Source organism: Tachyglossus aculeatus, chromosome 2 (assembly GCF_015852505.1).
Source record: "Tachyglossus aculeatus isolate mTacAcu1 chromosome 2, mTacAcu1.pri, whole genome shotgun sequence".
NCBI lineage: Eukaryota > Metazoa > Chordata > Mammalia > Monotremata > Tachyglossidae > Tachyglossus > Tachyglossus aculeatus.
The window spans coordinates 155679597-155823775 of NC_052067.1; the positions used below are offsets into that span (position 1 = coordinate 155679597).

Consider the following 144179-nt stretch of genomic DNA (forward strand, 5'->3'; position numbering starts at 1 on the left):
AGGTTCATTCATACCGTCGTTATAGGTCACTTTCTGGATTGGTTGAGTTGGTTAGAAACCCCCTCTCCACCCCCCCATCTTCCCTCCTTCCCTTCCCCACAGCACCTGTATATATGTATATATGTTTGTACATATTTATTACTCTATTTATTTTACTTGTACATATCTATTCTATTTTATTTTGTTAGTATGGTCTTGTTCTCTGTCTCCCCCTTTTAGACTGTGAGCCCACTGTTGGGTAGGGACTGTCTCCATATGTTGCCAACTTGTACTTCCCAAGCGCTTAGTACAGTGCTCTGCACACCGTAAGCGCTCGATAAATACGATTGATGATGATGATATCTATTCTATTTTATTTTGTTAGTATGGTCTTGTTCTCTGTCTCCCCCTTTTAGACTGTGAGCCCACTGTTGGGTAGGGACTGTCTCCATATGTTGCCAACTTGTACTTCCCAAGCGCTTAGTACAGTGCTCTGCACACCGTAAGCGCTCGATAAATACGATTGATGATGATGATATCTATTCTATTTTATTTTGTTAGTATGGTTTTGTTCTCTGTCTTCCCCTTTTAGACTGTGAGCCCACTGTTGGGTAGGGACTGTCTCTATATGTTGCCAACTTGTACTTCCCAAGCGCTTCGTACAGTGCTCTGCACACAGTAAGCGCTCAATAAATACGACTGATGATGATGATATCTATTCTATTTTATTTTGCTAGTATGGTTTTGTTCTCTGTCTCCCCCTTTTAGACTGTGAGCCCACTGTTGGGTAGGGACTGTCTCTATATGTTGCCAACTTGTACTTCCCAAGCGCTGCACACAGTAAGTGCTCAATAAATACGATTGATTTTTTTTAGCTTTAAAACCAGCCTCATGCAGCGCTTGCAACAACTAGATTTGGGAAACCAACCAGGCCTATCCTAAGGCCTTCGTAGGCCAAATCTGACAGAAAAGGGTGAGACCCACACCCTGATCTACAAAGGTGCAGGGATTCAAAGTTGGCCCGTCTCCTTCTGCCAGCTCCCTAAACACACCCAGAGATAAGGGAAGAAACTTGGACCTTCCCGAGAAAGGAAACTTACCTACTTCGTCCGGTGTGATACATCATTTAGACTTTTAGACTGTGAGCCCACTGTTGGGAAGGGACAGTCTCTATATGTTGCCAACTTGTACTTCCCAAGCGCTTGGTACAGTGCTCTGCGCACAGTAAGCGCTCAATAAATACGATTGATTGATTTAGCTAGGCTTTCTAAACAGTTCATTGGAGGCAGAGCCCAACCCCTTACCGGGGTGGGAATTGGAGGCTAACCTTAGGAGAATACGAGAGACCCAAGGAGGGCACCTTTCTACTTGATCAACTCTCCCATCAGGAGAAGTGAATCAGTTCTTTTATCTGCAGATCCCATCTGGATCATCAGGAAGTGGGGGCTGGGGGAAGCGGGAGGAGGGGAGAACCTCATTATAGAAGAGATTTGGGAGAAGGGGTGGAGAAACAGACGGGATGAGAAGGGTAGCCACGTATTTATAGAGTGTGTGCTGAGCACTGAACTAAACACTTGGGACAGTACAAATTGGTAGACAAGTTCCTTGCCCACAAGCTAGTGTATTTTCCCAAAAGCCTAGTACAGTGTTAAGCACTCAGTAAGTGCTCAATAATCAATCAGTCGGACTTATTGAGCGCTTACTGTGTGCAGAGCACTGTACTAAGCCCTTGGGAAGTACAAGCTGGCAACATATAGAGACACTCCCTACCCAACAGTGGGCTCACAGTCTAAAAGATATATAAATAACATTGTTGATAACCACACACACAAAGCTCTAGTAGAGAAACAAAAACTAGTTGGCAGATGAATAAAAATGTGATAGAGGAGGTTGAAATCACTAAGAGACGGCCGGGGAACAAGGATCATCATCATCATCATCATCAATCGTATTTATTGAGCGCTTACTATGTGCAGAGCACTGTACTAAGCGCTTGGGAAGTACAAGTTGGCAACATATAGAGACAGTCCCTACCCAACAGTGGGCTCACAGTCTAAAAGGGGGAGACAGAGAACAAAACCAAAACATACTAACAAAATAAAATAAATCGAATAGATAGGTACAAGTAAAATAGAGTAATAAATATGTACAAACATATATACAGGTGCTGTGGGGAAGGGAAGGAGGTAAGATGGGGGGATGGAGAGGGGGACGAGGGGGAGAGGAAGGAAGGGGCTCAGTCTGGGAAGGCCTCCTGGAGGAGGTGAGCTCTCAGCAGGGCTTTGACAACCACAAAGCTCTAGCAGAGAAACAAAAACCAGTTGGCAGATGAATAAAAATGTGATAGAGGAGGTTGAAATCACTAAGAGACGGCCGGGGAACAAGGATCAATCAGTAGTACCAACTGGGTGCTTATTGGGTAGAGAACACTGTACTAAGGGCTAGGGAGAGGCCAGTACAGCAGAATTGGTAGTCGTGATCCTGCCCACAAGGAGCTTATGGTCTAGAGGGGGTAACATACATTAAAATCAATTACTGATAGGGGAAGATAGTAGAGACATTTACCGAAATGGTGTGAGGCCATCAGAATCTTCTTCACACCAGGCTTGTGGGGAATCTTACCATTATGACCCTGTTCTCAATCAATCGTATTTATTGAGCACTTACTGTGTGCAGAGCACTGTACTAAGCGCTTGGGAAGTACAAGTTGGCAACGTATGGAGACAGTCCCAACCCAACAGCGGGCTCACGGTCTAGGAGCTCGGCCTGGCTTCCCCAACCCTAGTAACACAGTCGGTCAGCTTAATATGTTGCCAATTTGTACTTCCCAAGCGCTTAGTACAGTGCTCTGCACATAGTAAGTGCTCAATAAGTAGAATTGATGATGATGATGGTAATAATAATGATGGTATTTGTTAAGCGCTTATTATGTCCAAAGCATGCTTACTATATGTCAAGCTCCAGGGTAGCTACAAGATCATCAATCAATATCAATCAATCATATTTATTGAGTGCTTACTATGTGCAGAGCACTGTACTAAGCGCTTGGGAAGTACCAATTGGCAACACATAGAGACAGTCCCTACCCAACAGTGGGCTCACAGTCTAAAAGGGGGAGGCAGAGAACAAAGGCAAACATACCAAAAAAATTAAATAGGATAGAAATGTACAAGTAAAATAAATAAATAAATAGAGTAATAAATATGTATTTATTAGATCATAAGATCATCAGGCCCAGCTCATCAGGTAACAAATCCCTTAACAGATGAGGAAACAGAGGTCCAGAGAAGTGGCTCGCCCAAGGTTTCTCAACAGACAAGTGGCAGAGTCAGGATTAGAACCCAGGCCCGGGCTGTTTTACTTACGTCTTGCTGCTTCTCTGCTCATTTACTTCTCCATCCCACAGGTTCGGGGCAATGTTCAATTTCCTCGTGGATTTTTATGCTTGCCATTTGGCAGGATTTGGCTTCTTTCTACAACAGACCAACACTTTCAGATTCCCATCACACTGCGGTGTTACTGCCAAGACATTGTTAAAAATTAATTTTTATACTGTTTGTAGTAGCTGCGATTGTATTTTGCTTAAAAGTTTCAATTCTTTCGAAAGCCCCGGTTAATTCTAACATGCCTCCGGTTCCAGTGAACTAGATTTGTGGGGGAAATCACGGATCGACAGACTGCAAGTTCCTTGGGAGCAGGGAACGGGTTTCTTCTTATTATTATAATATTTTAATAATATATAATTATTATTATTATAGTTCTTATAGCTTACTGCTCTAACTTGCAGCTAGACTAGCTCCTTGAAAGGGTTTTTATCACCAAAGTAATCCAGAAAAAATGCCCTGAGGTAAATTGCTCAGCTCCAGTCCCCTAAAATTATTTAAAGCTATATGCTAGGCCCACTGTTGGGTAGGGACTGTCTCTATATGTTGCCAACTTGTACTTCCCAAGCGCTTAGTACAGTGCTCTGCACACAGTAAGCGCTCAATAAATACGATTGATGATGATGAATGGATGTGTACTTTTTTTTGGAGTGTAGATGGCGTTTCCTACATCTACATCCTTAGATATGTGAAATATCTAAGAGAAGCAGCGTGGCTCAGGGGAAAGATCCCAGGCTTTGGAGTCAGAGGTCATGGGTTCAAATCCCGGCTCCGCCAGTTGTCAGCTGTGTGACTTTGGGCAAGTCACTTAACTTCTCTGGGCCTCAGTTACCTCATCTGTAAAATGGGGATTAAGACTGTGAGCCCCCACCGTGGGACAAACCTGATCACCTTGTAACCTCCCCAGCGCTTAGAACAGCGCTTTGCACATAGTAAGCGCTTAATAAATGCCATCATCATCAACATGACTACCAACTCTATTAGTAGCCTCCCACACTCAATCCAGTGCTCTCCTCCACACAGCAACCGCTCAGTAAATACGATAATGCCAGATTATGTCAACTGGCCGCCGTTTTATTTCCATTAAAATCCCCAGAGGTAGTCACTGGGGAAAATGTGGGATTTTTGGCTGTAAAACCACCTTCGCAAGGGAGAAAGGGAGCAATAAAGCACCAATCATTGTTAAGGAAAATTCAGTTCTGCCAGAAACCTGGTTTTCCCTCAGCCTTTTGGCTCGGACGCCGACGTAGCATGGTGTGGTGTCTGGAGGACACAGAAGATTCACATCACTTAAGTAATTTATTTAATTTATTTATTTTATTTTGTTAGTATGTTTGGTTTTGTTCTCTGTCTTCCCCTTCTAGACTGTGAGCCCACTGTTGGGTAGGGACTGTATATGTTGCCAGCTTGTACTTCCCAAGCGCTTAGTACAGTGCTCCGCACACAGTAAGCGCTCAATAAATACGATTAAGTAAATGTCTCTACTATCTTCCCCTATCAGTAATTGATTTTAATGTACATTACCCCCTCTAGACCATAAGCTCCTTGTGGGCAGGGTCACAACTACCAATTCTGTGCAACCATAATGGGGTCCGACCCCACATGGAAAAAACATGGGCTTTCCTCAATTCAGGGTTTTGGAAGACTTCAACTCCCAATTGACAGCACAGGGTGTAGTCTTCGCTTTATTATGTTCATAAAAATTCGCTAAAAACTCACTCCCAATTACTCCATTTTCCCCTTTGTGGCATTACCCTCTCTCTCCCATGCAAAGGTGGGGTGTTTTTTTTTTTTAACAATCGAAAAGGTTTGGATCAGATATATGGAAAATGAATACTTGTACTTTCCAAGCGCTTAGTACAGTGCTCTGCACAGAGTAAGCGCTCAATATGAATGAATGAATCTGGATTACATTATACTTACTGTGTAAACGTGTTACTCGAAGTCACCACTGCCCTTCTCATACTGAAAAATTAAGATCATTCATTCAGTCCTATTTATTGAGTGCTTACTGTGTGCACAGCACTGTACTAAGCCCTCGGGAAAGTACCTGTATATATGTATATATGTTTGTACGTATTTATTACTCTATTTATTTTACTTGTACATATTTATTCTACTTATTTTATTTTGTTAATATGTTTTGTTCTCTGTCTCCCCCTTCTAGACTGTGAGCCCACTGTTGGGTAGGGACCGTCTCTATGTGTTGCCAACTTGTACTTCCCAAGTGGTTAGTACAGTGCTCTGCACGCAGTAAGCGCTCAAAGAATACGATTGGCTGAATGAACATGTCTACCAATTGTTATATTGGTATTATTATTATTACAATAATAATAATTATTATTACAGTATATTATTATTATTACAATATATTATATTGTACTCTCCCAAGCGCTTAGTACAGTGCTCTGCACACAGTAAGTGCTCAATATGAATGAATGAATCTGGATTGCATTATACTTACTGTGTAAACGTGTTACTCGAAGTAACCACTGCCCTTCTCCTACTGAAAAATTAAGATCATTCATTCATTCAGTCCTATTTATTGAGTGCCTACCGTGTGCAGAGCACTGTACTAAGCCCTCGGGAAAGTACGATACTTGTGGGCAGAGAACAGTGCTCTGCACGCAGTAAGCGCTCAAAGAATACGATTGGCTGAATGAACCTGTCTACCAATTCTGTTATATTGTACCCTCCCAAGCGCTTAGTACAGTGCTCTGCACACAATATGATCAAATGATCAATCAATCGTATTTATTGAGCGCTTACTGTGTGCAGAGCACTTTACTAAGCGCTTGGGAAGTACAAGTTGGCAACATATAGAGACAGTCCCTACCCAACAGTGGGCTCACAGTCTAGAAGGGGGAGACAGACAACAAAACCAAACATATTAACAAAATAAAATAAATAGAATAGATAAGTACAAATAAAATAAAGAGTAATAAATATGTACAAGCATATCATCATCATCAATCATATTTATTGAGCGCTTACTATGTGCAGAGCACTGTACTAAGCGCTTGGGAAGTACAAATTGGCAACACATAGAGACAGTCCCTACCCAACAGTGGGCTCACAGTCTTAGGAGGGGGAGACAGAGAACAAAACCAAACATACTAACAAAATAAAATAAATAGAATAGATATGTACAAGTAAAGAAATAGAGTAATAAATATGTACAAGCTTATCATCATCATCAATCGTATTTATTGAGCGCTTACTATGTGCACAGCACTGTACTAAGCGCTTGGGAAGTACAAGTTGGCAACATATAGAGACAGTCCCTACCCAACAGTGGGCTCACAGTCTTAGGAGGGGGAGACAGAGAACAAAACCAAACATACTAACAAAATAAAATAGAATAGATATGTACAAGTAAAATAGAGTAATAAATACGTACAAACATATATACATATATACAGGTGCTGTGGGGAAGGGAAGGAGGTAAGACGGGGGATGGAGAGCGGGACGAGGGGGAGAGGAAGGAGGGGGCTCAGTCTAAGCGCTTAGTACAGTGCTCTGCACATAGTAAGCACTCAATAAATACGATTGATGATGATGATGGGAAGGCCTCCTGGAGGAGGTGAGCTCTCAGTAGACAGAAATGATTGAGACAAACAGCCACCAAAGAATAAATGCTTGCACTATATTCGTGATGCTATGCCCTGAGAGAGAGAGAGAGAGAGAGAGAGAGAGAGAGAGAGAGAGAGAGAGGGTGTGTGTGTGTGTGTGTGTGTGTGTGTGTGTGTGTGTGTGTGTGTGTGTGTGTGTGTGTGTGTGTGTGTGTGTGTGTGTGTGTGTGTGTGTGTGTGTGTGTGTGTGTGTGTTGGCTTTTCCCAGGGCAGTCATTTTGAAAGACTCGGAACAAAATAAAATACCATTAAAAAAAAAAAGAAAAGAAAATCCAGTTGAGACGTTACTTTTAGTCAAAAGATTTATTAGAAAATATTATGCACTACATAATTTTAGAGAGCCTTTTTTTCAGTAGACAGCACTCCAGCCTTATGCTACAAGCAAGCAGGGCATGGCATGGGCCGGGGAAGCCACCGTGCTGCTGAAGTCCCTCCACCTTTCAGACGCCCCGCTCAAGCAGTGTGCACAACTCATCGGTTCCAGAACTGCAATGGAGAAATCTCAGGATGGGCAGAACACAGCCACACAAAAATAAAAAACCATTACAAATTCCATACGGTGAAAGGATGAATTTCGACCACAAATGTCACGCCGCGAGGCCTTTTCTGGCCCAGAGCTCTTGCCAACGTCTACTACTGCGGGTTTGCATTCACCTACCCCCGTCTATCCAAGGACTTGCCAAAACCCGAAGCCTCATAGTCGATGGAGTTGATAGAAGGGACGGAACAAAGACTTCACCCTAATCTGTACCCAAAGTGATCCATCCAGTTGTTTACAGAGCACAGATACGTGAAAAGCCACTTCAAATTCCTGGAAAAATAACAGGCGTATTCTTTAACATCATCAATCGCATTTATTGAGCGCTTACTGTGTGCAGAGCACTGTAGTAAGCGCTTGGGAAGTACAAGTTGGTAACATATAGAGACAGTCCCTACCCAGGTTACAGTGATGCATTCTGTCAACATGAACCATTGTCAAGGGGTCACGCAATTTTCCGAAAAGTGTAAAATATTTCTGAGCACACAACAAGTAAGCTCGCCAAGCCAATTCTCCCCTCTGGGATTTTTTTATTTATTAAGAATGCAAGACTTTGTCCTGCCGCCTCCAAGCTGACACAGAGGTTGTTCAGCCGCAACATCCCCCCAATCAATAGTATTTATTGAGCGCTTACTGTGTGCAGAGCACTGGACTAAGCGCTTGGGAAGTACAAGTTGGCAACCCCCGTCCAAAACAACATGGAATTAATTTAAAAGTTAAAGTAACCCCTGCCCATAACACAAGACTTCGATGCCTTTCTCCAACTAGTCTAACCTCTTCACACGTCAGAGAAAAGTTTGAGTTTGGAAATGAGGTTCAACACCACAAAGCAAAATAAGGAAGCCGGCCCGCTCCAAACCCTCCTCGCTAGAAGCAAAATGTACTAAATTATGCAGGACGCGATTAATCGGGACAGGCATGGCCATTTGCTATAAAATTTTCAAAGTGCCAAACCAATTTTCGCTCAAAATACTGTACGGAAGTTCAAATAGGATTTTGCGCCACAGTTGAAAACTGAACCATTTAAGAAAGAAAGAACACTATGCCCTGATTTGAGTCTACCCGATTGGAGAGAACCCATTACCAGTCTCAAATTATCTCATACATCATTAAAACACACATCTATTTGGTAGAATACCTAATTACAAGTTGCCTGGAAACCTCAAACAAAAGGTCAAAACTGTTTAGAAAATTGTTTTTTTTCTAAAATTACATTTCTCAGTGTTATATCAATCATCATTATCAATGGTACTGATCGCGTATGATTTGCAGAGCACTGTACTAAGCACTTGAGAGTACAACAGAGTTGGTAGACATTGGAAAGAGCCCGGGCTTTGGAGTCAGAGGTCATGGGTTCAAATCCCAGCTCCGCCAATTGTCAGCTGTGTGACTTCGGGCAAGTCACTTCACTTCTCTGGGCCTCAGTTACCTCATCTGGAAAATGGGGATGAAGACTGTGAGCCCCCCGTGGGACAACCTGATCACCTTGTAACTTCCCCAGCACTTAGTGCTTTGCATATAGTAAGCGCTTAATAAATGCCATTATTATAAATACCATTATTATTATTATCATTATTATTTTCAACAGAATAATAATAATGATGGTATTTGTTAAGCACTATGTGACAGGCTCTGTACTGAGCGCTGGAGTGAATACGAGCAAATCAGGTTGGATAAAGTCCCCGACCCATGTGGGGTGCTCAGTGTTGTAATCTCCCCAGCGCTTGGAACAGTGCTTTGCACATAGTAAGCGCTTAATAAATGCTATCATTATTATTATTATTATTATATTTCCTGCCCACAATGAGCTTACAGTCTATACCCATAATGTGGCAAAACAAACTGCCAAGTGTCACTTTTGGAATCAATATGACACGGTACTTTGCCTTCGATAAGTAGCCCTCGGGACCACGTTATCTAAAACGGCAGGCAGGACTGGTGAACTTTTCTAACAGAGAAGAAAGAGTCCAGTATTGCCCCCAAAGTGTTTCGCACGTACGGCGTCTGGCTCGGAGTTGCCCACTTTGTGCCTCGAGCCTTCCAGTTGTCCATCTTTACACCCTGCGAGGGGCTGGGCATTTTTTTTTCCTGCGGGAGTCTTCCCAAAATACAAGTTTTCCAGGTAGCGATGGGCAATCGGCTTTAGTCAATGCCTTCTTTTTGAGGAGGAATTCGAAAGATGTACTGGGTGAGAACCAGAGGCCTCAAGGCACTTTCCAAATGAGGAGAACTGAATGTCCGAACCCTCGCTACCTTCCCTCGTCCCACTCTCTGCCCACCCCTCAGCTCTCACTGCCCGGGGTGGAGGCACCCTGCGTGCGAGTGCCAGAAAGACAGACCACGGTCCGGGACATTACGAAACGCTTTAAGATCCGTCAAAAATGAAATTAAACCCAATTTTTGCTACAGAAAAAAAAAACCCTTCCGTTCTTGGTTTCATGTAAGCTAACAACCGGTTCTTAAAAAGGTGTGATTGGTGATTATGCCTTAGTCCCAAGTAAAACAGGCTACGCGAAATCATAAATACGGGTAACAAGCCCTACTTGGCACAGCTTATACCCTCTGATCAATAGAGCGGATGTAAGAGCAAATAATTATGTCCATGATATGATCAATTTCTCTAAACAGTTTTTCCCAGTCCAAGTCCAGGTTTAATTAAATATATATGCATGTATATGGGAATACTAAAGTTCTTCAGATCAATAACAATAAAAAGGGGGGGGGGGTACTGCATCAGCTAATAACAAAACAAAAATAGTCACAAACAAAAACAAGCAGCATAACCTTTATTTGGTGTTACAATAGGTGTACAGTGCCCATGTTCGAGAGCAAAGACTTCTGGACACCGAATCTTACTGTTGTATATGATTAATCTGTAATACTATCTAAATCATTTCTCTACTCAGGCACAGTCATGTGCTTTTTTAAATACACATCGTCAACCCCGCAATCAGCCTGTCTAGTTAACACTAGAAATATTTTTCATGGCGATAACAGTTAGGTTCTCTTTACTACAATCAGAGGGCAAATCAAACAGAAAAAAAAAAATCTTACTTTAATATCTTTATCCTGACAGATTACATGTACTGTACATACCTGCTCCAAAACCAATGCACTTGGAAAGTTTCTAATTTATGCACGTCATCGTTCAAGTCAAAATGCTGTACAACCTCTAGTCTCCACACAAACAGCACGTTCCGAGTAAAAATGCACTCTCCTTTAAACCTTTTACTTTCCCTTTAAATTTGCTTTTGAAAAAAGGGATAAAGAAGCTGCAGTGCAGAACTATATTTATTTAGAACAAAACATTATATCCTACATAAAAAATAATTTTATCAAAACCAGATTTCAATCACAGTTGTGTACGATTTTCAGTGGAAATTGCACTTCGCAGAGATCTTGACAGTGTCCTTAACTGCGCTCCTTGTCTCCGACTCATTTTTCAGCAGGCACGGGCTCTTCTGGGTTTTTCTTCTGGCTCCCCTTGCGCGAGTGTTTGTATTTATCTACATAGGCTTTAACCAGATTTGCCACCTTGGCAGAATTCACTTCGCCGCTCTTACTATGGCATACCTATGATAGAAGGAAGAGGACGACATTTCTGGCTTTTCACGGATTTTGCCTTCTCACTCGAGGCCCATGGAGAGAGGGCCAGCTGATAAGTGGCTCACAAGGACCAGCGATGTCTAAGCTTTTCCTGAAAAACCAAAAACCGGAGCCAAGAGCCTCCCTCCTCCACATCTTTAGGACAGCGGAAGCTGGAATAGCAACAGCAGGAGGAAGAGGGAGAAGCAGTGTGGACTAATGGATACAGCACGGGCCGGGGACTCAGAAGGACCTGGGTTCTAATCCTGGCCCTGCCACTTCTCTACACTTCACTTCTGTCATTTATTTATTTATATTAATGTCCGTCTCTCCCTCCAGACTCTAAGTTCACTGTAGCCAGGGAGTGTGTCTGGCATATTGCGGCCTCCTTTCCTCTTCTCCCGCTCCCTTAAAGCGTCGCCCTGACCTGCTCCCTTTATTCATCCCCTCTCCCAGCTCCATGGCATTTATGTACATATATGTAATTTATTTATATTAATATCTGTCTCCCTCTCTACGACTGTAAGCACGAGGGCAGGGAACGTGTCTGCTTATTGTTGTATTGTACTCTCCCAAGCACTTCATACGGTGCTCTGCACACAGTAAGCACTCAATGCGACTGATTGACTTCACTTCCCCCGTGTCTCAATTTCCTCATATGCAAAATGGGGATTAAATCCTACTTCCTCCGAGACTGTGAGCCCTGCGTGGGGCAGGGACCGTGTCCATCCTGATTAGCTTGTATCTACATCAGCATTTAGTACGGTGCCTGGCACAGAGGAAGAGCACAGCAAATACCATTAAAAACAAAACAAAAGAAAGGTGGAAGCCATCGGGGGGGCAGGGTGTGGACATGAGCTTTCCCGGTTTTATGGAGGGCCTGTGATGGCGTGCCTCTCCTGCCAGGTTTTCCTCACTACCTGCTCTGTTCCTGGGCTCCCCACCAGGCCCCTTCCTCACGTCCCGCTCTCGGCCCCCTGCTCCAGCATCTCCTCCTGACCCGAGTTCCAATTCACCCTTTACAAAATCCTCCACCTCACCTACTTCTCTCTCCTTAATAGTAATAATAATAATGATGATGGCACTTATTAAGCGCTTACTATGTGCAAAGCACTGTTCTAAGCGCTGGGGAGGTTACAAGGTGATCGGGTTGTCCCACATGGGGCTCACGGTCTTAATTCTCATTTTACAGATGACGGAACTGAGGCCCAGAGAAGTGAAGTGACTTGCCCAAAGTCACCCAGCTGACAACTGGCATAGCTGGGATTTGAACCCATGACCTCGGACTCCAAATCCCGTGCTCTTCCCACTGAGCCACGCTGCGTCTGCTTCTCTCCTTGGCTTCCATCACCATCACACTCGTCTCCCCTCCTCCTGTAAGGCTCCCGGCTCTCCCTACTCTCTTCCCTCTTGGTTTTCCCCTTCAAACTTCTAGGCCTTGGCTTTCCCTCCCAGCTCCCTGTCCCTAATGAGAAACATGCCCCCTCAGAGGGACCTGGCAAGGACGCACAATCTCTCCCTCCTCCTCTGCTTTACATCTCATTGCCTACTGGGTAAATAATCAGGGCAGTACTCACTTTGGATATCTGGGCATTCCTCTATGAACTATTTCTCACCGCAGAGCTGGACCACGGATCTTATGTCTGAGGTAAATGGTTTTCCCTATCTACCACGATGGACGAACACCCCTCCCCATCCACCAGAGTACCGTCTTCTGCTTCCCTCCATTACCTCGTTCTGCTGCTTCTCTAGCTGGGTACCAGATTGGGCCATCCCTGGGGGCGGGAATGGGATGGAGAGAGAGAGAGAGAGATCCTCCAGAACCAGCCATTCAGCGGTCTGAGGCAGTCCAAGGAGAGCTCGGGGCGTCCCCCCGCCTCAGGAGCCCGCCCCGACAGCCCACCTCCTCGGGTGGGAACAGAACGATCATTTAAAGCTGGAGCCCCAGGATGTGGGAGCCCCTCTTCTGCGTAGAGAGGCACGTGGAAGGAAAGCGGCCCGGCCTTCAGACTCTCCATCGGAGTTGCTGGCTCACACCGGAGTCACAGCAGGAGAGCCACCCGCCCACCCCTAGGCCCGTCAGTGGTGTTGCTCGCTCATTCCCAATCTCCCAGGCTCCACGTCTCACCCGCAGAACTTCCCTCCCAAAGTTGGGGCGAGTGGGGCTGGCGAGCGGACTAACCCCGCGACCCGGCCAGCTCTGTCTCACGGCGCGTTCCCCTGCCCACTTACTTTATCAACTGCTTTCCGCACAATCTCTTTGTATTCCTCCTTGGTAATATCTTTATTTTGGTAAAACGGCTTAATGGCCAGTTTTACCTCCTGGGCGGCTTTTTCTTGAATCTGTAATTTCTGACAAAGAGAGAAAGGAAATGCCTAATTACCGATTATACACAAATGAGGCTTTCCAAAATAATCTTACCTCTAAATTACGCAATCGTAAAACAGCTAGCGAAAAAGCATCACAAACTTTGAACGTCGCCCTTTCCGACATTAACCCAATGTAAAAATGACATCCGCAGCTAAATTGGTGGCAAATGAACAGTCGCTCAACCGGCCCCGAAGTTGGGACTAAAGTTGCTCAGTTGTGCTGCACAACCCAGGGACCGCTAGAATTTCCCAAATCCCGTCTTTGGAAGTCGAAGGATCACGACCGCAATACGTTATCCTTCTACGCTTCCGAGGGAGCGGATAGATTTCAACAGTGCCCACGTTTTAGCAATGCAGAGTTATGGATATCGCTCTCAGCTTTGAACTTGCCTTGTCTGTCTTCGAGCTATCTGCGCTGGCTTCCACTGTAACACTTACTTTGCTTTCTGCCAATTTGACAGCAGCATTAGAGGCTTTGCTGTGACTCGCCGCAGACGCATTACCAGAACTTGGTCCCTGAACGCTTCCCACGGTTCCCACGGCGGCTGCTGGGGCAGGCAAGGCTGCTGCGCTCAAGTTGTTACCTACAGGAGCAGCACTAGGAAGACCCTGTGTTAGAGAGTTGCCGGGGGTTAATCAATCACAGTCTTCGGGGGACGTGCAACTTTCAATTCTCAGAAGTAGCAGCAACAAATTAAACGGGGCGGTAATAAACCCACAGAGTTGAGGATTCTTGCATTACTACGGGGGATAAAAAACATACGTTTCTTTCGTCAAGTCATTTAACGGTGGCAGGACTTGGGAAAACAATGGATTTTTCCAGAAACCTGGGCCCAGGAGGGCCCTCTGTCCTTGAGGACCACTCGCACCTGATCCTAAAGATGTTACATGCATTATCGTGTTCTAATGGCAATCGTAAAATGACAAAAAAAGAAAAAAAAAAAAGATAAGCTGAAAACCATGTCCTTCATGCAGGGATCGCTGTGAATATTAAGTCGTCGCTTCTAGGACTGACCACTCCCCCTATTTTAGCAACGGAAAAGTAAAAAGATGAAGTGGCTTGCAGCGGGTCGGTAGCAGAGAGAGAAAATAATCCGTTTCTCTGAAATCTTGCTCTCTCCACAGACTTTGCAGAAGCACTGTAAGGAGGAAACTTCTAGAAGTAGACACAATGCTGAGCTTCCTACTGCCAATTTTAGCGTCAACTACTTCCCAGGGCAGAGCCAAGCCAAGCACCACCACAGACAAACAGCCTGCAGGAAAACAACAAATGGAAATTCAATACCGTCCATGCAAAACTGAAACTTAGCGTAAACTATTCCTCAGACTACTGAAACTCTAATGTTTCTCCCCCTCGGTCTTGGCGATGGTACGTTTGTGGATATGAAGGACGGACAATAATGAATAATGGATAGCTTTACCTAGAGTTCGTCCGAACAAGACAACACAAGCTTCATCACGTTAATGCATCTCTAAGCTGCCCCCCCCGCCCCACAATGTGGAACCACCATCCTAGTAAAATGGAGGAGGGAAGGTGCCTTGCACTCCCACTGATTCCGTTTTCCTTCTCTGCACATCTTCTAAAAAAATCCAAACACACACCCTTCGCGGAGATTCACCGCTTGACATGCCAAAGCAAGCGGTCACTGTAGGTTTACCACTGGAATATTTTGGAGCCAAATTTTTTCCCCCGTTTTCGCTTCATTCGATTTGTTCTGAATCCTGACACGGAGGATTACACTACAGCTGATCGAATGTGGTCTGTTTCAGTTAAGTCAGGACGCTCTTTCATATCCGGGGTTTGTCCACGAAACTTTCTGATGGCTCTACTGACTGAAACCTCAGTGGCTGAAGACATACCTGCAATTGCTTTCCTTCTGGTTGTGAAGCAATGTAGTTGACTTGTTGGGATGGCGGGGGAGGGGGTGGTGGAGGTGGTAGTCCCTGAGACACACTGGTGGGAGCGGCTACCTGCATGAGAGGCACTCCTGTATGGAGATGCAAGGGTAGCTGAGGATGAATGTTAAATGGATTACGCTGGATGTTCATCAAAGGAGCATGAACACCCACTGGATATGGGAAGATATTCATAGGCTGGTGTTGGGCATTCATTTGCTGTTGCATTACATTCATTTGCTGCTGCATCATATTTATAGGTAGCTGAGAGCCATCACCTTGTTGATTTGTTTGGTCTTTGAGGTTAGGATCTAGCAAAAGAAAAAAGTACTTGTGACAAAGAGCATCCACACAAATTTTCTTCCCTACAGGCAATGAAAAGAACCACCTCGGTGACCTAGCAGATCAGACGGGATACGATTCTCGCCCGCCGGTCGATTTCTACCCCGATGTGCGCCGGGCCGACGTTGTTGGCCCAAACAGCGGAACACGCTCTTGGCAGGGAATTCCAGAAAAAAATCACTGCCAGCGCAACATCGAAACCGGTGAAAAGAGGTGGCATTCGAGTTCTGTCTTTTCACTGGAGTCGAGATCTGGGCTGGACCTAGGTCTCATCTCCATGCGCACGGTATGGAAATACTGCCACCCCTGAGGATTCACAAAAGACTCCCCCCCCCACCGCCCCCCCCCCCACAGCAAATACATCTCAGAATAAAATAATTCAACCTTCAGGTTCTAAAAAAATTGTTTCTTCAGGCTCACTGATCGGGAAACCTTTCCACACGTCCATTTCAATAAAAAGAACATAAATCGCCTTATACATCTATTCTGTTTATTTTATTTTGTTAGTATGTTTGGTTTTGTTATCTGTCTCCCCCTTTTAGACTGTGAGCCCACTGTTGGGCAGGGACTGTCTCTATATGCTACCAACTTGTACTTCCCAAGCGCTTAGTACAGTGCTCTGCAAACAGTAAGCGCTCAATAAATACGACTGATTGATTGATTGAAAGTTAAAAAAAAAACGTCTTCAGTTGACAGAAGTAGGACGAATGAATTGCACTAATATGCACTTCCCCAAATTAACTAAGATGGACTAATTTTCCCTCTAAGATCTCTGCAAGAGCAAACCAAACAGAATACCTTGCTCAGTGGTTTCTTCTTCTTGTCTCATCCATCCGGACTGTGGGCCCGAAGAATTCCTCCCTCTTCTAGAGTAATAATTCTGTACATCAGCCGGCAAAGTCTTTCTAACAGCCCAGCTGGAGGCAGACGACCAGCCGGATCGATCCGCGGGGGTGTCAAATGCGAACTCCGGTTCGCTCTTACGCCGGTAGGCCTGCTGTTCCACGAACCTCGACGACTCGTTCCCAGAACTGTTGGAATTCCCTGAGAGGGGCTTTCTGTTTTGCCACCGGTTCTCATTCTGCTCCACGAAGCCAAAGCCCCCTCGGAAAGAACCTCTCCCTCGGTGACCTCGGCCACGGAAGGGCATCCAACCCGAACCAAAGTTTTTATGCCAAGGATTCCCTGAATAGTCATGCCTGTTGTCGTCCCAGTAGGGATCTTTAAATCTGTCTGGATTTCGGCTCCTTGAATCGGGAGTGGCGTTGATTTTTTCCATGACCCAATCTGGACAGTCATTTCTACGCTTGTCCATCATGCCCTGGTCCTCGGGCTCTACGCTGACCTCATTTTTTTCCTTTTTCAGATTTTCGTTCTGCTTCTCCTGGTCACTCTTTCGGTACCTGTCATTTCCCCTGGGACTTCTCCAGCTGTCACTGCTCCATCTTTCCTTCCAGCGAGGAGAATAACCATCTCTGTCATTCCTACTGAAGGAGGAGCTTTTACTCTTCGTTCTGGATCGCGATGGTGACCTGGAGCGCGATCTAGACCGGGACCACCTCCTGGCCCTCCTCTCCCTATCTCGATCTCTCCTTTGCCCATCTCTTTCATTCTCTCGGTCTCTACTCCGAGACCTCGACTTTTCCCTTGGGGAAGAATCCTTTGTTCTCGACTGAGATCTTCTACTTTCTTTGGCCGTGTCCTTCTTGGGAGACGACGACTGAGACCTTCTGCTTTCCTTCACGGTAACCTTCTTTGGAGACTGAGGTGGCGAACTCCTCCTCTCTTTTGCGTTTTCCCTCTTGGGCGACTGAGACCTGGATCTCCTCCGGCCCCTGGGAGGATCCTTCTTGGGAGACTGTGAATGGGATCTCTGGCTTTCCTTTACAATTTCCCTCTTGGGAGAGGGAGACGGAGACTTCTTCCTCTCGGGAACGGTGTCTTTGTTGGGAGACCACGTTGTCGACGGAGAGTGGAATCGAGACCTCCGCGTTCGAGGTTTCTTCGCTTTCTCTTTTCCGTCTTCCGAGCTCTCCGCCTCCTGAGGGGTCGCTTCAGGTTTTCCACCGGTGGTAACGGAAAGTGGCGGGATTTTTTCAGAACTATCCTGCAGAGAATTTGGCTCCTCGTGGCTGGCTACAATGCTTAGAGGCTGCTCAATTTCTGATTCATTTTGATCACTGCAAAATGAGTCACACTCCATAGGGATCATTTCATTATTATCTTCATTAAATTGCTCATTGGACCGCTCATCCTCTGTACTGGGCAATTCCATACTTCTGACCTCTTCGGGAAGAGGACTACGGTTCTCTTCTAGAGATGGAGTAAACGCGTCTACCGGAAAGTCATCTTTCGGTAAATCCTCTTCAGGGTCTTGGTCGCTTTTAAAATCCTCCTGGCTTGGACCGTCGCTGGCTACTGCCCTTTCTATTTCTTCAGAGCAATCGCTTTCTGCAGATTCCGAAGGTCCAGGCAACTCCTCTTGTGAATTTTCGGTCGGCTGATCTAATGCCACGATGGAATCCTCGAGAGAGTCAGCCTCGGGGCTCTCTCTAAGTTTTTCTTCTTCCATAACTGGTGCTTCGTGCTCGACTGTGTCAATTCGGGCATGCTCTGCGGTTTGAGCGGCTTCTTCTGGAGAATCCGGATGATCAAGCTCTTCACTTGTGGCATTCCTTACCGGTGGAAGCTCTTCAGCCTCAAATCTGGCGCACTCGGGCAGATCGTCTTCAGGGCCATCTACGGCCTCATCTCCCTTCATCACCGATTCTACAGGCTCGGGCGTTTTAACTTGCGGATTTCCCACTGGTTCTTCGGCTTCTTCAGGAATGCTCGGAGAGGGGTCACTTTCCAAATCGATGCTTGCGCTTTCCTCAGGATTCTCGTTTTCGGCTTCCTCGGCCTCCTCCTCCTCCTCCACCGGTTCTGGCGACTGTAGGGGGCCGGATTCGGGATACGTTGTTTCCACCGCCTCCTGTTCTAGTCCACTGTTTCCTGTGCATTCCTCCCCGGCTCCAGGTTCCAGGCCGTTAGCGGACTCTTCCTCTGCATCTGTGAGGGGCTTGAGGCCGGAGTCGCTGCTTTCTACATCCACCTGCTGTTCCTTCTCTAACGCCGAGGCACCGTCAGACTCCGTGGTTCCTTCTTCGGCAGACTCGCTGGAAGAGGATTTTTCAGGGAGGGATGCAGAACTCCGCAGCCTCTTTCGCATTAGAGGCGCTCTTCTGGACCTTCGTTTAGGCTTCCGTTTGGGAACCTGCTTCGTCGGCTTTTCCGAGTCCGCGGAAGAGAAGAGGTTGATGGACGAGTTATTGCTGTCTGGGGCGTCGCCCCCAGAGTTACTGGACACGGGTGAACTCTGAGACTGGGTGACTGTTTCGGCTTTGGTGTTGCGTGTGGACCGTCGAGCAGGCGCGGCGGCTGGCTTTCTCCTCGTTCCTCTGCTGTTGGATGTGCCCGAAGCTTGCTTCTTCTCTTCGCCTCCATGGGTGTGTGCAAGGGTGTAGCCCTTGCAACACGACTCTGATAATAACGAAAAGTGTCATTATGAACATCAGTAAACGACAATGGGTTGAAATTTAGCCCAGTCTAGAGTCCTAAAATATTCCTACATTTGTTAAAATAGCTGCCTCTTTTCATTATCCTCTATACATGACGTCTATTTGTCCACGATAAACATGGTAAAGGGACTAAACTGGGGCACGCTGGGAAACAGCTAAAAAAGCACGACCTTCACTGGAAAAATCAAGGCTCGGAGACCTCTAGAGCTAAGAGGGACAATTATATTTACTGCTAAAACATATTCCCTGGTAATCCAATATTATTAAGAATTTGAAGGAAGGTGAAACTTGGGGATTTAAGCAGGAACCCTGTTATTAACAGTTGCTCATAGGTAGCCTATTACCAGAGCACACGTAACCCAATGTACCATGAGGGACATTTTAAAAGTGGTCTGACTTTGCAAAAGTTGTGTTCCACAAAAATATAAAACGAAACCGAGATAATAATAATAATGACATTTGTTAAGCGCTTAGAGATGAGAATAACCACTCAGGCAGTTGTGGTGCATGCCCTGTGGGAAAAGGACCATGCAAAAATCACCTGGAGTAAGGAGGTGCTATGTAAAGGGCTATGCTTCGGCATCCAGTTTTAGCATGACTGCCTGCAAAATCTCTTCTATACGAGAGAATGGACGGCAGTCACTCCCATCTGCCACTCATAATAATAATAATTATACCAATAATGGTGCTAATACCAATAATAATAGTAATAATAATAGAATTTCTTAAGCGCTTACCATGTGCCAGGCACTGTACTAAGCGCTGGGATAGATACAAGATGATTGGGTTGGGCACAGCCCTTGTCACACACGGGGCTCACAGTCTTAATCCCCATTTTAGTTGAGGAAACTGAGGCCCAGAGAAGTGAAGTGACTTGCCCAAGGTCACACAGCAGACAAGTGGCAGAGTCGGATTATAACCCAGGTCCCCGGACTCACAGGCCTGTGCTCTTTCCACTAGTCCACACTGCTTCTCATCTTGTGGAAGTAAAGAAATATGCCTTGGGCAGGTGTTTCCCTTCACCCCTGACAAGGGGGTGCCACATTCAAAGCCTAGAACCAACTCCACTCCACCAGAGTTACAGGACCATATGACACGGATGCTTTAAATCATGACCGGCAGACCTGGCCTTAATATATAAGAGCATCGCTGTTGACATCAAAGTGTTTTTGAACGGGATACAGAACTGACCCAAAACAAAATGTTCAAATTTTTTCCCCCCCAAATAGGAATCTATTTGCTCTATAAAGCTATTACTCTAAGAATCTATTAATCCTTCCCATCATATCATGAAGCGAGCTACCTTAGGCAATGTGGCCATAAATGCTTTCCCCTCAATACCAAAGGCCAGAGCTAGCCATACTCAGTGGCTCAGAACCAGGAGGCAGGCAACAAGTGGAATGTATCTAGAGTAAAGTGAAAGTTGAAAGATGAAGGTGACATTTAGATATGAACTCTATTGTACTCTTCCAAGTACCTAAGTATGGTTGTTCTGCACTTAGTAAGCACTGAATAAATACTATTGGTTGCCTGGTACTTGAATAAGTACGCTCTGGGGTGGTCTATTGTAGATCGCCAAACCAAGAAGAGATGGTGCAGGCGATTTTGGTTCAGAGTTTGTGACGGGAAGCTAACTACTCAGATATCCACTGGAAAAGCAATTCAGTACGCTACCGAGGACACGGGAATTTTTTGGCACGCTTTTGGAACAATTTTCTAATACAGAAAATGGAAACAAGAGGATTGGACTTAGGACATATAAAATGCCATCAATGTCTATCCAAGCAAGTATTCTTTCTCTGCCAGTGGCATCGGAACGCTTAGGGGAACAGTGACTGTTGCCCGGCTTGACATGAACCCTAACGGTTACAGGCGTACCTCAATTCAACCAGGTTAGGTCCCTTGAAAATGTAGTTCTGTTATGAATGCCTGTATTATATAACGGTACATTTTCCAATAGATACTTCTTATAAATTAGAATCTGTTACAGAACTAAAGCTGACAGGGCAGCCTAGCACTACAGGTAAGCTCCTGTTTAACATCTCACGTGCTCTGATGATATAAAAATTGTGGTATTTGTTAAGTGCTTACTACGTGCAAAGCACCAGAATACATACAAGATAATCAGGTTGGACACAGTCCCCGTCCCTCAGGGGGCTCACTGTCTATTTTGGAGGAAGAACAGGTGTTGAATCCCCATTTTACCAATGAAGAAACCGAGGTACGGCAGTTACCCGATTTGCCCAATGTCACCGAGCAGGCAAGGGGCAGAGCTCGGATTAGAACCCAGGTCCTTTGACTCCCAGGTTTATGCTCTTTTCCATTAGAGCACATTGCTACTAAGTATGCAATTAGAAGCTCAACAGATACCATTACTACTACAGCTGAGTGTCGTGTAAATCTCCTCCCATTTTCTGGCATAGAGATCCCAAGCATACAGATCATATTCCAAGTTCAATGATATTGTGGGGGCGGTTTTGTCGCCCAGGGAACATCTACACATTAATTATTTTACCTAACAGCCCTGATTTTTCCACTTATCCAGAAAATACGCTCTGGAAACCCACTGCGGATCTTTCATCCTGCAATTTTCAGTCCGAACAACTCCCTGAGGCAATGCATCCCATAAAATTTCAAAATGGGAAGAATTAGTCAAAAATTTAAAAGGTGACTGGAAGCTCTGACAGGAGCAATGGTGAGACGATCATATCCAGAGGGAAAAAAGAAAAGATAAATCAGCAAAAGATAGAGTAAATTACCCTTAAGAAAGTACATTTCAACAGGCTTAGGGCATTAGTTGTAAGGATTCAATAGAAGTCAGCAGAGCCTGTTTGGCAGTTGTTTGGCAAATTCTGGATCAAATAATGCCAAAGCATAGAAAGGGCAAGAATGGTAACAAAATACCAAAAAATGGAAAAGCCAGATCACTATAAGGAAATAAAAACGGATAACAGATGACTATAAAAAGGTGGCAGCTTTTGGAGGTTTTTCCCCCAACTATGTATTTACAAATCAACAGCATAGCACAACATGTCTCACTTGGGATGGAAAACTGAAAAACCAAAATGGCATGTTCTTTCTTTCCAGGAATTTTTTTTTTATATCCTGAATGTGTACATTCAGTAGGGCCAAATTGGTTATTATACTTGAGAATTTCTGAAGGAAAAGAAAAATCCTTGAGGCTTGGAAAAGAACAGACGGTGTGGACACTTGGGGAAAAAAATAAATCAATTATTTCAGACCAGTCAGCTTACAACTGACTTTATTCACCCCCAGTTTTGGGAAGTGGCTCTTCATACACAGGATGAAATTCAAAAGGTAACAGCGTTAACGGTGTGTGTAGGGACAAACCCAAAACTAGCTTAAAGGGGTAGGGAAAGAACCATTTTCCCGTTAACCTTTGCACTGATTTAAATATTGTACCCAGTTTTGATCATTTGAACCACTCTCCTCTCGACCTCTCCGAGGTGCCTACATTCTTTGCATAGTGATGAAAAACAGGCCCTAAAAGCAAAAGTTAAGAGGCTTTAGGTTATTCACCTTTGACAATAGCAGCAATAGTAGTAGGAATAGTATTTATTAAGCGCTTACTGTCCTCAGAGAGCGCCAGGTGAGAATTAGACACGGTCCTTATGGGATATGGGTGACAGCTGCCCGTCTTCACATTATAATAAAGCGTTTCTACACCGAGAAAGGTGGCCTAGGTGATCGTGGAGAAGTTCCTTACACAGATTGACTAAAATGATTATGACACATAGCTCTCAAAAGAGAAATGCTAAACAGGGGCATGATTAGAGTTTACAAAATTATAAGGGAGTCCTCAAGGGTAAAAATACAGGCTTCCTACTTACCGCTCATAATACCTGGAACCAGAAGAAGGAAGCAGGGAGGGGGGCGGTGAGGGTTGGGGATAAGAACCCAAAGAAGCTTGACTTTCAAAAACAAGCTTTCATTTAGCATGTGGGAGCCATTTGGAATCTATTCCCCAAGGTACTGCGCAGGTGGGAAGTATCAAGGGGCAAATTGGAATACTTGTTTGGCAGGAATTTCACATGGACCTTGGGACTAATGAAAATATTTTTACAATAATTAACAATACGGAAATGAATAAGAGAGTGGAAAGGTTCACGATTGGATTTCCTTTCAAAAACCCACAGAGAAAAGTTTTACCGAAATGTTCCAAAGATGCTATATTCGTCGAAAAAATTGCTCCTGGCAACACAGTGGAAGCAAGAGGAAGAATCTCAGCCTCGGCGTTGGAGGGCATAACACCAGCTCTGAAAAATCAAAGGCAAAGAACATTCACAATAATGAACTGATACATTTCAAAGACCTAACCTGGAAAAAAAAAATGTACTGACTAAAAGTCTGCAAATTAAGATGTTTGTTTAAAAAACGTGAGTAATTAGGATATAAATGTTTATTAATGAATGAGCAGCCCTAGATTTTCAGTCAAGCAAACTAGTTAATAATGGGTCCCCTTAAGACATGGCTTTTTGACACGGGTAACAGTAAATAGATTCTCGAGGCAATTTTGCCCAGATATAGTAGTTTAGAAAGCTGAGTTCCCTCATTCCTGGCTCACTGTTGCAAATTCTCCATACTCCTTTCCACATGCTCCTTTGGCAGTGCCTACCACTTGGCTCTGGCCCATTATCTCATAACTCATGTCTCCTGACAAAAGCTTCTCCACAAGACCGGTCTCTCTGCTCTTTCCACTCAACTAGTATTTAGTTCCTCCGTGTTCAGGAGGAAAGTCTTTTTTTTCCTTGTGGGTGTGTTGCGTGTGAATGTGTAACCGCACTCTTTTTTAAACATATAGAAGCAGCATACACATGGAACAAGATTCACAGGATAAATTAACAATGTACTTGGATTTATTTTTACTTTGATGGCTTCGTACCTAAATCGCACTTTATTGTTCCAAGAATGTGCTACTTTGCAATGCATGACCATGGCCCTTGGGGCAGCTGTAGGCACCTGCCAATGCGGCCTTTTGAGAACTTAAAGGTCAGGCATGTAATGGGACATCACCACATTGGGGGCCCTGAAATTTACACTATCTTTAGCATTAAAGGAAAAGTATATGGATCATATTAAACAATCTACCTTCGCAGCAGAGTAGCAACAATGGCTCCCTTCAAGTGGACTCAGAAGTGCAGTTTAACAGAACATTTCCAAAAGTAGTTTAAGCTTTATTTCTGGCTCGGGTAAAATATGAGCAGTTTGCCCTCCATGGTAAAACAATAGGGTCGCACAATATCCATCAGAAAACTCTGTACCAGCTACCCTAGGTTTGGATTTTCAGTCAAGCACACTAGTTAATAAGGGGCCTCTTAAGAAATGGCTTATAATAATAATAATGGCATTTATTAAGCACTTCCTATGTGCAAAGCACTGTTCTAAGCGCTGGGGAGGTTACAAGGTGATCAGGTTGTCCCACGGGGTGCTCACAGTCTTAATCCCCATTTTACAGATGAGGTAACTGAGGCCCAGAGAAGTGAAGTGACTTGCCCAAAGTCACACAGCTGACAACTGGCGGAGCCGGGGTTAGAAACCATCACCTCTGACTCCAAAGCTCGTGCTCTTTCCTCTGAGCCAATAACAGTAAACAGATTCTCGAGGCAATTTTTCAAGGATATAACAGTTATAGTATATATAGTATGGATTCAAACTCACTTCCAAACTGTGAGTTTTCTCTCTCACTGCACATTCATTAGGTCTTAACTGACTGCTTAATAACTCACTTCTGTCTATTATGTCTGGAGACAAATGGTGTTTTTCTCTTCCCCAGCTGGGGACAAGCCACTAACGCTGTAATAGACTCCTTCGAGCAAGCTCTCTCAGTCCTGAAGCCTTAAGCATAGGACTGAAACTTGTCCATGGTTCATTCATTCAAACGTATTTATTGAGCACTTACTGTGTGCTGAGTTCTGTACTATGTGCTTGGGAAAGTACAATAAACAGACCTATTCCCTGCCCACAACAAGTTTACAGTCTAGAAGGGGAGACAAATATTAATAGAAATAAGTAAATGACAGATATGTACATAAGTGCTGTGGGGCTGGGAGGGGGGATGAACAGAGGAAACAAGTTAGGGTGATGCAGAAAGCAGTGGGAAAAGAGGAAAGGGGGGATTTGAGCCTCTACAGGCAACTGCAAAATCATCATCATCACGTTGCTCCAGAAGACCCTGAACTATTACAGGATTTTGAGAAATATACTTCCATAGCATAAGGCTGGGCCTTCACCAGAGAAGAAAAGGTAACTGGGGTAGTTTCCGACTGCTACTTATTTTGGGCAAAATTCCACACATCTGAACACTCCTTCAGGCAAGCTTCAGCACATTTGGGATCACAGCCCCATAATCTTACATTTCACCACACTTGTTCATTTACTGCATCAGCCTACATTGTCTTTACCTTGTAAGTCCAGGTAACGTATCAGAGGACCATGACAATTCCAACTCTTGTCTCTTCTGCCTAATCATTGCACTGATTTCATTGATTTCTGTAAATTCTTTGCTAAAAATAAAAAAAAGGAATTTCACATACTTCTTAAGTGAATACCTTAAAAAACTTTTAAAAAATTCCTGTCTTACGAACTAAGCACACAGATTTGGATTTTTCAGTGCTGTCAACTTACAGAAGAAAAAAGAATGATCAATTTTGGGGCCACGGAGGCATTTAAAAATAAAGAAAGCCATTTAAGGGTGGCTGATTGGCCCAGAATTACATAAACCTAACTGCTAGTATGAATTATACTATAGTGGTCACTTTTCACTTTCAGCTTCCAAGAGGGCCCAGTAAAGGAAAGTGGGAATATTTCCACAATGGAAGGGACAGAGCAGCTGAGGAGAAGTGGTGGGGCACAACACATTAAAATCTATACAAAGTCATCCCCTCTCAGGATTCACGGATATAGGAGGGCTCCCACAAAAATCAGACATTACTGCCCGTAACGGTAATAGATGTCCTCCTTGAAACTTACTGTGGTTAAGCATAAAGACAAAAAATGGAAAATAGAATTTCAACAAATCCCTCGGAACCCTACAAGTCGGAAAATTTGTTTCACTGAAATTGGTTCAACCTATTTTAAGAATAAGCTTCAAAGCAAGCTTTAAACAATCTTTATAACGAAAAGTCAGTTACTGTGGCTTGAGCTACAGGGACTTACATTTTCTTTTGAGACTGGAATACTGAACCTCAATATTGCATGAATTCCTGTTAGTTATATGTAATTTCTGTCTTCAGTTCCTGCTAACTTTTAATAAACTACAAAAACCAAGAACTGATGAAAATGTGCCTTTATTTTCAAAGTACTTGAAAATTTCCATAAGGAAATCCAGCCACATTTCATCTCAGTAATGTCTTGATGATTAAAAAAAAAAAAATCAATTGATAGACTAGACTTTTTCTACATTACTAAGAAAGGATTCTGAGCCCTGAACAGGAGGGACTACTGCATCCAACCAAGAATGTCAATTTATAGAATTTGTGCTTTATAAGTAACTTTGCGGCAAGTTTAATTCTAAGTGAAACTTTGATCTAGCAACGCCATAAAATTTAGGAAAACGTTGACCATAGAGAGCAACCCCAAAGTTTTCATCAAACAGGGTACATAAAGCTAGGGTGTTAATTTCATAAGCACTTCTTCTGGGTCTTTTTGAAACAGAAAAGGAAGTTAATGGGTCTTTCGCTCTCATCTTCTAAGAACAGGTATGGCTCAATTTACAAAACTTTAATGTTGCAGCTCAGAAGAAACCCTTGCGCCTGGAGGGAAGGGAAGCTTTGTGTTACTATCACTCTTGCCCCATTTCTAGTAGCCTAGTATATAATTTACCCATTTTTTTCTTTCCCACTCTGAGGGGCACTTTCTTCCCGACAGAATGATCATTCATATCCAAGGCAGGCAGGCATTATAGGAGTATAATCAAAACTTTGCTACTTTCCTTCCCTCTCCCACTTCCACTTGCAGCACTGTCTATATATTTTGTCTCACCAAAACATTTTGGTGTATACTATTCCTCCACAGCTCTCCAGCCTGTTAAAGAATTAGGATAAAGAAGAGTTTTGACAAATACTAACCAGTTATTTCTATAGGTACAAAAGGATTCCCCAGTGTGACTATTAGAAGAAAATATACTGGAAACATAATTTCTGAAGCAGTGATTTGAGCAGTTCCGTCTTCTAGGCTAGAAAAACGAGAAGTCAAAATTAAAATGGAGCCAATTGAAAGTCACTTACAATCTACAAAAAGCTGAATTGCAAAGGCAAGGCTGCCTTCACCTTACAAACACAGACGATACTCGGCATCACAGTAATTTCTCCTTGAAGACACTGGAGACGGAAAAACCTTATGAAACACAGTAGGACTGTTAGTAAATGAGCATAAATTGAGAAGCAGCATGGCCTAGTGGATAGAGCACAGGCTCTAGTTCTAGTCCCAGCTCTGCCACTTGTCCTCTGAGTGACCTTGGGCAAGTCACTTCACTGGGCCTCAGTTACCTCATCTGTAAAATGGGGATTAAGACTGGCAGCCCCATATGGGACAGGGACTGTGTACAACCCAATTAGCTTGTATCTACCCCAGCTCTTAGTACAGTGCTGGTCACATAGCAACTCTTAACAAATACCTTAAAAAAAAAAAGTATAAGCACCAAAATGTGAGTGTAAAATGACTCTATGTCTTTTCAGTTCAATTTGCTTGGTTTCCAGAGTTACCCCTCCCCCACTGCCAAAGTACAAGGGCAACTCATATATATATAGATAGATAGATCTATCTATTATATATATATATATATCTGCATCTGGTGAATTATGAACTTGTCCCAGTTCCTGCAAACTGCCTATGAATCCACATTTGCTCTCATGCATCTGAGGGATTACCAAGTTCTTTGGGAAGATACAGTTTCAGCAAAATATTTGTTTTAATTGTCAAACAAACCTTATTTATTTTTACTCCTGCACTTTTCTTTTTTTCTATTTTTTGATCTGAAGGATTCTCTGGATGAAAAAGAAATGACAGTTAGCGTTTCCAAAACTTCAGAAATAAAGCTAACCAAAAAAAAGTATTGGCAATGTTTTAAATAGACTAGAATGCAGAGATCACGGTCTTTGGAAAAAGAACAGTTAGCTTTTAACCTGGAACTCAAAACGGCTGGAGAAAAATACATGGATAACAATCTGAAAGAAAATCATTATCACAATTTAATACTAGGATAGAAAGTGTGAAACACACAGGGTGAGAACCTCTAGAAAGTCAAGCGAATGTTTAACCATTGTACCTCTCAAGGTCAAGAAGTGTCCCCATGGTCCTAAACTAAAGAGGTGCTAAACTACCTACATTTTTTAGACTGTGAGCCCACTGTTGGGTAGGGACTGTCTCTATAATGTTGCCAATTTGTACTTCCCAAGCGCTTAGTACAGTGCTCTGCACATAGTAAGCGCTCAATAAATACGATTGATGATTGATGATGATTTTTTTTTCCTTACAGTGGCTTCCACCCATTTTTGGTTTGATGGCTTCTCGTGATATTTTCCACGATCAGTACAGCAAGTAAAGCAACTTCTAAGGGGGGAAATCCTTAAGGTCCTGCATGAAAACACCCTGCTTAGCAGGAAGCAAGTTAAACACCTAATTGGCAGAGTAGGCAGAATGGTCCAGCACATAACACACCTGTTGCTGGGGGTTTTTTTTTCCAGATGTTAACTAAAAAGGGGTACTCACCATCAGCAGGAGTTGACCAGGGGCGGTTTCTTGACGGCCCAGCCGATGAGCTGGGGAGGGGAGCTGCGGGCAATACCAGCCCTTGGCTCCCATTAGTGACTAATTAATCACCGCCGGCTGGTACTCACTTCAGGTCAGTACCCCCCCTTTATAATTAACAGAAGGAAACGAAGGAGTGCTGTTAAAAACAGAACTCTGTTGTTACAGCACTGTTTGCAGTTGCACTGCTTATGACAACACAACCTGTCCCATCCTACTCTGGTTGGCACATGGGTTCCTCTCTCTCAAGAATACCAAGCTGATTTCCAACAGAGAATTTATACAGGACAACCAGGCCACCTTTCCTTCTTGGTGAAAGACAGGCGATCTCTGACGGATCTTGGGTAGCCAACAGTATCACCACTGCTGCTCCAGGACATCGTCCCCCTCCGGGAAGGTGGGAGGGTCCCTCATAAATGACAGACTTTTAGACTGTGAGCCCACTGTTGGGTAGGGACTGTCTCTATATGTTGCCAACCTGTACTTCCCAAGCGCTTAGTACAGTGCTCTGCACACAGTAAATGCTCAACAAATACAACTGATTGATTGACTGACAGCCCTTTCACTCAGGGCAGGTTCCCCTTCTAAAAAGGATATGTGCTTGGGAGAGTGGCTGGAAGTCAACAGCCACAACAATTCTTCTCCCCACCAGCTCCCTCGAAGCAATCCACAGGGACTTTGTCCAACTGAAATGGGCCTTGCCTGACAAGGAAGTTTTATTCTTGTGATGACATTTTGCTATCAACTGTTATCCTTTCAGATTGAGCTCTGTCTCATCTGGCTCTCCAGCCTTAGCCAAAAAAAACTGCTGCATGCCAGGCTGATGTCTCCTGACTGCTTTTAAGGATTTCATAAAATAAAACTTACTAAGCTGCATATTCCTGTATTTCTTCAGCTGAACCCACTTTCATTCATTTCCTTGAGCTCACCAAACAGCAACTGCCTGCTCAGTCACTCCTTAAATAGGTCCTGACCAACAGAGAGATGGCCAAGCAAGGGTGTAATCAGTGTTGGCAGACCAGCTGTCTTCTATGATTAAGGTAATTTATCTTTAATGCTCAGCACATCACGTACTGAATGCCGACGAACTGTTCTACAAGCTGGATGTGATGTTTAACAAATCTACATCTCACGGTCACTCAAAAAATGAAAGATTAGCTTATTTCTGGAGGTTTCATTCAATTGTACTTATTGAGAGCTTACTGTGTACAAAGCACTGTACTGAGTGCTTAGCTTGTTGCCACAATTATCTAATGGACCACCAAAAGGCAAACTGGCTTTCTTCACTCGATTTGCGATTCTTTGCCAAGCAGCACCGTAGTGGGAAATGTGCTGCCATACAGTATAATCTGTTCCTAATTTTTTGCTCTAATTACAGGTGAAACCCTATAATCAAAGACTCCTCTCAGACAGATCAGCCGAGGTATCAAATCCTGGCTTATCGTCGCTTCACAAAATTCAACTGAGCTGGTATGTCTTCTTCCCAGGTGCTTCTAGAGTGGTCTGCAGCGAGGACTCCGGCCAGTCCCCGCGGGTCTGCCTTACGCTGTTGTTTGCTAAATTATAGAGTTTCTGCCAAGTGTCAACTTCTTTTTATACATGTATCAAATGGCAATCACCCCTGATTCCTTGAAGGAGATATTAAAGTAACCGTGGGGAGGGGGCAAAAGTTGAACTACCGCTCCCTTGTCTGAAAGGGGTTGATAAAAGCCTGGGAGAGCCAACAGAGCCACCTGGACAAGAGAAGGAAAGTTGAAGTGTACTCGGAAAGGCAACTCCTCCAATGTGCCCGGAAATATAAGGCTGAATGTCATTATCACTTTCAACCAGGGCACTTGTACTTTTTCAAAATATTTTACCAAGTTGTTATATGTGACCTAACGGAAAGAGCACAGGCCTGGGAACCAGAGCAACTGGGTTCTGATCCTGGCTTCGCCACTTGCCTGCTGGGTGACCTTGGGACAAGCGCTTAACTTCTCTGAGCCTGTTTCCTTATCTGCAAAAACAGGGAGTCGATACCTGTTCTCTCTCCTACTCAGACTATGAGCCCCACGTGGAACAGGGATTGCGCTTGATCTCATTATCTTGTATCTACCTGGGGCTTAGGACAGTGCTTAGCACATAGTAAGCACTTAAATGCCACAGTTATTATTATTTTGTGCTCTAAGATGCCACTGATAATAAAATTCACCTCCAGCTTCATATGTGACTGATAAAACTACACTCAAACAGCAAAGAGCAAGCAAGGGAAGTCACCTGTCTTTAGGCTAATTTTTTTCTTCCCCATCCCTATCCTTCCATTGCCTTGGCCCAGGACAAAGGGTGCTGGATGCGTATTAGTATTATTATTGCATTTGTTCAGCGCTTACTATGTGTCGAACCAGTCTAAGCCCTAGTTAGTCAGGAGGGATTAGTATGGTTCCCACTCCCTTAGCCTTCTAGCTCGTGTGGACTAAACTGTGGAGTTGTCTTTGGGTTCACGCTGGGCTTGTAATTTCTCATCAGGCAAAGGAATCTATAATTGAGGGGTCTGAACTCATTATTATTATTTACACTCCGTCATCTCCGACTAACTACTCCCTACTGGACCCTTGCTGTTTTTGCTAGTGTTTTTATACCGTGGAATAAATTCCCTCATGAAACAATGGTGCATGAACAGAACAACGCCCGCTGCCCAGAGATGTTGTTTCACCGCTACAGCCGACACCCAACTGCCCAGTGAAGTTTTCCAGTGGCTGGTTCCAGTGACACTGTTGTCTCACTCAACAACGGCATGGGAAGCAGCATGGCGCAGTGGTTAGAGCATGAACCTGGGGGTCAGAAAGTCATGAGTTCTAATTCTGACTCTACTGCGTGACCTTAGGCAAGTCACTTCACTTCTCTATGCCTCAGTTACCTCAACTGTAAAATAGGGACTAAGACTGTGAGTCCTACGTGGAACAGGAAGTGTTTCCAACCAGACTTGCTTGAATCTACCCCAGCGCTTAGTACAGTGCCTGGCACTTGGGAAGCGCACAATACCATAATTATTACTATTGTTATATAAATCAGTTGAGGACACAATAGGGTCTGCTGCTGCTGGGAAGGCACCCGAGCTGTCTCACTCTACAAAAGTGCACAAACCAACTGATTGTCTAGCAGGGCTGCTACTGAGGAACTACACCTCTGCTCCAAGTCATCGCCTCCTAATCTTGGGCACATGGTTCCAGGGGAACTGGACAGGAGAGTGCAATTAGCTCACCACTATGTAATCATCTGTGTTATTTACTGAACGCTGTACTAGGCGCTTGGGAGAGAACGCCACCTCAGACTTGGTAAGACTCCCACAATGGGTTTACAATCTACAGAAAAATAAAGTACCCTGCCCTACCGATGATGGGCTGCTTCACAATCTGAGGAGTTACTGGAGCAGCCTAAGAGAGATCTAAAACTATCCCTTTATCTAGGATTTCTAAATTGCTCATTCATTCATTCAATAGTATTTATTGGGCGCTTACTGTGTGCAGAGCGTGTATCTTTCCCCTTACACCCACATCTCCTCCTCCTAACTTTCTCACCTTAGTCGATAATGCTACCATCCTCCCCATCTCAGAAGCACGTAACCTCGGGGTCCAATCAATCGATCAGTGGCATTTTAGACTGGGAGCCCACTGTTGGGTGGGGACTGTCTCTGTATGTTGCCAATTTGTACTTCCCAAGCGCTTAGTACAGTGCTCTGCACATAGTAAGCGCTCAATAAATACGATTGATGATGATGATGATGATTTATTCGGCACTTGGGTGGAAGGGTGCAACACGGCAGAATTGGCAGAAACTTTCCCTGCTCAGAAGGATCTTCCGGTCTAGTGTGGTCCCCAACTTCCCACTCCTGCCAATCCTTCCAGTTTCTCCTGCACGACACCTCCCAATTGTGCCCCTTCCTCTGGCTGTTGAATCAACCTCCTTGACGGCGTCTCAGCTTCCAGCCTCTCCCCTCTCCGATCCATACTACATGCCGTTGCACGGATCCTCTTCTCGAACTGCCTCTCACTTCCCACATCTCTCCGCGGAATCTGACGACGGCCGTCGGTGTCTCTCTGCATCCAATGCTTCACGATCGGCTTCAAGGCTCTCCATCCACTCGCCCCACCTTATTGATCTCTCTTCACCCGCTTTTCCCCAACTCCCCTTCTCGGTTCCTACCGAGCCTGCCTTCTGGCTGTTCGTGGCGTAGTGGAAGGGGCACGGACTTGGGAGTCAGAGGTCGTGAGTTCTGATCCTGCCCCTGCCGCTTGTCTGCTGTGTGGCTTTGGGCAAGTCACTTGACTTCTCTGCGCCTCAGTTACCTCATCTGTAAAATGGGGATTAAGACTGTGAGCCCCATGTGGGACAACCTGATTACCTTGTATCTTCCCCGGCGCTTAGAACAGTGCTCGGCACATAGTAAGCGCTCAACAAATGCCATTATTATTATTATTCCTAACTCTTGCCTCTCCCACCTCCATCACATCCCTCCTGCTGTTCCTCCTGTTTGGAACTACCTTCCTCCCAAAATCCAAGACAACAGCCTACAAGTCTCACATGATTAATTGCCTAACATACGCTTTATAAACCCATCAGCCGACTTTAGCATTTATGAATTTGAATATACACAGCCTCTGCACTCACATATACATGTTTAATAAATTATTAATTTTTAACATTCTAGCTTTAAACAGTTTTGAGGTTGCCTCCCCATTAATAATAATAATAATAATAATGGCATTTATTAAGCGCTATGTGCAAAGCACTGTTCTAAGCACTGTTAAGGGAGTGTACACTCCTGTCGGTAGTAAATGTGTAACTTCTTTACTCTGTATTTCTCAAACAGCTAGTACTAGGTGTGTTGCACCCTGTGGGCATTCAATAAATGCTACTTTAGTACCGCTGTATGTTTGTACATGGAGTAAACTGGAGGCTGAGTAGCCTAGTCTGTCCTAGAAATCACACATTTAGGCACATATAGACAAAAAGTTATTTTGCGAAAGCTGCCTGAAACCAGGCAACATGAGTCACCTTCATAAAAAATATTGTACGCTAGTATTCGTCTTGCACAATTTACTCAATACAGGTTCCAAATTCTAGTAATTCCCCTCTGTATAGTTTATATATAGGAGTGTTATTAATTTTACAACTATATAAACACACACCTGTCTGCTGTGTGACTTTGGGCAAATCACTTAACTTCTCTGGGCCTCAGTTACCTCATCTATAAAATGGAGATTAAGACTGTGAGCCCTAAGTGGGACAACCTGATTACCTTGTATCTACCCCAGCGCTTACAACAGTGCATGGCACACAGTAAGCACTTAAATACCATTATTATTATTATTATTATTATAGCCACCGGAAAAGTGTAGCAGGCTGAGAGCCATTGGGGAGATAGGGATATGGGGGATGAAACTGGGATAAATGGGATCAGAGCAGTCCCCGGGAATAATTGGGAGGGCAGGGGAGGAAGGGATTTTTAAAGTTCTTATTAGCTTTCGTGTCCCCTGGAGAGTATTCATTCATTCATTCATTCAATCGTATTTATTGAGTGCTTACTTCGTGCAAAGCACAGTTCTAAGTGCTTGGGAGAGTATAATAAAACAATAAACAGGCAGTCCCTGCCCACAATGAGCATACAGTCTAGAGGGGTGGGGAGAAAGTAATATAAATATATGGGTTTCAAATTTACTATTTTCACCTGACTGCAATTTTTTTTGAAATAAATGTTCCTGCTGCTTTCCAAACATACCTAGCACACCAAGGACACTAATATGCACAGGACCACAGCTAGTCTGTATAAAGATATTCTAAATAATTTTTTATTAGAATTATAAACTATTTCTAAATAGTTTTTATTAGAATTGTATTTATTGTATCATCTATAAGGTGATTCATCATCATCAATCGTATTTATTGAGCGCTTACTATGTGCAGAACACTGTACTAAGCACTTGGGAAGTACAAATTGGCAACATATAGAGACAGTCCCTACCCAACAGTGGGCTCACAGTCTAAAAGGGGGAGACAGAGAACAAAACCAAACATACTAACAAAATAAAATAAACAGAATAGATATGTACAAGCAAAATAAATAAATAAATAAATAAATAGAGTAATAAATATGTACAAACATATATACATATATACAGGTGCTGTGGGGAAGGGAAGGAGGTAAGATGGGGGGATGGAGAGGGGGACGACGGGGAGAGGAAGGAAGGGGCTCAGTCTGGGAAGGTGACTGTATCCACAACGGTTTAATCAATAGTATTTATAAAACATCTAAAGTGCACAGAGTACTTTACTGAGCATAAAAGGAGAGTACAATAGAATTAATATGTGTGGGCCTTGGCCTCAGAGAGCTAACAATTTAGTTGGGGCCATAAGACAGTAGTGATTTGTCAACTTTATTCGAAGTGCAGAACGATCAATAAGACTAAGACCGAGCCCCCCTTTTCCTCTGCTCCTCCTCCCCTCCTCACTGCCAACTCCCTCCCTCTGCTCTATCCCCCTCCCCGCCCCACAGCACTTGTGTATAGATGTACGTATTTATTATTCTATTTAATTTATTAATGATGTGTATATATCTATAATTCCATTTATTTATATTGATGCTATTGACGCCTGTCTACTGGCTTGTTTTGTCTGTCTCCCCCCTTCTAGACTGTGAGCCCGTTGTTGGGTAGGGATTGTCTCTATTATTATTACGCCGTCAAATGGTAAGATAAAAGAAAAGCCGTAGCACGGGTTGAACATGAAATATTTGCAAGGCGGTAATTGAATAGCTGCACTAAGCCAATCAAAACAGCATGCTCCCATGACAAACTTGACGAAAACGCATCTGTTCTTGGGCAACGTGAATAAAGCTAATATTTACTCAATTAGGTTTTAAACGCATGCAGGCTATTTGCCTGAACCAAAACTTACACAAGGACTCTATTGGCCAAAAAGCGAATGAACAGGAGCAACTTGAGGCATCTTTTCTTTGTAATACCAAGACCTAGCCACTTCTGTCTAAATACCACTGTCCACTGTTGGGTAGGGACTGTCTCTATATGTTGCCAATTTGTACTTCCCAAGCGCTTAGTACAGTGCTCTGCACACAGTAAGCACTCAATAAATACGATTGATGATGATGATGATTAATCCACTGTCCATCTCCCATCTCTTTCCTTATTTCCTCCATCTCCCAAGGCAGCTACCTTGGCCAAGTGGCTTTGCCTTGATGCCTCTGGGAAGGTAATAGACCATAAGACGAGAGATTTTTAGAACACATTATGTACTTGAAAAAACTATCTTCTGTAATGTAGTTCTTTTGGACCACGTTCAGCCACTGTTAAAATTTCCAGGGGTAACGAACACAAGCACGTAGTGACTTAAGTAGTAGTTACCTTACCTTCTTCATAAATCCCATGCAGGCTAGATTACTCTTCTAGAAGAACTGCTCTTTTGAACATGTAATCAGTGCCTCACCAGCACCCTCTTAATAATAGTAATAATGGCATTTATTAAGTGCTTACTATGTGCAAAGCACTGTTCTAAGCGCCGGGGAAGTTACAAGGTGATCAGTTTGTCCCACTCGGGGCTCACAGTCTTCATCCCCATTTTCCAGATGAGGGAACTGAGGCCCAGAGAAGTTAAGTGACTTGCCCCAAGTCACACAGCTGACAACTGGAGGAGCCGGGATTTGAACCCATGACCTCTGACTCCCAAGTCCGTGCTTGTCCCACTGAGCCACGCTGCTTCTCTTAAGAAGGTAGTACAGCCTTATTTCGCCTACCAATAACAACAGTTTCAACAGTAAGATAGCCCCGCAGAGGTCAAAACCCACAGCCCCGCCATCACCCATCGGTTTAGGCCCTCACCCACCCAAGATGAATGCCCTCCCTCCGCTCTCTTCCTCCCTTCAAAGCCCTACTGAGAGCTCACCTCCTCCAGGAGGCCTTCCTAGACTGAGCCCCCTCCTTCCTCTCCCCTTCCTCCCCCTCCCCATCCCCCCTGCCTTACCTTCTTCCCCTCCCCACAGCACCTGTATATATGCATATATGTTTGTACGTATTTATTACTCTATTGCTGAGACACGTTTCCAGAAACCTCACTTCTCAACGGTTAATAAGGCAGGCTGCTAATACTCAAACAGTAGATGTTGGAGGTTAAATTCCACTACAGTAAATGTTGCTTTGCATCAGGAAGTGAGTCAATAGGAAAGTTAATGATCTCCCCCTTCTAGACTGTGAGCCCGTTTTTGATTAGGGGCCATCTCTGTATGTCGCCAACTTGTACTTCCCAAGCGCTTAGTACAGTGCTCTGCACACAGTAAGTGCTCAATAAATACGACTGAATGAATAATAATGATCATTATGGCATTTGTTAAGCACTTACTATGAGCCAGACACTGTACGAAGTGCTGGGGTAGGTACATTCTGTGGGTTAATGCAAAACAGTTTTGTAAGTGTAATACAAAATTAATATCATTAATGAATTTACTAGACTGGTAAATGTACTACACTGGCAAGGCAGTTGTCACCATTACACCTTGTTGGTGCATGACTTTCTAACTCAAAACTTCCAATGACTTCATCAGGTGTTTATTAAATAATCAAAAAATACTTTCACACTGAGAATCACGCTAGAGAAGCAGCATGGCTCAGTGGGAAGAGCCCGGGCTTTGGAGTCAGAGGTCATGGGTTCAAATCCTGGCTCTGCCACTTAGCTGTGTGACCTTGGGCAAGTCACTTAACTTCTCTAGGCCTCAGTTCCCTCATCTGTAAAATGATGATGAAGACTGTGAGCCCCACGTGGGACAACCTGATCACCTTGTAAACTCCCCAGCGCTTAGAACAGTGCTTTGCACATAGTAAGCGCTTAATAAATGCTATTATTATTATTATTATTATTATCAAAGGTATCTCTAAAACAAATAGTACTACAGAACAGCAGCCAAGATTTTGTTTTGAAGGCAGTGGAGAGGCAATAAGAGAAGAAAGGGCTTTCAGAAAGCCTGAAATTTACTGGTACTAAACGTTCTGCATTTGGTGCAAGGATTTGGCCAAAGATACAAAACTAACTTTCCAGATCTGCTCGATATGAGCATGGCTAAAGAGAATTAAAACCAAACATACCAAAACATCGAAGCGAAAAACCTATTTGCCGTTCTGAAAGAGCACTGGGGAGAAATTACTGTAACTTTATTAGAAATGCAGTTTCCTTAAACACGACCCACTCTAGGACAGTAGGTTCAAGAAATAATGTGGATAACTCAACGATACCCTCCACCCTGATTAGCTTAACGACTTTTGGACATCACTTCAAATATGTTTTTAATTAATTCTGAACCTTCAGATCAACATAATCTGGTAGCATAATTGAGGCAGTGATTCACACTCTTCCAAAGTATGAATCACTGCCTGAACAACTAATTTTAAATTGAGAAATCATACTCTGATTCACTAGCAGGTTCACGTACTAGAGTTAACCTATGGCTGTCTACTCTAGTAAATTAGACAAGCAATAGGGTTTTTACAAAATACGGTTTCCCAATTCAAAATTAGTTAAGTTTAACAGCGGTTTGGGAACGTTTAAAAACATTACTCATCAACAATCATGTAGCAGAACAAATCTTAAGTGAATTAATTAATTAAAGAGACAGACTAATATAATAATGGTATCCTCCCCACAGCACTTGTGTATAATTTGCACATATCTATTACTCTATTTTTATTAATGATGTGCACATATCTATAATTCTATTTATTTTGATGGTACTGACACCTGTCTACTTGTTTTGTTTTGCTGTCTGTCTCCCCCTTCTAGACTGTGAGCCCGTTTTTGGGTAGGGACTGTCTCTATATGTTGCCGAATTGTACTTTCCAAGCGCTTAGTGCGGTGCTCTGCACACAGTGAGTGCTCAATAAATGATCGAATGAATGAGTCTCATAAATATAATATATATAAATGTAAATATAAATGGGTTCTATTACTGGACTAGAATATATTACTGGAATAGAATAGTGGACTGTGGATTATTATTATTATTAACCAATAACAACAACAGCATTTGTTAAGTGCTCACTAAGCTTCAGGCACTGTATTAAGTGCTGGGGTGGATACAAGCAAATCAGGTTGGAAACAGTCCATGTCATCATCATCATCATCATCATCATCAATCGTATTTATTGAGCGCTTACTATGTGCAGAGCACTGTACTAAGCGCTTGGGAAGTACAAGTTGGCAACATATAGAGACAGTCCCTACCCAACAGTGGGCTCACAGTCTAAAAGGGGGAGACAGGGAACAAAACCAAACATACTAACAAAATAAAATAAATAGAATAGATATGTACAAACAAAATAAATAAATAAATAATGTCCCATATGGGGTTGGCAAGAGATGGACGAGATTGAAGTTCATTAGAGAAGCTAAGTGTGCACGCTGGGTTGTAGTGTGAGAGCAGCGAGTTGAGGTAGGAGGGGGCAAGGCGATGGGGTGCTTTAAAGCTGATGGTAAGGCGTTTCTATTTTAGGTGGAAGTGAATGGGCGACACTGGAGGTCCTTCAGTGTGGAAACGTAGCAAATGCTTTGACATATTTATATGCCTTCTACATTAAAAAAAGCTTTTAATGATAAGCTTTGGCAGGCTGTCTATATTTCATTTTCATCTAAACTGCATAGGTCTTAAAGAGTAAAATTAGATATTATGTGTGTGGGAAGAGCTACTTGGAAGAAGTATAAATCTCTTCACACTGCTGCTGGCCACAACCGAATGACAGCTCTTCGATAAAGTCTTGAAAATAGCCTGGCCACTCTAAGAACAGCTTGGCTGTTCACTCTTTAAGTATGTAGTAATGTGATTTAAAAAACAAAACAAAACAAACAAAAAAGAATCCAACTCTAAAACTAGTTGGAAGCCTAATTACCTAGACACCAGCTACAACATCTGAATTCCTTTAAGGCCAATGGATTACCACCCCCCTCACCCCGCTGCTGCCTCCAAATACTCTGCTTAAATCTCAGTGCTCTCTGTCCTACCGGCTACAACACTGATCCAACCACTTAGTTCCTGCCTTGACTACTCCACGAGACTCCTTGCTGATCTCCCTGCCTCCTGTCTCTCCCCTTCCCAGTCCATACCTCACTCTGCTGCCCGGATCGTTTTTCTAAAAAAGTTCCAATCTCCCCACTCCTCAAAAACCTCCCACGGTTGCCCATCCATCTCCACATCAAAGGGCAACTCCTCACCACTACTTTTAAAGCACAATCAGCTCTTCCCCTTACCTTACCTCGCTGATTTCCAACTTCAACCCAATCTGCACAGGTCACTCTACTACCAACCTACTCATTGGACCTCATTCTGATCTTTCTCACCAGTGACCCCTCGCCAACGGTCCTCCCTCCGGCCTTGTGCTCCCTCTCCGTTCATATCAAGCGGACCACAACTCCCCCATCGTCAAAGTCCAATTAAAATCATATCTTCTTTGAAAGGCCTTCTCTAAGTCCTCATGTGTCCTATTCACCCTCATCTATGTACTTGGGTCTGTATCCCTTAAGCACTTTGATTTTCACCCTACCCCCACAGCACATATGAACATATCCACCTGTAAATGATTTTAAAAACTGACTTGCCCCCCTACTCTGAAAGTTCCTCATGGGCAGAGATCATGACTACTGCATTATACTCTCCCAGTGCTTAGTTCTGAATTTTGCACAGTTAAGTGCTCCGTGAATACCACTGATTGATTCCCCCCAGGGAAATCATTTAAAGGAGGAAAAAGAATGGGGGAATCCTTTCTAGCAAAGTCAGGGTAGTCTTCTCCATCCCTCAAGAGGTTTCCCATCCCCATAAGAGGCAGCAAATACATAATAATAGCAGTATTTATCATCAATCGTATTTATTGAGCGCTTACTGTGTGCAGAGCACTGTACTAAGCCCTTGGGAAGTACAAATTGGCAACATATAGAGACAGTCCCTACCCAACAGTGGGCTCACAGTCTAAAAGTATTTAGGGTTTTTTTAACAGTATTTGTTAAGTCCTCACTATGTGTCAGGCAGTGTACTAAATGCAGGGATAGATCCACGATAGTCAGGTCCCACATGGGGCTCACAGTCTAAGTAGGAGGTACTGAATCCCCATTTTACAAATGAGGGAACTGAGGCACAAAGAAGTTAAGTGATTGCCCAAGTTCACGGAGCAAATAAGTGATGGAGCTGGGATTAGAACCCAGGCCCTCTGACTCCTAGGCTTGTGCTCTTTCCACTATGCCATGCTGCTTTTCTACACTCGATCAACACTACATTAGAACACTATAATTTGAATTCACATATGTTGAGTAATTAAGCTCTAATTCAGAAGTTTCCGTATGGCAAAAATCTATATTTTAAGGGAGATGTATGCCGTTCTGCAGGTAGAGTCTTCTGAAGAAACAACGGCTAACCCGATTAACACAGCTGACATTCTTTAACATATCTATGTCTGAAGCGACGGGCTCAGACACAGTCTCCGTGTCCAGAGGGAGACTTGGAGAGGGAGACTGACCCCCACTATACAGATGAGAAAACTGAGGTCCAGAGAGGTTAGTGGACCTGTTCTAGGTCACCTCAATATGTCAAAAACAGAACTACTCATCTTCCCGCCCAAATATACTGTCCTTCCCATCACTGTAACATACTGTACATATTTACTATTCTTTTTATTTTGTTAATGATGTGTATTTAGCTTTAATTCTATTTGTTCTGACGCCTTGACACCTGTCCTCATGTTTTGTTTTGTTGTCTTGTCTCCCCCTTCTAGACTGTGAGCCCGTTGTTGGGTAGGGACCGTCTCTATATGTTGCCAACGTGTACTTCCCAAGCGCTTAGTACAGTGCTCTACACACAGTAAGCGCTCAATAAATACGACTGAATGAATGAATATCTACCTCAGCACTTAGACCAGTGCTTGGCCCAAAGTAAGCACTTAGCAAGTATTAATATTATTATTACTATCATCAACCCTGATGCCAAGGAACGGGTTCAGGTTCCTTCCAGAGCATCAAAGCCAGAGAGAAGCATGACTGCATACGTATAAATTCTGCGAGAAGAGGATTCAGTGGAATAGCAGCAGAGCACAAGCAATGCTGATTCCCGGTTTTCAAATCAGCAGGGGATAATCCCTACCTACTTGATAGCATGGGTTGTTCTGTTCCAAAACAAGGCATGAAAATAATCATTATTTTAAAAAGTACGACATAGCTACGTCACACCTACACCTGGGCCTGTTGAGCAGCTGACAAAACCCTTCTCTTCCTCCTGCGTTTATTCAGATTTCCTGAGAAGGCACTCATTAGATTGTTGACTCCTCTACTAGACTGGAAGCTCCCGGAGGGCAGGGATCACGTTTACCAACTCTTATTCTATCACACTTCTCCAAGCACTTAGTAACAGTGCTCTGCACTGTCGGCGTTCAATAAAAACCATTGACTGATTAATACAGAAGTTCAGACTCATGTAAATAATAGCATTTACTGAAGAAGCAGTCAATGCGGACTTACCAAAGTGCAGTGGCCTCTACCAAACGCACGTGAAACACAAATAAAAGAAATCAATAGTCTCTTCCCAGATTCCCAGAAGTAACTTAAACATCCTCTAACAGGAGAGAAAAATAGAAGAACATCTGCATTCGACGCTATGTGTGGTCCTGTTGGCTGAATGACAGCAGCGGGGATGCACTCTCGAAGCTTATTTTCATCCTCTATTCCTGTCCCCAATCCTTCCCTTATATTTTTGGTTCGGAATCGGGAGTGGGAAGAACGGAGGAAACGGCAGAAATGACGATTTCAAACACTGAGAAGCTAGCCCAGTATAGTTTACCCCACCTGTATTCAATGTGGGCCTACCTAAATTGCCCCTGGCAAGACTTGTCATTTATGAGCCCAATTCTGATGGACAGAAAGATCAAGAGGTAGGAAAAGGATACTTACTGTGTTTATTCTTTAAATCTTTATAAAATCTTGCAATTAATGGTTCTTTTCTTACATTTGCCTCTTGCCTGAAATGCAGAGAGGGGACAGTTGTGAGAAACACGGAGTTCACCCACCAGGTAGTTTTTATTAAAAAAAAAAAACCAAACGGGTTGCTCAAGAAGTGAATTTTTTTATTTAATACTGTTACTGCACCTACTTACCAGTTTTGACAATACACCTCAAGTTAGCCAAGGACCTTAACTAGGCTACCCCCACCATGGGATTGGCACGGGTGCCATTAGCTTCAGCCTCATGGCTCTGTGGGGAAGATGAGCAGTTCCAGCTAGCCTGCATCAAGCCCTTGCAACCAGAAAGGGGTCAGAGGTGGAACTGAGATGCCGGCTTCACCTGTGGCCCTCCGCAGATGAGATCCGCTCCCCAGTGCGGTCCCAGAACTCCGTCCCTGGGCCCCGTGTACTCCCTTCACCCCCAGTCCATCCAGACAGCCAGGGTACCTCCTGGGGAAGAGTCAGGAACGAGAGCTCCAGAGTTACTGAGAAGCAGCAGTGGAAAGAGCACGGGCTTTGGGGTCCGAGGTCGTGGGTTCAAATCTCCACTCCGCCAACTGTCAGCTGTGTGACTTTGGGCAAGTCACTTAACTTCTCTGGGCCTCAGTTCCCCCATCTTTAAAATGGGGATTGACACTGTGAGCCTCGCGTGGGACAACCTGATCACCTTGTAACCCCCCAGAGCTTAGAACAGTGCTTTGCACATAGTAAGCGCTTAACAAGTACCATCATTATTATTATTATTACTGTAGGGGCTTCTTGAACCCCTTGGGGCCACCGAGTTACTTTGCCCTGTCCACTTTGGGGCTATACCTTTCCTGGCCCCTTAAAAGCCACCCCCTCCACCCCCATTCTAACACAGCCAAAATCTCAACCCCTCTGCTCAGCATGAAGCACTGAACCCCTGATGAACGGGACAGGGTGTGTCGCTAACGTAGACCACAATTTTTAAAAACTAATCTGGACCTCTAAAGAACCTCTCATGTACATCTCCTGAAATCTCTGGAGGAGAAAAACAGTATTGTCACCAAATTGCCCATTAAGAAATACTTAAAGGGAAGCCTGAAGGAAATGGAATTAATAGGAACCAGAAGCCGTGACTCATAGTGCTCGCAATAACAGCTACGCTAAAATGACCGCTTTAAACAATTTGTTTGGTAATGAATTCTCTGATTAATCAAAATTTAGATTATGCTCTGGAAAAAAAAAATGCCTAGATTAAGGCATCATCAGGGAATTGCAAGCAGAATCTTCTACAAGCATGGCTATGAGCCAGTCTTTATTTCAACACTGATCTTAACTGCTTACATTTTAATTTATTTAAAAGGCTTGGATCTAAATGCTAAGTACAGTTTCCCATATACTTATAGAGGAATGTGTAAATATGATACCCAAAATACCCATGAAAAATCCACCTAACAAAAAAATTGGGTGCCAATCATTTTGGGCCTTAACAACAAGATGGATCAGTGTCAGTAACCCTGCATTTTAGAGATTTTTACAGTCACTCCAAAGGTTAGCCCTAATTAGTCAAAAACTGTCAAAAACTCCTGTGCCTTCTGGTTTACCAGCTGGATAAGAGTTTCACTGGCCCTCTCAGGTTATAGCTAATCCTCCTTTTTGTACTGAATTCTTTGAAAAGTCAAACCACCTCTAACTCTGGGTATTACTGGCAGAGATCTTTTTTCCTCAGGGGATTTTGGGGGGCACTTATTTATTTCTTTTTTTTGGGTCACTCACCTCACACAACTTGTTGTATTTACATTATAGCACTCCTTTCTAAAGGATGATTCATTTTTCTTATCCTCTGTTGCTCTCGGTTGTCTCTTTACGTGAATCTGTATGAGAAAACAAAGCAATCGTGGAGTGAAACTACCTTCAAATGTAACAACCTTCAATTACAAAGAGTGCAAGCTGAAGTCATTTCTAAGTTTTTAAAAAACTGTCTCCATTTCCAAGGGTGTTCAGCTAAGGACGACGGGCCGTTCTTTCACACTGGCACGTCAAATACTTGTGTGATGAAGTGAAATATCGGCAGAATACGAAACATAAGTTATCATTCTGTGAGATGGACGCCACATGAGATGCTTAATTTACAGCTACTGCTTACAGACGGTAAATTTGTGGAAAGAGAGTGCTTTGTAGAGACCGTGGCACCCTGGACTGGCCTTGCACTTCATACACAAGCTAATATTCTGACATGGTGATATGGTATTTGCTGGCAAGGAACCTATGGTCAAAATAAATTCAATGCAGAAAAATCCCTCATTTACTTTCGCTTTGACCTAAATTTTTGCTTCTTCACCTGATAGTTTTATGCCCTACCGAATTTCTTTCCAGCTCTTGACCTAGGCTAATTTCAAAGTCTAGAATGAGCCACACATGCTGCCATTATTCTTAACGCGCCGCTGACTAATCGAACACCTCCACTTTCTGAAAGGAGAATTTCCTCCCCATTTTCCAGAGCACCGCTGCTCAAAGATGTCAAACTATTCTAAAATCCTGGATTGTCCGGTCTTTCCCAGGATCTGAGATAAAGAATCTTTTCAAGGTAGGTGCAGTCAAAACCATAATTAACCATTCTCAAAGGTGGCTCAGTCCCGCTCAAACAATTTGGGTTCAAATCCAGGCTGGCTAGTCACACATCTACACCGGCCCTACGACCTCTCGCTTAGTTCTGGAACCACCCAACCCCAGGTCGAAGGCTGATAATCGCCAGACTCAGGAATCCGGGTCACTACGGGAGACCCTGGTCCAGACTGTGTGTCATCCTTCCCTCACTCTTGTTACAAAGGGAGCTGGGAAGCTCACGTCTTTGCTCCATTTGGCTTGAGATCTGCCAGTCGAGAGACCCGGGTTCTAATCCTGGCTTTGCTACCTGCCTGCTGTGAGACCCTGGGCACATTTAACAGCTCTGTGCTTCAGTTTCCCTCACCTATGAGGGAATGATGGAATACCTGCTCTTAATCTTTCTTAGACTGGGAGCCCCAAGTGGAGCAGGCAACTGTGCCTGACGATTATCCTGTATCCGCCCCAGGGCTCAGCACAGTGCTTGCCACAGAGCAAGGATCTAAATGCCATTATTATCATCATCACTATTACAGAGGATCCAAAATCACTCCTGAGGTAATGCACTATTGGCTGAAAATAGGGCAGAGGGATCCAAAATACTGTCTGAAGTCCTGAGGTCATAATTTTAAATAACAATACCACCTGATGTCCCTCTCAGGGTCACGCCTGGAGAGTTTCCAGTACTCTATCAGTCTTAAGTGTTGGGGGGAGAGTCAAGAAGAGGCACAATCATTCCATTCCTAGCTTGGGCAGTAGCTAGCAAGTGGAAGGCAATCCGCTACAAGTCAAAACTCACCTGTGCTGGGCAGCAGCAGCATGGGAGAGAGTCGACGGCAGAAACTCAAGTTTACTGCGTGGAAGGAGGCAATGGTAAACCACTTCTGGATTTTTATCAAGAAAAAACTACAGATACACTACCAGAATGACTGCAGATGGAGATGGGGCGTTCTGGGAGAGATGTGTCCATGGTGTTGCTATGAGCTGGGGACGACTCGACGGCATGAAGACAAGACCACCCGAAGAGCGGAGTCAAGTTTCCGCTTTCGTACCAAACAGCCGCAACTAATTCCAGGATTGTATGGACAGAATCCGAAGGTTCCCAAATGTGAACAGTCATCAAATTCATTTAAAAAACAAATGCCAGGAATAAAATGCTGAGCTAAATGTTACCTTCTCCCTAACCAATGTCATATTTTCTGTTCTGCTTAAGGAAAATGTCTTTCTGGCTTACCTTAATGCAGCCTTCTGGTGCAGTGAGTTTATATATCACTTGAAAAGGTTTGCGGTCAACCGGACACGAAGACAGGGTCTAAAAAAAAGATTTTTAGTGTATTATAACTTGCAAGCTTATATTATATTGCCTTCACAGCATTGTTAAAATCTGCCCTTTCCTCTCCATCCAAACACTATTACGTTAATCCAGGCATTTATTCTATACCACATGAGTACTGCAACTGTCTCCGCACTGAGCTCACTGTCTCCTGTCTCTCCCCCCTGCAACCATACTCACTGTGTTGCTCAGAAAATTTCTCTAAAAAGAATCTCCCCACTCCTCAAGAACCTCCAGTGATTGCCCATCCACCTCCACATCAAACAGAAACTCCTTTCCTTCGGTTTAAGCCCTCAAATCAGCTCGCCCCCTCCTATCTTACTACACTGATCTCCACTGAAGCTCAGCCTACACACTTTGCTCCGTTAGCATCAGCTCGCTCAGCGTGTCCCGATCTCGTCTATCTTGCCGCTGATCCCTTTCCCACATCCTCCCTCTGGCCTCGTTCATTCACATCTCTTCCTAGAGGCCTTCTCTGATTAAGTCCCCTTCTCCCCAGCTCATTCTCCTTTGTCATCTACGCACTTTGATCTGTATTTAGTATTCACTCCAGCCTCGGCCTCACAGAACTTATTTGCATATCTATAAAATTATACATTATAAATTAGGTATTTATATTAAAGTCTGTAGACTTTTTGAGGGCAGGGAACGTGACTACCAACTCTGTGGTACTGTACTTTCCCAAGTGCTTAGTACAGTGCTCTGCACACAGGAAGTGCTCAGTAAATACCACTGAGTGACTTATCGCTATTAAGAAACAGACAACTGTAATAAAACAGTTATGTTTGCTTTTCTCTCCACTGAACTGCTAAGTTTATGATACCCCAACAAAGGATCATTTAGAGGCTAAACGGTTAAGATATTAAACAGTTTCACAAGTTTCTAACATGGATCTATAAAACTGCCTGAAAATCTGAACCAATAGCTTTCCTTACTCAACAGAGGCAAGAAACAAGAGGATACAACCTGATCTACGTCAATGTAACAAAGAACTGGTTATCCTTTAAGGAGTCACAACAACCACTACAGTTAAAAGTTCCTAAAATACACAAAGCTAAGAAGCAGCATGGCTTAGCGGACAGAGCCTGGGCCTGCGAGTCGAAGGACCTGAGTTCTAATCCCAGATCCACCACCTGTCTGTTGTGTGACCTTGGCCAAGTCACTTTAACTTCTCTGTGCCTCAGTTACCTCATCTGTAAAATGTCTCGGTCTCAAGGTTTGTCTTAGGACATTTGGAGGTAACTCCAAATAAAGCAATTTTTAACTTTTGGGGGGGAACTACATTTTCCATTAGAAACTTTTAAGGCCACACTGACTCTCGGCCAGTAGCTCAAGTCCTCTAACTGATCCAACAAAACGGAGTTTTTCTTTAGCAAAGACTATGGCAGAGTAACTTGGATCGGGAGAAATGAGATTTAAGTCTTTTACAAGGGATTTAGGATTAATTATATGATACTAGCCCTCTGGTTTAGGTCTTTATTTTAGCTTTTGTACTTTTAATAAATGACAAAATGAATATTAATAACGTATGATAAGTGAACCTGCAGTTTAAAGAGTTGAGTTTCATAACTTGTACGAATGTGACACATAAATGTGGTCATTCTGGGTAAAAAGCAAACATTAAAAAAGATGTCAATAACTTCAAAAAATTCTAAGGTTTAAGAAATTGTTCTTTCCGGTGGGAAATTTGAATAAAGCTTCAAAGAAGTTGCTCTCCCATTATGGGGTAAGGTCCTGGTGGGCAGGGAACTTTACAATGTGCTTTCTAAGTGTGCACGCGCTCTCTCCCCCCACCCCCACCCCCTCATCCAAGAGGCCCATTCAATCAATCAATCGTATTTATTGAGCGCTTACTGTGTGCAGAGCACTGTACTAAGTGCTTGGGAAGTACAAGTTGGCAACATTCCCTGGCTAGTGTGTAGTGTGGGAGACTAAGGCTACATACAAAGACTTCATTTACTCAAGTCCCACTCGAAGTTCACTCCCGTGTCCATGATGAAGAGGCAGGAATGTCTGTCTACAGTCCTTATTCATTCAATCGTATCTATTGAGCGCTTACTGTGTGCAGAGCACTGAACTTAGCGCTTGGGAGTACAAGTCGGCAACATATAGAGACGGTCCCTACCCAACAACGGGCTCACAGTCTAGAAGGGGGAGATAGACAACAAAACAAAACATGTAGACAGGTGTGAAAATAGTGAAAACAAATGGAATTAAAACTACATGCACATCATTAACAAAATAAATAGAATAGTAAATATGTACAAGTAAAATAAACAGAGTACTAAATCTGTATTCATTCATTCAATCATATTTATCGAGCGCTTACTGTGTGCAGTGCACTGTACTAAGCGCTTGGGAAGTAAAAGTTGGCAACTTACAGAGATGGTCCCTACCCAACAACGGGCTCACAGGCTAGAAGGGGGATACAGACAACAAAACAAAACATGTGGACAGGTGTCAAGTCACCAGAATAAATAAAAAATAAGCCAGATACACATCATTAACAAAATAAATAGAATAGTAAATATGTACAAGTAAAATAAATAGAGTAATAAATCTGTACAAACATATATACAGGTACTGTGGGGAGGGGAAGGAGGTAGGGCGGGGGGATGGGGAGGAGGAGAAGAAAAAGGGGGCTCAGTGTGGGAAGGCCTCCTGGAGGAGGTGAGCTCTCAGTAGGGCTTTGAAGGGAGGAAGAGAGCTAGCTTGGCAGATGTGCGGAGGGAGGGCATTCCAGGCCAGGGGGAGGACGGGGGCCGGGGGTCGACGGCGGGACAGGCGAGAACGAGGTACAGTGAGGAGGTTAGCGGCAGAGGAGCAGAGGGTGCGGGCTGGGCTGCAGAAGGAGAGAAGGGAGGTGAGGTAGGAGGGGGCGAGGTGATGGACAGCCTTGAAGCCCAGAGTGAGGAGTTTTTGCTTGATTCATAGGTTGACAGGCAGCCACAGGAGATTTTTGAGGAGGGGCGTAACATGCCCAGAGCATTTCTGTACAAAGATAATCCGGGCAGCAGAGTGAAGTATAGACTGAAGTGGGGAGAGACAGGAGGATAGGAGATCAGAGAGGAGGCTAGCAACATTTAAAAATGGGTGAACACTTCAAAATCTGATTCTCATTACCTGCCAGAAACTGAAATCATTTCCACCCACATTCTGCTTCCACCCCAACGAAAACAGCTATTGCTTTCACTCCTACTTAGCCCATAAGCCCAATGTGGGGCAGGGAATCTGTCCAACCTGATTCTCTTGAATCTACCCCAGTTTCATGTAGCAAATGCTTAAATGCCATTATTATTATTATTATTACCAGTTTAATTTGGCTTATATATTTTTAATGGCAAATACAATAGTTTTGTGCTAATTGGGAGTGGTTGCTAATACATGGATCAGTACAGTGACAAATAGCATGGTTTAGTGGATAGAGCACAGGCTTAGGAGTCAAAAGAACCTGGGTTCTAATTCCAGTTCTGCCACATATCTGCTCTTTGACCTTGGAAAAATCATTTCTTAATTTTTCTGGGCCTCGGTTGTCTTATCTGTAAAAGTGGGGATTAAGAGTGTGAGCCCCATGTAGGACTAGAACTATGTCCAACCTGATTACCTTGTATCTACACCAGTGCTTAGAACGGTGCTTGGCACATAGTAAGCACTTAACAAGTATCAATATATTGTATTTTTTTTTACTCAAAAGAAATCACTGCTTAATTTAATAAGAGAACACAATTGGAAACATTCCGTCTAAAGACTACCTCCTATTATTTTGTTAGTGTAAGTGCAAGGTTCTCTTCTGTTTGCAGGGAATGGCAAAACATCAAGGTCGACACTTGACTTCTTGAAGAACTACTTCACTCTACATTTTTCTCATTCCTCTTACTCCTTCACCTGGGCAACTGCACAATTTGGATTTATGGAACTGCATCCCTTAAACTGAAGCTATTGGCATTAGGTTAATGGGAGAGGAGGGTGAAGAGAAAAAGAATTGTGAGACGAAGGGAAGGAGAATGTGATTTCTGTTTGTTTGAGTGATATAATCAATGATATTTATGGGGTGCTTTGTGCAGATCACTATACTAAGCACTTGGGAAGTTACAATACAAGAGAGTCTGCTGTGTGACTTTGGGCAAGTCACTTAACTTCTCTGTGCCTCAGTTCCCTCATCTGGAAAATGGGGATTGGGACGGTGAGCCTCGTGTGGAACAAGGACCGTGTCTAACCTGACCAGCTTGTATCGACACCAGTGCTTAGAACTGTGCTTGGCACATAGTAAGCACTTATTACTATAATTATTATTACGAGAGTGGAAAGACGCAATCCTTGCGTACAGAAAACTTACCGCCTCCTGCAATATACCATACTCCTTTTATTTCACTTCTCAAATGTCTTTACTTCACATGGCAGGGACTGTTTCTATACGTTGCCAACTTGTACTTCCCAAACGCTTAGTACAGTGCTCTGCACACAGTAAGTGCTCAATAAATACGATTGATTGATTGATGGCAGTAGAATGGAGCTATGGAAAGTTGCAACATACTATCCATTTTTCTAAGTGCGCCTTGGCATTCCTTCCTCTAAAATTCCCTGAGTGCTCCCTTCGGGAGGGTGCTGGAAGTACGGATTTTATAAAGGGGCTGCTGCCGCCACGGGCGCCTGTTTATTCTACAACGAGCGCCTTGGGGGAGTCAGCAGGGTTGGAACTAGAAAGGGTCACTCCCCTCCCCTCAAGCTTAGGAGGAGCAGCGTGGCTCAGTGGAAAGAGCCCGGGCTTTGGAGTCAGAGGTCATGGGTTCGAATCCCAACTCCACCACATGCCTGCTGTGTGACCTTGGGCAAGTCACTTAACTTCTCTGAGCCTCCGTTACCTCATCTGGAAAATGGGGATTAAGACCGTGAGCCTCACGTGGGGCAACCTGATCACCTTGTAACCACCCCCCATCGCTTAGAACAGTGCTCTGCACATAGTAAGCGCTTAACAAATGCCATTATTATTATTATTATTATTATTATAAGCTGTTGGTGGGGACTTTTGTTCCACTGAAAGCGGCCTGAGGCGGAAAATGTTTTGAAACCACTGACCTATGTGGGCGGTACAATGAAAGAGATGAGAGCCCACTCTAATCAGGCCAATTAATTGCTGACAGCTCCTGCACTGTAAAGGATGCTACACGGAAGGGAGAAGCAGGGAGAATGGCTTCACGGCACAATCTCATGCTGTTCTGCTTCAATAGAGATCCTCTCCTCCTCCTCCCCATCGCCCCTACTCCCTCCCTCTGCTCCACCCACCTTCCCCTCCCCACAGCACTTGTGCATATTTGTACCTATTTATTACTCTATTTTATTAATGATGTGTATAGATCTATAATTCTATTTATCTATTTTGATGGCACCGATGCCTGTCTACTTGTTCTGTTTCTGTTGTTTGTCTCCCCCTTCTAGACTGTGAACCCGTTGTTGGGTAGGGATTGTCTCTAACTGTTGCCGAATTGTACTTTCCAAGTGCTTAGTACAGTGCTCTGCACACAGTAAGCGCTCAATAAATATGACTGACTGAATGAATGAATTTTATTTTACTCCTTTTCCTTGAATCTCTGGTTCACACTTCAAAAAACACAACAGAAACGGACATCTTTCTAAAGGCTAGCTCTCCATTAGCTCTTTTGTACGAGATCTTAAAACTGGCCTTACCTTAATCTTTCAAGGATGCTTTCCTCCTATCCTAGCCGAAATCCAAGACTCAAGTGATTCTTATATGAAAGCAAATGTCCTTTTAACGTGTTTAAATTGCTCACGCGCAGTTCTATCAATTTAAATGCAATATCCCACGTGAAATCTCAGTAAAACTGAAGAAAAAAATGGGGAATCCTTCATCGGCTCAGTAGGTAATACTATACTGGGAAGGGGGTCTATCAATTTGGAAGATAGAAATAAAACTCAGAGTGATCTTGAGAAATCGGGGAGGTAGACTAACGAAAACAGGATACAATTCAATAATGACAAGTGTAATGCCTTCAGGACTGAGCACAAGAACTCCTCACAAACATGAAGAATGACTAGATAGGCACAAGTAGAAACACGAGAGCCTTCTATATGCCAGCAAAGCCATTTTTACTTAAACCTTCATGGCACCGGGGCATGCCTTAAGGCGCAGGAAATGCAGAAGTAAAGCAGCCACTGGATTTGCATTGGGCAGCCCCGTTCTGGCATTTTTTGACTGACGGTTTGGGTCACCACACTTGAGAACTGGGAGGAAGGGAAACTGCAAAGGGCACACCGAAATGGAGCAAAAAGCATTATAAATCTAAAACAGGTTAAAAGGAAAAATTCAAAGGACTGGAATTAATTTGCAAAAGGCAAGATTAGAAAAGGTCTGGAGGATAGAACCATCTTCAGAAAAAGAGAGGGTTAGCCCGTTATTCGTTTCATCATCATCATCATCAATCGTATTTATTGAGCGCTTACTGTGTGCAGAGCACTGTACTAAGCGCTTGGGAAGTACAAGCTGGCAACATATAGAGACAGTCCCTACCCAACAGTGGGCTCACACTCTAAAAGAGAAGACCAAATCAGAGGAGCTCAATCTACACTGCAGCTGAAAATGCACTTGGTGACTGGAATTAATTTGCAAAAGGCAAGATTAGAAAAGGTCTGGAGGATAGAACCATCTTCAGAAAAAGAGAGGGTTAGCCCGTTATTCGTTTCATCATCATCATCATCAATCGTATTTATTGAGCGCTTACTGTGTGCAGAGCACTGTACTAAGCGCTTGGGAAGTACAAGCTGGCAACATATAGAGACAGTCCCTACCCAACAGTGGGCTCACACTCTAAAAGAGAAGACCAAATCAGAGGAACTCAATCTACACTGCAGCTGAAAATGCACTTGGTGATGAACTTCCTAACTAGCGGGGTGATTAATCACAAAAACTCCTTCAAGTCTTTTCGGCAGTCTCTGTAGATCTTTAAAAATAGAAGAAAAAATATCTGTCCAGAACCAGAAGACTTTCTGAAGATCTTTTGATGGCAAAGACTCAGGAATTCATGCCTCTCCAAGCTCACAGAAGTTGAGTGCTACTAACCTGCCAAATTCAAAATCCTGACCCTCCAAAATGGAATTCCAGTTATCCTTGCACCAAAAGCATCAAAACTAATTCCTTTATTCATGGTTAGTCTCGGTTCAATTAAATTGTTTCCTTTACCGCAAGGCCTCTCACACACTTAAAAGTTAACCAGTCACACATTTAATATGCTGTTACCACCTCCTTTCCTGGGCACTTGTGGAAAGTCTCAAACAAACACTGAATACTAAAGTGTCCTATTAGGCATAATGCCATTTTTGACACTCTCACTTGAGCCCTTGACCTAGTTTTCAAACGTGGCTAGTTTATGGTCATTTTTCAAGTGAGATTTTGGGAAACTTCCTTAATTTTTTTTTTTAAACATTACAAGTCCAATTCTAAGTGTAATTGTATCGATGATAAGTGACACATGATCAGTCATCTTTGGTCGTACAGTAACTCTTTCCACCACTAAACAGTTTGCTTAAATGCACTGAACAGAAGGCATGCTTTGAAGCAAGTTGAGTGAATCTACAAATATTTTGACATTGAAATGACATATATGAACTGTCTCTACATTAATGGTGGGCTAGAAATTGGAGACAATCTTTGGCATCCAGGATTTCTATGAGTTACTGAGGCTTCTATGAGGTTTCTTTTCTATGCTCATAAAAGGGGTGTGGTTTTCAATGGAAAGGAATGACTGCAGTTTGACCACAGCAGTGAATTTTTCAATACAAAAGTTACATCCAATACCCACAGCAGGGGGTCAGTTTTCCCACATCAGTGGGTGGGATAACAATAAGGTTACAACTGAAGCACAGACTAACAGTTCCACTTACTTTATTATTAATAATGATAATAATAATGATAATCATGGCAGTGGAATTTGTTAAACACTTACTATTGAAAGTATGGTAGTAAGTGCTGGGGAAGGTACAATATTAGTAGACTGACCACATTCCCCATCTCACATGGGGCTTATAGTCTGTCTAAGGGGTTGGGAGGGTACCTATTTTATAATCATTTTACAAATGAGGAAGCCGAGGCCCAAAGAAATTAAGTAACTTGCCCAAAGTCTCAAAGCAGGCAAGTGACGGGGCTGCGGCAACCAGAACCCAGGTCTTCTGATGGCTAAGACCATGCTCTTTCCACTACACCACACGGCTTTTCCTTCCCACCTATGTCTGATTTCAGGTCCTTCCAGCACAAAAGGGGGTAAAATCCAACCAAATGCAACTGCAACCAGCTTGCTTCCAAGTCAGCCACTTTGGCTGACAATTATCATTATTATTCGGCCCATGGAAGCCCCAGTCGGCACAACCCAGGACACAGTTGGCAAAAATGAGCCCCTCACAAGCCCAAGAACCACAACAGCGGGTGATGTGACTGCTGAGGACTTCTGGCTGCCTCGAAGTACAAGGCTACACTTGCCAAATTTAACCACCCTTTATCCCCTGCTAATAATAATGATGACTACAGCGGCATTTAAGCATTTATTATATATGCCAAGCACTGTACTAAACATTGGGGTAGACACAAGGTAATCAGGTTGGACAGGGCTCCTGTCCCACATGGAGCTTCCAGTCCATGTAGGAGAGAGAACAAGTATTTTATTCCATTTTACAGATATGGAAATGGAGACACAGAGAAGCTAAGTGACTTGCCCAAGGTCACACAGGAGGCAAGTGGTGGAAGCAGGATTAAAAGCCAGGTCCTTTGACTCCCAGCCCCTGTCCCTTTTTGCACTAGGCCATGCTACTCTGCAAATAGTTACCAACAAGGTTATGTGGACTGTAGGCCAAAATTTTTTCCACATCACTGCCAATGAATTACTACTTTGGCAGAAAATAGTCAAATATTTCCCTAGGGAAGAGGATGTGCTTACACTGGAAACTATACTCAGTATCTTGGTGTGATGCTGTGGGTGAAGAAAAATCTGCACATTTAATGACACAATAATAATAATGATGATGATGGCATTTATTAAGCGCTTACTATGTGCAAAGCACTGTTCTAAGCGCTGGGGAGGTTACAAGGTAATCAGGTTGTCCCACGGGGGACTCACAGTCTTAATCCCCATTTTACAGATGAGGGAACTGAGGCACAGAGAAGTTAAGTGACTGGCCCAAAGTCACATAGCTGACAACTGGCAGGGCCAGGATTTGAACCTTATCACCCCAAAACAATGTAAGGAAAGCTTCCACTGACAGATTACAAATTATGGAATAGAAAATTGCTAACCTTGCCAAAAAATTACCCTGAAGTCTGGTAACTTATTTGAAAACGTAAAATTATCTGAAGAATGCCATTAGAGTGGAAGTTTCCAGTGACTAAGGGACATGTCACTTTTGTTTTACATTTCCCAAGCGCTTGTACAGTGCTTTGCATCAAGGAGGCCACTCAATCAATAGTATTACTACTACAAGGGGCTCAAATGCAACACTTGGCAATTCTACTGAATAGAGGGGATAAAATAACATGACCAAAGAATGATGAAAAAAATACCATGATTTTTAAAGCACTGGACTTAACACCAATCCTTTTATTCCTTTTAAAATAAAATAAATCCTTTTAAAATAAATAAAATCCTTTTATTGAGAAGCAATTGTTTCTCCTTAAGAAGCTTTCTTTATAACTTACCTCAGCCCATTTAAGAATGCAGGACATACAAAAGAAATGATTGCAGTTTTCGGGAAATCCAACTTCTTTTCCTAAAAGGCAGCTTAGGCAGATGGGGCATGTATCTGCTTCATTGTACAGGCCAACAGTGGCTTGAGTACTTTCACGGTTTTCTTCGTCTATTGTAAGAACAATGACACATTTCAATCTCAAACTTTTGGGAAAAAAATAGTCTGAATGCAGCAAAAAGGAACCCCCAAAATCAGATGACAGCAACATCAAAATCACTATGTTTTAGAGATAGCAATATTTCGCTTAGGGGAACCGTGTTCATATTAAAAGTAATTCAACTTACCTTCCATGTCCCCGTGCCCTTGATCTCCCTCACTGGAACTATGCATGTTTCTTCCCTTCATCTCTTCTGAGGAAGTTTCCTAAAAAAAAATTAATGGAAATAAGAGAAAATCAGCGGCACCTTCTCAACTTTACTTGGATGCTGCTTTTCAGAATAATTTTTCTTTGTTTCGTGGTATTTGTTAAGCACTTTCTATGAGCCAGGAACTGTACTAAGCACTGGGGTAGATACACAATAATCGGGTTGGACAAAGTCCCTGTCCCACATGGGATTCACAGTATTAATCCCCATTTTACAGATAAGGGAACTGAAGCACAACAGTTAAGTGACTTGCTCAAGGTCACTCAAGACAAGTGGCGGAGCGGAATTCGAATCCAGGTCCTCCAACTCTCAGGCCCGCGCTATTTCCACTAGGTCATGACCTATCATTTTGTCACGTCACGTAAATTCTCTTACTGTCTCTCACTGTCCATACAACACAAGCACCTAGACCAGTTTCCCTCTTCTAGACTGTGAGCCCACTGTTGGGTAGGGACCGTCTCTATATGTTGCCAACTTGTACTTCCCAAGCGCTTAGTACAGTGCTCTGCACACAGTAAGCGCTCAATAAATACGATTGAATGAATGAACAGTGCTTGATACACAACAGAATTAAAAATATTAAAAACCCACAATGCTTATCAGATTGTGATCTATACACAACTTGAGGTTCACACTTCCGAAGACTCTGGCCTCTTCCCTAGAAGCTTCCAGTTCCCATTTAAAAATGGGTGGGAAAGTGACTGGGATCTGGGAGCTGAAGCGATTGATCGTTCCTTCTCCTCTTTCTCACCCCCTTCCCCCCGCCCAACCCAGCTATCACATGAAGCTATATTTTGCAATACTGGGAAACACAATTTAATGTATAACCACGTAATGCAAGCCACTGAATCAACAGAAATTAGGAGGTTAGGGTCTAGGTCCCAGCTGTTTATTCTCTCCCAGCGCTTAGTGTAGTGCTTGGCACAAAGTAAGTGCTTAATAAATACTACTGCTACTAGTAGGTCTTCAACTCTGGAAAAATGAAATCATCTATATTAAACTTACTTCTGGGTCTGTAGTTGTGAGATTCTTTGTCCTTTTTCTCTGTGCCTAGGTTTCTTGGTGCCTGTGGTATGTGTATGTCTGTAGTAGTGAGTTACTGTGTGTGTGTGTGTGTGTGTGCATGTGTGTTGACTTTCCTGTGTCTGTGCTGACTGCCTATCTCTACCATTCAGATTCAAAGAGGTAGTCCAGAAAACCGCAAGGGCTATTGCCCCGTACATGGCTCTCCCAAGTCCTGCCCGCTACTGAGAGGCAGCATGGCCTAGTGGAAAAAGCAAAGACTTGGGAGTCGAAGGATCCTACTGTATCAAACAAAAATCTCCTCACTACTGGCTTCAAAGCTCTCTATCACGTTGCCCCTTCTTTCCTCACTTCCCTTTTCTCCTTCTACATCCCAACCCGCATACTCCACTCCTCTGCCGCTAACCTCCTCACCGTGCCTCGATCTTGCCCGTCCCGCCATTGACCCCTGGCCCACGTCCTCCCCCTGGCCTGGAATGTCCTCCCTCCACACATCCCCCATACCAGCTCTCTTCCCCCCCTTCAAAGCCCTACTGAGAGCTCACCTCCTCCAAGAGGCCTTCCCAGACTACGTCCTCCTTTTCTTCAGCTCCCTCTCCCCTCCACGTTGTCGTCCCGACTCGCTCCGTTTGCTCTACCCCCCTCTCCTAGCCCCACAGCACTTGTGCATATATGTACGTATATAAAAGTCTATTTATTTATATCAATGGCTGTTTACTTGTTTTGAGGTGCATACATCTATAATTCTATATATTTATATTGATGCCTGTTTACTTGTTTTGATGTCTGTCTCCCCGCTTCTACACTGTAAGCCCAGTGTGGGCAGGGTCTCTCTTTATTGCTGAATCTTACTTTCTAAGCACTTAATACAGTGCTTTGCATACAGTAAGTGCTCAGTAAATATGAATGAATGAATGATTCTGGCTCCACCACTTATCTGCTTTGACCTTGGGCAAGGCACTTCACTTCTCTGGGCTTCAGTTTTCTCAGCTGTGAAATGGGAATTAAATAGCTAGTTCTGTTCCCTCTTAGACTGGGAGCACCACATGGGGCAGAGGCTGTGTTTCACCAGATTACCATGTACCTACCCAAGAACGCTCAGTACAGTGCTTGGCACATAGTAATCACTTAACCAATACCACAGGGATTATTAATATTTTATTATCAAGAGACACCACCACAGAAGCATAGATCAAGTATCGCTGCCACTCCTCTCCAAAGATCTGCCCTATCTGTACTTTATTGTCTGTCTCCCCCACTGGATTGTAAGCACTTTGATGGCAGAAATCATGTTCTTACTCTACATTGTAAGCTCACTGTGGGCAGGGAACATGCCTATCAACTCTGCTGCATTGTATTCCCTCCATGCTCTCAGTACCGGGCTCTGTACACAGTAAGAGCTCAATAAATACCATAAATTGATTACCTGGTGCAGGTTTATCTGCTGGAGGGGATGGAGAAGAAAAAAATTCACCACGGCAGGGCTTGGATGATTGCTCTCCTTGGCCCTACGCTACTGAGAACCGACTCTGGGCAGAAATACTTTTACAGAAATTCTAATGATGTACACAGTCCTAAAACCAAACCAAAAGCTCCAGTACCTGACATGATTATTTCATGAGAATTCGCTAATGTAAAATTTCATGAAAACATCTATATATGAGAGCAATAATTTGGGATGGATGCCTTAATTTCTCTCTGAAATAAGAGTGTGCAAAGCACAAGGTCCCTTAGGAACACAACTGTTGCCATTTGAATAAAATTCCTGGACTGTATTGTCTCTACCAAAAACCTGTCTAAAAATATCATAACATTGATAAACATGGATTAGCCTTCATTACTCTAATAGAATTCAAGCTAGATGACAGTCAGAATTGTCTACCAGGAATTTTTCCAGCTGGGTTGGAGTTTGCAGACTCCGAACAAATGCAAAGTACAAGAACTGCTGTGACTTGACTGAATGATATCTTATTCTTCTTTTCTATTCCTCAGTTAACTCCTAAGTTCAATACTTAGGCAAAGGAATCCTGTTCTGTGAAGGGTTCATTAAATTGCAGAAGGACAAACTAAATTTTCAAGTATTCAGCAACTAACGAAGACATAAGCCATAAATGCATATGTGATACCAATGTCTTTCCTAACTCATGGGTCTGTATTATAGCTAAGCGTACTGGATAGAAAATTCCTACAAATTTGTCTGGAGATAAATTTTAGGAATAAAATGGACTACTAATCAAATAATGGTACTTGTTGAATGCTATGTGTCAAGCACTGTTCTAAGCACTCGGGTGCATACAAGATGGTCAGGATGGACACAGCCCTTGTCCCACATGAGGCTCACAGTCTAAATAGGAGGGAGTAGGATTTAATCCCTATTTTATGGGTGAGGAAACTGAGGAACAGAGAAGTGAAGAGACCTGTCCAAAGTCACAGAGCAGACCAGTGGCAGAGCCAGGATTAGAACCCAGGTCCTCTGACTCCCGGGCCCACGTTCTTTCCACTAGACCACACTGCTTCCTAGTCAACTACTAGACAACAAAAAGGGAAGAAATATCAAAAAATGGATCACCACAACATCAAACCTTAAAGTCTGGATTCAATCAATGGCTCCTCACTGACTACCTACAAGTTATCAAATCAATCAGGGGTATTTTCTCGGTGTTTACTATGTGCAAAGCACTGTACTAAGCACTTGGGAGAGTACAACAGAATTAGAAGACACATTCCCTGCCCATAATGAGCTTACAGTCTAGAGGGGGAAACAGACATTAACACGAACAAGGAATTTCTAACATAAAATTTAAAGATATGTACGTAAGTGCTGTGGGGTTGGGGCGATTATCAAATGTCCAAAGGTTACATAACCAAGTGCATAGGCGATGCAGAAGGAATATCAGATGTCCAAAGGTTACAGAACCAAGTGCACAGATGATGCAGAAGGGAGAGTGAGGTGGAGAAAATCTGCCCATTTCATCCCTCTAGTGCCAGTCTCATCTATCTTGCTGCCAACTCTGCCCACATCCTCCCTCCGGCCTGGAAGTCCCTCTTTTCGTAACCAACAGCTCCCCACCTACAAAGCCCTCCTAAAATCTCATCTCCTCCATCAGGCCCTCCCTGACTAAGCCCTCATTTCACCTATCCACCCTCCCCTCTGCACCGCCTAGGCGTTTGGCTGTCTGACCCTTAAGCACAAGAGTGTGCCCACCCTAGCCCCACAGCACTTATGCATATATCCTTATGCTCCGCTATTTCCCCTATCTATCTATAGTTTATTTTAATGCCCATTTTCATCGGCAGACTGTATGCGTCTCAGGGGCAGGGATCGTGTCTATCAACTCTACTGTTCTGTAGTTTCCCAAGCCTTTAGTACAGTGCTCTGTCCATAGCGAGGGTTCGATTACTACCACTGATTGAGCACCGTGTGTACAGAGCTGTACTGAATATTTGAGAGAGTACAATACAGTTGGCAACTACGATCCCTGTCCTCAAGGAGCTCGCGATCTTGAGGGACAGACATCCACCATAACAGGTAGGAGAAAGTCACACTGTAGAGAGATAGGCACCTAAAGTGTCACGGAGGGATGTGAGTTACCAAATTCTTAAGACTTGAAAGAGCCGAAATAGCTACAGGGGGTGTAGACATGTGGCTCTGGAGAGAAAAAGGAGAGTTGATTCAGGGAAGGCCTCTAGGAAATGTGATTCCAGAAAGGTTTTGAAGATGGGGAGAACAGTTGTGGGATGTGAAAGGTCAGGGAATAAAATCAGCGGAGAAACCTAGTGAATAGAGCACGGCACTAGGAGTCAGGTTGTAATCCTGACTCCCCCGTTTGTCTGCTGTGAGACCTTGGCCAAATCACTTAGCTGCTCTATGTCTGTTACCTCATTTGTCAATCATATTTACTGAGCACTTCCAGCACTTAGAACAGTGCTTGGCACACAGTAAGCGCTTAATACCACCATCATTATTATTATTATTACTACTATGTGCAGAGCACTGTATGAAGCCCTTGGGAGAGTACAATATAACAGAACTGGCAGACACATCCCCTGCCTACGATGCACTTGCAGTTTAGAGGGGGAGACAGACATTAATAAAAATAAATTAGGGCTATGTATCTAAGAGCTGTGAGGGAGATGTGAATAAAGTATGCAAATCTAAGTGCAAGGGTAAATCAGAATGGAGAGGAGAAGAGGAAATGAGGGCTTAGTCAGGGAAGGCCTCTGAAAAATGGGGATTAAGAATGTGAGCTCCATGTGTGACATGGACTGTGTCCTATCTAATTAGCTTGTCTCTACCCCAGTGCTTAGTACAGTGCCTGGCACACAGTAAGCACTAAACAAATACCACACAAAAAATAAAAGTCCCGAACAAGAGGTGAGTGACGGCGAGTGGTCAGACAGAATGACATGGTGAGTAGGGTGGCTTGAGAGGAATGAAGTGTGGAAGGAGAAGAGTGAAGATAAGTAGTGGAAAGAAAGCTGACAGCATCTTAAGGGCAATGGTTAGGAGTTCCTGTTTGATTCAGAGAGGAATGGGCTTATCTGCACACAGCTCCTCACTTCTCACCTACCCCTATTAGGTGTAGGTGTGCAGATAATGTTTTAGAAAAATGATCCAAGGCAAGTGAAGTATGGCCTGGAAGTATGGCCTAATAGGGGTAGGTGAGAAGTGAGGAGCTGTGTGCGGACAATGTTTTAGAAAAATGATCCAAGGCAAGTGAAGTATGGCCTGGAGAGGGTAGAGTCTGGGGGCAGGGCAGACATTTCAACTGGGAGCCCTATGTGTGACAGGGACTGTGTCCAACCTGATGCTGTATCTACCCCGCCACTTCGCACAGTGCTCGGAACAGGGTAAGTACTCAGCCAACACCACAAGCATTAAGCCATCAAGGAGACTGATAAAATACTCAAGTTGTGATATGACAGACCCCTGGCCCAGCAAGGTGGCAGGGAAGGGGTCAATGCTAGGAACACTGCGGGGGAAGAACGGACAGGATTTGGTGGCAAACTGAATACGGTGATTGAACGAGAGGGAGAAGTCAAGGATAACGCCAAGACGATGGGCTTGGGAGGCTGGGAGAAGGATGGTGTTGGCAACCACGATTGATCTCATTAGGTTTGCTCCTTCCTCGCCATCCCTCCTCCATTTTTCCAGGGGCTCCAGTGCACTCCAGCCTCCCATTCTCTATTCCCGACCACTGAACCAGCCCCTGCAGCTGGCGCCATAAAATAATAATAATAATAATAATCTTTTTTGTAAGCATTTACTATGAGCCAGGCACTGTACTAAGGGCTGGACACAGTCCCTGTCCCATATGGGGCTCACAGTCTCAATCCTCATTTGACAGTTGAGGTAACCGAGGCCCAGAGAAGTGAAGTGACTTGCCTGAGGTCACACAGCAGACAAATGGCAGAGCCAGGATTAGAACCCATGACCTTCTGACTCCCAGGCCCAAGATCTAGCCACTATTCATTCATTCAATCATATTTATTGAGCGCTTACTGTGTGTAGGGCACCGCACTAAGCACTTGGTGAGTACAATTCGGAAACAGAGACAATCACTACCCACCAACGGGCTCACTGTGCGACGCTGCTTATTGAAACCAATGTGCTGGGAAGCTGAAAAAAAAAATGCACTTCCAAAAATAGTTTAAATATCCTTCTTCTTGACTCAAATTTCTCAAAATAATCTATCAAGTGAATTTTTAATAGTATTTGCTGAGTGCTTATTATGTGTCAAGCACTGCCCTAAGCAGTGGGGTGGATACAAATTAATCATGTTGGGCACAGTCGCTATCCCACATGGGGTTCACAGACTAAGTTGGAGAGAAGAGGATTTAAATCCTTATTTAACAGATGAGGTAACTGAGGCACAGAGAAGTTAAGCAAGCAACTGGCAGAGTAGGGATTATTCATTCAGCCGTATTTATTCAATCGTACTTATTGAGCGCTTTCTGTGTATAGTTCTCACTGTACTAAGCGCTTGCCCATGCTCTTTCCACTAGGCTATGCTGCTTCTCTAACATCCCATGCAGATGCAAAACCTCTTGAGAGCACTCTAATGAGTCTCATGCCACAGAAAATCCAATTAGGAGGTGAGGGTCAAAGCTGGTGGTACGCAGGTTCTACCTGATGTGGAGACGTATGGACAACTACCAGGAGGTTTTGAGGAGTTGGTAAATGTGGACTGAACAAATTTTTAGAAAAATGCTATGGACAGCATAGCGAAGTACGGATGGGAATAGGGAGACACAGGAGGCAAGGAGGTCACAGAGGAGGCTGATGCAGCAGTCGAGATGGGCTACGATGATTGCTTGGAACAGCGTGGAAGCAGTTTGGATGGAGAGGAAGGGGTTGACTCTACAGATGGTATAAAGGCAGAAGCAACTGGGTAGGGACTTTCTCTATATGTTGCCAGCTTGTACTTCCCAAGCGCTTAGTACAGTGCTCTGCACACAGTAAGCGCTCAATAAATACAATTGATTGACTGATTGAAGACACACAGAACCTGCAGGTTGAATGAGAGAGATGAGTCGAGGATAATCTGTCTCGACAACGACCCCCTGCCCCTTGGACTGGAATTCCTTCCCCCATCATATCTGATGGGATCATCGCTCTTCCCGCCTTCAATTCCCTGGTCTGGTCTTATGCTGTCGTCTCCGACCCGTACCCACATCTCTCCCAGAAGGCCCCATCTCCATCTGCAATCTTTCTGGCAGTCCATGGAGTTTTCTTGGTAAAAATCTGGAAGTGGTTTACCATTGCCTCCTTCCGTGCAGTCAACTTGAGTCTCCACCCTCGACTCTCTTCCACGAGTTTTGATTTGTAGCGGATTGCCTTCCACTCACTAGCCACTGCCCAAACTGGGAATGGAATGGCTATGCCTCTGCTTGATTCTCTCTCCCGTAAACGAGACTGGTAGAGTACTGACTACTCTCCAGGTTTGACCCTGAGAGGCGTCAATTCCTACTTAAATCTTATTCTCCTCTAAGAGGCCTTTCTTAACTCATTTCCCCACCATATTCGCCTTCCCTTAGACAATGCATCGTCCTTAAGCACTTTGATACTAACCCCACCTCCAGTCCCACAGTACTTGGGAGAGTCTAAGTACACACGCTCTTCCTATTTGTAATTTACTATCCGTTTCCTCCTCTAGACTGTAAGCCTCTTGTTGGCAGGAATCAGGTCTACCAATTCTACTCTATTCTGTTTTACTCTCCCAAGAGCTTAGTATGGCACACTGTACGCAGTGCTAAATATATGCATCACTGATTGATTGCCCTCTGCCCTGTGTTACGTTGAGAAGTGAATATCATGGTATAAACAAATTATGTTTGAGAGAAGTCTTCACCCACGCTTGGCAAAAAAGTAATCATGCTTTCCCAGTTTTAATACCACATCTCTTTTAGACCCCTTTTAGACTGTGAGCCCACTGTTGGGTAGGGACTGTCTCTATGTGATGCCAATTTGTACTTCCCAAGCGCTTAGTACAGTGCTCTGCACATAGTAAGCGCTCAATACGATTGATTGATTGATTGATCTCTTTGCTAGCCCACAGCTTTTTTTTTTACACGAGGTGACTTCCCTATAAGTAGAAAATTTTGATGATAGAAACCAAGTCAGTACTCTTTACTACTCACGTGACTTGAGTTTCTACTCATCCTGAGTGAGGAAATAATTACTTATGCATCTGCTGCCTTACAAATAGCCAGATGATTGCATTGTTACAGAGTATGGCTAATACTAACTCTGTGTGACTTCAGCAGACCTTTCCGCAACACACACTTGAGCCACCTGCCTAGGAAAGAGAGAATCAATCTATGGTAGAAAAGCTCTCACTTTCCTCCTCTTTCCCACTCTCTCAACTGTGTGCAGAGCTTTTGCTGTCCGTACTATCATCATCATCATCACCAATCGTATTTATTGAGCGCTTACTGTGTGCAGAGCACTGTACTAAGCGCTTGGGAAGTACAAGTACTACTGGCCACTTTCTGCTTCTGCCTGCTAGGGTTAAACACTTAATATTCACCTCACCCTCAGCCCCACAGCACGGAGGAACAGAGCTGTTATTTATTTTAAGTGTCTGTGTTCCCCATCGATTGTACTGATTGAGCAATTATGGTGCGTAGAGCACTGCATTAAGTTCTTAGGACAGTACAGTAATAACAGAGTAAATAGATATGTTTCCTGCCCACAACAAGCTTACAGACTGGAGGGGGAGATAGACATTAATATAAATAAATTAAATAACAGATACGTATATCACTGCAAGCTCTAGACTGTAAGCTCCTCATGGGCTGGGACCATGTCTACCAACTGTTACAATGTATTCTACCGAGCCCTTAGCACAGTGCTCTGCACACAGCAAGCACGACTGAATACTACCACCACACACAACTCCCTGACAAGGTCCGTGAAAGACCCAAGGTGCACACCACACTGTGTACACACAATGCCAGCCTGTCCTTTGCTGTGCTGCCTGTCTGCAGTGCCTGGACCTGTTTTTGCTTTTGTTTCAAGATCCTGAAAGAAGCTTCTGCTTGAAACCCTCTGGGCCCTGGATTACAGTGCATGGAACTGGTCCATCGGTGGCCGTCTGGTTGCCACTTTTACCCCGAAATGCAGCACTCACTGACACACACTTCCTAAGAAGATATGGGAATAGGGTAGGGGGCAAACAAAGGCACTGTAAAACAATAACTGCCCTACTTGGGTGGCTCCCTCAAGGAGTTGGCTTACATTTTGTTTTTAAATGGCACAAGTGAGACGATCACCCGGCCTCTCTCCAACCCCTGTCAGTGGCCCATATCAACTTACTGAGCTAATTAAGGGGAAACTATTTTTTATTTTTCATGTTCTCTCAAGAGAAGGGAAATGGGAAATAGGGTGAGAAACAAGAAGGTTTAATCCTGGACACTTGATCCTGATCAATCTTTGTTTTTAGTGGTATTTGTTAAGCGCTTACTGTATGCCAGGCACTGTACTAAGCGCTGGAGTAGATACAAGATAATCGGGTTGGATGTAGCCCCCATCCCACACGGGCTCACAGTCTTAATTCCCATTTTTCAGATGAGGTAACTGAGGGATAAAGAAGTGAAGTGACTTGCCCAAGGTCACACAGCAGATAAGTGACGATGCTGGGATTAGAACCCAGGTCCCCTGACTCCCCCGAATGTGTTCGACCCACTAGACCATGCTGCTTCTCAACTCCTTTCGAGTTCTTGAAGTGAGCTGCATCCTGGAAGGCCTGGACAGCCCAGAGTTACACTGCCACTTAGACTCCCTCCCCTCCGGCAGCCTTTTCCACCCCTGACCGTGAGTCTCTAAGAACCGTGTTTCTCTGCCTTTTTGATCACTGTCATTAGTGATACCGCACAACACTTGGTAAAGCACGACAGCCTTTCTTTACTAAGAGAATGAGAACAGTCTACTTTCTTTGGGTAACTGCTGTTCCCCCCAAGTAGATTCTAGTTCCTTCCCTGGAGTTTTGGCACGGTAATACCCTACTAACTGAGCTCTCCAAAGAGCTGCTGACAAGGGACAGGCAATCTCAACTGTCAACCCCTTGACCGCATCTTCCCTCTGGCCTGGAACACTGCTAAAATCCACCCTTTCCCCTCCATCCAATCTGCTACCATGTTAATCCAAGCATTCATCCTATCCCACCTTGATTACTGCATCAGCCTCCTTGCCGACCTCCCTGCCTCCCGTCTCTCCCCACTCCTATCCGTGCTTCACTCTGCTGCCCGGATCATTTTTCTAAAAAGATTCTCAGTCCGTGTTTCCCCACTCCCCAAGAACCTCCAGTGATTTCCCCATCCACCTCCACATCACACAGAGAACTCCTTACCATTGGTTTTAAAGCAATCAGCTCACCGCCCCCCCCCCCCCCCCCGCCAACCTTAGCTCTCTAATTTCCTACTACAAGCCAGCCTAAGCACTTCACTCCTGTAATGCAAATCTACTCGCTATACTTCTAACTCACCCATCTCACTGCCGACCCCTCGCTCAGAACAGTGCTTTGCACATAGTAAGCGCTTAATAAATGCCATTATTATTATATTATCCTGCATTTCCGTCCTCTTTCATACCCAACTCTCCACTCCCTCCACTTCAAAGTCTCATGAAAATCACCTCTCCTCCAAGAGGTCTTCCCAGACTAAACCCTCATTTCCTCGTCTCCCACTCCGGATTCACACCATTATGCCCTTACGTACACATCTGCAATTTATTTATATGAATGCCTAACTCCCTCTGTAGGCTGTAAGCACCTTGTGGGGAGGGAACGTGTCTGTCAGCTCTATTATATTGTACTCTCCCATGTGCTAGTACAGTACTCTGCCCATAATAAGCATGCAAAAAATACATGCGATTGATTGAACTCTTTTCCCCCATCTGATAAATTGCTACTTTATCCATCTTCAAAGCTCCTAAAAATCACAGCTCCAAGAGGCCTTCCCTGCTAAGCCTTCATTTCCCCTACTCACCCTCCCTTCCATGTCATCATTTATTCATTCATTCAATCGTATTTATTGAGCGCTTACTGTGTGCACAACACTGTACTAAGCGCTTGGGAAGTACAAGTCAGCAACATATAGAGACGGTCCCTACCCAACAACAGGCTCACAGTCTAGAAGGGGGAGACAGATAACAAAACAAAACATGTGGACAGGTGTCAAAATCGTCAGAATAAATAGAATTACAGCTATAGGCACATCATTAACAAAATAAATATAGTAAATATGCACAAGTAAAACAAAGTAATAAATCTGTACAAATATATACAGGTGCTGTGGGGAGGGGAAGGAGGTAGGGCAAGGGGGGTATGGGGAGGAGGAGAGGAAAAGGGGGCTCAGTTTGGGAAGGCCTCCTGGAGGAGGTGAGCTCACAGTAGGGCTTTGAAGTGAGGAAGGGAGCTAGTTTGGGAAGGAGGGCATTCCAGGCCAGGGGAAGGACGTGGGCCGGGGGTCGATAGCGGGACAGGCGAGAACGAGGCATAGTGAGGAGGTTAGCGGAGGATGCGGGCTGGGCTGTAGAAGGAGAGAAGGGAGGAGGGGGCGAGGTGATGTAGAGCCTTGAAGCCAAGAGTGAGGAGCTTTTGCTTGATTCGTAGGTTGAAAGGCAATCACTGGAGATTTTTGAGGAGGGGAGTGACATAACCAGAGCGTTCCTGTACAAAGATAAGCCGGGCAGCAGAGTGAAATATAGACTGAAGTGGGGAGAGACAGGAGGATGGGAGATCAGAGAGGAGGCTGATGCAGTAATCCAGTTGGGATAGGATGACAGACTGAACCAGCAAGGTAGCAGTTTGGATGAAGAGGAAAGGGGGGATTTTGGCGATGTTGTGGAGGTGAGACCGGCAGGTTTTGGTGACGGATTGGATGTGTGGGGTGAATGAGAGGGCGGAGTCGAGGATGACACCAAGGTTGCGGGCTTGTGAGACGGGAAGGTTGGTAGTGCCATCCACAGTGACGGGAAAGTCAGGGAGAGGACAGGGTTTGGGAGGGAAGATAAGGAGCTCAGTCTTGGACATATTGAGTTTTAGATGGCAGGCAGACATCCAGATGGAGATGTCCTGTCATCCATACACTTCAATATGTATCACTTAAACAGGGATATCTGCCCCACCCCTGGCCCCTGAGCACTTATGTATACATACCCTTATACTCCACCATTACCCCTCTTTTTAGTGTATTATAATGTCTGTCTTCCCCTCTGGTCTGTAACCTCCTTATCGACAGGAATTGTATCTACCACCTCTACTGAATGTACTCTCCCAGCTGCTTAGCACAGTGACCTGCACACATTAAGCACAGTAAGCACTCAATAAATACTGCTGATTGACTGATTGTCTGGGTGACTGCCCCAGCCCCTAAAGGATCAACTCCTAATAGGCCCCTTCAAGACACCATTGTCGCTTAGAACCTGAATACCAGAACCTCAAGAGCTCTGGACAAGTGCTCTCTAGCCCAGGAATTACCAAGTCCCAGAAGCACACCAGTTCTTGCAAAAACCCACAATACAGAAAACTCACCCCATATGCAACACCACCCACATGCAAACAACTATTTCTTCTGACACCACATCACACTGAATCCAGACAGCTGCATGTTGTCATTAAGAAACACACCTCATTTTCCATTCAAAATGCACTATGACAGCCCATCTAGCCAAACTGAAGGTACCCCACTCCGATGTTCATGGAATTTCTGGAAAGTTGGGGCGAGGACAGAAAAGTAAGAGATAATCTCCAACTGAAACTTTTCGCTCGCAAGGACCACAAGGCCTAATCAAATTTCTTTGCCAAAAATAAGAAGGTGACATCAGATGTTTGCCAACAATTTCCAAACAGTAAGGTTATTCATGTATAAGAGCCTCATCTGAAATGCAATGCAAGATGAAGTAGTAGTAACAGTATTTATTAAGTGCTTATAAGTGCTTACTATGTGCAAAGTACTGTCCTAAAGAATTAGGATTGAATAAACAGGTGGGAATTAAACATGGGCCTTGTCCTTTGGGGGACTTGAATTATTCACACAGAAAGAGGTGAAGGAAAATGCCTTGTCAAGAGGCAAAGGATTTGAGAAAGCGACTGTTTTAGAAGTAGTGAAAATTGAAAGTGCTCTGTCACAGAAACTCACAAATTGGAAATTCCCTTCAGTCTCCTAGATGGCTGGGCAAAAATCCCACCTTCTGCCAACAGCTTTTTAGGCAATTACATAACTTTATACTCTGCCAGCAGATGAAAGCCCAAGGATTGTAGTAAGCGTACATAATACCTGGAATTGACAACAACTTATATGGGATCGCATAAATTTGCTGCAATTTAAAGATTTTCTGTCATATTTATTGAGCATTTACAGTGTGCAGGACTGTCCTAAGCGCTTGGGGGAATACTATACAACAGAAATGGTAGACACAGTCCCTATCCACAATGAACTTACAATACTGTCCAAACCTGGAATTTGAATTAAAGCCTGAAGGAGGATAATATTAAAAATGAGCTTTACAGGCCCATATAAAGGAGAGGATAAAAAGAGGCAAGCCCCCCGCCCTCGCCAGGACACCAGAGGAGCATTTCACTCAGGGTAAGAGGAAAGAAAATACATAATAATAACATTAATAATGGGATTTGTTAAATGCTTACTACGTGCTGTATTATACTGTACTACACACTGGGATAATACAAGATAATCAAGTCAGACATAACTCCTGTCCCCCAACATGCTCTCCATCTAAGGAAAGGAAGACATGTTAGGGACAAACAAAACTTAGATGGAGGAGAAGTTTACAATTTTGAGTCTCTCCTGGGTGGATACACCACTCTCCTGAGCCATCCCCAAAACACTTTGCTTAGCAAAAGTTTCTCCCTCTCCTCTAGACTGGGAGTCTCATGTGGGATAGGCATTGTGCCTCACCTATCTTGTATTTACCCCAGTGCTTCACACATAACAGACGCTTCACAAACGCACGATTAATATAATAATTATTAGACCACCAACCAGTTGAGTGTTTACTGCTCCTGGCAAACCTTCAAGCCCTCTGTGTAATTATGCAAACATGTCCTCAACTGAATGGCCCTGATTTACTTAACCAACACTTCAGATTAACCAGCACAATCTGTCTGTTGGCAAATGCCTGTGCTGAGAGGCAGCCTTGTCTGAAGATTTGATTTACTGTACCCTTAAAACCTCGGCTGACACATTGCTTTAAGGTTCTCAACTTCAGGTCCTGACATAACTGAAGCTGGGAAACACCATGGCCTAGTGGATAGATACCTGTGTTCTAGTCATCATCATCATCATCATCATCAATCGTATTTATTGAGCGCTTACTGTGTGCAGAGCACTGTACTAAGCGCTTGGGAAGTACAAGTTGGCAACATATAGAGACAGTCCCTACCCAACAGTGGGCTCACAGTCTAAAAGGGGGAGACAGAGAACAAAACCAAACATACTAACAAAATAAAATAAATAGAATAGATATGTACAAGTAAAATAGAGTAACAAATATGTACAAACATATATACAGGTGCTGTGGGGAAGGGGAAGTAGTCCCAGCTGTGTTATCCTCAGCAAGTCGCATCACTCCTCAGGGCCTCAGTTACCTCATCTGTAAAACGGAGATTAAGACCGTGAGCCCTATGAGGGACTGGGACTGTGTCCAACCCGATTATCTTGTATCAAGACCAGTGCTTAGAACAGCGCCTGAGACATAGTAAGCGCTTCACAAATAGCCCAACTATTATTATTACATAGCAGGGGAGCTGTGTAGGTATTCTAACTGTCATCCATTCTCCTGACATGTCCAACCTGGTGAAGCTGAGTTGAGGTGAGCGTCAATGCTTCAGAAACGAACTTGATTATGTGCAATTTGACACGGGGTATAGAATAAAAGCAAAACTGTTGGAAAAGCTCAAGGAATCGGATCCAGCACTGGGGGTGGGGGATGGATACGGAGAAATCCGAGTCCAGATTCCTCTGGCTCAGAGAAGGTTGGATGTCACTACAGTTCAGTAAACCTTTAGTTTGGTCTGAGACATAACGTCACACGCTTGCCTCTCTCTGTCAGTGCTAATTTAATTTCAATTTTGTACTTCCTCATTGGCCAGTATGCTGCCCGAGTAATGGAACTTTTTCACAGCACTTGGTTTTCTGCAGTCAAATAGACTTTTGGGTGCATAAGTGGCTTCCTTGGTGGGGAACCAATACCACACTTTAGTTGGATCAGTCTGGTAAGTCTTGCTGATTTGGGGAAGCCAGCAATCACTTGAACGAGAAACTCCATGAGTGGAGAGATCATGTGCACTTAGAGAAGCAGTGTGGCTCAGTGGAAAGAGCACGGGCTTTGGAGTGAGAGGTCAGGGGTTCAAATCCCGGCTCCACCACTTGTCAGCTGTGTGACTTTGGGCAAGTCACTTCTCTGTGCCTCAGTTACCTCATCTGTAAAATGGGGATTAAGACTGTGAGCCCCCGTGGGACAACATGATCACCTTGTAACCTCCCCAGCACTTAGAACAGTGCTTTGCACATAGTAAGCGTGTAATAAATGCCATCATTATTAGTATTATTATTATTGTCCTCTCCTGAGCACTTAGTACAGTGCCCTGCACACAATACTATCAATCAATCAATCGTATTTACTACTGATTGACTGACGGTCTACCTGGGTATGTGCGTTGATCAAGTTCTGAAAGACTGTCCCTACGCCCTGCACACAATACTATCAATCAATCAATCGTATTTACTACTGATTGACTGACGGTCTACCTGGGTATGTGCGTTGATCAAGTTCTGAAAGACTGTCCCTACAACTCTGGGTGACTCCTGTAACCTACTGAGCTGGAAGCTAATTCTGAGACCCGAGTTCAGGTTTCCTGTTGCATCCTCCAACATGGCAGAGTAGAATATATTGAACGGGATGTGGTCCACTGCTCAACCCCGCTTCAGCTCATGGGTGAATGGCTCGGACAAGATGATTCCCAGCTCTTCCTCAGCAGCCATGCCTCCAAGAAGTAAACCTGGATGCTCAATGAACTTCTCGGGGCACGCAAATCTGCCAAGCCATTTCACAGGACCAGGTGGTTCTAAAGGCTTTCCCAGGATCTGGAAGCTTATGGAGAGCTTGGTGCTGCTCCTTGAATTTTTCCCGTATCTGGCGAGCTTCAAAAATCACTTCAATTGTGCCACCCTGTGGACTGAAGCCACATTTCCGATTCCAGGAGCGTTTGGACACTGGAATCTTCAGGACCGGGGCCAGGATCGCCCTAGTCAGGATCTTCCTGCCATCAGTACCTCGGGAGACATCACAGTCCAAATCTTTCCACTTTCTTCTCGGAGACGGTGATTTTGAGATCCTATGGCATCTCCTCAGTGTCCCTATGTCGAGGAAGAGCTTGTGTAAGCGTTTAAGCAAGGACTTATTCTTCACGCTTAGAAATTAGGGGGGCGACATGGCCTGGTGAAAAGAACACGGGCCTGGGATTCATGGAACCTGGGCTCTAATCCCGGCTCCACCATTTGTCTGCTGGGTGACCTCATGGAAGTCACTGCCCTTCTCTGTGCCTCAGTTTCCCCCACCAGTAAAATGGGGATGAATTACCTATTCTCTCTCCCTTTCAACTGTGAGGGCAATGTAAGAATGGCATCTGACCTATCTATGGTATTGAGCAGTTAGAATGTGCAGAACATGAAACTTAGCACTTGGGAGAGTTAGTGGTCATGATCCCTACCAGAGAGTTTACAATCTAGTGGCGGAGACAGGCGTGAAAATACTGCGATCTTGTCTGTCTCACTGCCAACGTCCACGTTCCACATCCTCCCTCTGGCCTGAAGCTCTCTCTCCCTTCATATCTGGCATTCCATAATAATAATAATAATAATAATGGCATTTATTAAGTGCTTACTATGTGCAAAGCACTGTTTTAAGCGCTGGGGAGGTTACAAGGTGATCAGGTTGTCCCACGGGGGGGGCACACAGTCTTAACCCCCATTTTACAGATGAGGTAACTGAGGCGCAGAGAAGTTAAGTGACTTGCCAAAGTCACACAGCTGACAATTGGCAGAGCTGGGATTTGAACCCATGACCTCTGACTCCAAAGCCCGGGCTCTTTCCACTGAGCCACACTGCTTCTCTCCATCACTCTCCACACCTTCAAAGTCTCACTAAAATCACATCTCCCCTAAGAGGCCTTCCCTAACTCCTCATTTCCCCCTTCACACACTTTTCTGCAACACCTGTGCCCTTGGGCTTTGTACCCCATACACATTTGATATGCCCCACAGCACTTATTTACATAGCTTTTTACACTCCCATTTCCCCATCTGTATGTTATTTTCACATCCTCCTCTAGACTGTAAGCTAGCTAGAGACTGTCAACCAGCTCTACTGTATTGTTTTCCCCAAGTGCTTATTTCAGTCTTTACACACAGTAAGTGCTCAACAAATGCCATCAATTGAATGACTGATAATCATAATCGTAGTCACAGTAGGGGTATTTGTTAAGTAATAATAATAATGATGGCATTTATTAAGCACTTGCTATGTGCAAAGCACTGTTCTAAGTGCTGGGGAGGTTACAAGGTGATCAGGTTGTCGGGGCTCACAGTCTTCATCCCCATTTTACAGATGAGGTCACCGAGGCACAGAGAAGTTAAGTGACTTAACCAAAGTCACACAGCTGACAAGTGGCGGAGTCGGGACTTGAACCCATGGCCTCTGACTCCAAAGCCCGTGCTCTTTCCACTGAGCCACACGCTTCTCAACTGTGCAAAGTGCTGGGGTAGATGCAAGATAATAAGGTTCCTCATGGGTATCACAGTTTAAGTAGGAGGGATAACGGGTATTGAATCTCCATTTTGCTGATGAGAGAACTGAAGTACAGAGAAGTTAAGTGACTTGCCCAGGGTCACACAAGCAGAGATGTGGAAGAGCTGTGATTAGACTGATGGCGGAAGAAATAACATATAAGGATACATGTGTGTGTATATATATATATATATATATATATATATCCTTATATATACACACATACACATCCTTATATGTTTTATATATATATATATATCCTTATATATCCACACATACACATCCTTATGTTATATATATATATATATATATATATCCTTATATATCCACACATACACATCCTTATATGATATATATAATATATATATGCACTGCGGCATGAGGTTAGTTTCAAAGTCCTCAGGGGGTATGGACTTAAGTATATAGGTGACTCAGAAGAGAGGGAGAATATGGAGAGGAAATGAGAGGTTAGTCAGAAAAGGCTTCCTGGAGGAGATTTGAAGATGGGGAGAGTAGAGGTCTGTCTCCTCCCTAGACTGTAAAGTCATGGGCTGGGAACGTGTCTGCTAATTCTATTTTATTGTACTCTCCAAAACACTTAGTATAGTGCTCTGCACATAGTAAACACTCAAATACCACTGATTGATTGATAAAAGGGAAGGGGGATCTAGGCAGCTGGGAGAGCATGAGCAAAGGCTGAAAGAGGGAGAGACAAGGCTGAGGCCCTGTAAATTGTTGCTCGACCAAGGATAGAAACAGCATGGATTCAACCTCTGTTCTCCCCCTACTTACAACTGGGAGCCCCATGTGCGACAGGGACTATGTCCAAACTGATTAACTTCTACCTATCCCAGCACTTGGAATGGTGCCTGACACAATATGTTGCCAACTTGTACTTCCCAAGCGCTTAGTACAGTGCTCTGCACACAGTAAGTGCTCAATAAATACAATTGATTGATAGTAAGCACTTACAAATATCATAATAATAATAATAACAGTAAAATATCTGAATGAGCACCTTAAAGCCAGCAGTGAAGAACTGATGCTTGATGCAGAGGTGGATGGACAATTATTGGGAGTTTTAAGGAGTTGGGGGGACGTGTGGAGAATGAATTTTTTTTATAAAAATGATCTGGGCAGCAAACACTGTATGAGAGGGACAGGCAGGAGTCAAGAAGGGATTTGATAAGTGCTCGGACCCGCACGGTAGCAGTTTGGATGGAGAAGAAGAGGCAAGTTCTAGAGATGCTGTGAAGATAACAGACAGGATTTGGCGATAGATTAAATGTGTGGTTAAGGAGAGAGCTGAATCAACGATTATCTTTTTTCTTCCCCATCCCACAGTATAGAAATTGGTGCCCAGCAACCACTTAAACACCACAATCATTTACAATATTAAATTTCAGCAAGCACACTACTGGATCCGTGTTTTCTCATTTTCCGTGATTCTGCGTCAGTGATCCCGGCACCGCCGAAAATCTTATATATCTTAGACTAGGAAGGAATTCTGAAAAGATGGCATAACTTTTAATATTCTCTTCAGCACACCTTCTCAATCAGGCAATTGATCAATGGTATTTATTGAAAACTTACGGCATGCAGAACATTGTTCTAAGCAATGCAACAGAGTTGGTGGACACGATCCCTGCCCACAATGGGCTTATCGGCTAGAGGGGGCAGTTTACAGACTAGCAGGGAACTCATCTGCTATTAATGATGAGTTCCTGCAAAATGAACTTTTCAACCCATGGTGACATAACACTTGTTTAGAATACCGCATTTAAATTGAATGAATTGGCCAAAAAATGACAGATCAGTTTCAAAATGAACAAGCGAAAGGGAAAACAATTACAGAAAAATAATCCAAAGGGCAATTCCACAATGATGAACTGATTAACAGTCAGATCTCAAGAGAGATCTCAGTCACTGCTGACTTCTGTCAACTCCTCAGTTCTGTGTGCCACATCCAGACAATTAGGAGAATGATTAAACTTGCTTAAGAGGCTAGGCTAAACAAGTTGGGTCTCTTTGGTCTGGAGAGAAGGGCAGCATTGACGTGTACAAGATTACGAAGAGAGTGGATAGGGTGAACTTCAAAATGATGTTCATTTAATCCCATAAAATTAGGATAAGGCGCTCTCATTGCAGTTTGAAGGTTGAAAGCAAGCAAAAGGAAATGCTCTTCACCTAGAAATGGTGCTCATATGAAATCAATTGCTTTCACCGTGGACATCATGATCCTAGATGCCATGATGAGACAAAAGCTTCAACTATTATCCCACAATTACTAATTAATGTCCTTTTAAAGATTCAGTAGGGGAAAAGGAAAATGGCAGAATTCGCCATAGAGTTAGGGCGAGTCTCCTCATTGACTGGGACAGAAAAATAGGAGGATAAAAGGTTGGTGGGTGGGGCGGTGAGGGGAGGACTAATAGCAGAGAAGATAGGCAATCAGCTTAGGAAGTCATGAAGGCTCCTGATAAGGTCAAAAGAATAATGAAAGGGTAAAGGGGAGGACAGGAGAGCTCTATCACCCACCCAAGATACTAGTCATGATCATCTACCACCTCCAGGCCCCACCTCCAACGTTGTGAACCAATTTGATCATCATCATCATCATCAATCGTATTTACTGAGCGCTTACTATGTGCAGAGCACTGTACTAAGCGCTTGGGAAGTACAAATTGGCAACACATAGAGACAGTCCCTACCCAACAGCGGGCTCACAGTCTAAAAGGGGGAGACAGAGAACAAAACCAAACATACTAACAAAATAAAATAAATAGAATAGATATGTACAAATAAAATAAATAAATAAATAGAGTAATAAATATGTACAAACATATATACATATATACAGGTGCTGTGGGGAAGGGAAGGAGGTAAGATGGAGGGGATGGAGAGGGGGACAAGGGGGACAGGATCCCTTTTTCACATTCTTTCTCTTTTTCCATTCCTACACTGATCCTTGAGGCCTTCAATAACCACAGCTGTTCCTGCTGACCCTTCCGCTGCCTGCTTTCTATCACTCCTCGACTCCACTGACCTCCGGCATCACCAGACCTTGCCCTCTCACCAACCTGGACACACACTCGATCTCATCATTTCTAGTCAACGTACAATCCTTAAACTCACCAACTCCGAAATCCCTCTACCTGACCATAACCTCCTCAGTGGCTTTCTCTCCCACACATCCTCTCTCCCCACAAATCTGTCCCGTTCCCCCCACAGATGCCTACGATCTTTTGATCCCAATTTTCTCAAATCGTAATGCCCCACTTAGTCTCCACACCCGAACTACCTTCCCTTGACTAAATGGACCCACTCAACACCACCCTTTCTACTGAATTCAACTTAATCGCTCCTTTATCCCTTAGCGACCTCACATAACTAACCTAAAACCTTGGATCGCCTCCAGTCAGCTTCATTCGCTCCTGTGCATGAGCCACAAAGTGCTGCTGGAGGAAATCTAGATAGCAGGCTGACCTCATCCACCTCAAGGTCATCCTTGTGTGGTTTGATGGGTAAAGCAAGGGCTGGGGAATCAGAAGGACCTGGATTCTAATCCTGGCTCTGCCACATGCCTGCTGTGTAACCTTGGGCAAGTCACTTAACTTCTCGTGCCTCAGTTACCTCATCTGTAAAAAATGGAGACTGAAGAGCGTGAGTCACTGTGGGACAGAGACTGTGTCCAACCTGATTAACTTATATCTACCCCAGCACTTAGTACAGTGCGTGGCACGTGGTAAGTGCTTAGCAAGTATCATAGTCACTATTAATTATTATTTGGCTCCAGCTGGCAAGATTACTTCTCCAGCCTTATTGATTCCCACGCCCATCGTTCCAGACATTTAACTCCCTTCTCAAACTCCCTGCCCCCCTACTCCTCCCATGTCTTGCCTGTAATGATTTGGCCACAAACTTTATTAAGAAAATTGAAACCAACAGACACGATCTCCTTGAAGTATTCCCTGCTCCTCTCCAGGCCCTTCCACTTCCTACCCCTTCTAAAACTCTCCCATCTTTCCCAGTAGTATCTCAAGTGGAGAACTCCTGCCATCTCTCAAAATTCATCCCCTCCATCTACACTACTGACCAACTTCACACCTTATCAAAGCACTTGTCCCCTCCCTTCTTCCCTCCCTGACCTAATCACCATTCTCAACTGTTCGCTCTAATAGCTTTTCCCCCCTTCACTGCTTTCAAACAGGCCCATGTCTCCCCATCCTAGAAAAAAAAAGAATGAATCCTTGACCCCACCGACCCTCCAGTTCTTGCCCTATCTTCCTCCTACCACTCCTCTCCAAACTCCCTGAGCAAGTTGTCTGCACTGTCAATTCAATCATATTTACTGAGCGCTTCCTGCATGCAAAGCATGTACTAAGCACTCGGGAGAGTACAATATAACAATTGAGACATATTACTTGACCACAACAAGCTTACAGTCTAGAGACAGTCTACACCTGCTGTCTCAAGTTCCTCTCTTACAATTCTCCCCTTTACCCTCTCCATCTGGCTCCTGTCCCCGTTATTCCACAAAAACCACCCTTTCAAAGGTCACAAATGATCTCCTTCTTGCCAAATCTAACAGCCTCTATCCCATCCCAATCCTCTTTGACCTCTCGGCTGCCTTCAACCCTTTCAACCACCCCCTTCTCCTGCAAACATTATCCAACTTTGGCTTCACTGACACTGTCCTCTCCTGGTTTTCCTCATCTCTCTGGCCGCCCATTCTCAGTCTCTTTCGTGGGCTTCTCCTCTGCTTCCTAGGTCTTTAAATGTGGATGTTCCTCGAGGTTCTGTTCTGGGTCCCCTTCTATTCTCCATCTACACCCACTCCCTTGGAAATCTCACTCGCTCCTATGGCTTTAACTACCACCTTTATGCGGATGATTCCCAAATCTACATCTTCAGCTCTGATCTCTCTCCTCTGCCATCTAACATTTCCTCCTTGCCTTCGGGTCATCTCTTCTTGGGTGTCCCTCCGACACCTCAAACTTAACATGTCCAAAACAGACCTCCTTATCTTCCACTCAAACCTGGTCCTCCCCATCACTGTACACAACTTCACCATTTTTCTTGCTTCACAAGCCCGTAAATATGGCGTCATCTTGGACTCAATCCTTCCAGTCAACCCACATAATCAATCGCCCACTAAATCCTACCGGTTCAGCCTTCACAACATTGCTAAAATCCGCTCTTTCCTCTCCATCCACTCTGCTACCATGCTGATCCAAGCACTTATTCTATCTTGCCTTGATGACTGTATCAAACCGCCCTGCTGACCTCCCTGCCTCCTGTCTCTCCCCACTCCACACCTCACTCTGCTAATAATCATTTTTCTGTAAAAAAACACTCAGTCCATGCTTTCCCACTCCTCGAGAATCTTCAGGGTTGCCCACTCACTTCTGCATCAAATGGAAACTACTCACCAGCGGTTTTAAAGCCCTCAATCATGTTGCTCCCTCCCACCTCACCTCGCTACTCTCCTACAACCCAGCCCACATACTTCCCTCTTCTAATGCCAAGCTACTTGTACCTCAACTTTAATCCCTTCTGCATCACCCATGCACTTGGATTTGCAACCTTCATTCACTCTTCCCTCAGTCCCACAGAACTGACGCACATATCTGCAATTCATTTATGTACATGCCTGTCCCGCCGCCCCAGACTAAAAGCTCACTGTGGGCAGGGAATGTACCTACCAGCTGTTATATTGTACTGTCCCAGGCCCTTAGTATGAACACAGTAAGTGCTCCATAAATATAACTGATTGACTGAAATAGGATGGGGGTTATTTCCACAGACTAGAGAGAGAGGAATATAGACTGGACATTAAGTGGGAGATAGGCTCAATTCACTGTTTGCATTACATGGGTATGTTTGTCCCCCTCATGGGAGTAAGCTAAAAGACTCTACTTTCCCACTCATAACGCTGAGCTAATTTCTACCAGAATCGACCTCACTGTGAAGGAATTACTTCCCACCAGTAACTGGGTATGCTAACAGGGTTCAAGAAGAAAATGGATAAATTCACGGTCTAGAGGTTGTAATGGGACACTAAGTGTAAAGTTAGGGATGTAGAGTCCACTAGGCTGCAAGCTCCTTGAGGGCAAGGATCATGTTTACTGCAGTTAATACCATCGGCTGATTCACGAGAAGGTTATGGAGGAAAGACAATGCATTCCTAAGCATTAGCATGAAAGAAAAAAATTAACCATCACAGCAGTCTATTCCCAACTAAAGAAGGCTGGATGAATCACTGAACTAGTCAAACCCTTTGTTCATCATTCAATCCATTGTATGTATTGAGTGCTTACTCTAGGCAAAGCATCCTACTAAGGTCTTAGGAGAATACAATACTTTGTTGGACATGAATCCTTCCCTCTAGGGGCTTTCAATATAAAAGGGCACTTGAGCACTAAAATACATTTCAAGGACAGGAAGTAATAGAGTTTAAGGATGTGAGGTTATTGGGGATGGATACCCAAGAGCTGAGATGATGTACAAGTGCTGAAATGGCAGAAGCGGGTAATGAGGATGGGGAGTTGAGAAATAGATCCTCAAAGGCCTCCTGGATGAGAAGTTGATTTCAGCAGGGCCTCAAAAATGGGGAGAGCGGAGATCTGCTGAATGTGAACCCAGAGGGAGCTCCACGGCAGGAGAAAGAGCATGAGGAAGAAATCACTGGTAAAAAAAAAAAAAAAGATGAGAATGAGGCACAGCGAATAGGTTGGCTTAAAAGGAGCAAAGTATGCAAGCTGGGATGTTGTGAGAGAGGCATGAAGAGAAGGAGGGGGGAGAGAAGTGATCAAGTGATTAAGGCCAATGGTCAAGAATTTCTGATGGATGCAGTGAGAAACAGCAACCAATGGATGGGTGTAAGGAGTGGCATTGTAATCAACGGTGGCGAAAAGTGAGTCAGGAGCTAAATAATAACAGTAATAATTGTGGCATTTGTTAAGCACTTACTTTATGCCAAGCACCGTATGAAATGCTGGGGTGGACACAAGATAATCCGGTCAGACAGTCCCTCTCCCACACGGGGCTCACAGTCAAGGAAAGGTTTTTAATCCCCATTTTGCAGATAAGGAAACTGAGGCACAGGGAAGTTACGTGACTTGCCCAGGATCACCCAGGAGGCGAGAGAAAAGCAGTGCGGCTTAGTGAATAGAGCGTGGGTCTGAGAGTCAAACGTATCTGCCACTTGTCTGCTGTGTGCACGTGTGCAAGTCACTTCAATGTGCCTCGGTGACCTATCTGTAAAAATGGGGATTAAGACTGTGAGCCCCACGTGGGACAACCTGATGACCCTGTAACCTCCCCAGCTCTTAGAACAATGAGTTGCACGTAGTAAGCGCTTAATAAATGACATCATCATTATTATTAGTCCCCTTTCGACCATAAGAACATTGTGGGTAGGGAATATGTCCACCACCTCTGTTATATTGTATCTCCCAAGCACTTAATACAGTGCTCTGCACACAAAAAGCACTCAGTACAACTGACTGATTGATGGTTTAGCACCACATTATTATTATTAGCAAAGAAGTGAGAGATTAGTCAACAAAAATGCCGAGTCTGCAGGCTTGCAAGACAGGAAGGATGGTGGTGTGGTCAACAGTGATGGGAAAGTGGAAGATTTTTAGAGGTAAAAATTAAGAGGTAGTGGACATGTTGAGCTTGAGGTGCCAGAACATCCACATGGAGATGCTCTGGTGGCAGGAGGAAAGGTGAGATTGCTGAGGATGTGCTTACCAACACGGTTCTACCGTACACTCCCAAGCAATTAGCATAGTGCTCTTCACACAATAAGTGTCACACACATATACACAAGAACAAACATAAAATTTGGGTTTTTTTTATGGTATTTGTTGCTTACTATTTGCCAGGCACTGGGGTAGCTACAAGCTAGTCAGGTTGGATACAGCCCATTTCCCACATGGGGCTCTCCATCTTTATCCCGATTTTACACATGAGGTAATTTAGGCACAGTGAAGTTAAATGACTTGCTCAAAAAGACAAGTGGCGGGGCTGGAATTAGAACACAGATCTTTCCAACTCCCAGGCTCATGCTGTCACCACTAGGCCACGTGTCAATCAATCAATCAATCATATTTATTGAGCGCTTACCATGTGCAGAGCACTGTACTAAGCGCTTGTGAAGTACAAGTTGGCAACATATAGAGACAGTCCCTACCCAACAGTGGGCTCACAGTCTAAAAGCACTGTTCTAAACCCTGGGACAAATACCACTCATGGACTTGTTGAAGGAGAGAAGTTGGGGCAGTGAGATAGATTTGGGAAGCATCCCTGTAGAGGTGGTAGTTGAAGCTATGACAGTGGATGAGATTCCCACGGGAGTAAGCGTAGAGTTTAGGAGTTCAAGGACAAGGAGCAGCAAATGGGTCACATGGAGAGAATGACAGCTACTGGACAAGGAGGATAAGAAAGTTAAAGGAGCCTAAACCAAAACCAAAAGGAAATATCTCAACGTCACTGTGGCAAGCGCCCTGCACTTGGGAATTATGAACAAAATGGTTCTGGACCATGAGTAAAGTGCTCTTGCTAGAATAAGAATGGTAATAATAATAGTAATATAATAATAATAACAATGATGGCTTTTGTTAAGCACTTCCTATGTGCCAAGCACTGTTGTAAGCACTGGGGCAGATACAAGGTAATCAGGTTGTCCCACGTGGGGATCACAGTCTTAATCTCCATTTTACAGAGAAGTTAAGTGACTTGCCCAAAGTCACACAGCAGACAAGTGGCAGAAGTGGTATCAGAACCCACAACCTCAGACTCCCAAGCCCGGGCTCTTCCCACTAAGCCACGCTGTTTCTAGAAGATAATTAGCAGGTAGGAAAGCAGTGTGGCTTAGTGGAAAGAGTCCGGGCTTGGGATTCAGAGGTCATGGGTTCTAATCCCAGCTCTGCCATTTGTCAGCTGTGTGTTAAGTCACTTCACTTCTCTGTGCCTCATTTACCTCATCTGCAAAATGGGGACTACGACTGTGAGCCCCACGTGAGACAACCTGAGTACCTTGTATCTACCCCAGTGCTTAGAACAGTGCTTGGCACATAGTAAGCACTTTAACAAATACCACCATCATCATCATCATCAGGTAGAGGCAGGGGGAGAAAGCTGGAGAAGTTGAAATATAAACTATCCTCCTCAGAAAAGATGCCTGCAAAGAAGCCATATGGAGAAAGTGATAAAGGAGAAAAGATTAGCAAGCCTCCTACAATGAGAGGCAAGGAAAAAGAATATTATCTCTCAGTCAAAATATCAGGCAATTCTACTATTACAAGAATAAAACACTCTGAATTAGAGTCACATCTTTCTCCCAAGAGAAGCCAAGTTCTATCATTAATCCTCAGACCATCACTGATGCGTGGGTGGCAGTACACTGATTTTACTCATCCACAAAGCTATTCGCAGTACCCGCTGTGAGAGGGAAATGATTATTAGGAGGCATCAAGAGGAAAAAGATTTACCAAAAAACAAAATGCAAATGAGCAGCAAAGGTGGTATTTACAACTCTTCCGAACTGGTACTCTCCTCACTGGAACAGCAGCTACCATTTGTCTCTCGAGACTTACACGTCTGATTAAACTACGCAGACCACATTTCACTCTTCATGCTTAAAAACGCCCCCAGGGTCACCACGTTTCGAGATCCAACACTTCTTGGGCAATTCCACAGCAGTCCCCAGGATCTGCTCTGGGGAAAACTCTGAGCCAAAGAATGGCGGAGTGTCCATTTCGAAGGAACAGGTGAGACCTGGGGCTGGGCCTACAGGACTGAGAGAGAATCTGTGGGGAGGAACCGACTGATTAGAGTGCCAGGAGTTTGCCAGTGCCGCTTACCCTGTTTACCCCTGCCAGTCACGGCACCACCAGGGCACACAGGAGAGCAAGCGAACAGAGGTGGGGATGGGAACAGGTAATAATAGTAATAATAATGATGGCATTTGTTAAGCGCTTACTATGTGCAGAGCACTGTTCTAAGCGCTGGGGGGGATACAAGGTGATCACGTTGTCCCACGTGGGGCTCACAGTCTTAATCCCCATTTTTCAGATGAGGGAACTGAGGCTCAGAGAAGTTAAGTGACTTGCCCAAGGTCACACAGCAGACATGTGGCGGAGCCGGAATTCGAACCCATGACCTCTGACTCCAAAGCCCGTGCTCTTTCCAATGAGCCACGCTGCTCCTCCAGGTAGCTTCACGGCCCAGGACTGTGAGGGCCTGGATTCTAATTCCGGCTCCACCACTTAATTGCCGTGGAAACACGGGCAAGTCGCTCCACTTCTCAATTCCCTCATCTACAAAATGGGCATTCCAATGCCTGTTCTCCCTCTTACTTAGACTGAGAGCCCCATGGAGGACCTATCTTGCACCTACCCCAGTGCTACGTACAGTGCTTGGCATAAAGCAAGCACTCAAGAAATACCACTATTATTAGACAGGCTGGGGTGCAACACCCTGCAGGGTACCCGTGTAGCCTTCATCCAGGGTGGCTGGCCACGGGCAGACCTGAAACTTGAACCAAATCTCCTGCTTACCGGAGCACTGATGTTTCCACAGTACTGGTATATTTGTTAGACAATTACCACAACCCTGGGATAGCTACAAGAAACAGCAGGACTCAAAATACAATAAGGAAAACTGGAAGATTCATCATCAATCGTATTTATCTTCATGAATCTTAGATTCATCTTCTAAGAGTGGAAAATTCCAAGGACGCGGGCTTATTTTTTAATTGCAATGACCATGTCCCCCATTCTCCTCACCTGAGTAATGAAGAGTCCATTAGGCAGCTATGTTCACCCAGAGAAACCATTAGCATTTCCAATTTTGCTTCCTCCCATGGAGGAAGAGATTCCACAACTTTCCTCTTCGGCTGGAAAAAAAGCCCTCTACTACTCTGACACCTACTGAGAGTATCACACACACCCCTTTTTATAGAAGTGTGATTTCTCTTTCTTAAACCAGAAAATTGCGGCAGTGTTCTTTTTCACGTGGCCAGCACCTACCTATGTCGGCTTAAGTCCCACAATATGAAAGAAAACTAAAAGGAAAAGCAATTGTAAAAATCATCAACAAAAATATCACTGCCTAAAATATGGCAACAGACATGAAATGTTTAGAGACAACTGTCAAACCCCTATTCTTCACAGTACCCTGGACCTCTTGCCTAGATCCGAGCTGGCTTTCTAATAAACAACAAAATGGACTAAAAAAAATATAGGCGGACGTTAAACAAATAGTCCTTATTTCCAAATGAACTATGAGCCACGACAAAACTACTCATCTGAGTTAAACCTGGGCAAACAACCAAAATCAATAACTAACTTTCCAGAACATCAAGGAAAGCAACAAACTGTATATTATTTTGGGTAGCCAAGAGAATGTAAAAAGCAACTCATTAAATGCTGACAAACTACATTTCCTATTTAATACCATGTCTTCAAGTTTGAGATCCCTTTCTCATGTCAGTCTGTACACCTGAGGCAGAGAATGGAAAGCAAGACATGGGTTCTAATCCCGGCTCTACCACACGCCTGCTGCGTGACCTTGGGCAAGTCAATTAACTTCTCTGTGCCTCAGTTACTTCATCTGTAAAAAATGGGATGAAGACTGTGAGCCCCATGTGCACCAGGGACAGTGCCTAACCTAATTAACTTGTTATCTACCCCAGCACTTAGAACAGCCAGTATTATTATTATTATTATTATTATTATTATTCTCTGGGCCTCAGTTCCCTCATCTCTAAAATTAAGGGGATTAAGACCGTGAGCCCCCCTGTGGGACAACCTGATCACCTTGTAACCTCCCCAGCGCTTAGAACAGTGCTTTGCACATAGTAAGCACTTAATAAATGCCAGCATTATTATTATTATTATCATTCTCTGGACCTCAGTTCCCTCATCTGTAAAATGAGGATTAAGACCATGAGCCCCCCGTGGGACAACCTGATCATCTTGTAACCTCCCCAGTGCTTAGAATAGTGCTTTGCACATAGTAAGCACTTAATAAATACATTATTATTATTATTATCATTCTCTGGGCCTCAGTTCCCTCATCTGTAAAATGAGAATTAAGACCGTGAGCCCCCCGTGGGACAACCTGATTATCTTGCAACCTCCCCAGCACTTAGAACAGTGCTTTGCACATAGTAAGCGTTTAATAAATGCCAGTATTATTATTATTATTAACAGCGCGAGGCACATAATAACTGCTTAACAAGTACAATCATTATTATTATGAAAAGCAGCATGACCTAGTGGATAGAGCAAGTACCTGGGAGTCAGAAGGTTGCGGGTTCTAGTCTCGCCTCCGGCACTAGTGTGATGTGACCATAGGCAAGCCACTTCACTTCTCTGTGCCTCAGTTACCTCATCTGTTCAAATGGGGATTGTGACTGTGAGCCCCATGTGGGACAGGGACTGTGTCCAACTCAATTTGCTTGTACCCACTCCAGCGCTTAGTACGGTGCCTGGAACATAGTATATGCGTAACAAATGCCATTAAAAGAAAAAAAAAAGAAACCGGGGTGGGATAGAGTACTCTAGGTCCCATTGATGGGGCAGAGGGGATGATAGGTATTCTAGATGATGGGCAGGGAACCTATCTGCCAACTCTGTTGTACTGAACTCCCCCAAGTGCTTAGTACAGTCCTCCGCACACAGAATCCGCTCAAGAAACACCACTGGCGATGATGATCCAGCAGCTGATCTGCTCTTCCCCTCCAGGCGCCCTCCCTCCTCCCTTTCTGAGGAAATCCGACTGTCCGCTGGGCTGACAGTCAGAAACGTTTGAAGAAAACCGCGGCACTGCCAGAGCTAAAATGCCACTTTTCAGAACTAGCTAGCAGATACGGCCGGACACGGGACACGCCAAGTGAAATACCTTAAACGTCAAAGTAAAGCTTCCATTTGACATCAGAACGTGGGATCGATCACGGTAGTTTGCTCATTAACACTAGGTCAGTAGTAATGAGAGAGTTACAGACCCGAGTTGGTTTCAACAGGCTCTACTTTAAGTGTCTGAAATAATTCTACCAAATATAGCTTTTGAAAAACGAAAGTAAAAAAGTTTAGGGACAGCAGCCAATTCAACTCTAAATGAGATGACATGTAAAACCCCTGAGACAACCCAAACACAATTTCTAATTCCACTCAGCAACTACAGGAAGCAGGCTACTTTTCTTAGCTATAAAGGACCAAGACCCATTTATGGCCAATATAGCATTCTTGCCCGCGCTTCGTAACTCGCTGCTTGACCTGTCCCCGTAGGAACACTACCGGCGGGGAAGAGAGAGTGTCAGCGGTGCTACACAAACTATAATCCATTCTTCGGCCAGACTCTTAGTTCTTCATGACTGAATCATTCATTGAATCAAATTTATTGAGCGCTTACTATGTGCAAAGCACTGGACTAAGCGCTTGGAAGAGAACACTATAACAACAAACACATATATTCCATGCCCAAAATGAGCTTACAAACACACGGTCTTTTATGGTAACGGAAGAGTCTCCTGCCATAAAATTGTAATACAGATGACCTTCCCTCCGCAAGTCGTCTTGCTTATGCCTTCCTTCAGTCCCTGGAGTTCACACGGCTTCCTCTCTCATGTTCATCATTTCTACCTTGTCTTTCTTTTTTTAAACTGTCAATTTGTGTGCACTTCTCTTCTCCCATTAGACCGTACATTCCTCAAGACCAGAAACTGCAAAGCAGCATGGCCTACTGGATAGAGCACGGGACGGAGTCGGGAGGACCTCCTCCACTGTCTGCAGTGTGACCTTAGGCAAGTCACTTCACTTCCCTGCCTCTCAGTCCTCTCATCTGTAAAATGGGGATTAAGAATGAGAGCCCCAAGTGGGACAGGGACTGTGTCCAACCCCAAATGCTTGTATACACCCCAGTGCTTAGTACAGTGCCTGAATCACAGTAAGCGATTAACAAATGCCACCATTATTATGTAACTTTTGTATATTTCTAAAGAACCTAGTAGAGAGCTCTGCACAATGTTGACACTCAAATAACACTGATGATGATTGAAAAGTTGGGTTTTACTGGTTTACTACGCTGGTATAGTACAGTCCAGTACTAGTAGAGTGCTCTGCACACAGCAAGCGCTCAATAAATACGATTGAATGAATGAATGAATAATATAAAGAGTATTATGATTTGTTAGGCCTTTACTGCATGATGCCAAACACTGAGGTAGACATAGGATAGCCAGATTGATCAGACAAAGCTCTCAACCCACACAAGGTTCAAACTAAGGGAGGGGGAGAATCAACATTTAACACATTTAATACCCATTTTACAGAGAATTTAAGTGACTCGCCAAAAGCTACACAGCAAGTGAGAGGTGGAGGCAGGGATTTCTGACTCCCAAACCACGCTGCTTCTCTAAAATAGAAACTAAAAACGCTAATTAAGTTTCTGCTTATAAATTGTTTCCAAAGTGTTTTTCCACATGACTGATATCTTCTCCATTATGAACTTCCGGTTTTTCCAAGGAAGTTATTGAACTGTGCCCCTGAAAAATGGCTCAAAGGGAATTTACAATGAATACACAAAATACTTGAACAGAGTAAGAGAGGAATGAAACTTTATCCCCCAACCCACTATCTGAATGCCAAGGAGGAAAACTACACCTGCAGAGAAACTGCGGGAGTTGGCTGCTGCAGGAGCTGTAATTTTTCTTGACTTCACAAAAATTCAAATTTCAACACTGTACAGTCAGCATCTACAGGCAGCAGGGAGGCTGTACGTAAATTAAATCTACGAATAGTTTCTCAATTTCCCATGCCATTTCCCCTCCCCTTCTGCCACTTGAGCACTTTCGCCTCACCTCCGCATCTGGGTGCCTGCCCTCTCCTCTTCTCCCCCACCCCTTGCAGCTGACTTGAGTTCCAGTCTCCGGACCTAATTGCGGGCAAGGATGTCTACAAACGCTACTGTACTCTTCCAAGTGGTTCATACAGTGCCCCGAACTGGGTAGGTGATCAAGAAAGACTAATGATTGATAAATAATCTAAAATTCGGCAAACAGATTCCCTCGCTTCTCTATCAGCCGGAGCTTTCAAGAGCCCTGGCCTTCCCAGACTGAGCCCCTTTTTTCCTCTCCTCCTCCCCACCCGCCTCTGCCCTACCTCCTTCCCCTCCCCACAGCACCTGTATAAATGTTTGTACAGATTTATTACTCTATTTATTTTACTTGTACATATTTACCATTCTATTTATTTTGTTAATGATGTGCATCTAGCTTTAATTCTATTTGTCCTGACGACTTGACACCTGCCCGCATGTTTTGTTTTGTTGTCTGTCTCCCCCTTCTAGACTGTGAGCCCGCTGTTGGGTAGGGACCGTCTCTAGATGTTGCCAACTTGAACTTCCCAAGCGCTTAGTCCAGTGCTCTGCACACAGTAAGCGCTCAATAAATACGATTGGATGAATGATGAATGAATGAATGTAAAGTCCCGGATCCATTTCCTACAAAAACGTTCAGGCCATGTTTCCCCACTCCTCAAGAAACTCCAGTGGTTGGTTGCCCATCCACCTCCGCATCGAACAGAAATGCCTCACCACCAGCTTTGAAGCAGTCAATCACCTTGCCCCCTCCTACCTCACCTCGCTACTCTTCTAACTACAATCCAGCCCATGCTCTTTGCTCCTTTAATGCTAATCTCCTCGCCGTAGCTCTCGATCTCATCTCACTGGCGACTTCTCGCCCACGTCCTGCCTCGGGCCTGGAACGCCCTCCCTCTTCATATCTGACAGACAATAACTCTTCCCTCCTTCAAAGCCTTACTGAAGGTACATCACCTCCAAGAAGCCTTACCTGACTAAGCCCTCCTTTCCTCTTCTCCTGCTCCCTTCTGTGTGGCCCTGACTTGCTCCCTTTATTCATTTCCCCTCCTAGCCCCACAGCACTCAATCACATACCTGTAATTTATTTATTTATATTGACATCTGTCTCTTCCCCTTGACTGTAAGCTCGCTGTGGACAGGGAATGTGCCTGTTCACTGTTGCACTGTACTCTCCCATATGCTTAGCAGTGCTCTGCACACAGTAAGTGCTCGATAAATATGATTGACTAGCAGCTAAACAGGCTGAATTTTTCTTTCTTCTGCTCAACCTCAGACAAAATTGTTTAAAAGCATAAAGTGCCAGGAAGAAGCTGCAAATGTTAATACTCCACAAATGGGGCAATTAGCCTCTGGCTACCTAAGAATTAATTCATTCAAACTTTCCATCAATAAATACTAAAAAACAACCTTTCCACAATAAGCACACAGATTATTTAAATAAAAGTGAGGTTAAAAAATGAGACTTCACCCCAAGACTTGAAGATGAGACTTCACTCTGACTTGCTCCCTTTATTCATTTCCCCTCCAAGCCCCACAGCACTTAAGCACATACCTGCAATTCACTTATTTATTTATACTGACATCCGTCTCTTCCTCTTGACTGTAAGCTCACTGTGGACAGGGAATGTGTCTGTTTACTGCTGCACTGTACTCTCCCACACGCTTAGCAGTGCTCTGCACACAGTAAGTGCTCGGTAAATATGATTGACTGACTAGCAGCTAAACAGGCTGAATTTTTCTTTCTTCTGCTCATCCTCAGACAAAATTGTTTAAAAGCATGAAGTGCCAGGAAGAAGCTGCAAATGTTAATACTCCACAAATGGCGCAACTAGCCTCTGGCTACCTAAGAATTAATTCATTCAAACTTTCCATCAATAAATACTAAAATACAACCTTTCCTCAATAAACACACAGATTATTTAAACAAAAGTGAGGTTAAAAAATGACACCACCCCAAGAAGTTACTGTGGGATTTAACATTGCACACCGCTTTAAGTAACAAAATTTTTTTGTGGGGAAAAGAGGGTATCTTTCTTTTTTTTAATTCCCTAATTTGCAACCAAAGTAGCAGTCTGGCCAGAACTGTGAGCCCACTGTTGGGTGGGGACTGCCTCTATATGTTGCCAATTTGTACTTCCCAAGCGCTTAGTACAGTGCTCTGCACATAGTAAGCGCTCAAATACGATTGATGATGATGATGATGATGATAACGAACATCCGCCACATAAAGCAAAATGTCATTCTAAAATGCAGCTCATTACTGGTACGGAACAAGTCGGCTAATTCTGTTGCACTGTTCTCTCCTGAGCTCTTAGTACAGTGCTGTGCACATAGTAAGTGCTCACTAGATGCTGTTGATTGACTGCAATTCAGACCACACATTATACTTAACGTAGTCTGTTAATGTGCCCATGAAGTGTCCTCTCCAGTAAAAACAAACACACACACACGCGCAAAAAAAATCATTTTACTCTGAAGTCATAAATTGTCCATCAATTCTCCCTCTGGCGTCCTGACAATGATTAACCAACAAATACATTGGCTTTTTAAGATGCTGTGTGGCTATCCCGCTGGCACAGCTTAGTGACAGCCTATTCCCGACGAGTATCTGACCAAACTGCCCGGGATCCTGCAACTCCCCCGGCGATACTCGGAAGACTTTTCCTACCGGTTCGAACCCAAAAGTTAAAAGCTGTGTCCATCTCCCTTCATCCCTGGAGGCCAGATAGTGACTTCCAAAACAAGAATTTCCACAGCATCAAATGGCATTGAACAAGAGTTTCAATGGCCAACACGGGTGTCTGTTTTTTTCCAGAGAATGTGTCTTTCTTATTTAAGAAGACGGGGGCTCTGCATTACTGGGGATGGTGACTCCAAGTTTCAGGGGGGCATTAATCGGGAATTGGGGGGGGGGGGGTGTATTGTTTGCTCAGCAGCAGCATCAGGTTAAGGAAAAGGAGGAGGGGGCGGCAGGAGGGAGAGAAGTAAGTGCAGGGTGGGTGGGGATAATAATAATAATTATGGTATTTTCATTCAATCGTATTTATTGAGCGCTTACTGTGTGCAGAGCACTGTACTAAGCGCTTGGGAAGTATAATTTGGCAACATATAGAGACGGTCCCTACCCAACGGTGGGCTCACAGTCTAGAAGACTGTTCCTCCCGGTTCAAACCCAAGAGTTAAAAGCTGTGTCCACCTTCCTTCACCCCTGAAGGCCAGACACTGACTTCCAAAACAAGAATTTCCACAGCATCGAACGGCACTGAACAAGAGTTTCGATGGCCAACACGGGTGTCTGCTTCTTCCAGAGAACGCGGCAGGGCGACGTGGCATTTGTTAAGCACTTCCTATTGCGCCATGCGCTGTTCTAAGCACTGGGGTAATCGAGTTGTCCCGCAGGGGGCTGGCAGTCTTAATCCTCCTTTTAGAGATGAGGTAACGGCGGCCCAGAGAGGTTAAGTGACTGGCCCAAGGTCACACAGCAGACAAGTCGTGGAGCCGGGATTAGAACCCATGACCTTCTGATTCCCACGCCCTGGCTCTACCCGTGCAGTTCCACCCCGGTGCTCCAGAGCTCCTCGGGCTCCTCCGATGCCCAACTCATCATTATCATCATCAATCGTATTTCTTGAGCGCTTACGGTGTGCAGAGCACTGTACTAAGCGCTTGGGAAGTACAAATTGGCAGCTCCGGAGGTCAGGGGCCAAAGTTCGCTTTCGCAAAAGGCTCGGGAACACGGGAGCGGCCCACGGCCCGGGATGACTGCCGCCTGCCCCCCGGGACCCGGCGGCCCTGCCGGTGGCAGCGACATCACCCACCCTATCTACTGGGCGCTTCCTGAGGGCAGAGCACTGTACTAAGCATCTGGGAGCCTACCATCCCACCGAGTTGGCAGGCACAGTCCCAGCCCATGACGAGCCTACAGTCTCCGGGGCGAAGGGCGTCGTGGCGGGGGTGGCATCAACATCCTCAAGGATATTTAGTGAGTACTTCCTGTGTGCGGAGCACTGTACTGAATGCTTGGGAACATACAATCCCACCAAGTTGGTAGGGGTAGATACAAGGTAATCATCATCATCATCATGAATCGCATTTATTGAGCGCTTACTATGTGCAGAGCACTGTACTAAGCGCTTGGGAAGTACAAGTTGGCAACATATAGAGACGGTCCCTACCCAACAGTGGGCTCACAGTCTAAAAGGGGGAGACAGAGAACAAAACCAAACATACTAACAAAATAAAATGAATAGAATAGATATGTACAAGTAAAATAAATAGAGTAATAAATATGTACAAACATATATACAGGTGCTGTGGGGAAGGGAAGGAGGTAAGATGGGGGGGATGGAGAGGGGGACGAGGGGGAGAGGAAGGAAGGGGCTCAGTCTGGGAAGGCCTCCTGGAGGCCCCCCTTCTAGACTGTGAGCCCACTGTTGGGTAGGGACTGTCTCTATATGTTGCCAACTTGTACTCCCCAAGCGCTTAGTACAGTGCTCTGCACACAGTAAGCACTCAATAAATACGATTGATTGATTGATATGGTCCCTAACCACCACGAGCCTACAGTCTCCGAGGGGGCAGGGCGTCATTAGAATCCTCAAGGATATTTCCTGAGCACTACCTTTTCATTCATTCATTCAATCGTATTTATTGAGCGCTTGCTGTGTGCAGAGCACTGCACTAAGCGCTTGGGAAGTACAAGTTGGCAACGTATAGAGACGGTCCCTACCCAACAACGGGCTCTCTGTGGGCAGCGCACTGTACTAAGCGCCTGGGAGCATACGATCCCACCGAGTTGACAGACACGGTCCCTGCCCACAACGAGCCTATAGTCTCCAAGCGGGGAGGGCCTCACGGAGACGGTGGGCATCAGCATCCTTGGTGACATCTGCTGAACACTTCCTGTGGGCAGAGCCCCGTACTAGACGCTTGGGAGTCCGCGATCCCACCAACTTGACAGACACGGTCCCTGTCCAAGACAAACTTCGCAGAAGGAGGGCCTCGATCATTCGTTTGTATTTACTGGGCGCTGACTGTGTGCGGGGCACTGTACTAAACGCTTGGGAGTGTACAATACAGCAATAAAGACAATCCCTGCCCACAACGAGGTCACAGTCTCGAGACTTGTGAGCCCTGCGGCATCAAGCACCCTCCCATTACTCTATTTATTTATTTATTTTACTTGTACCTATCTATTCTATTTATTTTATTTTGTTAGTATGTTTGGTTTTGTTCTCTGTCTCCCCCTTTTAGACTGTGAGCCCACTGTTGGGTAGGGACTGTCTCTATGTGTTGCCAATTTGTACTTCCCAAGCGCTTAGTACAGTGCTCTGCACATAGTTAGCGCTCAATAAATACGATTGATGATAATGATGATGATGCACACAGTAAGCGCTCAATAAATACGACCGAATGAGGATATTTACTGTGTGCTCGCTGGGGGGGGACCAGAGTGCTGTGATAAGCGTTGGGGAGAGTACACTCCACCAGAGTCGGTAGACCACAAGGAGCTCTCGGTCTAGAGGGGGAGAGCCCGGCAGAGATCAGGGAAGGGGATTTACATACTTATTTACTCTATTTTATTAATGATGTGTATACAGCTATAATAATGATAGCATTTACTAAGCGCTTACTGTGTGCAAAGCACTGTTCTAAGCGCTGGGGAGGTTACAAGGTGATCAGGTTGTCCCACGGGGGGGCTCACAGTCTTCATCCCCATTTAACAGATGAGGGAACTGAGGCCCAGAGAAGTGAAGCGACCTGCCCAAAGTCACCCAGCTGACAGTTGGAGGGGCTGGGATTTGAACCCGTGACCTCGGACTCCAAAGCCTGGGTTCTTTCCACTGAGCCACCTTGCTTCCCTTGAATTCACTGGGTGAATGAATGAATAATAATGGTATTTCTTAAGCACTTACTATGTGCCAAGCACTGTTCTAAGCGCTGGTGAGGTTACAAGGTGATGAGGTTGTCCCAAAGGGGGGCTCCCAGTCTTCACCCCCACTTTACAGATGAGGGAACTGAGGCCCAGAGAAGTGAAGCGACTTGCCCAAAGTCCCCCAGCTGACAGTTGGAGGAGGCGGGATTTGAACCCGTGACCTCTGACTCCAAAGCCTGAGCTCTTCCCAGAGCCACGCTGCTTCCCTTGAATTCGCTGAATGAATGAATGAATAACAACAATAATGGTATTCTTAAGCACTTACTATGTGCCAAGCACCGTTCTAAGCGCTGGGGAGGTTACAAGGCGATCAGGTTGTCCCAAAGGGGGGCTCCCAGTCTTCACCCCCATTTTCCAGATGAGGGAACTGAGGCCCAGAGAAATGAAGCGACTTGCCCAAAGTCCCCCAGCTGACAGTTGGAGGAGGCGGGATTTGAACCCGTCACCTCGGACTCCCAAGCCCGGGCTCTTCCCACTGAGCCACGCTGCCTCCCTTGAAGTCACTGAATGAATGAATGAATAGTAATAATAATAATGGTATTTGTTAAGCACTTACTATGTGCCAAGCACTGTTCTAAGCGCTGGGGAGGTTACAAGGTGATGAGGTTATCCCAAAGGGGGGCTCACAGTCTTCACCCCCATTTTCCAGATGAGGGAACTGAGGCCCAGAGAAGTGAAGCGACCTGCCCAAAGTCCCCCAGCTGACAGTTGGGGTTGGCGGGATTTGAACCCGTGACCTCGGACTCCCAAGCCCGGGCTCTTCCCACTGAGCCACGCTGCTTCCCTTGAATTCGCTGAATGAATAATAATAATAATAATAATTTTGGTATTTGTTAAGTGCTATGTGCTAAGCACTGTTCTAAGTGCTGGGGAGGTTACAAGGGGGTCAGGTTGTCCCACGGGGGGGCTCCCAGTCTTCACCCCCATTTTCCAGATGAGGGAACTGAGGCCCAGGGAAGTGAAGCGACCTGCCCAAAGTCACCCAGCTGACAGTTGGAGGAGGCGGGATTTGAACCCGTGACCTCGGACTCCCAAGCCCGGGCTCTTCCCACTGAGCCACGCTGCTTCCCTTGAATTCGCTGAATGAATAATAATAATAATAACAATAATAATAATAATTTTGGTATTTGTTAAGTGCTATGTGCTAAGCACTGTCCTAAGCGCTGGGGAGGTTACAAGGGGGTCAGGTTGTCCCACAGGGGGGGCTCCCAGTCTTCACCCCCATTTTCCAGATGAGGGGACTGAGGCCCAGAGAAGTGAAGCGACCTGCCCAAAGTCCCCCAGCTGACAGTTGGAGGACGTGGGATTTGAACCCGTGACCTCTGACTCAAAAGCCCGGGCTCTTCCCACTGAGCCACGCTGCTTCCCTTGAATTCGCTGAATGAATAATAATAATAATAACAATAATAATAATAATTTTGGTATTTGTTAAGTGCTATGTGCTACGCACTGTCCTAAGCGCTGGGGAGGTTACAAGGCGATCAGGCTGCCCCACAGGGGGGCTCCCAGTCTTCACCCCCATTTTCCAGATGAGGGGACTGAAGCCCAGAGAAGTGAAGCGACCTGCCCAAAGTCCCCCAGCTGACAGTTGGGGGTGGCGGGATTTGAACCCGTCGCCTCTGACTCCAAAAACCGGGCTCTTCCCACTGAGCCACGCTGCTTCCCTTGAATTCGCTGAATGAATAATAATAATAATAATAATAATAGTAATAATAATAATAATAATAATTTTGGTATTTCTTAAGCGCTTACTATGTGCCAAGCACCGTTCTAAGCACTGGGGAGGTTACAAGGTGATCAGGTTGTCCCAAAGGGGGGCTCCCAGTCTTCACCCCCATTTTCCAGATGAGGGAACTGAGGCCCAGAGAAGTGAAGCGACCTGCCCAAAGTCCCCCAGCTGACAGTTGGAGGAGGCGGGATTTGAACCCGTGACCTCTGACTCCAAAGCCCGGGCTCTTCCCACTGAGCCACGCTGCTTCCCTTGAATTCGCTGAATAATAATAATAACAATAATAATAATAATAATAATTTTGGTATTTGTTAAGTGCTATGTGCTAAGCACTGTTCTAAGCGCTGGGGAGGTTACAAGGGGGTCAGGTTGTCCCACAGTGGGGGCTCCCAGTCTTCACCCCCACTTTACAGATGAGGGAACTGAGGCCCAGAGAAGTGAAGCGACCTGCCCAAAGTCACCCAGCTGACAGTTGGAGGAGCCGGGATTTGAACCCGTGACCTCTGCCTCCAAAGCCCGGGCTCTTCCCATTGAGCCACGCTGCTTCCCTTGAATTCGCTGAATGAATAATAATAATAATAACAATAATAATAATAATAACAATTTTGGTATTTGTTAAGTGCTATGTACCAAGCACTGTTCTAAGCGCTGGGGAGGTTACAAGGCGATGAGGCTGCCCCACAGGGGGGCTCCCAGTCTTCATCCCCATTTTCCAGATGAGGGGACTGAGGCCCAGAGAAGTGAAGCGACCTGCCCAAAGTCACCCAGCTGACAGTTGGAGGAGGCGGGATTTGAACCCGTCGCCTCTGACTCCAAAAACCGGGCTCTTCCCACTGAGCCACGCTGCTTCCCTTGAATTCTCTGAATGAATAATAGTAATAATAATAATAATAGTAATAATAATAATAATAATAATTTTGGTATTTCTTAAGCGCTTACTATGTGCCAAGCACCGTTCTAAGCGCTGGGGAGGTTACAAGGTGGTCAGGTTGTCCCACAGGAGGCTCCCAGTCTTCACCCCCATTTTCCAGATGAGGGAACTGAGGCCCAGAGAAGTGAAGCGACCTGCCCAAAGTCCCCCAGCTGACAGTTGGAGGAGGCGGGATTTGAATCCGTCGCCTCTGACTCCAAAAACCGGGCTCTTCCCACTGAGCCACGCTGCTTCCCTTGAATTCGCTGAATGAATGAATGAATAATAACAATAATGGTATTCTTAAGCACTTACTATGTGCCAAGCATCGTTCTAAGCGCTGGGGAGGTTACAAGGCGATCAGGTTGTCCCAAAGGGGGGCTCCCAGTCTTCACCCCCATTTTCCAGATGAGGGAACTGGGGCCCAGAGAAGTGAAGCGACCTGCCCAAAGTCCCCCAGCTGACAGTTGGAGGAGCCGGCATTTGAACCCGTCACCTCTGACTCCCAAGCCTGGGCTCTTCCCACTGAGCCACGCTGCTTCCCTTGAATTCGCTGAATGAATGAATGAATAATAACAATAATGGTATTCTTAAGCACTATGTGCCAAGCACTGTTCTAAGCGCTGGGGAGGTTACAATGTGGTCAGGTTGTCCCACAGGGGGGGCTCCCAGTCTTCACCCCCACTTTACAGATGAGGGAACTGAGGCCCAGGGAAGTGAAGCGACCTGCCCAAAGTCCCCCAGCTGACAGTTGGAGGAGGCGGAATTTGAACCCGTCACCTCTGCCTCCAAAGGCCGGGCTCTTCCCACTGAGCCACGCTGCTTCCCTTGAATTCGCTGAATGAATAATAATAATAATAATAATAGTAATAATAATAATAATAATAATTTTGGTATTTCTTAAGCGCTTACTATGTGCCAAGCACCGTTCTAAGCCCTGGGGAGGTTACAAGGCGATGAGGTTGTCCCACAGGGGGGCTCCCAGTCTTCACCCCCATTTTCCAGATGAGGGAACTGAGGCCCAGAGAAGTGAAGCGACCTGCCCAAAGTCCCCCAGCTGACAGTTGGGGGTGGCGGGATTTGAACCCGTGACCTCGGACTCCCAAGCCCGGGCTCCTCCCACTGAGCCACACTGTCTCTCTATGACTGACTGACTGAGTGACGGCGTGGGGTGGGCGCCGACCACACTGCGCTGAGCGCTGAGGGGCTGAGTGGCGGGCGCGCGCGGGGGCTGCCGGGAGCCCGTCCGTCCGTCCGCGCCGCGGGGGCTGCCGGGAGGTGGGGGGGGGGGGTCCCGTTCGCGGGGCATGCCGGGAGCGGGTCCCGCGGGTCCCGCGGCCCCCGCCGCCTACCTGGGCCGCTCCCGCCCTGCTCCGTCACTCCACCGCGGTGGCGCCGCCGACGACGACGCCGACTCCTCCACCATGGACGCCGCGCGGGCCGGGGCTCCCCTCCTCGGCCCGGTCCTGCCGCCCTCCGCCCGCCTCAGCGGCGCGGCCACACGTGCGCGCGGTCGCCGCCGGCCTCTTCCGCGGGGGCCGCCGCAGCGCGCCACCGAACCGCGGGGCGGCGCTGCCCCCCGGCCTGGGCCGGCGGGGGAACGGCGTGGCGGGCGGCGCGTCGGGCGACCAGCGAGCGGGAGGGAGCGGCCCCGGCCGGAGGGGCTTCTGGGAAACGTCCTCCACACAGGAAGCGGACGCAGGCGCACTGGGCGGCTCGCTCGCTGGCCCCGGCCCCGCGGACGACCCGGGGCAGGCCTTGCGCATGCGCCCTTCCCGGCCCCACGGACAACCCGGGGCAGGCCTTGCGCATGCGCCCTGCCCGGCCGCGCGGGCAACCCGGGGCAGGCTTTGCACATGCGCCCTTCCTGGACCCGGGGCCAACGCGGGGCAGGCTTTGCGCATGCGCCTTTCCCGGCCCGGCGGACAACCCGGGGCAGGCTCTGCGCACGCGCCTTTCCAGGCCCCACGGCCAACCCGGGGCAGGCTTTGCGCATGCGACCTTCCTGGCTCCGCAGCGAACCAAGGACAGGCTTTGCGCATGCGCGCTTCCCTGCCCCTTGGCCAACCCGGCGCAGGCTTTGCGCATGCGCCCTCCCCGGCCCCGCGGACAACCTGAGGCAGGCCTTGCGCATGCGCCATTCACGGCCCCGCGGCCAATCCGGGGCAGGCTTTGCGCATGCGCCCTTTCCGACCCCGCGGCCAGCGCGGGGCAGGCCTTGCGCATGCGCTCCTTCCGGCCCCGCGGTCAACCCGAGGGAGGCCTTACGCTTGCGCCCTACCCGGGGCAGGCCTTGCGCATGCGCCCTTCCCGGCCCCACGGACGACCCGAGGCAGGCTTTGCGCATGCGCCCTTCCCGGCCCCGCGACCAGAGCGTGGCATGCCTTGCGCATGCGCTCCTCCCAGCCCCGCGGCCAACCCGGGGCAGGCCTTGCGCATGCGCCTGGAGCCAAGGCCCGAGGCCGGTTGGCAGCCCCGGGGGCTGTCGGGAAGAGGCGGCCCACACCCGGCTGAAGGAAGACAGTGGTTGATTGATTAACTCATTCATTCATTCATACATTCATTCATTCAATCGTATTTATTGAGCGCTTACTGTGTGCAGAGCACTGTACTAAGCGCTTGGGAAGTACAAGTGGGCAACATATAGAGACGGTCCCTACCCAACAGCGGGCTCACAGTCTAGAAGGGGGAGACAGCCAACAAAGCAAAACAAGTAGACAGGTGTCAATACCATCACAATAAATAGAATTATAGCTATATGCACATCTTCAATAAAAGAAATAGAATAGTAAATATGTACAAGTAAAATAAATAGAGGAATAAATCTGTACAAACATATATACAGGTGCTGTGGGGAGGGGAAGGAGGTAGGGCGGGGGGATGGGGAGGAGGAGACTCATAGTCTGCCTTAATAATCATTATGCTACTTAATAATAATAATAATGGCATTTATTAAGCGCTTACTATGTGCAAAGCACCGTTCTGAGCGTTCGGGAGGTTACAGAGTGATCAGTTTGTCCCACGGGGGGCTCACAGTCTTAATCCCCATTTGACAGATGAGGTAACTGAGGCACAGAGAATAATAATAATAATAATAATCGGCATTTGTTAAGCGCTTACTATGTGCAAAGCACTGTCCTAAGCGCTGGGGAGGATACAGGGTGATCAGGTTGTCCCACATGGGGCTCACGGTCTTAATCCCCATTTTCCAGATGAGGTAACTGAGGCCCAGAGAAGTGAAGTGGCTTGCCCAAGATCACAGAGCAGACATGTGGCGGAGTGGGGATTCGAACCCATGACCTCTGACTCCAAAGCCCGGGCTCTTTCCACTGAGCCACGCTGAGAAGTGAAGTGACTTGACCAAAGTCACACAGCTGACAATTGGCGGAGCCGGGATTTGAACCCGTGACCTCTGACTCCAAAGCCCGGGCTCTTTCCACTGAGCCACACTGCTTCTCCACTTGTTAGGCGCTCACTATGTGCCAAGCACGGTTCTAAGCCCTGGGGTAGATAATAATGATGATGATGGCATTTGTTAAGCGCTTACTATGTGCAAAGCACTGTTCTAAGCATTCGGGAGGTTACAAAGTGATCAGTTTGTCCCACGGGGGGCTCACAGTCTTAATCCCCATTTGACAGATGAGGTAACTGAGGCACAGAGAATAATAATAATAATAATAATAATAATTGGCATTTGTTAAGCGCTTACTATGTGCAAAGCACTGTTCTAAGCGCTGGGGAGGTTACAAGGTGATCAGGTTGTCCCACATGGGGCTCACAGTCTTAATCCCCATTTTCCAGATGAGGTAACTGAGGCCCAGAGAAGTTAAGTGGCTTGCCCAAGATCACAGAGCAGACATGTGGCGGAGTAGGGATTCGAACCCATGACCTCTGACTCCAAAGCCCGGGCTCTTTCCACTGAGCCACGCTGAGAAGTGAAGTGACTTGACCAAAGTCACACAGCTGACAGTTGGCGGAGCCGGGATTTGAACCCGTGACCTCTGACTCCAAAGCCCGGGCTCTTTCCACCGAGCCACGCTGCTTCTCCACTTGTTAGGCGCTCACTATGTGCCAAGCACGGTTCTAAGCCCTGGGGTAGATAATAATGATGATGATGGCATTTGTTAAGCGCTTACTATGTGCAAAGCATTCATTCATTCAATCGTATTTATTGAGTGCTTACTGTGTGCAGAGCACTGTACTAAGCGCTCGGAAAGTACAGGTTGGCAACATATAGTTGGGTCCCTACCCAACAAAGGGCTCACAGTCTAGAAGGGGGAGACAGACAACAAAACTAAACACGTAGACAGGTGTCAAAATCGTCAAAACAAAGAAAATTAAAGCTATATGCACAACATTAACAATAAATAGAATAGTAAATATGTACAAGTAATATAAATGGAGTAATAAATCTGTACAAACATATATACAGGTGCTGTGGGGAGGGGAAGGAGGTAGGCCCGGGGGGGATGGGGAGGAGGAGAGGAAAAGGGAGCTCAATCTGGGAAGGCCTCCTGGAGGAGGTGAGCTCTCAGTAGGGCTTTGAAGGGAGGAAGAACTAAGCGCTGGGGAGGATACAAGGTGACCAGGTTGTCCCATGCGGGGCTCACAGTCTTCATCCCCATTTTCCAGATGAGGGAACTGAGGCCCAGAGAAGTGAAGTGACTTGCCCAAGGTCACACAGCTGACGCGCGGTGGAGCCGGGATTTGAGCCCACGACCTCTGGCTCGCAAGCCCGGGCTCTTCCCACTGAGCCACGCTGCTTCTCCACTGCAAGTCAGTCATTAAATACGATTGAATGAACGAATGAATTCATTCAATCATATTTATGGAGTGCTTACTGTGTGCAGAGCACTGTACTAAGCGCTTGGAAAGTACAAATTGGCAATATATAGAGACGGTCATCATCATCATCAATCGTATTAATTGAGCACTTACTATGTGCAGAGCACTGTACTAAGCACTTGGGAAGTACAAATTGGCAACATATAGAGACAGTCCCTACCCAACAGCGGGCTCACGGTCTAGAAGGGGGAGACAGACAACACAACAAAACATTCATTCATTCAATCGTATTTATTGAGCGCTTACTGTGTGCAGAGTACTGTACTAAGCGCTTGGAAAGTACAAATTGGCAATATATAGAGACGGTCCCTACCCAACAGCAGGCTCACGGTCTAGAAGGGGGAGACAGACAACAAAACATTCATTCATTCATTCAATCGTATTTATTGAGCGCTTACTGTGGGCAGAGCACTGTACTAAGCGCTTGGAAAGTACAAATCGGCAATATATAGAGACGGTCCCTACCCAACAGCAGGCTCACGGTTATTACTCTATTTATTTATTTATTTATTTTACTTGTACCTATCTATCCTATTTATTTTATTTTGTTAGTACGTTTGGTTTTGTTCTCTGTCTCCCCCTTTTAGACTGTGAGCCCACTGTTGGGTAGGGACTGTCTCTATGTGTTGCCAATTTGTACTTCCCAAGCGCTTAGTACAGTGCTCTGCACATAGTAAGCGCTCAATAAATACGATTGATGATAGAAGAGGGAAACACAAAACAAAACATTCATTCAATTGTATTTATTGAGCACTTACTGTGGGCAGAGCACTGTACTAAGCGCTTGGGAAGTACAAGTTGGCAACAAGTGGACATGTGTCAATACCAACAGAATAAATAGAATTATAGCTATGTACACATCATTAATAAAATAAATAGGGTAATAAATATGTACAAATAGACACCAGTGCTGTGGGGAGGGGAAGGAGGCGGGGCAGAGACTGTGAGCCCACTGTTGGGTAGGGACCGTCTCTATGTGTTGCCGACTTGTACTTCCCAAGCGCTTAGTACAGTGCTCTGCACACAGTAAGCGCTCAATAAATACGATTGATTGATTGATTGTTTCCTCTCACCATGTAGAAAGACTGTGACCCTCCTTTGGACCCAGTAAGCGCTCAATAAATACGATTGATTGATTGCGTAGGTGCAACGGGGAGGGAGAGGAGGAGGAGAGGGTGGGTGGGGTGCTCAGTCTGGGAAGGCCTCCTGGAGGAGGTGAGCTCTCAGTAGGGCTTTGAAGGGAGGAAGAGAGCTAGTTTGGAGGATGTGTGGAGGGAGGACATCCCAGGCCAGGAGAAGTCCCTGAACCACATGGGGCTCACACTTTAAATAATGATCATGGTATTTGTTAAGCACTTACTATGTGCCAGGCACTGTACGTGAAGCAGCGTGGCTCAGTGGAAAGAACGGGGGCTTGGGAGTCAGAGGTCCTAAATAAATAATAAATAAATAATGATGGCCTTTCTTAAGCGCTTACTATGTGCATTTATTCATATACTCTATTACTTCCTCCTCCTCATCATCATCAATCGTATTTATTGAACGCTTACTATGTGCAGAGCACTGTACTGAGCGCTTGGGAAGTACAAGTTGGCAACACATAGAGACAGTCCCTACCCAACAGTGGGCTCACAGTCTAGAAGGGGGAGACAGAGAACAAAACCAAACATACCGACAGAATAAAATAAATAGGATAGATACGTACAAGTAAAATAAATAAATAAATAAATAGAGTAATAAATATGTACAACCGTATATACATATATACAGGTCTCATCTAATTTATTTCAGTAATAATAATAATGGCATTTGTTAAGTTGCCAACTTGAACTTCCCAAGCGCTTAGTACAGTGCTCTGCACACAGTAAGCGTTCAATAAATATGACTAAGTGCTTACTATGTGTAAAGCACTGTTCTAAGCACTGGGGAGGATATAAAGTGATCAGATTGTCCCATGTGGGGCTCACAGTTATAATCCCCATTTTCCAGATGAGGTAACTAAGGCCCAGAGAAGTGAAGTGACTTGCCCAAAGTCACACAGCTGACAAGTGGCGGAGTCGGGATCCGAACCCATGACCTCTGACTCCCAAGCCCGGGCTCTTTCCACTGAGCCACACTGCTTCTCCGTGGCTGTTTTCTGTGGCTTAGTGGAAGACAGGCCTGGAAATCAAAAGGACCTGGGTTCTAATTCTGGCTCTGCCACTTGTCTGCTGTGTGACTTTGGGCAAGTCATTCCACTTCTCTGGGCCTCAGTTCCCTCATCTATAAAAGGGGGATTAGGAGTGTGAGCCCCATGTTGGACAGGAATTAATAATAATAATAATGATGGCATTTATTAAGCGCTTACTATTTGCAAAGCACTGTTCTACGCGCTGGGGAGGTTACAAGGTGATCAGGTTGTCCCACGGGGGGCTCACAGTCTTCATCCCCATCTTCCAGATGAGGGAACTGAGGCCCAGAGAAGTGAAGTGACTGGCCCAAAGTCACCCAGCTGACAGTTGGCGGAGCCGGGATTTGAACCCGTGACCTCTGACTCCAAAGCTCTTTCCACTGAGCCACGCTGCTTCCCAGGTAGAGCAGATGAGAGGCGTACAATCGGAGCAGATGAGAGGCCATCTTATCTTTTATGCTATTTGTTAAGTGCCAGGCCCTGTATTCAGCTCTGGAGTATTCATTCATTTATTCATTCGATCGTATTTATTGAGCGCTTACTGTGTGCAGAGCACTGGACTAAGCGCTTGGGAAGTCCAAGTCGGCAACATATAGAGACAGTCCCTACCCAACAATGGGCTCACAGTCTAGAAGGGGGAGACAGACAACAAAACAAAACACGTAAACAGGTGTCAAAGTCATCAGAAGAAATAGAATTAAAGCTAGATGCACATCATTAACAAAATAAATAGAATAGTAAATATGTACAAATAAGATAAATAGAGTAATAAATCTGTACAAATATATGCAGGTGCTGTGGAGAGGGGAAGGAGGTAGGGTTGGGGGGATGGGGAGGAGGAGAGGAAAAAGGGGGCTCAGTCTGGGAAGGCCTCCTGGAGGAGGTGAGTTCTCAGTAGGGCTTTGAAGGTATTCAATCATATTAATTATCATCATCAATCGTATTTATTGAGCGCTTACTGTGTGCAGAGCACTGTACTAAGCGCTTGGGAAGTACGAATTGGCGAAATATAGAGACAGTCCCTACCCAACAATTAATTGAGTACTTACTGTGTGCAGAGCATCATCATCATCATCATCATCATCATCATCATCATCAGTCGTATTTATTGAGCGCTTACTGTGTGCAGAGCACTGTACTAAGCGCTTGGGAAGTACAAGTTGGCAACATATAGAGACAGTCCCTACCCAACAGTGGGCTCACGTAAGTGCTGTGGGGCTGGAAGAGGGGAATGAATAAAAGGAGCAACTCAGGGTGACACATAGGGAATGGGAGAAGAGGAAAGGAGGTCTAAGTTATGGAAGGAAAACATGTAATTTCAGTAAGGCTTTGAAATGGGGGAAAGTAATGTCTGTCTATTGAGCACCCTCTTGGTACGGAGCACTGTACTGGATGCTTGGCCAGTACAGAACAAAGTGACGCACTTATTGTCAACAGGGAGCTGACACCCGCTTAGTACAGAGCACTGTACTAAGCGCTTGAGAAGCAGCATGGCTTAGCAGAAAGAGCACGGGCTTGGGAGTCAGAGGTCGTGGGTTCTAATCCTGATTCCGCCGCTTGTCAGCTGTGTGACTTTAGGCAGGTTCGCAGCCGCTAAGCATGAACTTGCTGTGCGGTTATGTCATGGCCTATTCATGATGATATTTCTGAATAAACATGTCAATTTCCTGGTAAAAATCCAGTCTTCATAACAATAATAATAATAATATTATTATAATCCTCCTCGACCTCTCAGCTGCCTTCAACACTGTGGACCACCCCCTTCTCCTCAACACATTATCCAACCTTGGCTTCACAGACTCCGTCCTCTCCTGGTTCTCCTCTTATCTCTCCGGCCGTTCATTCTCAGTCTCCTTTGCGGGCTCCTCCTCCCCCTCCCATCCCCTTACTGTAGGGGTTCCTCAAGGTTCAGTGCTTGGTCCCCTTCTGTTCTCTCTCTACACTCACTCCCTTGGTGACCTCATTCGCTCCCACGGCTTCAACTATCATCTCTACACTGGTGACACCCAAATCTACATCTCTGCCCCTGCTCACTCTCCCTCCCTCCCTCCAGGCTCGTATCTCCTTCTGCCTTCAGGACATCTCCATCTGGATGTCTGCCCGCCATCTAAAACTCAATATGGCTAAGACTGAGCTCCTTATCTTCCCTCCTAAACCCTGCCCTCTCCCTGCCTTTCCCGTCACTGTAGATGGTACTATCATCTTTCCCATCTCACAAGCCCTCAACCTTGGTGTCATTCTCGGCTCCGCTCTCTCGTTCACCCCACACATCCAATCCATCACCAAAACCTGCGGGTCTCACCTCCACAACATCACCAAGATAATAATAATGATGGTATTTGTTAAGTGCTTACTATGTGCAAACCACTGTTCTAAATCCGCCCTTTCCTCTCCATCCTTGCTGGTTCAATCTGTCATCCTATCCCGACTGGATTACTGCATCAGCCTCCTCTCTGATCTCCCATCCTCCTGTCTCTCCCCACTTCAGTCTATACTTCACTCTGCTGCCCCGATTGTCTTTGTCCAGACACGCTCTGGGCATGTTACTCCCCTCCTCAAAAATCTCCAGTGGCTACCAATCAATCTGCGCATCAGGCAGAAACTCCTCACCCTGGGCTTCAAGGCTGTCCATCCCCTCGCCCCCTCCTACCTCACCTTCCTTCTCTCCTTCTCTAGCCCAGCCCGCACCCTCTGCTCCTCTGCCACTAACCTCCTCACTGTACCTCGTTCTCACCTGTCCCACCGTCGACCCCCGGCCCACGTCCTCCCCCTGGCCTGGAATGCCCTCCCTCCACACATCCGCCAAACAGGCTCTCTTCCTCCTCCCTTCAAAGCCCTACTGAGAGCTCACCTCCTCCAGGAGGCCTTCCCAGACTGAGCCCCCTTTTTCCTCTCCTCCTCCCCATCCTCCCCCGACTCTACCTCCTTCCCCTCCCCACAGCACTTGTATATATTTGTACAAATTTATTACTCTATTTATGTTACTTGTACATATTTACTATTCTATTAGTTTTGTTAATGATGTGCATACAGCTATAATTCTATTTATTCTGACGATTTTGACACCTGTCTACTTGTTTTGTTTTGTTTTCTGTCTCCCCCTTCTAGACTGTGAGCCTGTTGTTGGGTAGGGACCATCTCTATATGGTGCCGACTTGTATTTCCCAAATGCTTAGTCCAGTGCTCTGCACACAGTAAGCGCTCAATAAATACGATTGAATGAATGAATAGTTGTGTTATTTATAATAATAATAATAATGGCATTTATTAAGCGCTGACTATGTGCAAAGCACTGTTCTAAGCTCTGGGAAGGTTACAAGGTGATCAGGTTGTCCCACGGGGGGCTCACAGTCTTAACCCCCATTTTACAGATGAGGTAACTGAGGCACAGAGAAGTAAAGCAACTTGCCCAAAGTCACACAGCTGACAATTGGCGGAGCCGGGATTTGAACCCGTGACCTCTGACTCCAAAGCCCGTGCTCTTTTCCACTGAGCCACGCTGCACTTAGTATATACCGGACACTGCACTAAGTACGGGGGTGGATACATGCAATTTGGGTGGGACACAGTCCCTGTCTCACATGGGGCTCACCATCTTAATCCTCGTTGTACAAATGAGGGAACTGAGGCACAGAGAAGTGAAGGGACTCGTTCAGGGTCACACAGCAGACAAGTGGTGGGGTTGGAATTAGAACCCAGGCCCTCTGGCTCTCAGGCCTGTGCTCTATCCACTAGGCCATGCTGCTTCACTATCAGAAAACACTTCCAGAGGAACTTGAACTGAAAATGCACTTTCTAAAAGTATGTTTTCACCGGCCAGTGGTCAAACTGCAAATTTCAAGGCTTTTATACCTGTTTTCCCGGAAAGCTAAGACCTGTTACATGTTTCAAATCAAAATACATACTGTACTGATAGCTTCCTTTCTTTTAACCGTGGTAGTTGTTGAACTCTTTGTGACCAGCACAGTTCTAAACGCTGGGGTTTAGAGGGTTCAAGCGCTTAGTACAGTGCTCTGCACACAGTAAGCGCTCAATAAATATGATTGATTGATTGATTGGGGTAGATACAAGGTTATCAGGTTGGAGCCAGAATTCACACCGAGGTCCTGTGACTCTCAGTCCCATGATTTTTCCACTAGGCCATACTGCTTTTAACACTCAAGAAGGGACAAGATGCCATTCAAAAATTACGCACGATCATCAGCTGAAGGAAAGTAGGGTAACTATGCTGTGCACGCTATTTAAAAGCTTTAAGTTTGATTCATTCCGTTCTTACAGAGCCCTTGTCTGTGTAAGAATAAATATGAATAAACCGGTGATCAGAGATTTCAAGAAAATACTAAAGAAGTCCACATGGGATTTCCATATATTATAAAAGCACTATTTCCTGAGTGTCCCGACTTGTCCTCCCTTCAAATCCCTACTGAGAGCTCACCTCCTCCAGGAGGCATCGCTTTGTGTCAGGTTGGCGTCGTGAAAGGGAAGGAAAATCACTGAAATAGTACTCACAGTGATGGTAGCATTAGCAAAAGTAATAACTAGTTACCGTGTACCAATAATGATGAGAAATTATACAACTAAATTCTGAAAATATCTCATTCAGAAATCAGCATTTTCAGGATTGAGAGCTCACCTCCTCCCAGAGGCCTTCCCAGACTGAGCCCCCCTTTTCCTCTGCTCCTCCTCCCCTCCCCATTGCATCTACTCCCTCCCTCTGCCCTACCCCCTTTCCCTTCCCACAGCACTTGTGTATATTTGTACATATTCATTTTTCTGTTTTATTAATGATGTGTATAAATCTATAATTCTATTTATCTATTCTGTTGTTATTGACTCCTGTCTACTTGTTTTGTTTTGTTTGTCTCCCCCTTCTAGACTGTGAGCCCGTTGTTGGGTAGGAACCGTCTCCATATGTTGCTTAATTGTTCTTCCCAAGCGCTTAGTACAGTGCTCTGCACTCAGCAAATACTCAATAAATACGATTGGATGAAGGAATGAATATAACATTATAACAGACACATTCCCCGCCCACAATGACCTTACAGTCTATAGGAGGAGACAGACATTAATATAAATAAAATTACAGATATGGACACAAGTGCCGCACGGCTGGGAGCTTGGGGGAGGGAGAGGGAGGGATGAGTAAAGTCAGCAAGTCAAGGCGACGCAGAAAGGAGTGGAAGAAGAGTCAGTCAATAATAATAATAATAATAATAATGGCATTTATTAAGCACTTACTATGTGCAAAGCACTGTTCTAAGCGCTGGGGGGGATACAGTGTGATCAGGTTGTCCCACGTGGGGCTCACAGTCTTAATCCCCATTTTTACAGATGAGGTAACTGAAGCTCAGAGAAGTTAAGTGACTTGCCCAAGGACACTGAGCAGGCTTGTGGTGGAGCCGGGATTCGAACCCATGACCTCTGACTCCAAAGCCCGTGCTCTTTCCACTGAGCCATGCTGCTTCTCAATCCATCAGTCATATTTATTCAGTGCTTATTGTGTGTACAGCACTGTTCTAAGGGCTTGGGACGCTACAATATAACAGAGTTGGTGGACACGTTCACTGCCCACGACGAGCTTACAGTCTTAAGGGGGAGAAAAGCAATCATATAAATAAATTATGATTATGTATATAAGTGCCGTGGGGCTGAGAGTGGGTGAATAAGGGTGCAGATCCAAGTGCAAGGACGATGAAGAAGGGAGTGGTGGAGGAAGAAATGAGGGTTTAGTCGGGCAAGGTCTCTTGGAGGAGGTGTGCTTTCGATAAGGCTTTGAAGGTGGGGAGAGTCAGATATGAAGAGGGACTACATTGCAGGCCACAGGCTGGATGTGGGCAAGGGGTGGGTGGTGAAATAGATGAGATCAAGGTACAGTGAGTAAGTTGGCATTAGAGGAGTGAAGTGTGTGGGCCGTGTAGTAGACTGTGAGCCCACTGTAGGGTAATAATAATAATAATAATAATGACGGCATTTATTAAGCGCTTACTCTGTGCAAAGCACTGTTCTAAGCGCTGTGGAGGATACAAGGTGATCAGGTTGTCCCATGTGGGGCTCACAGTCTTAACCCCCATTTTACAGATGAGGGAACTGAGGCCCAGAGAAGTGAAGTGACTCGCCCAAAGTCACACAGCTGACAGTTGGCAGAGCCGGGATTCGAACCCACGACCTCTGACTCCAAAGCCCGGGCTCTTCCCACTGAGCCGCGCCGCTTCTCACTGAGCCACGCTGCTTCTGTAGGGACTGTAGGGACTGTATATGTTGCCAACTTGTACTTCCCAAGCGCTTAGTACGGTGCTCTGCACACAGTAAGCGCTCAATAAATATGATTGATGATGATGGAAAATCAGGGAGGTAAGATGGGAAGGGGCAAGGTGATTGTGTTAAAGCCGTTGTTAAGGGGTTTCTGTTTGTCTGGAGGTGAATGGGCAAACGCTGGAGGTTCTAGAGGAGTGGGGAAACATGGACTGCGCGGTTTTGCAGAGAAATGTCCCGGGCAGCGGAATATGGACTGGAGTGGGGCAAGACAGGGGACCAGGAGATCAGCAAGAAGGCCGATACACCAACCAAGGTGGGCTAGGATAATAATAATAATAATAATGTTGGCATTTGTTAAGCACTTACTATGTGCAAAGCACTGTTCTAAGCGCTGGGGGGATACAAAGTGATCAGGTTGTCCCATGTGGGGCTCACAGTCTTAATCCCCATTTTACAGATGAGGTAACTGAGGCTCAGAGAAGTTAAGTGACTTGCCCAAGGTCACACAGCAGACATGTGGTGGAGCTGGGATTCGAACCCATGACCTCTGACTCCAAAGCCCGGGCTCTTTCCACCGAGCCATGCTGCTTCTAACAAGGGTGCCGTTTGGATGTGAAGCATCCAAAGGGAAGCGGCGTGGCTCAGTGGAAAGATCATGGGCTTTGGAGTTAGAGGTCATAGGTTCAAATCCCGGCTCCGCCACTTGTCAGCTGTGTGACTTGGGGTAAGTCACTTCACTTCTCTGGGCCTCAGCTGCCTCATCTGGAAAATGGGGATTAAGACTGCGAGCCCCCCGTGGGACAACCTCATCACCTTGTAACCTTCCCAGCGCGAGAACAGTGCTTTGCACATAGTAAGTGCTTAATAGATGCCATTATCAATCAATCAATCATATTTATTGAGCGCTTACTATGTGCAGAGCACTGTACTAAGCGCTTGGGAAGTACAAATTGGCAACATATAGAGACAGTCCCTACCCAACATTGGGCTCACAGTCTAAAATTATTATTATTATGTAGTGACCCCTACGTGACTCCTTAACCGCTAATAATAATAATGATTATAGTATTTGTTAAGCACTTAATATGGGCCAGCCATTGTACTAAGCCCCGGGGTAGATATTAGCAAGTCAGGTTGGACACAGTCCCTGTCCCACGCGGGGCTCACGGCCTCGATCCCCATTTTACTGATGAGGGAATTGGGGCACAGAGAAGTAAAGTGACTTGCTTAAGGTCACACAGCAGACAAGTGGCAGGGCCGGGATAAGAACCAACGACCTTCCACCTCCCAGGCTGCTTGCACTTAGATACACAGCCCACCCCCTCCCCGACACAACACTTATGTACACATCTTTAAACTCCCTTGCTTCCTCCTACTGTAAATTTTGATATTTATTTCCCCTCACTAGAAGACAGAAATGGCACCTGCTTACTCTATTGAACTCTCCCAAGTTGCTTAGGACAGAGCTTTGCACATAGTAATAATAATAATGGTGTTTTTGTTAAGCGCTCCCTGTGTCAAAGTACATATTTTTTACTCTATTTATTTATTTTACTTGTACATATCTATCCTCTTTATTTTATTTTGTTGGTATGTTTGGTTTTGTTCTCTGTCTCCCCCTTTCAGACTGTGAGCCCACTGTTGGGTAGGGACTGTCTCTATGCGTTGCCGATTTGTACTTCCCAAGCGCTTAGTACAGTGCTCTGCACATAGTAAGCGCTCAATAAATACGATTGATGATGAGGATGATGTCAAGCACTGTTCTAAGCGGTGAGCACTGAGTAAGGACTTAACGCACACTAGGGAATGATGGATGGTGAGTGACGAACGCTCATTAAGACGCCACACTGGAAAATGACTTTCATTCATTCATTCATTCAAGGAGAAGCAGTGTGGCTCAGTGGAAACAACAACAACATAATAATATAATTGGCATTTGTTAAGTGCTTATTATGTGCAAAGCACTGTTCTAAGCGCTGGGGAGGATACAGAGTGATCAGGTTGTCCCATGTGGGGCTCACAGTCTTAATCCCCATTTTACAGATGAGGTAACTGAGGCCCAGAGAAGTTAAGTGACTTGCCCAAGATCACACAGCAGACATGTGGTGGGGTCGGCATTCGAACCCATGACCTCTGACTCCAAAGCCCGGGCTCTTTCCACTGAGCCACGCTCTTTGGAGTCAGAGGTCATGGGTTCAAACCCCGGCTTCACCAACTGTCAGCTGTGTGACTTTGGGCAAGTCACTTCACTTCTCTGGGCCTCAGTTCCCTCATCTGTATAATGGGGATTAAGATTGTGAGCCCCCCGGGAGACAACCTAATCACCTTGTTACCTCCCCAGCGCTTAGAACAGTGCTTTGCACATAGTAAGCGCCTAATAAATGCCATCATTATTATCATTATTGTTATTATTGAGCACTTACTGTGTGCAGAGCACTGTACTAAGTGCTTAGGAAGTATAAATCGGCAAGTCCACTTTCAGCTTTGTACTAACAAATTCAACATTAATGTCAGTGACAGATAATAACTTGACAATATAATATAATGTATGTGATACTATAATATATAATATATAACATATATAATATAATGTATGTGATAGTATAATATTAGAACAGTGCTCAGCGCTTAGAACAGTGCTTTGCTCATAGTAAGCGCTTAATAAGTGCCATTATTATTATTATTATATAATATAAAACATATATAATATAATGTATGTGATAATATAATATATATAATATAATGCATGTGATAATATAATATAATATATAATATACATAATATAATGTATGATTATACATATATATATATATATATATATATATATATATATATATATATATATATCAATGGTAGCAAACTGTTTTCCAATTGGTGCAGAGCGTTTGCTGCCCTCTGCTGGATAGTATAAAAACAGCCCAACTCCATGCCATAAATTCATTCATTCATTCATTCATTCATTCATTCATTCATTCATTCATTCATTCACTCGTATTTATTGAGGGCTTACTGTGTGCAGAGCACTGTACTAAGCGCTTGGGAAGTACAAGTTGGTGACGTATAGAGACGGTCCCTACCCAACAAAGGGCTCACCGTCTAGAAGTGGGAGACAGACAACAAAACAAAACATGTGGACACGTGTCAAAATCATCAGAACAAATAGAATCAAAGCTTTACGCCCATCATTAACAAAATAAATAGAATAGTAAATGTGTACAAGTAAAATCCTTAGAGTAATAAATCTGTAAAAATATCCTCCCCCTTCTAGACTGTGAGCCCGCTGTTGGGTAGGGACCGTCTCTATATGTTGCCAACTTGGACTTCCCAAGCACTTAGTCCAGTGCTCTGCACACAGTAAGCGCTCAATAAATACGATCGAATGAATGAATATACAAGTGCTGTGGGGAGGGGAAATGTATATATGTTTGTACATATTTGTTACTCTATTTATTTATTTATTTTACTTGTACATATCTATTCTATTTATTTTATTTTGTTAGTATGTTTGGTTTTGTTCTCTGTCTCCCCCTTCTAGACTGTGAGTCCACTGCTGGGTAGGGACTGTCTCTATATGTTGCCAACTTGTACTTCCCAAGCGCTTAGTACAGTGCTCTGCACACAGTAAGCGCTCAATAAATACGATTGATGATGATGATGATGATGATGGTGAGGGGAAGGTGGTAGGGCCGGGGTGGGGATGGGGAGGAGGAGAGGAAAAAGGAGGCTCAGTCTGGGAAGGCCTCCATGAAACCAACCATTCACGAAGCGCTTAGTACAGTGCTCTGCACACCGTAAGCACTCAATAAATACAATTGAATGAACATCACACCCAATCTAATTAAAGGAAAAAGACTACAATCTGTCCATAACCAGAGACCAATTTTCATTTCCCTCTTCATGAACCCATTGTGAACCCTTTCATTTTCTTTTATCTGAACAACTAGAGATGTTTGTGAATATATTTTGCAGATATAATATCAACAAAAACAATAATAATGGTATTTGTTTAGTACTTAGCTATGTGCCAGGCACTGTCCTAAGCACTGGGGTGCATACAAGCAGATCGGATTGGACACAATTCCTGTTCCACGTGGGGCTCACAGTCTCAATCCCCATTTTATCATCATCATCATCAATCGTATTTATTGAGCGCTTACTATGTGCAGAGCACAGGACTAAGCGCTTGGGAAGTACAAATTGGCAACATATAGAGACATTCCCTACCCAACAGTGGGCTCACAGTCTAAAAGGGGGAGACAGAGAACAAAACCAAACATACTAACAAAATAAAATAAATAGGCACAAAGAAGTGAAGGGACTTGTCCAAGGTCACACAGCAGACAAGTGGTGGAGTCAGGATTAGAACCCAAGACCTTCTGACTCGCAGACCCTTGCTCTAGCCAATATGCCACGCTGCTTCTCTTGTGTATATATACACAAGCACCTGTTTGTTATCCACCATTTGTCTGCTGTGTGACCTTGGGCAGGGCGCTTCACTTCTCTGTGCCTCAGTTCCTCACCTGGAAAATGGGGATTAGGACTGTGAGCCCCACGTGGGATAGGGACTATGTCCAACCTGATTCTCTTGCATCTACCTCAACGCTTAGTACAGTGCCTGACACATAATGAGTGCTTAACAGAGTAAAAAAAAAATGTGAAATTTTCCTTCCAGGAGTTGTTCCCCGAGTGATTTCTGTTTCTCCCAACTACCACCTTCTTCAATACGTCTGCACAACTACCCACTTCATGGCCCCCCCTGCCCTGCCGAGAATAATAATAATAATAATGGCTTTTGTTGAGCTCTTACTATGTCCTAGGCACTGTACTAAGCACTGGGGTAGATATAAACACTTTCTTTTAAGTACTGACTCACCTACATTACCCACCTTTCCTTCGTCCTCTTATCTGTAAACGATTGCAGTCTAGCTCTTCTCCCCTAAGTAGTATTGTGTTTTCCTGAAGTGCTGTGCGCAAAATAGCTGCTTTAATAAAATACTATTATTTTAGTCAAAATCGAAAGGTTTCACTTACCTGAACGGAAGGTCCGGCGTCAACAGACTTCAATTTTCATTAGCGTTTTGAGGCGACCTCTGAGGTTGCCACCGTTGCAAAATGTGGGGACCCTTCTTAAATCAAGGAGTGTCCCGCGGATTCTCATTTTGAGAGTGAAAATCCGGCTCCTTCCCGAGAACAGGGGAGATAAAATGTACAGCCACGGACCTGGGCTGTATGAACCACGTTCGTCCTGAGAAAATCCCCGTGGAAACATATGGAAAACGCGGCTAACACGCCCCTTCTGTTAAATCCAATCAATCAATCAATCAATCAATCGTATTTATTGAGCGCTTACTATGTGCAGAGCACTGTACTAAGCGCTTGGGAAGTACAAATTGGCAACACATAGAGACAGTCCCTACCCAACAGTGGGCTCACAGTCTAAAAGGGGGAGACAGAGAACAGAACCAAACATACCAACAAAATAAAATTACACCAGGACTACTTCATCCTCGAGAATGCCTAGAAAAAGGTGAACCGCAAAACATTATATATTATAGTCTTTCCGGAACGGCGGCAAAATGTACATTTCTCAAGTGAAAATGGCTTTTAACCCCGCAACGTTCAAAATCGGTACCTGTGTCAAATTGGAGAAAAGTGCTGTAGAGTGAACGGTTGACAATCCAGAGAAATTACTTGTGGTAAATTTCCGAAGCTACACAAATCTTCAATCGCAGGCGTTTTTAATTAAATCTGCTTACAGAGGAAGCTCTTACGTCTCAATCAGCTGATTTTTCCAGAGAAATTAGTCTATTTAAGTTAGTCAAGGGCCTCAGACTTCAGAAGTCAACCTTTGAAATGCTAAATTTTAACACAAATCGAACTTGAGAATGACAGACAGGCAGGGAATGTGTCTACCAACTCTTTTAGATTGTACTCTCCCCAATCATCATCATCATCATCAATCGTATTTATTGAGCGCTTACTGTGTGCAGAGCACTGTACTAAGCGCTTGGGAAGTACAAGTTGGCAACACATCGAGACGGTCCCTACCCAACAGTGGGCTCACAATCCTTTGTACAGTGCTGTGCACACAGTAAGCACTCAATAAATACCATCGGTTGATTTTTTTTGAAGTATTAAGTGCTTACCATGTGCCAACCACTGTACTAAGCGCCGGGGCAGATACAACATTGAGAGACAAATAGATTCCTTCTTGATTGTGAGCCTGCTGTTGGGTAGGGACCGTCCCTATATGTTGCCAACTTGTCCTTCCCAAGCGCTTAGTACAGCGCTCTGCACACAGTAAGCGCTCAATAAATACGATCAAATGAATGAATGATGTGGTGAAGCAAGTTTAGTTTCAAACTATCCTTCTTCTGGTTGCTTTTGAATCCTCTGGAATTGGATTAACCAGGCGGAACCACGTGTGGAAGAACTACTGAGAACTTGGGAGATAATAATAATAATGATAATAATCATATTTGTAGTTTTATGATTCTTGTTAAATGCTTACTACGTGCCAGGCACTGTACTAAGCGCTAGGGTAGATGCAAGTTAAGAAGTACCCAGAAGGGTTGTGGTTTGTGCCCTCTCAGAGGCAGAGGGAAAGATCTACCTCGAAGGTTTAACTCTTGAAATAATAATGATTGTATTTATTGAACAGTTACTATGTGCCAAAAGGTGGGTAGATACAAGATAATCCGATGAGACACAATCCCCAAAACTCATCACCCTAGACTTTAAACTCACTGCGGGCAGGGACCGTGTCTACCAACTCTGTTGTATTATACTTTCCCAAGCACTTAGTAAAGTGTTCAGCACTGTTAAGCACTCACTAAATACAATTGATAGAATGATTGAAAGGGGACTTGAACTTCCCAAGCGCTTAGTACAGTGCTCTGCACACAGTAAGCGCTCAATAAATACGATTGATTGATTAGTATGGTGCTCTGCACACAGTAAGCGCGCAATAAATACGATTGAGCCCACTGTTGGGTAGGGACTGTCGCTATATGTTGCCAATTTGTACTTCCCAAGCACTTAGTACAGTGCTCTGCACACAGTAAGCGCTCAATAAATACGATTGATGATGATTGAATGAATCGTATCAAAGCCTTCAAAGTCCTACTGAGAGCTCACCTCCTCCAGGAGGCCTTCCCAGACTGAGCCCCCTCCTTCCTCTCTCCCTCCTCCCCCTCCCCATCCCCCCTGCCTTACCTCCTTCCCCTCCCCGCAGCACCTGTATATATGTATATATGTTTGTACGGATTTATTACTCTATTTTATTTGTACATATTTATTCTATTTTTTTATCTTGTTAACATGTTTTGTTTTGTTGTCTGTCTCCCCCTTCTAGACTGTGAGCCCACTGTTGGGTAGGGACCGTCTCTATATGTCGCCAACTTGTACTTCCCAAGCGCTTAGTACAGTGCTCTGCACACAGTAAGTGCTCAATAAATGCGATCGATTGAATGAATGAATAGATATCTTATTCCCATTTTACAGGGAATGAAGCTGAGGCACAGAGAAGTTAAGTGGCTTTCTCAAGGACACCCAGCAGGCAAGTGGCGGAGCTGGGAATAATCAATTAATCAATCAATCGTATTTATTGAGCGCTTACTGTGTGCAGAGCACTGTACTAAGCGCTTGGGAAGTACAAGTTGGCAACATTTAGAGACGGTCCCTACCCAACAGTGGGCTCACAGTCTAAAAGAGAAAGTTAGAACCTTGGTCTCTGGTTTTCCAGTCGTATGCTCTTTCCACTAGACCACACTGCTACCTAGAGAGGACTGTTCATGCTGAAAAACACAGTGTTTTCAGCCTAATAATATTATAATAATTATAATAATAATAATGGCATATAATATAATAATTATAATAATAATGATGGCATTTATTAAGCGCTTACTATGTGCAAAGCACTGTTCTAAGCGCTGGGGGGATACAAGATGATCAGGTTGTCCCACGTGGGGCTCACTGTCTTAATCCCATTTTACAGATGAGGTAACTGAGGCACAGAGAAGTGAAGTGGCTTGCCCAAGGTCCCACAGCTGACAAGCGGCGGAGCCGGGATTCGAACCCATGACCTCTGACTCCAAAGCCCGGGCTCTTTCCACTGAGCCCCGCTGCTTCCCATAAGGGACAGAGCAAGTGATCCTCAGTTTGGAGACCCCAGCTCTGCTTCATGCCTGCTGGGTGACCTTGGGTAAGTCACTTAAACTTCTCTGTGCTTCAGGTTTCTCATCTTCATCTTCATATTCATTGAGTGCTTACTCTGTGCAGAGCACTGTACTAAGCACTTGGGAGAGAATAATAATAATGATAATAATAATAATATTTGTATTTTTATGATTCTTGTTAAATGCTTACTACCTGCCAGGCACTGTACTACTACTAATAATAATAATAATGGCATTTATTAAGCACTTACTATGTGCAAAGCACTGTTCTAAGCGCTGGGGGGATACAAGGTAGATACAAGTTAGTTTGGACACAGTCCCTGTCCCACATGGGGCTCACATTCTTAATCCCCATTTTCCAGATGAGGTAACTAAGACACAGAGAAGTGAAGTGACCTGCCCAAGGTCACCCAGCAAACAATGATTCATTCATTCAATCGTGTTTATTGAGCGCTTACTGTGTGCAGAGCACTGGACTAAGCGCTTGGGAGGTACAAGTCGGCAACATATAGAGGCGGTCCCTACCCGACCACGGGCTCGCAGGCTAGAAGGGGGAGACAGACAGCAAAACAAAACATGTAGACGGGTGTCAAAAGCGTCAGAACAAATAGAATCAAAGCTACATGCACATAAATTAACAAAATAAATGGAATAGTAAATATGTACAGGTAGAATAATTAGAGTAATAAATCTGTACAAATAGATATACAAGTGCTGTGGGCAGGGGAGGGAGGTAGGGCGGAGGGGATGGGGAGGAGGAGGGGAAAAAAGGCGCTTCCTGGGTGCAGAACGCTGGACTAAGCACATGGGAATCAATCAATCAATCAATCGTATTTATTGAGCGCTTAATGTGTGCAGAGCACTGTACTAAGCGCTTGGGAAGTACAAGTTGGCAACATATAGAGACAGTCCCTACCCAACAGTGGGCTCACATGGGAAGTACAAATCGGCAACAGAAAGGGATGGCCCCTACCCAACCACGAGCTCACAGTCTAGAAGGGGGATCCCGGCCCTGCCGATTGTCAGCTGCGTGACTCTGGGCAAGTCACTTCACTTCTCTGGGCCTCAGTGACCTCATCTGTAAAATGGGGACCAAGACTGTGAGCCCCACGTGGGACAACTCGGCATTTGTTAAGCACTTACTGTGAGCCAAGCACCGTCCTAAGCGCTGGGGAGGATGCAAGGTGATCAGGTTGTCCCACTGGGGGCTCACAGTCTTATTCCCCATTTTGCAGATGAGGTAACTGAGGCCCAGAGAAGTGAAGTGACTTGCCCAGAGTCACACAGCTGATGATTGGCAGAGCCGGGATTAGAACCAAGGTCCTTCTGAGTCCCAGATTTATGCTCTGCCCACTATACCACGCTGGTACTGAGCACTGTACTTCCCTATTTTCTACACCCCTCCTGACAAGTCAAATTTAACCGTTCTACTTAGTCCATCCCCTCTCAGGGTCACACCTGGAGCGTGTCCAGCACTCTACCAATCAATTGTATTTATTGAGCGCTTACTGTGTGCAGAGCACTGTACTAAGCACTTGGGAAGTACAAGTCGGCAACATATAGAGACGGTCCCTACCCAACAGCGGGCTCACAGTCTAAAAGTCTCCATCATCAGTCGTATTTATTGAGCGCTTACTGTGTGCAGAGCACTGTACTAAGCGCTTGGGAAGTACAAGTCGGCAACATATAGAGACAGTCCCTACCCAACAGTGGGCTCACATGGGAAGTACAAATCGGCAACAGAAAGGGATGGCCCCTACCCAACCACGAGCTCACAGTCGAGAAGGGGGATCCCGGCCCTGCCAATTGTCAGCTGTGTGACTCTGGGCAAGTCACTTCACTTCTCTGGGCCTCAGTGACCTCATCTGTAAAATGGGGACCAAGACTGTGAGCCCCACATGGGACAACCCGGCATTTGTTAAGCACTTACTGTGAGCCAAGCACCGTCCTAAGCGCTGGGGAGGATGCAAGGTGATCAGGTTGTCCCACTGGGGGCTCACAGTCTTATTCCCCATTTTGCAGATGAGGTAACTGAGGCCCAGAGAAGTGAAGTGACTTGCCCAGAGTCACACAGCTGATGATTGGCAGAGCCGGGATTAGAACCAAGGTCCTTCTGAGTCCCAGATTTATGCTCTGCCCACTAGACTACGCTGGTACTGAGCACTGTACTTCCCTCTTTTCTACACCCCTCCTGACGAGTCAAATTTAACCGTTCTACTTAGTCCATCCCCTCTCAGGGTCACACCTGGAGCGTGTCCAGCACTCTACCAATCAATCAATTGCATTTATTGAGCGCTTACTGTGTGCAGAGCACTGTACTAAGCGCTTGGGAAGTACAAGTCGGCAACATATAGAGACGGTCCCTACCCAACAGCGGGCTCACAGTCTAAAAGTCTCCATCATCAGTCGTATTTATTGAGCGCTTACTGTGTGCAGAGCACTGTACTAAGCGCTTGGGAAGTACAAGTCGGCAACATATAGAGACAGTCCCTACCCAACAGCGGGCTCACAGTCTAAAAGTCTCCATCATCAATCGTATTTATTGAGCGCTTACTGTGTGCAGAGCACTGTACTAAGCGCTTGGGAAGTACAAGTCGGCAACATATAGAGACAGTCCCTACCCAACAGTGGGCTCACAGTCTAAAAGTCTCCAGTCTCGACTACGGGCGGGAGAGTCAAGCAGAGGCCTACCCCTTCCATCTTTTAGACTGTGAGCCCGCTGTTGGGTAGGGACTGTCTCTATGTGTTGCCAGCTTGTACTTCCCAAGCGCTCAGTACAGTGCTCTGCACACAGTAAGCGCTCAATAAATACAGTTGATGATGATGATGATGATCCCTAGCTTGGGCAGCGGCTAGCGAGCGGAAGGCAATATGCTACGAGTCAAAACTCACCCGTGTTGGGCAGCAGCGACGTGGGAGAGAGTCGAGGGCAGAGAGGAGGAGGCAACGACAAACAACTTGTGTATTTTCACCAAGAAAACTCCATGGATCTACTACCGGAACGATTGCAGATGGAGGTGGGGCGATCTGGGAGACACGTTTCCATGGAATCGCTACGGTTCGGAGACGACTCGACAGCATAAGGAAAGACATGGGCCCCGTCTCCTCTCGCTTCCATAAGCACTTGTTTCCAGTCAATCAATCAATCATTTATTGAGTGCTTACTGGGTACTGAGCACTGTACTAAGTGTTTGAGAGAGCACAAAATAAAAGAGTTGGTAGACGCATTCCCGGCCCACGAGGAGCTTACAGTCTAGAGGACGAGCTTACGGTCTATAGTCAGTGGGAATTATTGAGTGCTTGCTGTATGCGGTGCACTGTAGTAAGCGCTTGGGAAAGTACTATACAATAGAGTTGGTAGACGTGTCGTCTGCCCGCAAGGAGAAGACAGCATGCCCAAGTGGACTGAGAACAGGCCGGGGTGTCAGAAGGACCTGGGTTCTAATTCTGGCTCTTTTAGACTGTGAGCCCACTGTTGGGTAGGGACTGTCTCTATATGTTGCCAGCTTGTGCTTCCCAAGCGCTTAGTACAGTGCTCTGCACACAGTAAGTGCTCAATAAATACGATTGACTGATTGGCTCATCCACTTGTCTGCTGTGTGCCCCTGTGCAAGTCACCTCACTTCTCTGTGCCTCAGTTACCCCGTCTGTAAAATGGGGATTAAGACCGTGAACCCCATGTGGGACAGGTCCAACCTGATTCTCTTGTATCTACACCAGCGTTTAGGATAGTGCCTGGTGCATAGTAAGCACTTAACAAATATCGTTATAAAAAAAGAAGATTCCAGTCTACAGCTCCTCCCTGCCCTCATGAGAATCCAAAGGCCCTTCTATTAGGTGTCTGACATTTGAGGTCTGGGTGCGGGGCATGCGTCTGATATATATGGCGTTTGGGGTACTCCAGCTGTAGGTTTTGGGGAGAATAGCTGAAGGACCTGGTGGGAATGGGGGGCAGGGTCGTTTCAGGAAGCAGCAGGGGGGATGGAGTGAGCACAAAAGGCAGGATGATGGGATCAGAGGGATGAGAATCAATCAATCAATTGTATTTATTGAGTGCTTACTGTGTGCAGAGCACTGTACTAAGCGCTTGGGAAGCACAAGTTGGCAACATATAGAGACAGTCCCTACCCAACAGTGGGCTCACAGTCTAGAAGGGGGAGATAGAGAACAAAACCAAACATACTAACAAAATAAAATAAATAGAATAGATATGTGCAAGTAAAATAGAGTAATAAATATGTACAAACATATATACATATACACAAGTGCTGTGGGGAAGGGAAGGAGGTAAGATGGGGGGATGGAGAGGGGGACGAGGGGGAGAGGAAGGAAAGGGCTCAGTCTGGGAAGGCCTCCTGGAGGAGGTGAGCTCTCAGCAGGGCCTTGATGAGAACCGTTCCTAGTAACGGCAGAGGTGGCTAGCTGGGTGTAACCAGGATCCCGTCATCTCCAGAAACAGCACCCTAATAATAATAATAATAATGGCATTTATTAAGCTCTTACTATGTGCAAAGCACTGTTCTAAGTGCTGGGGAGGTTACAGCCTGAGCGGTTACCCCGGATGGACAGGGAGCCCCGGCCCTCCTTCTGGGACCAGCAGATAAAGGGTTCAGAGGTCATGGCTGTGAGCCCGGTGTTGGGTAAGGATTGTCTCTACCTGTTGCCGAATTGTACTTTCCAAGCACTTAGTACAGTGCTCTGCACACAGTAAGCGCTCAATAAATACAATTGAATGAATTGAACGAATAAATGGCAAGTCAACTGGTCATGACCTTTGCAAGGACTGTGCAGACCCTCAACCAGGGAACACCCCCCCGCCAGCCTTACCTCCTTCCCCTCCCCACAGCACCTGTATATATGTTTGTATGCTTTTATTACTCTATTTATTTTATTTGTACATATTTAACCTACTTATTTTATTTTGTTAACATGTTTTGTTTCGTTCTCTGTCTCCCCCTTCTAGTCTGTGAGCCCACTGTTGGGTAGGGACCGTCTCTATATGTTGCCAACTTGGACTTCCCAAGCGCTTAGTACAGTGCTCTGCACACAGTAAGCACTCAATAAATACGATGAAATGAAATGAAATGAAATGAAAACACCCCAAAATATGCAGACACACTTCAGGAACACCCCAGGCCCCCCCCCACCCCCAAATGACTTGAGAGATGAGGAAACCCACCTCTGGGGTGGAACTGGGGAGAGGAAGCGGGTGTTGGAGGAAAAGAGATTTTTGATCTGCGGTTGGAGCCCTCTTCTCTCTATACCAGCATGGGACGAGCCAGTAAATTGCATTGCTTTGTGTCTCTCTCTTTTTTAACACTCTTTGTAAAGCGCTTTCTAGGTGCCAGGCGCTGTACTAAGCACTGGGGTAGATACAAGCTAATCAGGTTGGACACAGTCCCTGTCCCACATGGGGCTCACAGTCTTAATCCCTATTTTACAGATGAGGCAACTGAGGCACAGTGAAGTGAAGTCACTTGCCCAACATTACCCCCGGCAGACAAGTGATGGGGCCTGGATTGGAACCCAGGTCCTACTACTCCCAGGCCCATGCTCTATCCACTAGGCCATACTGCTTCTCTCTCACATTAATCACACTACAAGAGTGAAATCCATATCTATATTTATTTATTTCTATTAAAATGCCTTTCTCCCCCTCTAGACCGTTAGCACACTGTGGGCAGGGAACATGTCTACCAACTCTGCAATATTATACTCTCCCAAATGCTTAGTACAGTTTTCTCCAAATACTGTAAGCTCATTGTGGGCAGGGACTGTGTCTGTTTATTGTTGTACTGAACTCTCTCAAGCACCTAGTATAGTGCTCTGCACACCGTAAGCTCTCAATAAATAAGCTCTCAATTGGATTGATTGATTGAGCACTTATTTATTGATTGCACACCGTAAGCTCTCAATAAATAAGTGCTCAATCAATCAATTGTATTGATCAATTGTATTGATTGATTGATTGTTTGAAGTGTCAGCTCATTCTTGGATTGGTAATTATACCAGGGCAGCAGGTAGGCTCTTTATCTCTCACAGGAATCTCGGTGTGTCATCGAGATAGGGGATCATCATCACCATCAATCGTATTTATTGAGCACTTACTGTGTGTAGAGCACTGTACTAAGCGCTTGGGAAGTACAAATTGGCAACATATAGAGACAGTCCCTACCCAACAGTGGGCTCACAGTCTAAAAGGGGGAGACAGAGAACAAAACCAATGCCGATGGTTATCGGCATCCCTCTCTCCCGCACAAATGTCTGCATTCCCTGCATGAGGAATGTTTCACTGCCAAAAGACCCACATTCCTACAGAGGAGACAAATTGATCTCTAATTTCACAGAATCAGGGTGTCCTATTCAGAGATGTGTACAGTATTCACAATCCCTTCTTCAACGATTTGGGAATAAAAGAGAAGAACTGGTTAGAGAAGGAGATTTTAGACACTCTTTTAGACTGTGAGCCCACTGTTGGGTAGGGATTGTCTCTATATGTTGCCAACTTGTACTTCCCAAGCGCTTAGTACAGTGCTCTGCACACAGTAAGCGCTCAATAAATACGATTGATTGATTGATTAGCCTAGTGGAAAGAGCATGGGCCTAGGAGTGCTCTGCACATAGTAAGCGCTCAATAAATACGATTGATGATGATGATCTGGATTGTAATTCCAGCTCTGCCACTTATATGACCTTGGAAAAGCCGCTCAGCTTTTCTGTGCCTCAGTTCCCTGATTAGCAAGATGAGGACTGAATACCTGTTGTCCCTCCTACTTATACTGCCAGCCCCATATGGGACAGGGACTGTGTCCGACCTGATTATCAACCCTAGTGTGTAACACAGTGCTTGGCACATAGTGACCGCTTGACAAATACCACAATTATTAGTGATTTTTAGCTAGTTACAGTTATGGAAGGGTCTTGGCAGTTGTTAATTAATAATGATGGCATTTATTAAGCGCTTACTATGTGCAAAGCACTGTTCTAAGCGCTGGGGAGGTTACAAGGTGATGAGGTTGTCCCACGGGGGGCTCACAGTCTTCATCCCCATTGTACAGATGAGGTAACTGAGGTACGGAGAAGTGAAGTGACTTGCCCAAAGTCACGCAGCTGACAGTTGGCGGAGCCGGGATTTGAACCCCTGACCTCTGACTCCAAAGCCCGGGCTCTTTCCACTGAGCCACACTGCTTCTCCACTTAATTCTAATTTTTTCAACTTAACTGCATAAATCTATTCAACTTCTAAAAGACCAAAAGCTCTTTAATTCCTCATGCTTTCATCACATCAACTTGGTGAATTGAAGGACAAATTTATGTCAGTAGTTCTATTCAAATCTCCTTTTCCAACAACCTCCTCGCTGACCTCCTCCTGTCTCTCCCCACTTCACTCTGCTGCCTCAATAAATTTTCTAAAAAGCCATTCAGTCCACATATTCCCACTCCTCAAGAAGCTCCAGCACTTGCCCATCCATTTCCACATCAAACAGAAACTCCTTATAGCCCTTAATCACCTTATTCTCTCCTACTTTACCTTGCTCATATGGTTGTACATATTTATTACTCTATTTATTCATTTATTTATTTATTTATTTATTTATTTATTTATTTATTTTACTTGTACATTTCTATCCTATTTATTTTATTTTGTTGGTATGTTTGGTTCTGTTCTCTGTCTCCCCCTTTTAGACTGTGAGCCCACTGTTGGGTAGGGACTGTCTCTATGTGTTGCCAATTTGTACTTCCCAAGCGCTTAGTACAGTGCTCTGCACATAGTAAGCGCTCAATAAATACGATTGATTGATTGATTGATTGCTGATTTTCTACTAAAGCCCAGCCCTCACATTTTGTTCCTCTAATGTCAACCTGCTCACTGTACTTCAATCTTGTCCATTTAGCCACTGACTCCTTTCCCACATCCTCCCTCTTTTCTGGAACTCCTTACCCCTTTTTTCCAACAGATCACTTTTTTCTACATATTTATTACTCCATTTATTTTACTTGTACATATCTATTCTATTTTATTTTGTTAGTATGTTTGGTTTTGTTCTCTGTCTCCCCCTTTTAGACTGTGAGCCCACTGTTGGGTAGGGACTGTCTCTACGTGATGCCAATTTGTACTTCCCAAGCGCTTAGTACAGTGCTCTGCACACAGTAAGCGCTCAATAAATATGATTGATTGATTGATTCCCCACCTTCAATGCCTTATTAAAATCACATCTCTTCCAAGACGCCTTCTCTGATGTAAACCCTCATTTCCCCTACTCCCTCTCCCTTCTGCATTGCCTGTACCCTTGGATTTGTACGCTCTTAAGCACTTGATTTTCACTCCATCCCCAACCCCACAGCATTTACATAGACATCGGTAATGTATTTTTATGTCTTGTTCCCTGCCCTAGACTGTAAACTCCTAATGGGCAGGGAACATGTCTACAAACTCTGTTGTTTTGAACTCTCCGAGGCACTTAGTAAAATGCACATAGTAAAATGTTCAGTAAATAGCATTGATTGATTGATTGGTTCTCCCGGAAACCAGTTTTTCACTACACACGCAGTAGTGAAGGCAATGGAAGAATTTGTGAATATTCTTCTGAAAACATTCATCTGTTTGGGAGCAGCAGGTTACAGTACTGGAATCAATCAATCAATTGTATTTATTGAGCGCTTACTGTGTGCAGAGCACTGTACTAAGCGCTTGGGAAGTACAAGTTGGCAACATATAGAGACGGTCCCTACCCAACAGTGGGCTCACAGTCTAGAAGGGGGAGAAATAGAAGAAATGGTTGTGCTCAAAAGATGCATCGGCATCAGATTTAGGGTGTATTCTTCCCCATTGTGAGGTTCTGCAACAGTCTGGGTGAATGTACAATCCATTCCAATAAGCGTATGATAATTATGGTTTTTGTTAAGCACTTACTATGTGCCAGGCACTGTACTAAGTGCTGGGGTAGATACAAGGCCTTCAGGAGGCCTTCCCAGACTGAGCCCCTTCCTTCCTCTCCCCCTCGTCCCCCTCTCCATCCCCCCATCTTACCTCCTTCCCTTCCCCACAGCACCTGTATATATGTATATATGGTTGTACATATTTATTACTCTATTTATTTATTTATTTTACTTGTACATTTCTATCCTATTTATTTTATTTTGTTGGTATGTTTGGTTCTGTTCTCTGTCTCCCCCTTTTAGACTGTGAGCCCACTGTTGGGTAGGGACTGTCTCTATGTGTTGCCAATTTGTACTTCCCAAGCGCTTAGTACAGTGCTCTGCACATAGTAAGCGCTCAATAAATACGATTGATTGATTGATTGATTGATTGATTGACACAAGCAAATTGGGTTGGACGCAGTCCCTGTCCCACGTGGGGCTCGCAGTCTCAACCCCATTTTACAGATGAGGTAACTGAGACTCCAGAGAAGCGAAGTGACTCACCCAAGGTCATTCAGGAGACAGGATTAGAACTCACGACCGTCTGACTCCCGGGCCCCTGCTCTATCCACTTGGCCACACTGCTTCTAAATGCTGACACTAAAGAATCGAAATCACAGCACCCTTGACAACTCTAAGAGGCCTAATCGTCTCTGCTCTCCTCTGCGTAATTATAACGAAATCGTTGCCATTTAACGGCCACCGATATTGCTGGAAACAATTATGGTTCTTCTTCCCGGTGGCTAGAATTATTCGTCACCACCGAGCCCCGGCAAAATAGTAAAGTACTGGGCCATATGCTTAGGAACATCAATGGAGATTAATTCGGGCAGCAGAGAGGGTGTCTGGTTGCTTCAGGGACTCATGATCTAAAAGGAGAGGGTGATTCAGGAAAAAAGAACAGGTGGAAATTGAACAAAAAGAACGGTAAAATAAGAATATTTTATTTCGTCTCGCTCTTCCAGTCCCCGTTACCCTGGGCCAAACAGGCACAATCTTCTCAATATTCTACCTCTATAATAATAGTAATAATAATCACGGCATTCGTTAAGTGCTTACTGTGAGCCAGCCACTGTTTTAAGCACTGGGGCGGATAAAAGCAAACGGGCTTGGAAAACCGCCCCTGTTTCACATGGGACTCACGATCTTAATCCCCATTTTGCAGCTGAGGGAACTAATAATAATAATAATAATAATAATGTTGGTATTTGTTAAGCGCTTACTATGTGCAAGGCACTGTTCTAAGCGCTGGGGTAGATACAAGGTAATCAGGTTGTCCCACTTGGGACTCACAGTCTTCATCCCCATTTTACAGATGGGGGAACTGAGGCCCAGAGAAGTTAAGTGACTTGCCCAAAGTCGCACAGCTGACAAGTGGCAGAGCCGGGATTTGAACCCACGACCTCGGACTCCAAGGAACAGAGAAGTGAAGTGACTTGCCCAAGATCAATCAATCCAGCGTGGCCCAGCATGGCTCAGTGGAAAGAGCCCGGGCTTGGGAGTCAGAGGTCAGGGGTTCGAATCCCAGCTCTGCTACATGTCTGCTGTGTGACCTTGGGCGAGTCACTTAACTTCTCTGAGCCTCAGTTCCCTCACCTGTAAAAAATGGGGATTAAGACTGTGAGCCCCACGTGGGACAACCTGATCACCTTGTATCCCCCCAGCGCTTAGAACAGTGCTTTGCACATAGTAAGCACTTAACAAATGCCATTATTACATTATATTACATTACAATTGTATTTATCGAACACTTACTGTGTTTTTAGCACCGTACTGAGTGCCTGGAAGAGTGGACTATAACAATATAACGGAGTTTATAGACGCGTTCCCTAGATTGTGAGTTCCTCGAGGAGAGAGATTGTGTCTACCTTACTCCTAATTGTACTCTCTCAAACACCTTGCACAGTGCCTTGCTACACGTGGCTCAGTGGGAAAGAGCCCGGGCTTTGGAGTCAGAGGTCATGGGTTCAAATCCCAGCTCCGCCACTTGTCAGTTGTGTGACTTTGGGCAAGTCCCCCTCGTGCCCCTCTCCATCCCCCCCATCTTACCCCCTTCCCTTCTCCACAGCACATGTATATATGTTTGTACATATTTGTTACTCTATTTATTTATTTATTTTACTTGTACGTATCTATTCTATTTATTTTCTTTTGTTAGTATGTTTGGTTTTGTTCCCTGTCTCCCCCTTTTAGACTGTGAGCCCACTGTTGGGTAGGGACGGTCTCTATATGTTGCCAATTTGTACTTCCCAAGCGCTTAGTACAGTGGTCTGCACATAGTAAGCGCTCAATAAATATGATTGATGATGATGATGATGATGATGATTGAGGGCTTCCTGTGTGCAGAGCACTGTTCTAAGCACCTGGGAGAGTACAATATAGCAGAGTTGGTAGACAGACAGCCATCTCATAATTGCCCCTACTCTTGCCACCAATCACTCAATCAGTGGTGTTTACTGAGGGCTTCCTGTGTGCAGAGCACTGTTCTAAGCACCTGGGAGAGTACAATATAGCAGAGTTGATAGATGCGCTCCCTGCCCACAACAAGCTTACGGTCCAGAGGGGGAGATATCGATACTAATATAAATATAAATCAATTAATATTAATTGATTAATTAAATTAATTAAATTATTATTAATACAAATCAAGCTCTCTTCCTCCCTTCAAAGCCCTATGAAGAGCTCACCTCCTCCAGGAGGCCTTCCCAGACTGAGCCCCCTTTTCCCTCTCCTCCTCCCCATCCCCCCGCCCTACTTCCTTCCCCTCCCCACAGCACTTGTGTATCTATTTGGACAGATTTATTACTCTATTTATTTTACTGGTACATATTTACTAGTCTATTTTGTTAATGATGTGCATATAGCTTTAATTCTATTTGTTCTGACAATTTTGACACCTGTCTACATGTTTTGTTTTGTTGTCTGTCTCCCCCTTCTAGACTGTGAGCTTGTTGTTGGGTAGGGACCGTCTCTATATGTTGCCGACTTGTACTTCCCAAGCGCTTAGTCCAGTGCTCTACACACAGTAAGCGCTCAATAAATGCTATTAAATGAACGAATGAATCCATCAGTAAATGAGAGATAAGGGCATAAGAAGCAGTGCGGCTTAATGGAAAGAGCACAGGCTTGGGAGTCACAGGTCGTGGGTTCTAATCCCGCCTCCATCATTTGTCAGCTGTGTGACCTTGGGCAAGTCGCTTAACGTCTCTGGGCCTCGGTTACCTCATCTGTAAAATGGGGATGAAGACTGTGAGCCCCACCGTGGGACAACCTGGTTACCTTGTAGCTACCCCAGCACTTAGAACAGTGCTTGGCACAGAGTAACAAATACCATAATTATCAGTATTGCAAGTGCTGTGGGGATGAGGGAGGGTTAAGAAAGGGTGTAAATCCAAGTGCACTCAGCAAGGGACTTGGGACCCCTGGGCCAATGGGGACAACCATTCATTCATTCAGTTGACTGTATTGAGCGCTTACTGGGTGCCACGCACTGTACTAAGCACTTGGGAGAGCACAATACAACAACAAACAGACACAGTCCCTGCCCATAAACTGTTCACAGTCTAGAGGGGAAGACAGACATTAATATATATATATAAATAAATAAAGAATAAATAAATAATTGGAGTCGGTGGGGAGTTTGAAACAAGTACGCAGCACATTGTGAAATGCAGGCCAAGATTTGTTATTGCATTCATTCATTCAATCGTATTTAATGAGCGCTTACTGTGTGCAAAGCACTGTACTAAGCGCTTGGAAAGTACAATTCGGCAACAAATAGAGACAATTCCCGCCCGCATGGCCATTTATGCCTGAATTTACTGCTTCCAGCATTTCCTGGTGTTCGTCTGCAGCTCTGGTGCTGGTCCTCAGCTGCAATGTTGGCCCAGAGTTTGTGATCTAAACTCATTAGCCTGGCCAGGGTGGGGCCTGCCACAGGCAGCAAGTCAAGTTGAACAGCATTATGAGTCAGGTTTCTTCAGGAACAAAAAACTATTATTTGGGATATCAACCCACTGGACTGAGTTGTTTCCACTTTTGATGAGTCAATGCGCTTGTCCCATATCAGTCAGTCAGTGATATATTTTTTTTATGGAATTTGTTAAGCCCTTACTAGGTACTGTGCTAAGCACTTGGGTGCATACGAGCAAATCTGGTTGGACACAGTCCCTATTCTATGTAGGGCTCACAGTCTTAATCCCCATTTTACAGATGAGGGAACTGAGGCCCAGAGAAGTGAAGTGACTTGCCCAGGGTCACGGAGCAGACAAGTGGCAGAGCCAGGATTAGAATTTACAATTTTCTAACTCCCAGGTCTGGGCTCTGTCTGCTAGGCCAGGCTGCTTCTTGGTCCCAGTTACCTCATCTGTAAAATGGGGGCTCTGTCTGCTAGGCCATGCTGCTTCTTGGCCCCAGTTACCTCATCTGTAAAATGGGGATTAAGAGCGTGAGCCCCATATGGGACAGGGACTGTATCCAACCTGATTAATTTGTATCTACCCTGTGCTTAGAACAGTTGTTGACCCATAATAAGCTTTTAGCAAGTGCCATAATTATTATTATTATACCACCATTCAGGAAGTTGGACACTGCAATGGCCTTGTGGATCTTTTGTTTATGTTATTTGTTAAGCATTTACTGTGTCCCAGGCACCATACTAAGTGTGAGGGCAGCAGGTTGGACACAGTCCACGTGCCACATGAGGCTCCAAGTCTTAATCCCCACTGTACAGGTGAAGGAACTGAAGCACAGAGAAGTGAAGTGACTTGCCCAAGGTCGCACAGCAGACAAGTGCCAGAACCGGTATTAGAACCCAGCTCCTTCTGACACCCAGGCCCATACTCTATTCACTAGGCCATAATAATGATGGTATTTGTTAAGCACTTACTATGTGCAAAGCACTGTTCTAAGCGCCGCTTCTCAGATCTCCAACTTGATGTGGAGCTTGATGCTCCATTAGAATAATGAGGATAATAATTATTAGGACATTTGTTCAATGCTTAGTATGTGTCAAGCACTGTATGATAATAATAACAATAAAAATTATGGTATTTGTTAAACACTATGTTCTAGGCATTGTGGATACAGCAAATCAAGTTGGATACAGTTAGACTGTGAGCCCACCGTTGGGTAGGGACTGTCTCTATATGTTGCCAACTTGTACTTCCCAAGCGCTTAGTACAGTGCTCTGCACACAGTAAGCGCTCAATAAATACGATTGATGATGATACAGTCCCTGTCCCACATGGGTCTCACAGTCTCAAACCCCATTTTACAGATGAGGTAACTGAGGCACAGAAAAGTGAAGCTACTTGCCCAAGGTCACCCAGCAGACAAGTGGCAGAGTAGGGATTAGAACCCATGACCTTCCGATTTACAGGCCCCTGATCCATCCACTACACTATGCACCTTCTCATACTAAGAGATGGAGTAGATCAATCAATTAATCAATCAATTGTATTTACTGAGCGCTTACTGTGTGCAGAGCACTGTACTAAGAGCTTGGGAAGTACAAGTTGGCAACATATAGAGACAGTCCCTACCCAACAGTGGGTTCACAGTCTAAAAGGGGGAGACAGAGAACAAAACCAAACATACTAACAAAATAAAATAAATAGAATAGATATGTACAAGTAAAATAAATAAATAAATAAATAGAGTAATAAATATGTACAAACATATATACATATATACAGGTGCTGTGGGGAAGGGAAGGAGGTAAGATGGGGGGGATGGAGATGGAGAGGTAGATACAAGTTAATAAGGCCGGATACACTCCCTGTACCTCACTGGGCTCACAGTATCGGTAGGAGGTACATTAAGTATCGAACCCCCCCTTTTTCAGATGAGGGAACTGAGGCACAGAGAAGTTAATTGACATTCCCAAGGTCACACAGCGGGCAAGTGGCAGAGCTGGGATTAGAACCAAGACCCTCAAAGTCCCAGGCCCATGTTCTTTCTATTAAGCCACTCTGCCTCCAAATTCACCACAGTCTGTTTCGCAGCCCGCTGAAAGCCAGGTTGGCCTTTCGGATTCTATCTATATCTCTTTTCTGTTTTTATCTCTGTTCTTATCTCTTTATTGGAACATCAGTGGACAGTGTATTTACTGCCTAGGAAATAGAATTCAATGACAGCTTGAAGTCTGCGTTGTTAATTCAATTCTTGTTTCCTTGGGTGAGGACTGGAGATTACCATCCATTTTATTCTGATTTATTGTCTGTTCACAACGCTGTGTTAAAATAAATGCTATTAATTTATTGACGTTTGCATGTCTCCTAGAGCACAGTAATCTGCATAAAATAGCTTCTAACTATTACGACTTGTTAACATTTGCCCAACTGGTTAGTATTCTCCCATTTGCTCTGAAGATCCCTTTTACAGGGAGCTACTGGGTTCCCACCCACCTGAGTTAATTGCTGGACACCCCGGATTAGCTGCTAATGCTCTGAAATTTCCTTCCTAAAGGCCCTGACCACCCATGCCCTTTCAATCTCAATCAATCAATCAATCAATCGTATTTATTGAGCGCTTACTGTGTGCAAAGCACTGTACTAAGCGCTTGGGAAGTACAAATTGGCAACATACAGAGACAGTCCCTACCCAACAGTGGGCTCACAGTCTAGAAGGGGGAGACAAGACAACAAAACAATGGGGATTCAATACCTGTTTTCCCCCTACTTGGTCTGTGAGCCTGATGACGGATGGGGACTGTGTCCAACCTCATGTATTTGTATCTACTCTGGTACTTAGAACCAAGCTGGACATAGAGTAAGCTTACCAAACACCATAAAAAAAAATAAAAGCATTTAACTTAATCCAGTGGCTTTGAAAAAGTCATGAAATGTGCTGATGTAACAATTGCCACAAAAATACAAATCGTCAATTCTACGGAGTTTCCAGTGCCAATGTATGGCTCCGAAAGCCGGACAGTGAAAAAACACTAAGTACTAAGCGCTTGGGAAGTACAAGTTGGCAACATATAGAGACAGTCCCTACCCAACAGTGGGCTCACAGTCTAGAAGGGGGAGACAAGACAACAAAACAATGGGGATTCAATACCTGTTCTCCCCCTACTTGGTCTGTGAGCCTGATGACGGATGGGGACTGCGTCCAACCTCATGGACTTGTATCTACCCTGGTACTTAGAACCAAGCTGGACATAGAGTAAGCATACCAAACCCCATAGAAAAAAGTAAAAGCATTTAACTTAATCCAGTGACTTTGAAAAAGTCATGAAATGTGCTGATGTAACAGTTGCCACAAAAATACAAACCGTCAATTCCACGGAGTTTCCAGTGCCAATGTATGGCTCCGAAAGCCGGACAGTGAAAAAACAGGATAGAAAGAACAACGATTCCTTTGAAATGTGGTGTTGGAGGAGACTTTTGCAAATACCATGGACTGCCCAAAAAACAAAACAAATGGATTTTAGAGCAAATTAAACCAAAGGCGTCTTTGGAAAGCCAAATGGCTTGACTTAGATTTGGGACACATAATCAGGAGGACTAATTCTCTGGAGAAGACACTATTGCTAGGAAAAGTCCAAGGAAAACGTAGAGAGGGCTGACTAGCAGCTAGATGGATAGAGACCATAACAACGATAATGGAAGAACCATTAGAAAGGTTGCAGATTATGGCAGAGGATGGGAAGTTCTGGAGAAAGTACATCCATGGAGTCACTATGAGTCGGAAATGACTCGATGGCACTCAATAATAATAATAATGATAATAATGCAGCTTTCTCCTCCTGGATGTTAACTGCAACATCTTCATGATTGTTAATGGGTCTTCACTTGTCGTCTGTCAGGAAAAACTTCAAGCTTTGTCTCATTCTTTCTCTACAGGTTGTTTTCCTGTTCTCATTCTGGTCGCTGAACCCACTGACTCTTAAAATAGCTTTTCAAGATCCTGATGCTTCACACTGTGTTTATTGGTAAAATAACCCAGGAAATAAAGAGAAATAGGTCTTTTGAACATTGTGAGCCTTTCGAATCTGAAACAGTAGATAGGTTTTCTTCCCTACTGGGAATCAATTAAAGGAATTCCACTGAAGTAGCTTTAGCCCTGCAGTTTAAAAATGTTATTTTTGTGTCTTTATGGGTTAGTGATCATAGTCTCTGTTATCGAGACTTTTGTACAACAATTCTGCAATCTAGTTTCACAGGGGCTGCTTCTAGTGCAGGGAACATGTTTACCAACTCTCTCATATTTTACCCTCCCAAGCACTTAGTACAGTGCTCTGTGTACAGTAAGTGCTCAATAAATACAACTGACTGATTGATGGAGTAGTCTAAGACTACAATTCCCTTCAGAAATTATTCACTTGGTTTTAAGGGCACTGGGTTGCAGCAAAGGAGACCATTTGTCAGGCTGAAACTTAGGAAAGGGAATAAGGGAAAAGGAAAGAGAAACATTCTTCACATGAAGTGACTGCTCAAATGTAATGGAATTCACTTCATTAATCAAGCCGCTTAATCAGTTATGGATACCAAGCACAAAGCGTAAAGATGTGCAGCTATTTTTCCATTTTGTGGCAACGGTAGAGAAATGGGTAGCTACAGGTGCTGTAAGTCAGAATAAGGGGCTGGAGGAGACGAGCAGTCAGTCAGTCAGACCATTGTATTTATTGAGCGCTTACTGTGGGCAGAGCACCATACTAAGCATTTGGGAAAGCACAATGTGACAATATAACAGACATAGTCCCTGCCCATAGAAAACACTAGTAGACATTAATATAAATAAATAAAACAATAAAATAAATATTTGCAAATGCACATAAATAATAACAATAATAATGGCATTTATTAAGCGCTTACTATGTGCAAAGCACTGTTCTAAGCGCTGGGGAGGTTACAAGGTGATCAGGTTGTCCCTCGTGGGGCTCACAGTCTTAATCCCCATTTTACAGATGAGGTAACTGAGGCACAGAGAAGTGACTTGACCAAAGTCACACAGCTGACAATTGGTGGAGCTGGAATTAGAACCCATGACCCCTGACTCCAAAGCCCGTGCTCTTTCCACTGAGCCATGCTGCTTCTCTCAATACGTATTTGTATATTTATATATTTACATATTTATAATACATATTTTCTAGTAAATCAATAAAGTTACAGATACAGTAGACTATTTGAATGTGGGAGATGTGTTCCCAGTTGCCCTAGGCAAATGACATAGGCACTGGGTTGGCCGGGACTCGGTAGAGTGTAAACTCCTTGAGGGTAGGGGGGAGTTGGGTTTGGGTTCCAGCTGTATCTTCAACCTGCCATGTTATTGCAAGCAGCTTATTTGACTTCTCTGTACCTCGCTTTCCTCATCGTTCCTTACCTACCCCACAGGGCTGCTGAGAGGGTGAGAAGGACCTGGGTTCTAATCCTTGCTCCGCCACTTGTCTGCCATGTGACCTTGGCGAGTCACTTCGCTTCTCCAGACCCCAGTTCCCTCAGCCGTAAAATGTGGGAGCCCCATGTTCATTCATTCAATCGTATTTATTGAGTGCTTACTGTGTGCAGAGCACTGTACTAAGCGCTTGGGAAGTACATGTGGGACAGGGACTCAAAATCTTTGGTTTTAAGGCGCTCAATCAGCTCCTTCCCCTCTACTTAGCCTCACTCTTCTTCCTCTACAATCCAGCCTGCACACTTTGTTCTTCCACCAGAAAACTACTTTCGCTGCCTCTCTGTCATCTCTCTCACTGTCAATCTCAGTTCCCTCATCTGTAAAATGAGAGTTAAAACTTCCTCCCTCCAACCTAGACTGTGAGTCTCATGTGGGCTAGGGACTGTGTCCAATTTAATAATAATAATAATAATAATGGCATTTATTAAGTGCTTACTATATGCAAAGCACTGTTCTAAGCACTGGGGAGGTTACAAGGTGATCAGGTTGTCCCACGGTAGGCTCACAGTCTTAACCCCCATTTTACAGATGAGGGAACTGAGCACAGAGAAGTTAAGTGACTCGCCCAAGGTCACACAGCTGACAATTGGCGGAGCCAGGATTAGAACCCATGACCTCCGACTCCAAAGCCCGGGCTCTTTCCACTGAGCCACGCTGCTTCTCAATTATAATTAGCTTTAATTAGCTTGGGTCTACCAGTGCTTAGGCTCGTAGTAAGAACTTAACAAATGCCATTAAAAAAATAAAGGTCAGTAGAGAACCCGGGTCCTCGGATTTACAGGCCCAGGTTCTTTCCACTCAGCCGTGCTGCCCCTCACCAAGAAGATGCTTAGTACAGTTCCTGACACTTAGTAAGTGCTTAAATACTATTTTAAAAGAAGAGATGGACAGAGGGGTTACTTTCATCTCCTGTAATTTATTTTAATGTCAATCTTCCCTACTAGACTGTAGGCTTCTTCCAGAGCAGGGACTGTGTCTACTTGTACTATTGAACTCTATTATTATTATGATATTTGTTACATTCCTCACCTATCATTTGTTTTAATGCCTATCCTCCCTGCTAGACTGTAAGCTCCTTTGAGAGCAGGGATTGTGTCTAATTGCAGTACTGTACTTTATCATTATTATTATTATGGTATTTGTTAAATGCTTACTATGTGTCAAGCACTGTTCTAAGCACTGAGGTAGATATCAGTTTATCAGGTTTGACACAGTCCCTATCCCACGTAGAGGTTTCAGTCTGTCGGAATTCTGGCCATTTTTCTGGGATTTATGATCTCTTTATCCATCTGAGAGGATCTAGTTGACAATTTTACTTTTCTTTTAAAAATGAACCATTTTCCAAGTTTCAGTTCATTAGCATCAGTCAGTGGTATTTCTAGACTGTGAGCCCACTGTTGGGCAGAGACTGTCTCTATATATTGCCAACTTGTACTTCCCAAGCGCTTAGTACAGTGCTCTGCACACAGTAAGCGCTCAATAAATATGATTGATTGATTGATTGGTATTTACTGAATGCTTACTTTAGGCAGAACACTCTACTAAGGGCTTGGGAGAGTAAAATATAACAGAGTTGGTAGATACTTTCCCTGCCCACAGTGAGCTTAAAGTCAAGAGGAAGAAGTTTCATTTTGAATGGTGAAAGAGAGAAAATTCTTAGTACAGTGCTCTGATAAGTGCTCAATGAACATCATTGATTGATTGATTGTTCGGTTTCTAAGTGTCTTCCCGGGCTCAAGCGAATATGAAGAAAGCAATGGGGATCTGGGAGAGAAGATGAGGAAGTTTGCTGTGGAGGTCTTGGGAGTGGTGTCCAGATCTTGGGAATGATCCTGGCAGCATCTGGACGTTGGTGGTCCACTAGCCAAAGGCTGCTGTTTATGCCAGGTAATCAATCAATTGTATTTATTGTGCTCTTACCGAGTGCAAAGCACTGTACTAAGTGCTTGGAAGAGTACAATATAACAACAACTGACGCATTCCTGCCCACAACAAGCTCACCATCTAGAGGGGGAGACAGACATTAATATAAATAAATAAATTAGAGTTATCCACAAATATGTACACATGTGCTGTGGGTTGGGAAATTTAGGGTGTTCATTCATTCATTCATTCATTCAGTTGTATTTATTGAGTGCTTACTGTGTGCAGAGCACTGTACTAAGCGCTTGGGAAGTCCAAATTGGCGACATCTAGAGATGGTCCCTACCCAACAGCGGGCTCACAGTCTAGAAGGGGGAGACGGACAGCAAAACAAAACATATTAACAAAATAAAATAGAATAAACATGTACAAATAAAATAGAGCAATAAATCCGTACAAACATATATACATATGTACAGGTGCTGTGGGGAGGGGAAGGAGGTAAAGCGGGAAGGAGGGGGAGAGGAAGGAAGGGGCTGTTGACCTCTAGCACATGAGCCTGCTCCCTTATCATCATTGTCATTGACGATAGCATCTATTGAGCACCTACTATGAGCCGACGACTCTACTGTTGGTGTGGGAATATTAATAATAATGATAATGATGGTATTTGTTAAGTGCTTACTATGTGCCAGGCACTGTACGAAGCGCTGGGGCAGATACAAGCAAATCGGGTTGAACAGAGTCCCTGTTCCACATAGGCTTCACAGTCTTAACCCCCATTTTGCAGATGAGGGAACTGAGGCCCAGAGAAGTGAAGTGACTTGCCCAAAGTCACAGAGCAGACAAGTGACTGAGCTGGGATTAGAACCCAAGACCTTCTGACTCCATCCGCTAAGCTAATGCTCCTTCTCTGCAATACAGGCCATTTGCCTTCAAGTAGCTTCCAGTCTAAGGGATTTCAGTCAAATGGAAGTGAAGTGCCGGAGGATTTAGAAAGGAAGGCTCAAAAATGAGAGAACCTTGAAGAAATCAAAATCATGGTACAAAGAGTTGTGCAAAAAGGGAACCTGTTCTTCATTCCCCCCAAAGAAGAAAACAAGACAAAATGCATCAATGAAACGATAGTATTTATCGAGCACCAACAGTATGCAGAGCACTGCACTAAGCACATGGGAGAGAGCAGTTGAGTTAGTGCTTCGCACATAGTAAGCGCTTAATAAATGCCATTATAAGACATCAAAGATCTTACAGTCCAGGGAAGACCTGTGGGTGTGGAACATGGCTATCGACTCTGTTATATTGTACTCTCTCAGGTGCTTAGTACAGAGATCTGAACACAGTAATAATAATAATAATAATGTTGGTATTTGTTAAGTGCTTACTATGTGCAAAGCACTGTTCTAAGCACTGAAGCGCTGTTCTAAGTGCTGGGTACACAATAAACACTATCGATGGATTAATTATTTATGTAAATCAATCATTCAATCATATTTATTGAGCGCTTACTGTGTGCAGAGCACTGTACTAAGCGCTTGGGAAGTACAAGTTGGCAACATAAAGAGACAGTCCCTACCCAACAGTGGGCTCACAGTCTAAATACCACAGATGGATTGGTGGATTAAGGAGTTTACAATCTGAGGTTAAACTGCAGTACGCTGCATATTTAGTCCATAATTGTATTTACTTATTTTGATGCTCTTGTTGCCTGTCTGCTTGTTTTGTTTTGTTGTCTGTCTCCCCCTTCTAGACTGTGAGCCCGTTGTTGGGTAGGGACCGTCTCTATCTGTTGCCAAATTGTACTTCCAAAGGGCTTAGTACAGTGCTCTGCACATAGTAAGCACTCAATAAATAATAATAATGGCATTTATTAAGCGCTTACTATATGCAAAGCACTGTTCTAAGCGATGGGGAGGTTACAAGGTGATCAGGTTGTCCCACGTGGGGCTCACAGTCTTAATCCCCATTTTACAGATGAGGTAACTGAGGCCCAGAGAAGTGAAGTGACTTGCCCACAGTCACACAGCTGACAATTGGCAGGGCTGGGACTTGAACCCATGACCTCTGACTCCAAAGCCCGTGCTCTTTCCACTGAGCCACGCTGCTTCTCGTACACAAATACGATTGAATGAATGAATGAGTTTAAGTTAAATATAAAGAAGAATTTCTGGCAGCGAGGATTGTTAAACACTGCGATAGGTTCCAGAGGTCTAGAAGGATTGCTTTTCCTTTGGGGGCTTAAGATAGGTGGGTTAGAAAACTTCCATAATTCCTTCCAACCCTCCAATCCTGTGCTCTGCCCTTCAGAGGCCTGTATGATCATTTTAAAGTTGGCCGCACTTTTTCACACCAGCATGTGTCGGGAGCTCCTAAATACATCAGTCGTATTGATTAAATCAATCGTATTTATTGAGCGCTTACTGTGTGCAGAGCACTGTACTAAGCGCTTGGGAAGTACAAGTTGGCAACATATAGAGACAGTCCCTACCCAACAGTGGGCTCACAGTCTAAAATGTTTACTCTCTGCAGAGCACTGTATTAAGCACTTTTTGGGGGGCTTACCATGAAGCAGAGAAGCAGCGTGGCTCAGTGGAAAGAGCACGGGCCTTGGAGCCAGAGGTCAGGGGTTCAAATCCCAGCTCCGCCAATTGTCAGTTGTGTGACTTTGGGCAAGTCACTTCACTTCTCTGGGCCTCAGTTGCCTCATCTGTAAAATGGGGATGAAGACTGCATGCCCCCTGTGGGACAACCTGATCACCTTGTAACCTCCCCAGCGCTTAGAACATTGCTTTGAACATAGTAAGTGCTTAATAAATATTATTATTATTATGTGCCAGGCGCTGTACTCAATCCTGGATTGAGAAACTGGAAAAAAGTTAATTTTAGTGCCCGTCTCCCCATACGATTGAATGAATGAATGAATGAACAGATAATTGGGTTGGATGCGGCCTCTGTTCATTCATTCATTCATTCAATCGTATTTATTGAGCGCTTACTGTGTGCAGAGCACTGTACTAAGCGCTTGGGAAGTACAAGTCGGCAACATATAGAGACGGTCCTACTCTGCTCCACCTGGAGCTCACAGTCTTAATCCCCATTTCCCAGGTGAGGGAACTGAGGCACTGAGAAAGTAAATGACTTGACCGAGGTCACACAGCAGACAAGTTGCCGAACCCAGGTCCTCTGACACCCAGGCCTGTGCTCTTTCAATCAATCAATCAATCAATCGTATTTATTGAGTGCTTCCTGTGTGCAGAGCACTGTACTAAGCGCTTGGGAAGTACATGCTGCTTCTCTCTGCTCTCCCACAGCAGTACTTGGGAGAGTCAAGAGAACTATTAACCTGATCCCTTCTCTCAAGGAATTTACAATTCAACAGGGGAGACAGGCACTAAAATTAACTTTTTTCCAGTTTCCTCTGTCTCTTAGCGAGTCAATCTTTCAGAATTCCTCATTACAGTAGTGTCCTGCTTCGATCACCGTACGTGTATATGAGAGATGAGTTGGAATTTCCCTTCAGGATCAATACGTGAGAAGCAGCATGGCCTAGTCGGTACAGTATGGGCCCGGGAGTCAGAAGGTCATGGGTTCTAATCCCGGCTCAGCCACTGATCAGCTGTGTGACTTCGGGCAAGTCACTTCACTTCTCTGGGCCTCAGTTCCCTCATCTGTA

The 144179-nt window shown here is 44.8% G+C and overlaps 1 protein-coding gene across 4 annotated transcripts; it reads right to left on the reverse strand.

The window, feature by feature from the left end:
* Positions 1 to 10301: 10301 nt before the first annotated feature.
* On the reverse strand, positions 10302 to 100341 carry SCAF11 (SR-related CTD associated factor 11). 4 transcript variants are annotated; one of them, XM_038759364.1, is made up of 15 exons: positions 100228 to 100341; positions 56998 to 57076; positions 56664 to 56821; positions 46868 to 46945; positions 44806 to 44903; positions 43016 to 43083; positions 28232 to 28290; positions 27373 to 27479; positions 25708 to 25809; positions 23456 to 23562; positions 16524 to 19247; positions 15348 to 15694; positions 13926 to 14096; positions 13350 to 13469; positions 10302 to 11105 (listed from the first exon to the last, which is right to left on the reverse strand). In XM_038759364.1, the coding sequence occupies exons 2-15, from the start codon at positions 57056 to 57058 to the stop codon at positions 10968 to 10970; spliced, it is 4338 nt and encodes a 1445-aa protein (XP_038615292.1). In that variant the 5' UTR covers positions 57059 to 57076; positions 100228 to 100341; the 3' UTR covers positions 10302 to 10967. The 4 variants fall into 4 exon arrangements, with proteins under 4 accessions (XP_038615292.1, XP_038615268.1, XP_038615276.1 ...); XM_038759340.1 differs by having other exon boundaries at positions 13878 to 14096; XM_038759348.1 differs by lacking the exon at positions 100228 to 100341 and adding an exon at positions 86206 to 86283 and having other exon boundaries at positions 13878 to 14096.
* Between the last annotated feature and the right edge of the window lie 43838 nt (positions 100342 to 144179).

What these genes read in the sequence shown, in the direction of transcription:
- SCAF11 (XM_038759340.1), bottom strand. Translation starts at nt 57,058, where the DNA reads ATGAAGGGAAGAAACATGCATAGTTCCAGTGAGGGAGATCAAGGGCAC. An exon ending in CAGGAGTAAAAATAAATAAG is followed by an intron (nt 27,480 to 28,231) that starts GTTTGTTTGACA and finishes TCGTTTTTCTAG; the next exon opens with CCTAGAAGACGGAACTGCTC. An exon ending in TGCGGAAAGCAGTTGATAAA is followed by an intron (nt 11,106 to 13,349) that starts GTAAGTGGGCAG and finishes CTTCTATCATAG; the next exon opens with GTATGCCATAGTAAGAGCGG.